This window comes from Myxocyprinus asiaticus, chromosome 38 (genome assembly GCF_019703515.2).
Source record: "Myxocyprinus asiaticus isolate MX2 ecotype Aquarium Trade chromosome 38, UBuf_Myxa_2, whole genome shotgun sequence".
NCBI classification, from domain to species: domain Eukaryota; kingdom Metazoa; phylum Chordata; class Actinopteri; order Cypriniformes; family Catostomidae; genus Myxocyprinus; species Myxocyprinus asiaticus.
The window spans coordinates 2,841,046-2,963,073 of NC_059381.1; the positions used below are offsets into that span (position 1 = coordinate 2,841,046).

Below are 122,028 nucleotides of genomic sequence, written 5' to 3' on the forward strand. Positions count from 1 at the left end.
CTGCAAGATTTTCTTCAGACTTTTGCTTCGCTTCAACTGTAGTTTACCAGAAAGTCAACTGGATGTCTGTCGTCGAGGTGTTGGAGGAGAGAAGGAGATATGATGCCATTTTTTTCATTTGAAAGCAAAGTCTAATGTAGCATTAGCAATACTTGTAATATTTTGATTCTTATTGAGTTATTCTGTATTGGTATTCGGTTCTTGTTGGAGTCATACAAACCAACAGACGAAGATCTGCTTTTATACTAAAAAGAAACTGTGCAGCGGTACAAGAAACTCTGAAGATTATCAGGCCAGTATGTGTGTATGTGCGTTAAATCTCTTAACACAGGCAGAGTGCATTTTATTTTTTTTAAAAAAGCAACTTTAACCACTTGTTTTTCTGAAAAATAACATGTGGAATGATAAAAATGCTATAGCCTTTATGTAGACTTCATGTGCACTACCCTAAAGCCACCAGTATTTGTTTCTATGTTTCTAAACTCCAGGTGAGTGCAAATGTTTAGTTTTTTTTTATGCATATTGTTCATTTCAGCCCATTTTTTTCTAAACAGAAATGTCAAAGCACCCTGCAAACGAGTGAAAAAAATCTGAACTGTTCCACGAACTGTATATTTAGTGTTAAAGACATGCAACTGGTCTGTGAGTGTATCTGAGGCTATTGAATATTTAAATAATGGCTTCATAGAAATGACTTTGCAGATGAAACATGGTAACATTTATAGTGCAATATTACATCAAAGAATGTCTCTATACGCATCCACAGAGGTCTTGCCTAAGCCCTGAATATTCAGTGGTCCTAAATTGACCCTGCTAATAATACCCCTCGCTCAGTCTCTCTCTCTCACTCTCTCAGGGTGATCAGGGTGGTCAGAGGACCTTGCAGAAGAAGTGGACATCATTTCTGAAGGCTAAACTGGTGTGCTCCATGCCTGATCTCAACTTTGTCTTCAATGTTGTTCATGATGTGTTCATCCTGAAAGCCACTCACTGGAGAGAGACGGTCATATACGGAGTCTTCACCTCTCAATGGTCAGTTTTTGTGTGCACGCATGCATTTGTAGTCAGTTTTGTGGGTCGAAGAAGATACAATCAAAAAATCAAACTTCAAAGTACCAGCATGTGCCTTTTTGGTATTTTACACTGAAACTGTTTATTCCAGTTTGTCTTGAATCATCTGTATATAACTATATCTGTAAGTCATGCCATCACCTCAGTCTTAGTAATATGACTCTCAGATGGAAAATATGACTAATGCAAAATCTAAAGTGGCACAACTGGATTTTATATGCATAAAGGGACTTTCCTTAAATGTATTTGTTTCCTTGTTTCTCATTCTTTCAGGGGGAATGTTGGTCTGTCGGCTGTGTGTGCGTATAACATGAGTTCCGTGCATGATGTGTTTTCCAAAGGGAAGTACATGCAGAAAGCCACGGTTGAACAGTCCCACACAAAGTGGGTCCGGTTTAATGGAATCACCCCAACTCCGAGACCCGGAGCGGTAAGTATCCCGCCAGGGTCTAAACTCTCCTTGAGACACTGGGTTTCCCTTGTTTTAAATCTGTTCATAGATAACATACATGGCTGCTGGATGGGAAATTAGTCTTGTAAACATGTCTATTGTTTGTAAGTTTATACCACAAATAGTCATACAGGCTTACCTTTATAGGTTAAATGTAGTCCAAACAAATTGTCCTAGATTTACAAGACTTCATGACTAGTGGTCAACCGACATTGGTTTGTCAATGGCCAATGTGGGTATTTATAATTCAGGCTGGCCGTTATAATACCTTAAAATATCTGAAAACATAATATGTGCATTGACATGGTTTTTTTGTAGATTTTGAAACTGGCATTTATGTTTTCATGCCATTTATGATTACATGCTAAGCAGGTTCAGTTTATTATCCAAAGCCAATAATGTCTCAAAATCAGCTATAAATGGATGGATAAATATAAATTGGATGGATGGATGGATGGATGGATGGATGGATGGAATAATAGATAGATGCATATAGATTGATGGATGGTTAAATGGATATAATAAAATGGATGGATGGATAGATTAATATAGATATGGATTGACAGATGAAATAATATATAGATATGGATGGATGATGGATATAGATAGATGGATGGCTATAGATGAGTGGATAGAAGAATAGACAGATGTACACCGATCAGCCACAACATTAAAACCACCTGCCTAATATTGTGTAGGTCCCCCTCGTGCCACCAAAACAGCGCCAACCTGCATCTCAGAATAGCATTCTGAGGTTATATTCTTCTCAACACAATTGTACAGAGTGGTTATCTGAGTTACCGTAGACTTTGTCAGTTCAAACCAGTCTGGCCATTCTCTGTTGACCTCTCTCATCAACAAGGCGTTTCCATCCACAGAACTGCCGCTCACTGGATGTTTTTTGTTTTTGGCAGCATTCAGAGTAAATTCTAGAGACTGTTGTGCGTGACAATCCCAGGAGATGAGCAGTTACAGAAATACTCAAACCAGCCCATCTGGCACCAACAATCATACATGCAATTATCTAATCAGCCAATTGTGTGGCAGCAGTGCAGTGCAGTGCAAAAAATAAGCAGATACGGGTCAGGAGCTTCAGTTAATGTTCACATCAACCATCAGAATGGGGAAAAAATGTGATCTCAGTGTATGCCAGATGGATTGGTTTGAGTATAAATGGGTGGATGGATATGGATGGATTAATATAGATGTATTGATATAGATGGATTGATTGATTGGATGGATGGATATGAATAGATTGGTATAGATAAATGGATGGATGGATTTGGATTGATTGGTATAGATGGATGGATGGATATAGTTGGGTGGATGGATAGATAGATGGATGTATATAGATGGATATAGATGGGTGGATGGAAGAATAGATAGATTGATATAGATTGATGGATGGATGGATATAAATAGGTAGATGTATATAGAAGAATGGATGGATTGATATAGATGGATTGATGGATGGTTATGAATGGATTGAGATGGATGGATGGAGATGGATGGATGGATCGATCACGAAACATTTCAGCAAAAACTTGATTTTGAATGTAAGATCCCTGTATTTTGATTTTAATGCATCTCTCTTCCCCTTCACAGTGCATCAATAACCATAACCGCATGCAGAACATCAGCTCGTCTCTCCACCTGCCTGATAAGACTCTACAGTTTGTGAAGGACCACCCGCTGCTGGAGGACCCCGTGCTGCCCATCGGCAACGGCCCCCGCCTCATCACGAAAGATGTCAACTACACACAGATCGCAGTGGAGAGGGTGCAGGCCCTTGACAGAAACATCTACGATGTCCTCTTCACCGGCACTGGTGAGTATGTGTAATCGGGGCTTTAGAGTGCAATTCATGTATCTAGATAAAAGAATGTGTGAGGTACTTCTCCAGAGCATTTGTGAAATCAGAATTGTGTGATCAGAGTTCTAGAGTATTTAGTGTGCGATCAGGGCTCTAGACAGAGTGGTTCATTGTTCTAGAGAAACGAGAACTAATCAGCCACATCGTGACTGACAGCACGTATGCCTCACTGATGTGGAGAATTTTAAACATTAACTTAAATGTTTGGAGACACTGTGTCTCCAAGCAGGGCATTTAACAGTAACATTATGGTGTAATACAGTCACTTGAGTTCTCTTTTTTTTTTCTTATTTGTCAGTCAAATTCGGATTAGAATTTAACTGTTCAATACTATTACGTTTCAATGGAAACTACCAGTGAAAACTTGTGATCAGGGTTTGAGGGAGTTTGCTTCCCTCAGTAAAGTATGTGAATATAGAGCCCCTGGGCATAGAATGTGTGATCAGGCCAGTTTGTGGTTCTAGATTATTAAAACCATTTGTGTCTTGTGTGGTGTTCTCAGATAAAGGTGTACTGCATAAGTCAGTGGTGTTGGAGGGAGGAGAGGTCCACATGGTGGAAGAGATCCAGCTTTTTAAGAATTCCGAGCCAATCAAAACACTTTTACTCTCTCCCCAAGTGGTAAGAACCCAGATTTTTCTTCTCACTTGCACACATTTACTCTTTGTTGATAATAAACGAGCCTGTGATTAAAACAGCATTATTATGAAGTAAAATGATAGTAAGCTGCTATTCAATGTGACCTTTTTAGTGACTAATCAGCTGAAATAAAATGCACACAAACACGTTTTAAAGGAAGTTTCCATACAATGGAGATATACAGCCGCAAGCTGTTCCCCTTCAGCTACAAATCAGCTACAATTTCTCATTTGTAGTTCTAAACGCACACGCACACACACTGCACACACACACACACACACACACACACACTGCACACATATACCAACAGTAACTGTGTGTTCTCTCTTCTGCAGGCCCAGTTCTTGTATGCTGGTTCTGACTCAGGTGTGGTCCAATCTCCCACAGCGTTTTGTCATAAATATCTGTCCTGTGAGGATTGCGTTTTCGCCAGAGATCCGTACTGTGCCTGGAATGCAAGTTCTGCTTCCTGTATTAATATTTTCCAGGACAAAGCCGAACAGCGGTGAGAAATGAGAACTAATCAGCCACATCATGACTGACAGCACATTAACTTTGACACTATGTCTCCAAGCAGGGCTTTTAACAGTAACATTATGGTGTTCTCTTTTGTATCTTATTTGTCAGTCAAATTCGGATTTGAATTTCACTGTTCAATACTCTTATGTTTCAATGGAAACCACCAGTGAAAAGTTTAGACACAGTTTGTTAGAATAACAGTAAAGTCATCAAAATTATAAAAAAGTAATACATTTTAGCTTACAGATGCTGGACACTTGTTCACTGCTTTTCCTTCACTATACGCTCCAACTCATCCATGTCAAAATAAATCAAATATTAAAAAGTTTACTTTGAGAAGAAATTCATACATAGGCACAATTTATATTTGTCTAATTTCCAAAACAAAACTAATTTCCAGCATTTAAGCATTAGCCTTTAGATCAAGAAAGAGAAGGTTTTTATGATCATCATGAACACATAAATTCACCCAACTGTGTCCAGACTTAATTTAGAAAGTCTTTTTGACAAATAAAGAAAACAAGAATTTTACAATTGCCGTCTCAAGCCATTATCATCCCTAAATGAGTAAAATCTTCCTCAAACAGATGTTTCATTTAGTCTGATCTGTTTGTTTTGATGTGTTTTATTGCAGGAAGTTGATTCAAAGCTTGAAAGGAGATGCTGGGATATGTCCCCCAGGTGTGTGCTGTAAATTGTCTTTTGTATTAATGTCGTGAAAAGAGAATGAAAGCAGCTGGACATGTGGGTGGAGGCAGGCTATGCCTAATATCTGTTTGGTTACTGTAATGTGGTTTAAAAAGTCCTGTGTTTGTACAACATCATGGGCTCTTAAATATCTGACACAGGAAAGGAGTCCTGTCTCCGATCTTGTGACTTTTTTTTTTTTATTGTGGTCTAGATTTTACCCTCCTATGGTATTGAAAAAGGGCACCTCACTTTGGTATTCACGGTCATTTTTGCCTGGAAAAAAAACTTTTTTTTTATGATGATAATGATACCATTCCTTTTCTGAAGTAAGAACAATAAAATTATGCATTTCTTTTGGGATTTATGCTATTTTTATCTTATTTTCATGTACATTTATAAATTGTACCATTCATTTGCATTATACAAATAAGCATATGTTTGAAAAAATAAATTAAAAAAATCAGAACCTAAACTTCTATACGTTGAAAAATTAAGAAAATATGAGAATGTGATATAAATTGGAGGCAGATTGCTGCCATCTGGTGAACAAAATATAAATAACATGAATTGAACACCATGTCATGCCAGTAACAGTCAGTAGATGCTGTAGACACATACTGTGTAGTCTGATGGCTTGTTATAACATTATTTTATATTTTATCACAAAATATGCATTTGGATATATATTTAGACATTATCAAACTATTATTTGTCAAAGTTTACCATTTTAAATTTGATTTGAAGTGTCAGTGTTTGCTGTTAATGTCATTATGCTTGCAATCAAACCTGACCATGGTGTTACAAAGAGAAGAAACGGAATAAGCATTTTTCTACCAATAATTTAAAACAAAAAATGTATTAACTCAAAGTAAATGCATAATAATGTGAAAATGAACATCAAGAAACAGAAATGAACTGCACAATTCTGAAAATTCAGTTAGAGTGTAAAACAGAAGAATCAGAGTAAACATTTTGCAACTTTCTACAGTAAAAATGTATTTTAGGGTTAGGGGATAGAATCTATAGTTCGTACAGTTTAAAAATCATTATGTCTATGGAGAGTCCTCATAAGGATAGCCGCACCAACGTGTGCGTGTGTGTGTGTGTGTGTGTGTGTGTGTGTGTGTGTGTGTATGAGAGAGTGTCAGATTGCTGTCTTCAGCTGGAAAACAACAGATGACTTGTAATGCCAACAATGACCAAAAGATGGCTGTAGAGCTCCACTTATTGATGCCCTGGTTCTGTGTCTGTGTGTATGTATGTTTTTTTTTTTTTTACGACCATTTTGACTTATCGAATCAAGCCAATTATTATTTTTATTTATTTTTCATTTTTTTTATGTTCAGATGGCAAATAGAGGAAAAGTCACCAAGTCTTGTACTGCTTAGATAAAGGAAACCATCCATCTATCCATCCATCTTCTAAAGCCATTTGTCCTATGCGGGTAGTGCTGGAGCCTATCCCAGCTGATAAAGGGAACCGTTTTTGTTACATGAGGAAAATGTATTTAGTTCAAAAATGACCAAATATTATGGGATGGTTAAATCAGGTGTTTTGGGGTGAATAACCTAACAATCCTAACAAAAGTAAAACTATTCTAACCTAATTGTCTAATTTACGTAAGAATTATTTTATGAAAGATTGACAAATTTGTGTTTCAAGAATAAGGCCCATTGTTCGGCGGACAGTCAACTTTTTGGTCGCATGACAGCATGCCAATTTGCAAACCCTTGAATTTTTTCTCTAAATCCTTGCAATACCATCACTAGTAAAATCAATGGATTTGCAGTGTTGTCTTACTGTATGTAGCGTAAATTCCAGTTTGTAATTGCCTTAATGCTGCTCTATAGGATCGCAAAGTGATGGACCTGGTACACAGACTGATGTGTTTGCACCTTATTTAGCAAACTTTTTTTATATTTGAATTATATAGTGTAAATTATCCTGCAATTAGTTAAAAAAAACTAAAAAACTAAAACTAGTTACCACAGCTGTGATGAATCTTTTTCCTCTTATGTTGTTGGAGCAAATGGGAACATAAAGTTATATTTGAAGTTGCTTCCCATTTACCGCTGTAGAAGTTTAAGCCCTGTGTATACTTCCATTTTGATGCAAACGCTCAGCTTCTGCATATACTCCATTTAACTGTCCGCACATATACAGGCGGTTAGTGCATGCATGCTTCGAATGCTATAAGACACCAGACTATTTCTCTTTAGGAGTGTAGACCCATAAAGGCTCAAGTTATACAAATGCAGGTATCTCTAGACCTCCTCACAAAAAATGTGAGTGCTGCCACCTTGTGGACCCGCTAAATAGTGAAAAAAAAACGCCATGCACATTCTGCGCGTCCAAAGACTTGCGGTTCGAAAAACCGGGGTGCGTGTGTTCAGTGCTCAAACACTCTGCTGATGATGAAATTTGTGTCACAGATCCTGTATGTGGACACTCAGCATGCGTTCACATCTGACCGAAGTAAACTTTGGGCTTTACCCTGCGATAGATTATTAATGCGTTTCAAACCCTGAAATGTTAAAAGGGTCCATCGAAAGTATCTGTAGTACAATATATTTTGTTCACAAGAATTAACTTGAGAAATAAGAAGATATGTCATAATTCTCTTTCTGCTCCTTCCACAGTTATGCCTCTTGCAGTTGAGGACTACCAGAAGGTGACGGTAAAGCTGGGCAGTTCTGCCAATCTGCTGTGCCAGGTGCGATCAAACCTTGCCCAGGTGTTGTGGAAATTTGACGACAACATTCTTAACGAAGCTTCCAACTTCCTTCTAATGGGAGAGAATGGGTTGCTCATATACAGCATGACCACGAAGGACCAAGGCCGTTATGAATGCTGGTCCATCGAAATGGCCGCAGGAAAGAACTTCACACATTTGGTAGCTGGATACATCCTTCGATTGGACTTTCCTTACAGCACGCCTTCAATATCAACATCGTCTTTATCAGATGTGGGTGCTACTTCGCATTCCGTCGGATCTACCTTGCGTGACCCAACTACGCCAGCGGAAGGTAATAACGATAACACATCAGGACCCCCACTACTAACGTCAGCCAACACAGAGGCCCCCCCACTAACCACCCCTCCTAGCAACTTCATTAAACCCAGACAATACATCCCTCTGGAAGTCAGCAACTCACCGACGCGCACTGAGACTATAGACCCATCAGCAAAGTACATTGAACATGACAACAGCATAGCTCTGTTGTCCCTCTTCTTGCTCTTCTTCCTCCTCTTCCTCGCTGCTCTGGCATATAACTGTTATATGAAGTACCTGCCTGCACCTTGCCTCCGTTTGCGTGCGGCGCTGCTCGGCTCACACAACAAACCGCAGCCCGAGTATGCCACCTGCGAGGCCGGCCTGATGGAGCAGATGCCGAACAAAATGGATCCAGGCGATCAGCTACAACGGAATGGAGCACAACCGTTATGGGCTCCCAGAGACACTGGATACGAGACGGAACCAGAATGTGGGAATGGGAAAATTCTGTCAAACAGCGATGAGGATACGGACGATAGTGCTTCTAAAGAGCGACCCTTCGACATAGAGTGCGTTTTGCAGCCGATTGAATATGCCGATGCAGACACGCCTTACTGATTCCAATATTTACCGCAAGACATCTACAGCGGAGCAGAGGATGAGCGAATATAACAGTATGATTTCTCTCTTGAGCTGTGACCTCTCCATTGGAAGCTTAGCTTAGCAGCAGTGATTCAACATTAAGGTTGTGTACGTAAAATTATTTTTGCTTGTGGTTTACGTTTGTCAAGCAATCTCGCACGTCTGCTTGGCGCAGTAAAGATTACTATGCTGCTCTGCAAGAACGAAAAACAAAAGTTCCAAATTGGAAACATTATTTACCAAATTGGTATATTAGCATGATGTTTTCCAAATTGGAGTACTGAACTCTTTTGTTGGGTTGGGTTGGGTTGGGTTGGGGGGGTGGGGAGGCGGCATGTTCACAGTCAGCATAGGGTTCGATCTGAACCTGTTATGTGCTTTTACATGTTAATTGTCTTTCCACTTTGGGTGTATATGAAAAAATCTCAGGGATGATTTTAGTTTCACAAATGCAGGATTGCGTGTAACACAGGAAGTGTACAGGAAGTGCTCTGGTAGACCAAAATGGCAGGTAGGCCAAATTTGGTGGAAAGTTGCGGACATGGCCCAACTGTCTAGAACACTCAAAAGTTGGATGGAAATGGCTCCAACATTGGTGAAATGGAACTAAGACTGTCCCTCTTGGTGAAATGGGTTCCTTTCGTGAAATAGAAATTATCTTGGCTATGTCTAGATGATAACCATCGTTCTGCGAAACTCTTGCGTAATTCACCCTAAGCCCCACTGTAACGCTACCCCTTGGTGCCAATTAATGTGTTCTTTCTGGAATTTCTGAAGAACGAAGGCTACCAGCTAGACAATTAAGATCGACATCGTCAAATGTCTCTATACGTGGTGAATTGTTTGTTACTTTGATGACAATTTAAATGGTTCATTGTGGGAATATGACAATAAAGCAGACCAAAAATGTCTAAACACTGTGACGTCTCTTTTGCACAGTTCCCACTGGAAACGTTATGCTGTTATCGCAGATCATGTCTGTTTTCTTTGAGCTGTGTTCCTATATATTTTGAAGCTAACATTTTAACCTCGTTTTATTTAAGAGAAAGCAGCCCTTCTTGGTAGCCCTTTTATATGGTTCAGTAACACTTTACAATAAGGTTCTATTTGTTACATTAGTAAATGCATTGGGTTTCATGAACAAACAATGAACAATATTTATGTACAGCATTTATTAATCTTGGTTAATTTTCAGTTATGAATGTACTATTGTTCATTAGTAGTAACAATGTTAATATATACTGAAAAAGTATTGTTCATTGTTAGTTCATGTTAACTAATGTAGTTATTAAATGTTAACAAATACAACCTAGTAGTAAAGTGTTACCATTGGTTCTTTTATCCCTGTGGTCAGTTATTCATAACAGACATTATTCACGTAGACTAGATAAAGTTTGTTTGCCAACTTTTTGACTGTTGTCCACAAATGTGGCCTTTTTAAACCTTTTTTGTTTAAAAGAATGAAGCTTTATGTTTTAGATACTGTATTTTTACAAGACATTATATTATTTAATTATTTGTTAGCAATAATAAGGTGAATATCAAACAAACTGTCAGTAATGTCCAGGTTATATTTCAGCCCAATATCAAAAGAAAGAAATAAGACCTGGACATTTCTTGTGTGAGATTCACCCAATAGCATGTTTATTCTTTGACATTTTGCTTTGTTTTGATTGGTCGCTCCTTGTATAGTCTTCAAAAGGCCTCAGCTTTTCCACTCTCATTCCCTCTTTGTGGCATTTCCTGATTTTCCAGCTTACCTGAGATTCTCAGCACACTCTTTCTTTGTCTCTCTTCCTCCATTCCCTCTCTTCCCTCCTTCCACTTCCTCTTTCCTGCACAGCTTCCTTGGCTGTCCCTCCTGTCCCTGTCGACTCGTTGCCCACTTCCGGTGGTCACCTCTCTGTCTTCCCTTGCTCTTCCTCATCTCCATCATTGTCTTCCTCATCTCCCTGGAGTGGTTTAGAGGGGGCTCACCTGATACCCCCTCTCTTGAGGGAGCAGTCGTGGGGCCTTCACCCTCACCAGGCTTTCCTACTCTTCTGCCTGGCCTTGGGTGAGTGGTACCTTTGACCTGCCTGTGGTCTGTCTTTGCATCTTGCCTCAATTTTCTGAAATGTCACCTCCTTTTGCTCTCACCTATATATACTGTTTTGATTGGCTGGATATTTAGAAAATGTTCAATGGTTAATTATCATAGAATCTCAAAAAAACATGGACAGGTCAAATTTCGGCCTTAAATAAATAAATAAATAACCTAATTTAACCAGTGTTGTTATTTGCATTGTGACAATTACACACATTTCAAGTCTCTTCTTTCTTAAAGCAAAATATGTCCATTTTTTTGGTTTTGATTTTTGGCTGAAATGTGTCCCGAACATGTTCCTGACGTGGTTCATGAGATTCACCCATTAGGGATCAGGACCCAGATAAGGGGAAGTGAGGGAAGAAGTAGAGGAGAGAAAGAGGAAGTCATTGACGAGAATTTAGACAACACTTGTGTGCGCCCTGAATGCTGCATGATGCAAGATTTTCTGCACACCTTCTCATGCCTACATTTTGGATTATAATTTTTTTCACTACTTTATTTAAAACAGAACAAACAAACAGAAACAGTTCATTAGAATTGACTGGACTTTTATGTTACAGTATATAACTTGTCATAAGAAATCTGTTCTCATCTTAATTTGATTATTGTTTTGCTTTTACCAATTTTGTATTATTGTTAAAAGATGTTAATAAGACTTTGAGTCTTTTTCTATAAATGGACTTGATATATTCTTATAAAGAAACAGCATTGTGATTCCGAAATAGTTTTTTCTAAACTATGGACACTCCTTGAAATCATCTGCAGAATTTCAGCACCAGTCATGTACAGTGTAAATAAGTATATGAGAGAAGATGTACAAAGTTTCTTCAAATCTTACACATTTTGGTAGAGCTTAAATAAATTTTTTGAATTCTGAACAATATGTGAAACAATGTGTTCTGTTCAGTTGTGTTTGTGAAACTGCATTTGAATCATGTAAAGGTAGTATGCTTTAAATGACTTCCAAAATGAACAGAACAATTACAGAAGTCATCAGACAGAAACTGATTGTCTTAAATCAGACATTTAGTGTCAATCTGCAAACTCGCAACATTTCTACCACTTCAAAACAAACACGTGTTAAAAATCAGATTGGTGTGTTGTTACAAAAAAAAAAAAAAAAGCCTCAATCTGTTGAACGCATGATTGATGTCTGTTGTATTATAATATTTGTTTAGCATGTCAGAAAGCTATGGTATGATGTTATCGCACATAACGATTAAGCAGTGTAATGTTCACAATTGTGCTGTTAATACAGTAGTTATATAAACGAGTTAATATTGAGTAACTGACATTTGAGAAACAGTACAGCCAGCTATTTTGTCTATTTTTGCTCTGCCAATAAACATTTTGGTTACATTGTAACAAACCATAGAATTGGAATGTGTGTTGCTAACACAGACAGGTCATTCAATGAAACATTACAGCGCTTTTAATTTGTATCTACACTCTTGAAATGCATATTATTAAAAGCCACAGTATTCATTGTCAGTATGCATGTCGTGTCTGAACATGTGTTAACACCATGTATTTTTTGGAGAAATGGAGTGATTTTTATCTTCCACATACAGCATGACACTGCAAGGTTTGACTTTATTTCTGTTGAGGATTTGAAATGTGTTATACAGATGCACACTTTTTCTACACGTGTGTGTGTTTGTGTGTGTGTGTTATGGTGATGTAAATATCACATAGGGTCCATGTGTAAGTGCAGTTTTCCTTCAGGTCCTAGTGATGTAAGTGTTCAGTGGCACATAAATGGGCGGAGACTCGAGATGCCCGTCAGTGAATACAGACACGCCCTTTCCAATGATGCCGTGCTGGTGAGCAGCAGGTTAAAGCAGGAAGCTTTGAATAAAGACGTCCAATACAAGTGTACAGCAGTGTCGAAAACAGGAAATGATGTATCAGAAATTGACTTTCGGCTCAACAGAAGGGGTAAGACACACTGTGGATGATTAACTTTTCTTTTTATCTGTTTCTGTAAATTCATTGCAATTTTAGGAAGTTGTCGGGTTAATGGTCAGAAGAATATTTGTATCATTTACTTGACTTGATGGTGTGGACTCCAAAACTAGATTTTTATCTGGCCTTTGACAAGACATAAAGGTTACTGCAGCCCTTTACTGTCATGACCAAATTAGAAATGAAAAGGTTTTACTTTATGTATTCTGAAAAAAAAATAATAATCTTTATATATTTTGTTCTTTTATTTAAATAACAGTAATAAAGGTGGTTTATTTTGGAAATTGTTTTGACATCAGAATGTAGTCTTGGAATGTGATAAACATACAATCAACAACTGTTTGTTAAAAGTCTTTTGATTAATACTATATATATATATATATATATATATAAACTTGCACCTAAAACATATATGGAGTTATAAGTTAAATGGAGTTTGTTATACACTGATAGGCCAAAACATTATGACCACCTGTCTAATATGCTGTTGGTCCTCCTCGTGCCGCCAAAACAACACCAACCTGCCGTGGCATGGACTCTACAAGACCCCTGAAGGTGTCCTGTGGTATCTGGCACCAAGACGTTAGCAGCAGATCCTTCAAGTCCTGTAAGTTGTGAGGTGGAGCCACCGTGGATCAGACTTGTTGGTCCAGCACATCCCATAGATGCTCAATCGGAATGAGATCTGGGGAATTTGGAGGCTAGAGCAACACCTTGAACTATTTATCATGTTCCTTAAACCATTCCTAAACAAGGCGCATTATCCTGCTGAAAGAGGCCACTACCATCAGGGAATACCGTTGTCATGAAGGGGTGTACCTGGTCTGCAACTATGTTTAGGTAGGTGGCACGTGTCAAATTGACGTCCACATGAATGTCTGGACCCAGGGTTTCCCAGCAGAACATTGCCTAGAGCATCACACTCCCTCCACCGGCTTGTCGTCATCGCACAGTGCATCATCAATTCCCCAGGTAAACCGCGCACACGTACACAGCCGTCCACATGATGTAAAAGAAAATAGGACTCATCGGACCAGATGACCTTCTTCCACTGCTCCAAGGTCCATTCCTCACATTCCTCCCATAATCATCATTCATTTTCTGTGACTTGTGCCACAGTCGACCTTCTGTCGGTTCGGACCAGACAGGATAGCCTTTGATGCTCTCATGCATCGATGAGCCTTGGGTGCCCAACACGCTGTCACCGGTTTGTGGTTTGTCCCTTCTCGGACCACTGTCGGTAGGTACTCACCACTGCTGACCCAGAGCACCCCACAAGCCCTGCCATTTCAGAGATGCTCTGACCCAGTCGTCTGGCCATAACAATTTTGCCCTTGTCCAAGTCGCTCAGGTCTTTACTCCTGCCCATTTCTCCTGCATTCAACACGTTGACTACGAGAACTGACTGTATGTTAACATCTAAACTACCCAGACCTTAACATGTGGCCTTGTTAGGAGATGATCAACGTCATTCGCTTCACTTTTTAGTGGTCATAATATTTTGGCTCATCAGTGTGAATGTAGTTTCAAATTAGGTGGAGTTTGTTAAATGGAGCTTGCTATACAGTATATGGAGTTGTATGGAGTTTGTTATATATGGAGTTATAAGTTATATGGAGTTTGTTATATATGGAGATAATATTTATATGGAGTTTTAAACTGTACAGAGTTTGTTATACATGGAGTTATAAATTATATGGAGTTACATGTTATATGGAGTTTGTTATATATGGAGTTATAAATTATATGGAGTTACATGTTATATGGAGTTTGTTATATATGGAGTTATAAATTATATGGAGTATGTTATATGTGGAGTTATATGTTATATGGAGTTTGTTATATATGGAGTTATATATGGAGTTAAAAGTTGTATGGAGTATGTTATATATGGAGTTATAAATTATATGGAGTATGTTATATGTGGAGTTATATGTTATATGGAGTTTGTTATATATGGAGTTATATATGGAGTTAAAAGTTGTATGGAGTATGTTATATATGGAGTTAAAAGTTGTATGGAGTATGTTATATGTGGAGTTATATGTTATATGGAGTTTGTTATATATGGAGTTATATATGGAGTTAAAAGTTGTATGGAGTTTGTTAAATGGAGCTTGTTATATATGGAGTTATATAGAGTTTGTTACATGTGGAGTTTTAAGTTATATATGATATGGAGTTACATGTTATATGGAGTTTGTTATATATAGAGTTATATATTATAACTCCATATATAACTCCATATAAACTGTACAGAGTTTGTTATATATGTAGTTATAAATTATATGGAGTATGTTATATGTGGAGTTATGTGTTATATGGAGTTTGTTATATATGGAGTTATATATGGAGTTAAAAGTTGTATGGAGTATGTTATATATGGAGTTATATGTTATATGGAGTTTGTTATATATGGAGTTAAAAGTTGTATGGAGTATGTTATATGTGGAGTTATATGTTATATGGAGTTTGTTATATATGGAGTTATATATGGAGTTAAAAGTTGTATGGAGTATGTTATATGTGGAGTTATATGTTATATGGAGTTTGTTATATATGGAGTTATATATGGAGTTAAAAGTTGTATGGAGTATGTTATATGTGGAGTTATATGTTATATGGAGTTTGTTATATATGGAGTTATATATGGAGTTAAAAGTTGTATGGAGTTTGTTAAATGGAGCTTGTTATATATGGAGTTAAAAGTTGTATGGAGTATGTTATATGTGGAGTTATATGGAGTTAAAAGTTGTATGGAGTATGTTATATGTGGAGTTATATGGAGTTAAAAGTTGTATGGAGTATGTTATATGTGGAGTTATATGGAGTTAAAAGTTGTATGGAGTATGTTATATGTGGAGTTATATGGAGTTATATATGGAGTTAAAAGTTGTATGGAGTTTGTTAAATGGAGCTTGTTATATATGGAGTTATATAGAGTTTGTTACATGTGGAGTTTTAAGTTATATATGATATGGAGTTACATGTTATATGGAGTTTGTTATATATAGAGTTATAAATTATATGGAGTTTTATATGGAGTTATAAACTGTACAGAGTTTGTTATATATGTAGTTATAAATTATATGGAGTTTGTTATATATGGAGTTATAAATGATATGGAGTTTGTTATATATGGAGTTATAAATGATATGGAGTTACATGTTATATGGAGTTTGTTATATATAGAGTTATAAATTGTATGGAGTTTGTTATATATGGAGTTATAAATTATATGGAGTTTGTTATATATGACGTTACATGTTATATGTAGTTTGTTATATATAGTGTTATAAATTGTATGGAGTTTGTTATAATGGAGTTATATGGAGTTTGTTATATATTGAGTTAGATGTTATATGGAGTTTGTTATATATGGAGTTATAAATTAATTGGAGTTTTTATATATAGTATATGGAGTTAGAAGTTTTATATGGACTTTTATGGTGTTGTAGGTGATGTTGTTGCATCAGGTTTTTCACTTGTTTTGTATCTTGTGTAGCATTCATCACTTAACTGTTTCTTATCAGATGATGCTGGTGTTCCACGTAGAGAAGCAGAACAGTGGAGGAACGCTCTAACTGACCACAACAGACTCCTGCAAGAGTGGAAGAAAGCCTGGGTATGTATACAAGCTTTAAGATGAATTATACTTCAATACTTCAATTCAGCACATGCAAACCCTGTCTTGTCTTAAACCTTAATGTTATTTTAACTAGTTTATCAGTACATTGCAGTTAATATACTGAAACTTCTAGAACCTCGCTTCTGCGGTTGACTTCCCCTTTACCTCCTTGTTTCAGATGTTGTGTTGTAGATGCTATTTTGTCTTTGGTTAATGTGGTTGCCCTAATTTCAAACATGTTTTTGTACATGTAACTGCAAACTCCATCACTGAGCGAGAGAGTGGAATTTCAGCCTTCATCCAGTATTTACAAAGCTGAGCTAAAAATATATACATTATTAATTTATGATGTATTCCCACACTTAAAATGCTGCCTTCTCTAAGTATGTTGGGTTTGTACTGAGGTCAGATGGACTGATAGAAGTTGTCCTAAAAATACTTCACATCACATCGTCACATCGCATATGCACAAGTGCAGTGGTGGGTGAAGTCCTCAGTGCATGTTTCATAATGCAGTAGTGTGGTAAATCACAGCTGTAGTTTTCTTGGTAACAAAATTTTGGATTTTCCAGTTCGGCCTATTTTAATAAATTTGCATATTATTGGGGAAATTGAGTTCATGGTATTATTAATATATAACTGTTTGAGTTTAAGGACATTTTTGTTACTTTTTTACGATGAACAATTTTAGTGCTGTGACGGGTCACCATTTGATGTTCAGTGTAAAATCTGGGTTGTGAAGCAGAACATAACGGATCTCAGAATCAGTAAGTGTTATGATGGTTTAATTGTTGTTTATGATCATTGTTGTTTCCTGTAGGAAAGTTGCGATGGACAGGGTGTTCTCTGAACCGGGTCACTTTTGGTTATGGCAGAATTTTGTGACTCCACTCCAGGGACGAACACTTGGACAAGAGATTATCTTCCGTGCCCATCAGAATGTTCCTGGAAGGCATATTGGAGATCCCAAAGGTGAACACACGGGATACCAGACTGTTTAAGACAGTTGTTGAGGACGTACAGAGCGAGACAGGTGCATCAGTTAGACGGGTGGATAACAGACTGACGATAACTGCTTTCTACAACAATTTGCACGCTTTTATTTATAGTCCTTAAATCCTGAAGAGCAAATAAAAACAGAAAGTAATATGTATGTTTATAAATGTCTGTTTCCTGCCCCACCCCCTTTTTTTGTTATTTACTCCAGTGTGTTAAATAAAATAAATGTTTATCATTTGTCTTCCATTTTGACCATAAATAAGCTGTTTATAGAAGTGTAGAAGGTTTTGTTTTCACATTTTATGATGAAATGAGGGGGTTTAAAGGCATGCTGTATTCACCCAAACATTTTGTTGTTGTTTGTTACATTCTTGTGAACTATTTTTATGGTACTTTTGACATTTTTCGGAGCTTGACAGTATAAAGGTTACATGGAAAAACACAATAGAATCACATTCGTTTTCTCCGTAGGCAAATTTATTTTTTAAAGACAGACCTACGGTTAGCTCCGAGGTTGTTTATCAATCAGTCTGCGTTTTCAACTTTAAAAAAAACAAACAAAAAAACTGTTTTTATTAGCAGAATTCTTAGTGCAGAACTACCCTACCCATGATCCTGAAGAGATCCTCCAATCAGAGAATAGCAGCAAACAAAGTGCGGCAAAAGAGCTCTGCAGCGACCGCCCACTCCCACGATGCACTGTGAATGACGCAATCGAGTCGCCCTCCCTACACTCTCAAACTTCTTATGTATTTGCAGATAACTGAATATTTTTCATTCAAATTAATATATATTGTTTATATACTTAAAACCAACAACTTTATATTTTTCCATCCTTTTTCATTAGAATTCGCAATGCTTCATGGGATTGTAGTTAATTTCCTCATTAAAGACATTAAGTACACACCTTTTGACTTTTTGTCCGATTTTCAAACACGTTTGCTTTAAATCAAAGTTTGTGATGATGTGATTCACCTCGGAGCTGGTTGGTTTGGTTCATGGCTTACAATTCTTTTATGAAGGATTTTATGAAATCCCTATGGAAAAAACGAATGGGAAAAACACTTCCCAAACCAAGACGACTGAAAAAGTGGGAGGGCTCTATAACGTGTTTCAAGTGACATGACGGTGGGTCGAACAATCCCTTTAAGGCACATGTGAATATTATATCATGTGAATCTCCATATCAAAGTCACTGCCGTCACGCATGTTCTCTCCACTGAATCATTTATCCCCACCCAAAGGTCAGCGCCCACTCCCCAGCACCCTCGAACCTCAGAGACTAGCGTGTCGTCTTTGAGAAACTAATCCACACAATCAACTGCCATTAAAAAGGCCCATATATCTCTCCCTGAAGACTCGCCCATTGCACAGCCTTACCAGCTGATCCTGTTTTCACCCATTACACAGACAGAATGGGCTGTGGGCCCTATAACACACACATCCTCCTAGACTGATAACAACCTGTAAAAGTCTTTGTTTAAACATCTGAAACAAATTCAACACCCTCGCCTCCATCAGCACAGGTAAGGAGCAAAAGCGGATACATCCAGTTATTTTTGTTTAACATCCTTCATACTCCAGAAATCCTGGATCAAAGTCAAAAGCAGTCAGATATTTTACATACAGGTGTTTCATTTAAGCTTTAAAATGACATGTTCTTTTTGTGACCCAAAGTCTGTCCTGAAGAGGTCACAGACAGTAGTATGCAAATAATAAAATGCAACTAACCATATAATCGTGTAATTAAGATGTCAAAATGTATAGATTTCTCATCAGAGGGGAAAACACTCCATATCTTAGTTAAAAGCTGTTCAACCACTCAAACTTTATTGTGGTACAAATTAATCTGTTACTTGTTAGAAGATATTGCGGGATACTGTATTCCACGCAGTTTGTTCTGGTTGTACACTGCACATTTTGGCCAAAATTTCACTGCGTACCAGTGAAAGCGAGTCCCAGTGTGAGCGGCTGAAATCGTTGTGTGGTTTTATACTGTGGTTTCCAGTGAAATATCTGAGGCTATCAGACTTTCACTTCCTATATTCATTAGCAACATCTACTTTGCCATGTACAGTACTGTACAGGATGCGGCGCCATTAGGAACAGGAAATGAGCACAATGTAACCGCAGGTAGCAGAGGAAACTGAATTTTTAGGTGCACTCAGTAATGTTTTCCAGACATTTATTGTAATTTTGCAATATATGTAGTAAATCATGAGCACACACATTAAAATGAAGACTCCAGTCATATCAGTAACCTTATAAAAGCTGCTTTATTCTACATGGAGAGGGTCCACACGTTAGAATCACATGACCAGCCGAATACTACACGCTTAATCTCCGTAACTGTACTGTTATTTGACACTTGCACTCATTGATTAAAGTAATCATGGCTGACCGTGAATAGTACATTTCTCTGAAACTGAAAACTAGTGATTTTAAATGATGCTGCATCCAAGCCACTAGGTGTCAGTGTAAGTCCAAGATGACACAAAGACAAAAGTTACTGAGTGCACCTTTAATGCCAAATGTATTTTGTTGAATACATGCAAACCTTTGTCATTTTGACAGCTATTTTTAGAATCAATTTAAGTTGTACTCTGAAGCCAATGTATATAACATATATATATATATATATATATATATATATATATATGTGTGTGTGTGTGTGGATATGAAGACATGGATTAAACCTCTGGAATCGTTTGAATTACTTTTATGCTGCCTTTATATGCCTTTTGGACCTTCAAAATTTTGGTCACCATTCACTTGCATTGTGAGGACCTACAGAGCTGAGATATTCTTCTAAAAATCTTCATTTGTCATACACATCAGGGATATCATGAGGGTGAGTAAATTGAGAATTTTCATTTTTGGGTGAACTATTTCTTTAAGTTGTGATTTTAGAGGTATAATAATAGTGGCAACAGCGATTTAAAAACATTACTGCTAATTAAATAGTTGGCTATGTCTTCCTTTGCCAAGTAATGTCATCCCTGAGCCTAACTGTTGGCTGTTTAACCCTTGTGCGTCAAAAAAAGTTACTTAGAGGACCTTAGAGGACAAAAAACAATTTGGGGGGAGGAAGGGGGGGATTATCACAGTCTGGGATATGTCAGTGATTAGCAACAACATTGATTTTGATGCATTATTATTTTTTTGTGCAGTGTCAGATAAAAACACCAACATCAGTCCTGATCATAACTACCAAATATTCATTTATTTTCAGGATTTTAACCCTTTAAATGCCAGTTTATTTATATAATGCCACTGTTTTTTTTTTTACACACACACATTCTCAATACACACATACAAAACACACACACAATTTTAGCTGCATCATTAATTCAGTTGGCCTGCAGTGCTCTATAATACAGCAAACAGAAAATAGGAAAAAAGCATGTATTTGCTCCATAGGCTAAACATGTGAAAAATGGCGCCATCTGGTGGAAAATATAAAATAAATACATTTTGAAGCCAGGACTCTGGAATAAAAGCATAATATCATAGAATTCATGATTTTATGCTTTAATGGCACTGGGATCAAATATTGCAGTTTTAATGGGTTTCATTGGGGACATTTTTATCCTGAAGGTCCTGAGTGTGAATATTTTGTGTTCACAGTGTATTATAGATGTATTATAGGAACTGAGGTTGAAATATCAAAATTCCCCAAAAATACACACCTTTGGCAACATTTATGCCGTTGGCATTAACACAGCCAAAATGATCGAAAAAACAAAAATGAAAAAGACAAAAATGTCCCGAAGGTCGCATAAGGGTTAAAGCTGTAGTATCCAGCTCCTTGATAACTTATTTTTGGCAGAAATGGTGGTACATGATTGCATCATATTTAGCACGTTTAAACAATTTGTAAAACGCTGGTTTTTTCTAAAAAAAATAATCATTTTGAAAAAAATAAGGAATTATTGAATCCCTCTAACCACAATTATTTTATTAATAAAAAGATCCGAAATTGTATAACCACAAGCGATTCATCCTGTGGAAGCAAAAAGTGCTACAGGATTTAATTTGAATAAACTGTTGAGAAAAGTACATGCTAGAACAGCATAACAACAGTTTTAGATTTCTATAGAAAGTGTTGTGCATCAACAACTGCTGACGGAAGACATGCAAATCTGGAGTGATCTTCGAAACAAATCGCTAGAACGAACCGACTCACTAGAATGATGCTTCTGATTGACTTGACTGAATTAGTTGTGATGTGGCGGCCTCTTGAGTTGAAATTTGTGCAATGCTGCTATCCACTGAAAAGAGACCACTAACAAATCTTGTACAAGGCTGCATTTATTACAAAGAGTTGCAAGAATTTAATCAAGAATAAAACAACTAATTATAGACATAATTACTTTTGTGATGAAGGGTCAAAATATTTGTTCTTGCTTTATAAACCTTGTCAACAATAAACGATTTCCAAAAGGTCTCGAGTAGCACAGCTGCAGATAGTGCTGTCGTAATTAAAGACAGTTTTTTCTAATCATAAGATATTCTCTAAGAGAGGTCTCTTTCTCTATAGAAGTGTGCACACCTTTCATTCATGATGAGCACCATTTAAACTTTATAAAGCATCTTTACAGTATACAATTGCTTTCCCTAATATATCACATGCAAACCAAAGAGTTTCAACCTGAGAATGTCTCAGCCAATACACAGCCATTTTTTTGAACTTACAGTACATCTTTTATCCAAATACGTTTCATTTAGTTCAGCTATAAAGAACACTGATTTAGGTTTCTTAAACACTCATAATGCATCACAGACTTTTATTGTACACACAAATCTTTAAAGGTTTAGCTTCTACCCCAAGAGGCACTTTTGGTCAGATGATTTTTGATGAGTTAAGAACCCTTAAATTCTCACTGAAAATACATTTCCCATATTCCCTTGATTCTCTGTCCGAGCATAAACGCTGTTAAACGCAGCTTCGTGGCCACAGGAGTCCAGAAACGTGATAAGTTTGTAAGTATTCACTGAATACCAGATTCATCCACAGGAATGTTCCAGAACAACAGGGAAGAAACGTCACCGTTATTGTTTTGGAAGAGGTCTCCTAAACAGCAGAATATGAGGTTCTGAAGAGATGAAAAGAAAAAAAGAGATTATTAAAACACTATAACCCAGGTTTTTTTTTTTTTTTTTTTAAACTGGGGACCCCCAGGGGCCTGCGAGGGGGTCCGTAAAAAAAAAAAAAAAAAGTGTTCATAAATGTTCAAAAGTATACTATATTTAACCAATTTGACCCTATTGCCATTTCTGTTTAATCAAAATGTTTCTATTCAGGGTTATATATTTAATATTTTAAATGTATGAAATATGAAAAAACAAAAGTAATATTTTCCAGATAATTAGGGATGCACCGATATGAACAGTTTTGGCCTATACAATACAAAAACCTATACTGTACCAATAATATGTACCTTATTTTGCTTAGTAATTGTGCTTTTAAAATGTGTTAAAAAGCCATTTTATTACTCTAACAATAAATCATTTCCATTGAACATAAACTGGATCTGTTAAACACATGACAGGCCAAAAAATGTAATAGAAATTATATACATTTAAATTTGGAGAAAGGTTATTTTGCACTTCTAAAACATTTTTTGCACTTTGTTTTTGCAGTTCTAAACAACAAAACTCACATTTTACATATTATGATTGAACATTACAAATGTATATTATGCATTTTCGACATGCTTTCCTTTTTATTAATGATTTTATTTTGGTAGCAGGTATATCTTAATAGTACACACAGACAAATGGCTATAAACTTAAAATAACACAATAAATTACGTAATTATAAGTAAACCATTGTTTTTTCATATCAGCATTTTCATGCTTATGCGATCAGCATGCAATCGCCGATATGAAAAAAGGATTGTTGATATCGGCGGTTTATATTGATGGTTTTAATTTGGTCAATAATTGTCTGAAACATAAGTGATTCCCTACAGATATCATTTTAATTTATTTTGGCATTAGTACAATACAAATATAAAAGCTAAATTATTTATTATATATTAAAGGTGTTGCAAGCGATTTTTTTCATGGAAACGTGTGCAAAAAATGTTCCTACTCCCTGAAAGATATTAATGAAATAAGTGTTGTGAGATATCTCACCTGTCTCTGTGACAGTTCAGCAAATAAAAATATGTCTGCGGTCTCTGACGCTTTCTGCCTGTCAATAATTTTTTGCGTTCTCATTGTATTGTAGTTACAGCAAATTATTGAGGCTTAATGCCATTTTTATGGCATGTTGTTCATAACAGTTGTCAGCTGAGGGCGCTATTTTGCTGCCGTTGTTTTTAACAACCGATTCTGCACAATGTCTGTTTCAATAAAGCTCATTTGTTATCTTTGTATTGTGGGGTTTTGGAAAGAGGGGGCATAGCTAATTCAACGGCTCAGTCTCGTGGAAGCAGAACAGCTGAAATCGCTTACAGCACCTTTATATATTTTAGGAGAGGGTCCCTCACAAGGTGATTGTCATATTTGGTGGTCCTAGGCATCAAAACGCATGAAAACCCCTGCTCTGTTCTAACTTTAATAGGACAATAGTAGGTTAGAGTTTGCATCTCAAGAGTGAACCATATACAAGCCCAGCTTCAAAACAGCTGATCCTGGGTCAGTTCGCAGCATTAATGTGCACTGATTCAAGTCTTTTTCATTGATCTAGATCAGAGTTTCTTAAACTATGGGTCACATAGCCATACATGTTGGGTCGCGACACATTTTAATATTAGTGTATTTATTTCCTTAGTATGTGTAACTGAAATTGCTAAAAGCAATGCGCTCCGTTCAGAGCACTCGTCCAAGCTGTTGTGTTGGCCACTGTCTTGCCGAATTTTGACTCCCTATATCCTTATGTTTAGGGGTAGGTGTAGGAATGGGCTTTAGGGTAGGGACCAATGACGGTTAGGATTAGAGATGGGTGTAGGGATAAGGGCCAATCAGGTAGCAGGAAGTCAGAATCTGGCAGGGAGTCAAATTTAGGCACAACACCGGGACTGTCTTTCAGCTTTTTTCCACAATATAATAGGCATGCTCTGTTTCACCGCAACATCAGGCGAGGCGGGAGTGCCGTCAGGTGCTGCGGTCAAAGGGTTACTCATTTTGTCATTTTTCATGACACCATGGTTAACATGTACACTAGCCATTCAGAAAGATGACAAATTCCACAATTAATTTGTTTGTCTCTGTTTTATATAAAGGATCAGAAATGTGAGGAGCGCCAACAATGCGTTTTATGGGCAAGATCGAAGTAAAAAGTCGCTCATAATCAGGATTCCCATTCTTTTCAAAGCACATTTTTCCAGGACATTTTTTGTGCCCAAGAAGTGACATATTGAAGCAAAAATACATGCATCCATTTAAATCGAGCTTTTATTTTGGCATTTCGATGTGTTTTGGACATTCGATAAGCAGTTTGCTTCATGACCTAGTGTGGCTATTAATCCCCATTAAGCTGTGATTTTATTAAATAAATACATAGTCTGTATGTTCTGCACACTTCAGAGTTCTCTGCTCTCTGTCAGAGCACAGAGCGTGTATGCGCGATGATCATGAGGTGTTTTCAGTGCGAGCATCCAGCTTCACACAGTAATTTTGAAGTGCGCATCACTTTGATTAGATTATATATTTATTCAATTAAATCACAGACTTTGCAGTTTAATTATCACACTAGGACATATCGCAATTTTAATTTGTGCAGACATTCATTTTCGTCCAAATATGTCATATTCCATGACATTCTGCGTTTTATAGCTAATGCCATTTTTGACTAGATTCTGTGATTCCGTCCGTGTTTTTCGCATACTACATGTGGTTACCGCGGTATAAGCAGACTACGACCATTAAATTATTGAAAATTAATTCACAGCCCGAGGTGTGATGGCCGTATCACCACGCTACCAAAGTACCAGTGATCCGACCGTCATCATTGTCTAAAGTTTCGAAAATGTTTTTGTGGTTAACAATTTGTTCGTTCCAGCATTGCTGTTGCATTTTGTACTATAACAATACTTAAACTATTTCATCGTAGTAAAGCAGATGACCAGAAAAAGTCTGTGAAAGGGCTTTGTTCATGACAGTTAACCGTTGACGTTGTTTCACAATGCGCAGCCGCCGGCAGTGACAAAATGATCCGAGTTTGTGTATTTGACTCCAATTCTGAGTCCTGATTGTTACCATGTTTTTGTGCATGTAACAAAAACCTTGTTAGCAACGACAGTTCTATTATACTAAAATATTTTCCAGGACAAATAATTATTTTCCAGGATATTTAGGTATTTTTCCAATTTTCCATGACTGGAAAACTGCATTGCAAAATTCCAGGTTTTTCAGGAAGCATGGGAACCCTGAAATAAGACGGCATCCTCACGTGGCACCCGCATATTAAGAGAAAGCCATGAAGATTCTGGCAGAACAAGATGAAAAGCAGTTTTTCAAGTTAGGAAAATAGTTAAGAATTGATATAACGTTGAACATGAGCAGAAATACGTGCACTTATTAAATGTACTATGCACTCAGCCATGTAGTGTATGAATTTTCAAAGTGTTGTATTGTCCCAAATGGAACACTTAACAGTTTTTACTACACGGAAGCATTCGGCGTTTAACAGCTGGCGGAAGTGATGTTTCAAATGCAAGTGATGTGTTGACACTAGCTTTAGCACATTAGCCAAACTCAGTTCAACACTTATATCTCAAACAACGTACATATTCACACAGCTTGGGGTGATGGTAAAGCATTCAACTCACATTTGTAAGGTGCTGTATCCACTGAAGTTTCGCTTGCTGCTACATTCTTCATTATTTACAAGTGTTTTGTCGGACCAACAGCACAGCCAGGTAACTCAGCCTCTTCCGCTACATACGGCAAGCCGCGTGCATTAAGTGCATGAAGTGTCCAACATACAAAACCCTATGCATCATCCGGGTACTTAAAGTAGACTTTTTTTTTCTGCATTTTCAGTGTAATCGTTCAACTTGCACTACTTACACTGCAAAATGGCGTAGAATAGTGCAGATGTGTATGGTTTGGGACGCACCTTGTTATTCACAAATGAATGAACCATTTACCATGGTAACCATAGTTTCGGCCAAAACACCAAAGTTGCTGCATTTATTGTTACCATGCCTACTATAAAACTTCAAACTGTGTAAAAAGCATTCAGAATCTTTCTACTTTTTCCTGACTAAAAGGTAATCACCAGTTTTATCTTTTTTAACATTTTTATTTTATTAACCATAACTGTAGTAACTATGGTATTTAATGGTTTCTATGGTACATTTTTGTTGGGGTAACAAAATATAAAACTATATTTATTCTTTATTTCTACAATTTGAGAGTGTGCATGTTCAAATATTTATTTTTAGTTAAAATTTAGTTTGTTTAAAAGAATAATAATGATTTTTTTAATAGTCTGTCTATATCACAATTGTTTTAGACATAAAAAGTGAATAAATTAACGGATATAGCAAATAGCATATTGCACGGTTTTGTAAGTGTGGGTCCCAAGGAAACAAACAAAAAAAAGAACGTTTAAGAACCCCTTATAGGGGGCTTGGGTAGCTCAGCGAGTATTGACGCTGACTATCACCCCTGGAGTCGCGAGTTCGAATCCAGGGTGTGCTGAGGGACTCCAGCCAGGTCTGCTAAGCAACCAAATTGGCCCGGTTGCTAGGGAGGGTAGAGTCACATGGGGTAACCTCCTCGTGGTCGCGATTAGTGGTTCTCACTCTCAGTGGGGCGTGTGGTAAGTTGTGTGTGGATCACGGAGAGTAGCATGAGCCTCCACGTGCTGTGAGTCTCCGCGGTGTCATGCACGAGTCACGTGATAAAATGCATGGATTGACGGTCTCAGAAGCGGAGGCAACTGAGGCTTGTCCTTCGCCACCCGGATTGAGGTGAGTAACCGCACCACCACGAGGACCTACTAAGTAGTGGGAATTGGGCATTCCAAATTGGGAGAAAAAAAAAAAGGAAAAAAAAAATAACCCACTCACTGCTCTTGGCTGGATAATTTTACTAGTATAACTCTAATACAAAAGTATTAAAGTATTATTCATACAGGGAAGACCAGTAGTAGTTTGTCAAATTCATTTGGAACATTTAATTGAATACTTGATAGTGTTAATTTCTTTTAAAATCTGTTAAAAAGCACTGTTTTCTTAATTATTTAAAAATTTTCTTTTCTTTTGTTATATTATTACTGACTGTTTACTACTCTTGAATAATAACTTCAGAACTTAATCCTTTTATAATTAAATTAGTTTGTGTTAGGCTATTATTTGTTGTGCTACTGAAGCTGGTTTCAGCAATTATTGAACCATCTTGTACTGTTTGCACATGCGCTTTATGTAGAAATGTGTAGGTCTTTTAGTTCTGTGTAGTCTCATGTAGTTCTGTATTTGTTTTATGTTGTTTCATGTTGTTTTTAAGTAGCACCATGGTCCTGGAGGAACGGTGTTTCGTTTCACCATACTAGCTGTTTATGGTTGAAATGACAATAAAAGCCACTTGACTTGGTATCAAAAATCAACACATTTCACTAAAGACTACTGAATTGTTGGTATAGTGATAAATGTATATATTGTGTATGGTATATCTTACTGCAATAACATGATGGAAAAGTAGATCTCATAGAAGTGTGAGCACCCCTGCTGTAAATAATGTGATGGATGCGTTCCTTTATTTGACTACCGTGTGTACATGTAACATAAAATAACCTCCCCTACCCAGCGCAGTTTACATTTCTGTCCCAGATAATCTAGTTCAGGGGTGTCAAACTCGGTTCCTGGAGGGCCACAGTCCAGCAGAGTTTAGCTCCAACCATAATTAAACACACCTGAAGCAGCTAATCAAGGTCTTCAGGAGTGCTTGAAGATTACAAGGAGGCATTTTGGAGCAGGGCTGGAACTAAACTCTGCAGGGCTGCGGCCCTCCAGGAACTGAGTTTGACAACTCTGATCTAGTCGATTGCATAGGTATAATACTATAAGGTTGACCATCCGTCGAAATTTTAGAAAACATACAATCGAGGGGGCCGGACTAGCTCAGAGATAAAAGACACTGGCTACCACCCCTGGAGTTCACTAGTTCGCTAGTTCGATTCCCAGGGCGTGCTGAGTGACTCCAGCCAGGTCTCCTAAGCAACCAAATTGGCCTGGTTGCTAGGGAGGGTAGAGTCACATGGGGTAACCTCCTCGTGGTTGCTATAACGTGGTTCGTTCTCAGTGGGTCACGTGGTGAGTTGAGCGCGGATGCCGCGGTGGATGACGTGAAGCCTCCACACGTGCTACGTCTCCGTGGCAACGTGCACAAAAAACCACGTGATAAGATGCACGGGTTGATGGTCTCAGACGCGGAGGCGACTGGGATTCGTCCTCCGCCACCTGGACTTGAGGCGAATCACTACGTGACCACGAGGACTTAACAAAGTGCATTGGGAATTGGGCATTCCAAATTGGGTGAAAAAGGGGAAAAATCCCCCCCCCCAAAAAAAGAAACCATACAATCGAAACTTTGATGTTACTACTTGAGCATGTAACCAATACATGTTCTTTTTTCTTTCTGGACAAAACAAGCACATTATAATGCTTAATGTCGAGCCCTCCCCCTGATCTAGACGAAACCATGTGTTTTATAATACAGACCAGGTTCATGGATCATGTAATGGACCCATCCCAGTGACTGCTGCACGCCCAGTCTCCTCCACTCATCCTCGGACATCAGATGGGATTTGGGCACCTCTTTGGCCAGTTCCTGCGGTAAGACCACATGTCTGTAATCAGAAATGACAATAAACAGCATTCAGTTTAATTTAGGTAATAAATACAGAGACCGTCATGAAGATAATGTTACACTATATTAAATGTCACTAATCGGGCATAGATTTGGCTTGAAGACTGGGGGGGTTACAGTGTGAAAAATGTCATGTTTCCATTGATCATTGTATAACTATTGGGGGGTTTGTACTTGCTTGTTTTGATTATTGAGGGGTTACCTCTCCCCCATCCCCCCTGGAATCTACGCCCCTGTTTGGGAGTCAGCCAAATCGAGTTAAAGGGTAAAAACTTGTCTTGAAAAATACATTATGATCAGAGATATACCCCAACTCTATTAAACAATGCTCAACGATTAAATTGTACGCTGATATGAGATTAAATAAATGATATTTGATCAAACACGCCTCACTGAGGCCTTCAAGTAACTCAAACCTTCTCGACTTGAATTTTACCTGTATTCATAATGATCATCTGTGTATTTATCGGAGTAGTAGATCTGTTTATGAGACATTTTTGATCATGAAATTAGCGAAAGGTTCTTGAGATATCGCCCCGCGAAACAGTAATTCAGCCGTAATCTCGCTCGCAACTTTCTCACAAACTTCACCCGAGACAGTTTTGAAACCGCAATTCAACCGGAGCCGCCGTCTCTGATTGGCTGAAAAGGGTCACGTGAGTGATGTGAGCGTCATCACGTCGTAAGGGCAGCGTGAGGGACGTTGCTCTGTTCGTATGTGTTCAAAAATGTCACCAAGCGCTTTACATATTAGATCGTTCACCTTATAATCCTTATATTAAAGGTAAAGTGTGTAGTATTTGTTTTTTTTGTCATAAACCTGCTATTGTGAGGTAAACTGTACAATCCACCACACCACCAGGATATTGTTATCTATGCTCGACAGTTACACCACTTGAAAGGTAAAAACTGTAAAATAAAATAAAAATGTATCTAAAACTGTATTACATTTTATTTAACGATGATGCAAATAATTTTTTCATGGAACAATGATTTATTTTATTTTTTATTAAAACAATAGTGAATTTAAAATCATCTGATGTGTTTTCTAATTTAAAGCTGCCCCTTTAAATTCTTTGGCCAGTTCATGAATAATTTATTTGATTTTGTATAATTTATTTGAAAGAATTAAAAGAACAGTTTCATGTCTATCCTTGTATTTTTCATCTGGTCGAGGTTGATGAGGGTTTTAGAAAGTAATTAGTAATAAGTAATGCAATTACTTTTCAGACAGAGTAATTAGTACAGTAATCTAATTACACAGTAGAAGATGTCATTAGTAGTTAGTAATTAATTACTTTTTTAGAGTAACTTACCCAACACTGACTAAATGTTCCTACTCCCTGAAAGATATTAATGAAATAAGTGTTGTGAGATATATTACCTGTTTCTGTGACAGCTCAATACTGTTTTTTGCTGATACTATAAACAAGTGTCAGCGGATCGCAGACAATGACGCTTTCTACCTGTCAATATTAAGCAATATTAATTCGTATTGGCTATAAATACCATGGTATTATTACTATGGTTTTACTATGAATATCAAGGTTAAAATATGGTTAATTTAGTCAAATCATGGTAAATTTATTGTGAGAGAATGGAAAACTTGCGAGGGCACGCAAAACTTATTGCAAGGAAACGCAAAACCTGTTGTGAGGGAACGCAAACTATTGCGAGGGCACGCAAAACTTATTGCGAGGGAATGCAAAACTATTGCGAGGGAACGCAAAACTATTGCGAGGCCATGCAAAACTTATTGCGAGGGCATGCAAAACTTATTGCGAGGGCATGCAAAACTTATTGTGAGGAAACGCAAACTATTGCAAGGGAACGCAAAACTATTATGAGGGTACGCAAAACTTATTGTGAGGGAACGCAAACAATTGCGAGGGAACGCAAAACTATTATGAGGGCATGCAAAATGTATTATGAGGGCACGCAAACTATTGCGAGGGAACGCAAAACTTATTGCAAGGGAACGCAAACTATTGTGAGGGAATGCAAAACTTATTGCATTGGAACGCAAAACTTATTGCGATGGAATGCAAACTATTGCTAGGGAACTTAAAACTTATTGCAAAGGAACGCAAACTATTGGGAGGGAACACAAAACTTATTGTGAGGGAACGCAAACTATTGTGAGGGAGCGCCAAACTTATTGCGATGGAACGCGAACTATTGCGAGGGAACGCAAAACGTTTTGCGATGGAACGCGAACTATTGCAAGGGAACGCAAAACTTATTGCAATGGAATGCAAAACTTATTGTGAGGGAACACAAACAATTGCGAGGGAACGCAAAACTATTATGAAGGCTTGCAAAGTGTATTATGAGGGCACGCAAACTATTGCGAGGGAACGCAAAACTTATTGCAAGGGAACGCAAACTATTGTGAGGGAATGCAAAACTTATTGCATTGGAACGCAAAACTTATTGCGATGGAATGCAAACTATTGCGAGGGAACTTAAAACTTATTGCGAAGGAACGCAAACTATTGGGAGGGAACACAAAACTTATTGTGAGGGAACGCAAACTATTGTGAGGGAGCGCCAAACTTATTGCGATGGAACGCGAACTATTGCGAGGGAACACAAAACGTTTTGCGATGGAACACGAACTATTGCGAGGGAACGCAGACTATTGCGAGGGAGCGCAAAACTTATTGCAATGGAATGCAAAACTTATTGCGAGGGAACGCAAACTATTGGGAGGGAACGCAAACTATTGGGAGGGAAAACAAAACTTATTGTGAGGGAACGCAAACTATTGGGAGGGAACACAAAACTTATTGTGGTGGAACGCAAACTATTGCGAGGGAGCGCAAAACTTATTGCAATGGAATGCAAAACTTATTGCGAGGGAACGCAAACTATTGGGAGGGAACGCAAACTATTGGGAGGGAACACAAAACTTATTGTGGTGGAACGCAAACTATTGCGAGGGAACGCGAACTATTGCGAGGGAAAACGAACTATTGCGAGGGAACGCAAAACTTATTGCGATGGAATGCAAAACTTATTGCGAAGGAACGCAAACTATTGAGAGGGAATATAAAACTTATTGTGAGGGAACGCTAAACTATTGCGAGGGAACGCAAAACAATATTAGAAAAAATATCCCGCCCTGTCCTTTCAGGGGCTCCGTAATAATCGCTTACAGCATCTTTAATTCCTTTTTTTTTCAAAACTACAACAGGGAGTAGACATGACATATCAAGCAGTCTCATGCAGAGTGACATGCTATACTTCTAAACATCTAAAACTGTTTTAAATGAAATTTTTCTGCTTAAATAGTTTTTCTGACCTCAAAATAATTGTGAGATTACATGGAATATTTGTACTTTTTAAAAATTAATTTGTCACACCACAGGACTATTGAAGTGAACTACAAAAAAGCTTAAAACCAGATCAATATATTCATAAGTTCTTATTTATTACACTTATATAGTTCTTATTATGGCACAAAATGTGTTATTTTTGTAAAAGGGTAACTTTTATTATTATTTTCACATTTATCTTACTGGTTACATCGTTTCTGAATTCCATCTTACTGCTGTTTCCATTCATGCAAACACACTAACTCACAGCAGCCAATGGCATTCACCAGATGTGAGCTGCCAATCATTATGGCCCACCCCCTCGACTCATTCCTGTTGCTATGCTGTCTTTGAAACTATGGTTACAGTAAAGGTTCCTATAGGCAGTGAATCTGTCTGTATGAGACTTACCGCATATGTCTGTATGCGATTGGAAAGTGTATTCTGCTAAATATAATTCATTAACAGCAGTTTTATATAATATTTACAGAGATTAAAATTTGTATTAATAAGAGTGGATATTTAAAATTTATATTATTTCTAAAGCCAAGAGCAATATGTATTGTCATAGACAAACCTCATAGGCTCCTGTTTACAATCCTAGTGTATCATAAATTTAAGTTTATGTTACAATGAATGGTTTCATGTCATCACTGATGGCTAAACCTAACTATTAGTCACTGGACTAAAATTGCTCCTGTTTTGGTCTACGTTACTGGCCAATAGACATGTGATTGTTGGACATTTAGAAGGAAAGCCTTCCTCTCTCTCTCTCTCTCTCTCTCTCTCTCTCTCTCTCTCTCTCTCTCTCTCTCTCTCTCTCTCTCTCTCTTCCACTTTATATATTTCTTGCTGTTTTAATGAGCATGTGTAGGAGTGAACCCGACACACTTCAGTCATGACAATGAAGATCACGCACATCGCTACCCACTATCTCTCCGATATTCTATTTCTCTCTCTCTGTGTATAAATATAAGTACTTATATAGAATGTGTATTGTGTAATACATAAATTTACATTGAAAGAGTTTCACTGCCTATTGGTATGTTTTAAATGTTCTCTATTTTTCTTGTTTCAGGTCAGGGCATACAGGTGTGTTATGAATAGAAAATGAACCCGATGAACTGTTCCATGAGGTGAGCAAGCTGCCTGAGAACTAATGTAGTGTATATAGAGATAAATCTGAAATCTGTTGTTCATACTTAGGGCTAAACCCCTAACCCTAAATAATAAATGTCGGCGCGTAGCTTGTCCTGAACCGCTGTGCTATAAACAGATATGAAAGCACAAATCATGCAAATTGTTAATTTTCTAAGCTATCTGACTTTTTGCCTGGAAGATGATAAAACAGGCAAAAAAATCCCATAGACTAGCACAGCATGCTACAAACCACCCTGAACACCTTATCCACCACAAAGCAACCACCTAGCAACCACTCACAACTCCTTTGCAAAAGCACAGCAATGCCGTTGCAACCACCTGCAACACCCTAGCATCTGCACAGCAATGTGCTCAAAACCACCTGGAACACCTTATTCACCACATAGCAACCACCTCAATCACTCAGAAATGCCTAACAACCACCCACAACACCCATGCAAAGCATAGCAATGCGCTCAAAAACACTCAGAATAACTTAGCAGCTGCATAGAAACCACACAGAACACCCTAGCAACCACTCAAAACACCCTAGCAACCACTCAGAACCCCTCAGCAACTGTAAAGCAATGCTCTGACAACCACCCACAACACTCCAGCAATGCTTTCAAAAACACTCGGAACACCTTAGCAACTGAATAGCAACCACTCAGAACACCCTAGCAACCACTTAGAACCCCTCATCAACGCACAACAATACTCTGGCTATCACCCACAACACCCCAGCTACTGCATAGCAATGTGCTCCAAAACACTCTGAACACCTTAGCAACTGCATAGCAACCACTCAGACCACCCTAGCAAATACTCAAAACATCCTAGCAACCACTCAAAACCCCTCAGCAACTGCACAACAATGCTCTGGCTATCACCCACAACACCCCAGCTACTGCATAGCAATGTGCTCAACAACACTCTGAACACCTTTGCAACTGCATAGCAACCACTCAGAACACCCTAGCAAATACTCAAAACATCCTAGCAACCACTCAAAACCCCTCAGCAACTGCACAACAATGCTCTGACTTCCACCCACAACACTCCAGCAACTGCATAGCAGTGCGTTCAAAAACACTCTGAAAACCTTAGCAACTGCATAGCAACCACTCAAAACACTCTAGGCAACCACTCAAAACACCCTAGCAACCACTCAGAACCCCTCAGAAACCGCTCTACAATGCTCTGACTACCACAAACAACACTCCAGCAACTGCATAGCAATGTGCCACTCTGAACACCTTATCAATCACATAGCAACCACTCAAAACACCATAACAACCACTCAGAACACCCTAGCAACCACTTAGAACTCCTTAGCAACAGGACCGGTACTAGGCTACAACCAGAGCTTTTGGGGGGGGGGTCCACACATGCTTAGCAGCCTCATAGCAACAGTCTGACAGCCAACCACAAGCCCCTAGTAACTGCATAGCAGTGTGATAAAAACCACTCCGAACACCTTAGCAACCACTTTGAACTCCTTAGCAACCACACAACAACTCTCTGACAACCACCCGCAACACTCTAGCAACTGCATAACAATGCTCTAAAAACCGCTCTAAACACCTTATCCATTACATTGCCATAGCAACCACCTAGCAACCACTCATATCTCCTTAGTAACCACCTTAGAATGCTCTGACAATCACCCACAACAACCTGCACTGTAAAATCACTTTCTTACTGAGTATTTTTGTCTTGTTTTCCAGTAAAATATCTAAACATTCATAAAACAAGATACATTTACCTGAGAAGCAAAATGACATAAGAAAGTCTTGCTTTCAGAGAAAAATCTAACAAAATGTATTAATGTATTCTTGCTTATAACAAGAAAAAAACGATTTACCTATGGGGAAGAAGAAAATACGGCAAACTATTTTAGCTTTTTTAAGCAAAAACCTCACTAAATTAGATTTCTCTGAAAACAAGACTTAATATCTCATGTATTTCTGCTTCTTAACCCTGTAAAGCCTGACATATGAAACAATTGTCCGAAAATGCATTTTTTTTTTTTTATTTTTTTTTTTTTTTTAACATTAAACTGTTTAGTACCATTATACAAACTATAAAGAGAAATTGTAAAAAAATAATAATACTTTTTTTGTTTTTTTTTTGCAATTTTCTTTTTTTAATGTATCATATTTGATCCATTAGGCTTTAAACGTCATTATCCTTCTGAGGTCCAGTAATTAATTTTTGTGTAGGACATTTGTTATGTAGTTTTTGTACAGTGGTAAATCTTGGGGTATTATCAGAGGACTCTCTGGGCTTTTCAGAGATACCAAATATTTGAGAGTTTGGCCATGACAACTTCCTCTCCTTACTCTATTAATATGGATTGAAATGTGTCACAGTTCAATTCAGCTCATCAAATACAATATTAATAAAATATTATTTTTTCAATAAACAATTTTTATTATATGTATTTTATGCACCAAACACTATATTGACAATTGTAAAACTTTTATCGCTGGGTCTCAGGAACTTATGGTAAGATGACATCATAATAGCTTGTAGTGTAAATTAATGAGATATTTATAATGACAGAGCAGGCTGCAAATAAGAAAATATATAGAAATATTAGTTCACACTTCAAATGTATCTTATAAAAAATATATGTCAGAATTTTCAAAGCTCTGTGATTTTTTTATTTTATTTATTTTATTAATTTGTTTTTTGTGGTGGGATGTAATGGTGACTGCGAGATACCTCAAAAGCCTGTTGTATTATATTTGATACATGGATTCCAACAGGCTATTTCAATAAAATAATTTACAAAACTTTAACCAAGCACAAGTTGCTTTTATTCAGCAAATACACATTTTAAATTATCAGTAACAATATAATCATTACTGTCACTTTTACTTGATTAAAAGCAACAAAGACTTCACATAAAAAAACGAGAACATTTTTGCAAAAGTGGACATTTTTGGAATTTAACAAATATATATTTTTCCATCAAGAAATGCCCAGAAACATCCAGCAGGTGTGAGCTGACATGTAGTTCATTGCAGACAACAGGATTTTTTGCATTATTTTGATTATGCTAATGATGCACAGGCTTTAGAAATTAGCATATCAAATTTGATACAGGTCGTATTATGGGATTAATGTCTTACTGGAAAATAAGACAAAAATACTCAGTAAAAAAATATTTAGTTTTGTACAACCTTGCAACCACATAGCAATGATCTGACAACAACATTCAACAACCTAGAATTGTGTCAGTGAGTTTTGCACAGGCAGACACCACTCACATTTTCTTAATAAAATCTTAAAATCTGGTTCACTGTATTTATTTTCCATGCCTGTTTTTAAATTTCCAAACAAAGCGACAGTAGTGTTGTGACAAATGCATAGAATACACATTATACTCACTATGTACAGTACATACTACACATTATGCACAGTAGGTACAGTATACACACAAACTATGTAATACAGAGATAGTACACAGTGTACTAAATGTACAAGAGCTTGAACAGTTTCGATTCAGTTGATTCAGTTCAGCATTCATGTTCTTTGATCATCCTTCATTCATATGAATGAGCAAAATTTGACCTTAATCATTATCATGCTTTTTGTAAAACATGCAAAATCTCCCCAGCATCACGTCAGAAGATATTTTAGTAGCAGGTATCATGGATTCAAGGCTTTTATGCAGCATGCAGTGATGTTGATGGATGTGAATGGTTTCTCCCATCACATGTGATTCAAGTGGTTTGCCCCACTATTCAGACAGCCTACCCTGAATGAGTCATCCTGCTCTTCTCTGATTGGCTGCTCAGGCGCCATCCCAAGGGATTGCCGTGCAGAAAGCTGCCGAGGCCTGACTTCATTCACAGAAACGTCGGTATGCCTGTCTGCCTCTCCATTCACAGCCTGCCCAAATCATTTTCAGCAGCATCTCTCCTCAGCATCCATTCTGCATCTCCGTGACAACAATGAGCGAGGAGGACTGATACCTTATTTTGCTTATTTGCTTTCATCTCATTGGAGAAGACAAACCCATGCTCTCCCTCTCTCTCTTTCTGTCTGTATTTTCTTCTTTTTTTTTCATCTTGCAGGCGAGCAGGAAAGCAAGACGAGGGACTGCAGTGCGTTAGCCGCAGCATTACTGAAACGTTGTGAATGACTGTGCTACTCCACTGACACTAGCTCTGGGCTCTGGACATTTTTACATGAATGGCTGCTTTTTTGCTGCCCTAATGTCATGGGCTTCATCCCGTTGGCTGCTGAATCCGGACAGCATTTTAGTGAGATTGCATCTCAACATTGTGTATTTGAAAGGGATGTTTAATTATTTAACAAAGCTCATTCAGGAGCACATCTCGGCTTGTTTTGCCTTCTGTACGAAGGCTTTGAGTGTGGAACAGGGAGATGGAAATATGGCGATGTTTCATAGTATGTAAGGAAGAACGGACGTGACGAACAAAGAGATAAAACCATATGCATCTTGTGCTTTACATTTGACCAGATTTTGCCGCTAACAATGGCAATATATACGCGAGGCAGAATGTACCAGATCATCCGAGTTGCAGGCGAAAGATTAATGCATTTCTTTTAGACTACATTTTCACTGTCATAAGGTGATTCAGTAATTAATTTGGTAGATTCGTTCGTAATCAATGGCAGATCACGAAACGCACCTTATGGGTTCTGCTCAATAGAGAGCCTTTATGAAACGCAACAGAATGAGCAAAATTATCATTGTAGTTCTTGAAAATTAGTGAACGCCATGGAAAACAATGCAAGTTTCTTGCAGTCTTAGTTAAAATCCAACATCTTAACGAACATGACGTGACTTTTCAATTGAATGTCACCTCTTTTCGAAGCTTATTTGTTATAACTGTTTTTAGAATCATTCTTAGGTTTGATTAATTGTTATTTGCATTATTGATGGATTGACTGATCAAGGAAAGATAACATACAAGTGAGGAGACAGTTTCAGTTCAGTTCATATTTATTCATTTTCACATGGACTGAATGAAACCGGGAGGCGTTCCTATGGACAAGGCAAATTTTGAGAATTGATTGGTTCTACCGAGCTGTAAGTGGGAGTTTTTTCTGTAACAGAAAGTGTTCTGCAGTGTTCAGTGAGTCTTTTGTTGAGAAGGGTCTCTCGCTCGCTCTCTCTCTCTCCGAGTGAGTCATGCATGTACATGGATCTGCCAGGATGTGGGGGGAGAGAGAGACATCTTCTCAGTAGAGCCCTGTCTCTCTCTCTTTCTCTCTCTGCCATCTCTGGCCCTCTATCTCTGTGAAGGAGCGACCCAGTGCTGCTTTTCTCTCATTGCACTCTTGTCTCCATGGATGCTGTGTTTTGTGGTTTATTTTTGGTCCCTGAGCTGCTGTGCAGCGTTGGATTTCCCTGACAGCAGCATCCGCAGCAACAGCCTGCCGCTCTCTTTACCTCGAGCCCAGCAAGCAGGCGTTTGCGTCCGTGCGTGTGGACAGTTTCTCAGCTTCAGCATGCCAAACGAGCGGACGGTCCGCCAGGAGTTGGATGTGTCCGTTGGCGTGTAGGCCAGCATACCAAGGGGAATGCTTCACCGTGCTAAATACAACCGATTCCGGAATGAGTCAGTGACGTCTGTCGATGAACTTCTGCACGGTCTCTCCATGAATACGAAGGTCTCGGCCGTCCCGCCCTCACCGCCCGTTGGCGACCCTCTGTACACCCCACCAGCCGAGGTCTTGCCCCCCGACCCCGCAGAAGAGTCCGGCACCACCTTGTGCACCCTCATCAACAAAGTCTCCAACCTCAAATTCGCCAACTCCTCCGGACTGCTCAGCATCAAGGGTCTGCCGTCCACTGTCAAAGACCTGGCCGTGTCCAAGCTCCAGGGAGGAACGGGGGGAGGTGGCTCGAGCAGCCCTAGCTCGTCTGCCCTCACGGTGGCCACTGGGGGCAGCTTGTGCTCCTCGGCCGCTTCCGGAGCCCCTCACACCCCGCTGGAGCCGAGCTCTGTGAGCTCGGGGAAGAAGGGGAGGATGGAAGAATTTCAGCCCAGCGGAGAGGGGTGGAATCTAGCTGGTGCGGGTGGAATGGGTGCCGCGGGTTGCGGGGGACTGGTGAATAAGCCATCTCGTGGATGGCTGCACTTGAGTGAGAAGATTTCTGGACCTGGAGTGACATACATTGTTAAGGTAAGACTGGCCAAATCCCCTCTGTTTCTGTCTCCTCTGCTTTTCCTTTCACACCCTCCCTTGATTTTTCATCTGAAACAGAAGGATTAACGCAGCATAAAGGTAGAATACAGAATCTTCCTGTGCGTGTGTTGGCACAGAAGGATTATGTGTACGGTTTGGAATTATGCAGCTGGAGGGAAGGTCACAAATGACTGTGGCAGGAAAAAGCACCATCAGATTTATAGCAAACGCACAACTGACCACAAAAGCACAGACTGTTCCCCCACATACAGTACAGCGTTTACAGGGAATCTGTTCTGTCTGTGTCTTACATGTGTGTAGAGGTGGGCGGCATGACCAAAATCTTATATCACGGTAACAGTATATAGCACATTATGTTTGACAATCCAGTGAATTACATCTTTACAAAAGTAAGATACTTCATCTCATTTGATTATTTTCTCTTTTTATTTGAAATTCATATGACTGATAAGTCTGGCATCAGTGCAGAATCAGCTTCACATTACGTAACACTTGAACTAAAAACAAAGGACTGAAAACAGTAAAGCTAATATTATACAATATGCCACATTTGATCTGGTTAGCCAATACACACATTGAGTTCTGTATTAATGTGGCTATATTCTATATTAAAATCCTTAATTAACCAATTTGCACTTTGTTTTGTGCCAAACAACACCTCTTAGTAAAATAATAATAATAAAAGTTCTTCCTCGTCTTGACTTGTTTCAGACACGTCCTGATTTTCGTATGTCTCCATGATTATTCAGGGACTAAAAATGACATTATTTTCATTTCGGTTTGTTCTGAGCAAAAACTGTATTTTTTCGTTCCGGTTCAGAAGTTCCGCAGCCTCCTTTCCAAAAGGTTACCGGTTAGAACAAAATAAAAGAACGGTTAGTAACGTTCTTTATAAAATGACAGTACTGAAATACAAATTGCAGTGTTGCCAGATCTCACAAGTGAAACAAGCTACGTGTTCTGGAAAAGAAAGCCCAAAATAAGCCACTAACCTCACCAAAATAAGCCAAAATATGCACTTTTTTTCCCTGTGTGGTGGGTTTATCGGCATAAAAATCATAACAAGCAGTTAATTAACAGTTAAGTATAATTTTATTTACAGATCTGTTTCTAAGTCATAACCCAGCAGCATCAAATCTGTATTAATGCATCATATCAAACAATAATTCAGTGAAGACTTGGAAACAACTCAGAAATATACTGTTTACCTCTAATAATGTTTTCCTTGTATCTGGATTAGCCATGCATGTATATGTAGTAATTATACATAGTTGTTCAAACGGTCTTCATTCACAGAATACGACGACATCCACAACGGGCAATTAGGCAAAGAAATGTGTGATGCAGCAGTTTCCTTCAGGATCAAAGCATGTTTCATTTTTTCAGGCAACATGAAGTGGTGTAGTTCCAAAAATGTACTGTGATAAACCCTTTGGCCTTTGGTTTCATGAAGAAATTATCGGAACAAAATTAACCGGTTATAACCGGTTACCAGCATTTAAAAATAACTTTTTCACTCTGGAACAATTGAAAATCACATTGCTCCGGTTTTTGGTTTAATTCTAAAAATGTTGTTTGTTTTCGTTCCTTTAACCGTTTTTAGTCCCTGTGATTATTCTTTGTTTGAATGTGTGAATAGTGTATACCGTTACACAGTTACGATACCAAAGACTCTTTCTACTGTATCTGTACAGTGTAAAAATTAACACAAGGCAACAAATGTCAGTAATATACCATTATCTACGTCTGTGCGTCTGGTTATTTTTTTTACCTGCACAGATTTTATCTATTCAAATTAACTGCAAGTTTATCACATCAAAAGGGAAGTGCATGCAAATTGCGTAACCATGGCGACCAGTTACCAGACTAAAGAGATGTTGTTCCGGCTACAGTTCTGTTACTGTATCGTCTCCAGGGAGCATGAAGTGGGACAGGACAGATCTGTTATTATTGTCCACACGCATTCGTGAGACAAGCGTTAGATGATAAGTTTGGTCTCACGCTAACGTTAAATGCACACATCTGCCATTTGCACACGCAGGCACCCCACATTAGCAGTTTAATTGACGTTTATGTTTATTATATGGAATATTACTTTAAATATTTATATTGGGTATTATATTTATCCAAGGTTCCTATGGTCAGGAAAGACCTGGAAATATCAGGGAATTTTAAAATTGCGGTTTCCATGCCTGGACCTGTAAAGTCACGGAGTGGTGTGGAGTGGAGTGGTGGTGGCGTAGTGGACTAAAGCACTGAACTGGTAATCAGAAGGTTGCTGGTTCAATCCCCACAACCACCACCATTGTGTCCTTGAGCAAGGCACTTAACTCCAGGTTGCTCCAGGGGGATTGTTCCTGTAATAAGGGCACTGTAAGTCGCTTTGGATAAAAGCATCTGCCAAATGCATAAATGTAAATGTAAATGTAATATAGTGAATATCATTGCTTTTAATGACATTTTACCAAACAATGTCAGTAGTACTATTAGAGACATAGATCTATAAAAGGAATAGTTCACCTAAAAATGTAAATTCTATCATCATTTACTCACCCTCATGTTGTTCACCTCAGTCACCATTCAGTTTCATTGCATCTTTTTTCCATATAATGAAAGTGAATGGTGACTGAACATCTCCTTTTGTGTTCAATGGAAGAAAGAAAGTCAAATGGGTTTGAAAAACAACACGAGGTGAGTAAATGATTGTCCGAACTATTAAACTTATTTTTAAGGATTGGTATGGAAGTTAGTATCCAGTAATAATCATCCAGTAATCATGAACAATTGGAAAGGTCTTGGAAAACTCATTGGTCAAAAAGCGTGGAAACTCTGCATTATATGTGCCATTATACTAACACATTTCAAATGTTTACATACTAGACTAAGCATATTGTGTGTTGACAAATTTTAAATGTAACATTTAAAGAAGAATTTTTATTCATATAGCGCCTTTCCCAAAGCTCAAGGTCGCTTTACAATAAGTACATTTCAGAAATACATTTCATAACATGATAAACGATACAAGATACATAAAAAAAATTAAACAAATTACTGTAAGTGTACTGCAAATAGATACGTTTTCAGCTGGGCCTTATAAGTGGATAGAGAAGAAATATTATGAAGAGTAAGGGGTAATGCGTTCCATAACAACACAGAATGACCTTCTACCTACAGTGGACAATCGAGATCTAGGAACAGACAAAAAGCCAAGTTCAGAAGATCTAAGAGGCCTAGTAGACATGTAAAGGTGAAGTAGATCAGACAAATAAACCAGAGCAAGTCCGTTTAAAGCCTTAAATGTTAGGAGGAGTATCTTAAATTGAATACAGGATGCAACAGGTAGCCAGTGGAGATCATGCAGAAGAGGGGCGATGTGGGCAGAGGACTCTTGCAGCTGCAAGATCTAGTGTGTTTACGACCATGTAAGTATGTTCAAGGCCCTATTAAGCTAAAGGTGACATGGATTTGTGCAGGATGAATCATACATCATTCCCTTCTAGCTTTTTTCCCCTCTCAATAGTCAGTTGCTGTAAAGGCAAAACACGAACAGTCGACACGACAGAGTCAGATTGTGAAAACACACATAAAATGGAACAGAATGAAATCTTAACGTATTAACAAATGTAACGTATAAAGAGTGACATAAATTGTTTTTGTAGCCCTGTGTTTGGGTTTGTTGGGTTTTTGTAAGCGTTAGATGGGGAACGTTGGCGACAACCACACCATCCTCCTTTGGCGTCTGTTTGCAGGGCTGAATATGTGTTATTTTTTACAGTTCGTTTATTGAGCGACCCTGTTCGTGAACCCACATACACACACCATGCTCCATTTCACTAAAAGGACAGCTGCTGACATTGACTGGACGGGCTGCCTCTCTTAACACAAACTTTCCCAAATGTATGGAGCTAGCATTTTTGGTAAGGGCAGCGCTTGGACAGAATATAGACTTTAGATCCAGTATTGTTTGATTAAGTGACTGAATGTTATTCACTTGAGAATGAATGTTTTTTATGTTGTTTTTATTTGGATTTTTTTCCTCCCAATTTGGAATGCCCAGTTCCTAATGCGCTCTAAGTCCTCGTGGTGGTGTAGTGACTCGCCTCAATCCGGATGATGGAGGACGAATGTCAGTTGCCTCTGCGTCTGAGACCGTCAATCCGCGCATCTTATCACGTGGCTTGTTGAGCACGTTACCGTGGAGATATAGCGCGTGTGGAGGCTTCACGCCTTCCACCACGGCATCCACGCACAACTCACCACGCGATCACGAGGAGGTTACCCTGTGTGACTCTACCCTCCCTAGCAACCGGGCCAATTTAGTTGCTTAGAAGACCTGGCTAGAGTCACTCAGCACGCCCTGGGATTCGACCCAGCGAACTCCAGGGGTGGTAGTCAGCGTCTTTACCACTGAGCTACCCAGGCCCCCCACTTGAGAATGAATGTTGTGGTTTTTGTACCGGTATACTTTTTTTTTCTTCAATAAAATTTAATAGTTGTGGTCATGGTGCTGATTAGTCGATATAGTGTTCTAGTTGTGCTAAAATGCACTATAAACATGTTTTTGCTGAACATAGCATATATTTAAAATATATACGAGTGTACGCTAATAAGTTTACGCTAATGCCCGTAATAGCGCCTCTTGTGGCAACACTGAGATTTTAATGTTACTTGCGTTGCTTTACAAACTGTGCTCTAACAAGACATACAACATGTAACGTGCAAAACAAATGTAATCTGAAAGATAAAACTGAGCATACGTTAATACATTTACGCTAATGCCCGCTACCCAGATAGCACATGTACGTCTCCGAGATTTGTTTGTTTTAGATCTTTTCGTCTGGAAAGCATCACATTTTAATAAACATCTCCTGAACATCTTACAAAGATCAGATTTACAAACATTCTAAAAGTCTCAAAGACACCTGAATGTCGGATTGACATCCGAGAAGAAACATCTTATAGACGTATTGCAGAAGAGCAAACAGCCTAGAAAATACGTCTTCCAGATGTAAACGCACACTATAAATAGATGTCTGGGTGATGTACGTGTGCTATCAGGGTATAGCGCCTCTTGCGGCAACACTGAGATTTTAATGTTACTTTTTGATCTAACAACACATACAACATGTAACATGCAAAAAAAATAATAATATTAATCTGAAAGCGAAAACTGACTGTATGCTAATAAGTTTATGCTAATGCCCGCTATAGCGCCTCTTGCAGCAACACTGAGAGTTTAATGTTTCTTGCGTTGCTTTACAAATTGTGCTCTAACAAGACATGCAACATGCAAAAAAAAAAAAAAAATGTATATGAAAGAGAAAACAGCTGATGCATTTATGCTAACGTATGCTATAGCGCCTCTTGTGGCAACACTGAGAATATGTACGAATATGTAAATGCGCTGCATTGTGAATTGTGCTGTGGCACATTTAAGAACGCAACGATGTGTGAAATTGAACTTTCGCAGCTAGATAATAGATTTCGTAGATAATGTTGCGTGCCTCAATTTGGTAGGTAAATCTGTCAATTATTTACTTTTTCTTGCACTTGCGCATGATGGTCATCGATTTAGGCAAGATGTAAACACCGAGCAATATATTTTGCGCTTTTTTGTTATCGCAGCAAAAAAAAAAAAAATAATAAAAAAAAAAAACGTCTTGATCAGTGTATTTGCATTTTATTTTATATTCTTGTAATGTAATTTTTTTTTTAATAAAAATATCATAGCATCCTTGAAACAAGAAAAACAATTTCCTAATGAGTATTTTTGCCATTTTATTTTATATTATTATATTGTCATTAAAAATAATAATAATTAAAATATATATATATATATATATATATATATATATATATATATATATATATATATATATATATATATATATATATATATATAGATACATACATATAATTTAATTTTATTTAATTTTTACTGTAAAATAGAGTTTTGCTGAAAATTGCACTAGCACTCTAGTGAAGACACTGAGCTCAAGATGGTTGGTGGTGAGTTATGTCATAGAATCTCATATCTGTATCTGCCTACACAAAGACTTTTGTGTACCTTTTGGCCTTAATTAATTAATTAATTAACTCAAACCGCTGCACTGACTCATCATCATCGGCATCGTTTCCGTTTTGTGCTTTAATTCGCATCCCAGCAAATTAATTTTGGCAAAAGAAAATCTGTCAGTAAGGTGATAATTTTCCATAAACCACTTGAGTAAACATAACTAATCAGTGTTTACAGGGTTCCTTTGGGAAATATTTGTACTGAAGCTGAGGATGGGTGTATACAGTATATCCAGGAAAATGTGTTGTTAGACTGGACATGGCTTGATTTGTCCGTGGATGTAAGACAGTTTCTTAGGTGGGTCACTGCCAGTGAGTGAGGTAAGACAGGTGAGTCATTCAGAAAGGGAAGTTAGTTGTAGAGAGACTCTCAATGAGTGAGTCATACTGCACCGAGAGATTGTCGAGGTGAGACGGCTAAAAAAAGACGCGTTGATGTGTGATGTCACTGCTTACGTGTGATGTCATCTCCTGGAGATGAAGTTACACTATTATTACCCACAGACACCTTATGCTGAGCTGTTTTAAAATGCTACTGAAATAAAAACGTATCAGCTGGCTATGCTATGCTGAGTATATTTTTATTAATTTTGCCTCATCCCTCCTTTTCTTTAAAAAAAAGCAAACATCTGGGTTACAGCGAGGCACTGACAGTTGTTTCGTTTTTGGGGTGAACTATCCTTTAATCGAGAAGAAACTCAAAACTGATCATATGCGTGTCACAAACACTCTTTTCTTCGATCTCATGAGTCTTTTTTCTCAAATGTTTAATTGTGTGTATGCACGCATATGTGAGCTTGTCTGTTTTTTATGTGGATGTATGACATTAGTCATAGCTGGGATGTGGGTGTGTGTGTGTGTTTTACATCTCGGTTTGTGTGTGGGTGGGTGTTTAACAGTGTGGGACTGTAGACAGGCAGATTAAGAGACTTTTGCATCCCTCTATCATTCTATTGCACTTTAAATCTTCCATAAACAGTTCATTTTCAAAGTCTCTTTCATTACTCTTTATTTGATTGGACTGGCAAAAGTTAAAGCATTTTATCCCCTTTTCTCCCAATTTGGAATGCCCAATTCCCACTACTTAGTAAGTCCTTGTGGTGATACGGTTACTCACCTCAATCCGGGTGGCGGAGGACAAGTCTCAGTTGCCTCTGCTTCTGAGACCATCAATCCGCGCTCTTATCACGTGACTCGTTGTGCATGACACCGCGGAGACTCACAGCATGTGGAGGCTCATGCTACTCTCCACGATCCACGCACAACTTACCACACGCCCCATTGAGAGCGAGAACCACTAATCGCAACCACGAGGATTTTACCCCATGTGATTCTACCCTCCCTAGCAACCGGGCCAATTTGGTTGCTTAGGAGACCTGGCTGGAGTCACTCAGCACACCCTGGATTCAAACTTGCGACTCCAGGGGTGGTAGTCAGCGTCTTTACTCGCTGAGCTACCCAGGCCCCCAAGTTAAAACATTTTTAATTGAATTAAAAGTGCAAAATAACCATTTCTTTTGACACAAGGATGCAAGTAATGAGGTCATGTGACAACAACTACTATTTGACATGTTTATTATAGAATAATGTGCACTGTTTCCCTTAGTGTATACTGTATACACTGTGCAGTATTTGGTAAGTAAAAAGCTAGTATTAAGTATATTCATGTAAACAGGATATTCAATAATGGTGCGTTGAAGTAAATAGGCAATTTTGATTTGATGTTTCTTTTAATGAAATCCTCATAGCTTAAATTTGTTTGGATTATGAGCTGTTCTAATCCAATTTATATCCTTCTTTTTGTAGTATTTGGGCTGTATTGAAGTTCTTCGGTCTATGAGATCTCTGGACTTCACCACACGATCGCAAATCACAAGGTACAACTCTCCATCTGTCACAAACTCCTCCATTTCTGTTGTGTAAGGGGTTGTGGACAATATTAGTAAAAAAAAAAAAAAAAAGCGCAGATGCACAATTGTGTTGTGAACCTATAGTGCGTTCAAGTCAAGTTTTCTTTTAATTATTATTCACAAGAAAGTTGGAAGTCGTAAATACGATGTGATGTGCGTTCGGAGAGAATGTAACCATTTTGCTATTTCATGTTTCCAATGTTGGGTGTAACTGGATTAAAAAGTAATTAGTTACTGTAATCTAATTAATTTTAGGCACAAAAAGTAGTGTAACACATTACATTTTAAATTCTTGTAATCAGATTACAGTAGCTGACTTTCAATGAACGTAAATACTTTTAAGTACATTACTTGGGTTACAAATATTACTAAAAAAAATATTTATGTGTGATACAATTAAAATGTGAATTTTTTGTTCATATGCACGTCTGTTTGTTTCTATGACAGCTGAAGGGTGTGCGACAATGAACAAGGAGAAAATTATTTTGTATGTGTTGAGTGGAAAAACAAAATATTTGTGAAGTGTTTTAGAAAGTAACTTAAAATTAAAGTAATTAGTAATGTGATTACTTTTTCCAATGAGCTAGTCAGTAAAGTAATCTGATTACAATTTTTAGAGAAGTAGTTAGTAATTTGTAGGTGATTACTTTTTTAGTAACTTACCCAACACTGCATATTTCTTTCTCTCTTTTTCACATCTTTTTAGCACCAAAGCAACAAAATGAAAAGAGTAGAGACTGTGGATTTTGCCGATACCGATAACATAGGTGGTAGAATAAACTGATAACCGATTAATGTTAAAAACAAATTCTTAGATGTGTAAAAATGTTCTTCCTTACTAGGACAGGGAAAGACATAGATGCTACAAGAGTCCAGAATTAACAAAATTCCAGATGCAGTCTATTGTGCACCAAATCCCAATAATTGCCACAGAAAAAAAAATAAAAAATGTGGTGCATAACACAGGACTTTTAACTATAAACAAGCCCAAAATACATATACTTATTTCGGGACTTTTATTTTGAAATGACGGAGAATTAGAGTTAGAGTTAGAATGCTCTATATTTAAGTATTTAACAAATGAAGCTTTTATAGCCTATATGCACCAGATGGAGGATTTCAGATATCAGCAGATTCGTTTTTTAAAAATTATTATTCACAAGTATGTTGGAAACACAATGTACAGTATGTGCTGCGGGGCACATTTCTATATAATCGAATTTGTCTTTGCATGCTTTCATTTCAATTTATAACAAAATAACAAAATAAGCATTAAAGTGAGGATAAAAATATGGATGAATATTTTCAGTGATGAAAGATTTAGTCAGTGATTTGTTTTTATTTCACTTCTAGAGGTTGCTGTTGTAATGAAGTATTAAAAAAACTTCAATTAAAAACATAAAAAACTATCGGCAACTATCGGCATCGTTTTTTGCCGATAACCGATAGTTCCAAAATGCAACCATTGGTAAAACCGATACATTGGTCTACCTCTAGAAAAGAGTATAAGCGCATTAGATGTGTAAGGGTTAGGGTTGTACAAACTAAAGTGTACAGGGAAAATCCACAAGTAAAACTTTATTACTAATACCAATGATTCTTCAATCGACACGCCACCAAATCGGAAAGTGCTCAAAGAAAATCCTGAGTTTCCCAGTGGTAATAACGACTTTTTGGTGGCGTTCATGTGTGCTTAACTTGTAAATGCAATCCTTCTGACATGACTTGAGTGCACCATTATGTCATCCAGACACCTTTGGCATACTGTTTTCAACATACGAATTGTAATGTTACTGTAGGTTCATTCTCACTGCAATAAAAACGTATAATTTATTAACTGTCCACAGTATGCGCAGTAAATGATCATTCTTAACGAAAATATCATCAGCTAGTTACATTATTCTTTTCATGCATTTTCTATATTTATATCTCAGTTATATCTACTTATGTTCATATATTAATAAATATTTTTCTATGGTTTTGCTACTAAACCCCAGTTAAGGTGTGTTTATGGTGCTTTATGGTTTCATCACAGTTAATGGTTCCTATATGACTGTTATCTGCTGTTTTATGGGATTTTTCTGTAGTTATGCCACCAAATCATCCTGTTATGTTTTTCCTTTCCTTATCTTATTTGCATCTGCTGCCAAACACTCATTTATTGTTGCTATAATGAGTGCATGAGATGTGAATGTACTGCATCCATGTGTGTTGATGAGTCACTGTGTAACATGAGTGTAGAGACGGTGCATCGCTGGTTGTTTATTGAACGCTGGGCTGTGTGGGCCGCTTCTCATACAGACGCGAGTTTGCATTAGTAGCGCTGGAGATGAGCATGTCATATCTTCTTTTCTGCTTGACTTCCTGCACTTTCTGCTGTAGCTCTCGCACAAATACACACAAGCACACAATCCATTCCTGATGCACACTGATGAACTACATACTGGACTCAAAGCCATGATCAAAAACTGACTTTAAGGGCAGGACGCGTTTGAACATTTACTCTTATTTGATAGCAAATAGGATGGTACATTTGCACAGTATGCTTGTGGCTCCTCAATCTCATAAGCTAAAGTTGACATTTGTAGTGGCCTTTTTGAAAAATTTGTAGTGATAGATCAATATATCGCCCAGGGCAAAATTATTGATATTGGCTGATAACCCTACTTGAATCTCACAAAACCCAAAATCAGGAAAATAAATTAAAAACTTTTTTTTAAAACCATTGTGACATTATTTTTGTGACAATTAAGTACATGTTCAGTATCAATATTTACTATATCAATACTTTAATGTGCTGTATTGCAGTATAAAAATTACTTTAATACAATTTTATTTGCATTAGCATAAATTAACAGCGGTAGAACAAATACAGTATTATAATATTAAATTACAACTGAAATAATATATCATTGTATTATTATACAGTATATTTTAAATAAAAAATAATGCTTTATTTGAATTGTAAAGTATTATTATTATTATAATTATTTTAATTTATACATCATAGTAGTATTTGTTATACCACCTTTAATTAATGGTGCTGTAAGTGATTTTTTCATGGAAACGTGTGCAAAATTTTTTACTACTCCCTGAAAGATATTAATGAAATAAGTGTTGTGAGATATCTCACCTGTCTCTGTGACAGCTCTAGACTCTGTAAACAGCAAACAAAAATGTGGCTCTTTCTGCCTGTCAGTTTTTTTTTTTGCGTTCTCATAGTATTGTAGTTACAGCGAATTATTGAGGCTTAATGCCATTTTTATGCCATGTTGTTCATAACAGTTGTCAGCTGAGGGCGCTATTTTGCAGCTGTTGTTTTTGACAACCGTTTCTGCTCATGTCAGTCTCAGTAAAGCTAATTTGGTATCTGGAGCGCAGGATTTTGGAAAAAAGGGCGTGGCTAATTTAACGGCTCATCTTGTGTAAATTCTAGAATGGCTAAAATCGCTTACAGCACCTTTAATTAATGCTGATTTGAATTAAAATTGTATTGTTGTATTTTTTTTTTTTTTTTATTGCAGTACAGTACAAAAAATGTGAATGGTCTTAGATTTCACATATTATTCACTTTTTTCAAATTTTTCACATCTTTATCTTATCTTTTTTTCTTCAATCTTATCGTTAGAATTTGTCTTTATATCTTTATTTTATATTTTGTAATTTCTTTCCGCAGGGAGGCGATCAGTCTGGTGTGTGAAGCCGTTCCTGGTGCCAAAGGAGCTCTACGCAAGAAAAAGGTAAAATGAGAGAGAAGTTGAAGACAAGACAATATTAAATTAACTCGATTTTTTTAAATTAACTCGAAAATGTGATAAATCCTTGCCAAAGTTGAAAACTTAAGTTTACAGGTCTTTTTCAAATCCGTAACCTATTTATGAGCAATAATAATAGTGATGTTTGCTTTAGAAAACACCACCAATAAAACTGAGTTATCAAAATTGTCCCCTTCGGAAATTGTTAATTTTGAGACTTTGATGTTTAATGAAAACCACTATATATTATACAACCATGTTGATGTAGACATGTTAATTAAAAGTGAATTAAATAGAAAGAGAGAGTGTATGTTCTAGATTATTGCACATAACGACAAGAAGTGATGAGGGTGTGAAGGAAGAGATTATAAATGTCAATCAGAAAGGAAATATTGGGAAAGGGAGAAATAAAAGAGGAAAAGAGTGAAAGAAGAGATTCAAAAGGTTTAGAGTGAGATAGACGAGTTAGAGAAAGAGAAAAGGCATGCTACAGTGTGTGTGTGTGTGTGTGTGTGTGTGTATGTGTGTAAGATGCATTTGCTGTGAGAGTTGCAGCTGTAAAAAGGGACATGTCCGTTTGCTAATGAAAGGCAACCTTTAACATACAGTATGTTGTGCTGTATGTCCTGATTTAATTACACAAAACTTTGTAACTGTCGTGTCACTTTTGCGTGTGGTATTTCAGTGCAAAACCTGGTATTCACTAAACACTTGCAATCTAGTTCAAGCTGGCACAAATAGCTCTGAAATAGCGCTGCGTCTTGAGTATTTAAATGAAGACATAAGCTGCTTTTCCACCATCGGGTCGAACAGTTCTGAGCACGGTATGGAAAGGTTGCAGTAGCATTTCCACTTGAGCAAGGTTCGGCACGGCACGATTATAAACCGTTCTCGCCCCGGAATTCTCAGCACGGTTAGCTAACCGTACTCAACCGTTCTCAACCGTGCTGGCGGAATGGCTGTAGTACGTGGCGACTCGTTTATTGTATTCGTCATGGTTTTATTATAATGGTTTAACAATTACTGTAGCCTACTTTTATTTTTTTAAACACCTTTTCCATCAGGAAAGTAGATTACTAGCTCATTTAATCTCTAAATACATCATTATATTCTCATAAACTATTTTCATATAATACTTAGATAATATTTTGTTAATAAATATCACTTTTAGCTAGTCTGGGAACTTTTACCTTTCCGCATGTTGGTGTCCGTTGGCAAGATGGTAAACCTCTCTTCTTTTTCTCTTTACTTTCCTTTTTGGGACATGGTCCGTGTCTTTGTTAGCAGGGAAAAAACAGTCCTAACAACTGGAATATGCGATCATCCTCCATAGCGCACTCGCTCCAATGTTTACCTCTCACGCCATAACCAACAGACAGATCTGTTACATACATTCTCCTGATTGCACCACACCACAGTGGAAACAGAAACTGGAACTGTGCCAACTGGGCCTGATCAGCACAGAACGGTATGGTTTTGCGATGAGAAGTGTTTGACCCGATGGTGGAAAAGTGGCTATTGTCATTCCTGCCTTCTTGCTTTGTAAATAAGGCTCATTAAAGATTGCGCTAAGGGTTGGGGAGTAACGGAATACATGTAACAGCGTTACATATTGAAAATACAAAATATAAGTAACTGTATTCCACTACACTTACAATTTAAATCATTGGTAATTAGAATACAGTTACATTCAAAAAGTATTTTGATAACTGAAGAGATTACTTTGCATTTTATTGTCAAGTCATTTTTATTTGTATAGCGCTTTTCACAACACACATCATTTCAAAGCAGCTTTACAGAAGATCATGCATTAACAGAAAAAGAAACTGTAACATCTATAATGTCTTAGAGTCATCATTGTGTAGTTTGATAAAATACGATTGTGAATTGTGTATAAAAATAAGTAATTAAATAATAATTGTATTTTTAACCTTGTGAATGACTGTGGCAAGGAACACAAAACTCCATAAGATGTTGATTAATGGAGAACAATAACCTTGGGAGAAACCAGACTCACTATGGGGGCCAGTTCCCCTCTGGCTAACATCATGAATATAATGCTAATATTAGTTGTTTATGTGCAGTGCAGGTCATGGTTTAAAATGTGTAAACTAAGCGTTAAGTGCTAGTGTTTAAAAAAAAAAGAAAATATTTTTTTTTATGGACTGTAAGATTAATGACTAATGTCTTTGAAGTTCATCCTGGATTAACTGCAGAAGTTCACATTGATGCGTTGTCCTTCATTAATTGGCTGATGAAGGCTTTTGTTGGCAATTTACTGATAGTCTACGTATTCCATTTCAAGAGTGTAGTCCATCAATAGACAAAGGTGATGCAGGCAGAGATCAGTGATGAGGTGCATCGCAGTTCCACCAGCAGGTCATTTCGGTGAGGTTTGGTGGGGTCTATCCTAAGTCCAAGGTTCAGGCAGTGGCATATGAAGTATCCGATGTCTTACAGTTGGAGTTGGCATCAGTTCATCCTCTGAAGTCAAAAGACTGAAGAGATGTCTGGCTAGCATCGGCTGTAGTTTGTCGTCATCACTCAGCAACACGTAGCAGTGGAGTCCGACACCAAGCAGGAACGGAGCTGGATCTGGCTGGCTCTGGTAACCTCGGGATATGAATCCCAAAAACAGATATTCCCAAATAGAATAATATTAGCTTAGATGTCATTCAATTTTATGCAGACTTATAGATCATGATAGATGTTTCTGGTTCCGGCAGACCTAACTAAAGCAGCCTAATTGTGAGTTGAAGGATAAATTAGGTGTATGACTGACTAAATAGACGAATCTTTAGTCTAGACTTAAACTCAGTGTGTCTGCATCCTGAATAGTGTTAGGGAGACTATTCTATAGTTTAGGAACCAAATATGAAAAGGATCTACCCCCTTTTGTGGATTTTGATATTCTAGGAACTATTAACAAGCCAGAATTTTGCGATCGTAATGAACGTGATGGAATATAGCATGTCAGAAGGTCACTCAAGTACTGTGGAGCTAGACCATTTAAAGCTTTGTAAGTAGTTAACAGAATTTTAAAATGAATACGAAATTTAACAGGTAGCCAATGTAACAATGATAAAAATGGGCTAATATGATCATATTTCTTGGTTGTAGTCAAAACTCTGGCAGCTGCATTTTGAACCAATAGAAGTTTATTTATTGAACTTGCTGGACATCCTCCCAGTAATGCATTACAATAATCTAGACTTGAGGTCATGTACGCATGAATTAGTTTTTCGGCATCAGCAACAGAGAGCATGTGTCGTAACTTTTTCTGAGGTGGAAGAATGCTGTTCTACAAACGTTGGAAATGTGATTTTCAAAGGACAGATTGGTATCAAATATAACACCTAAGTTCTTTGCTGTAGAAGGCGACATAACAGTACATCCATCAAGAGTCAAATTATATTTTAGAGGCTTACTTTTAGAGGTTTTTGGTCCAATAATTAGTACCTCTGTTTTGTCGGAATTGAGTAGGAGGAAACTTCTGGCCATCCAATCTTTGATTTCATTGATACACTCTGGTAATTTGGAGAATTGTGAAATTTTGTTGGGTTTAGAAGAAATATAAAGTTGGGTATCATCTGCATAACAGTGGAAACTTATTTCATGATTCCTGATAATATCTCCCAGGGGGAAGCATGTATAAGGAGAAAAGCAGAGGTCCTAAAACTGATCCCTGTGGCACTCCATACTTAACTTTTGTTCGATTTGACAATTCCTCGTTTACACATACAAAGTGGTAGTGGTCTGATAAATAGGACCTAAACCATGCTAATGCAAGTCCACTAATGCCAACATAATTCTCAAGCCTATTCAAGAGAATGTCATGATCTATGGTGCCGAAGGCAGCACTAAGATCTAAAAGCACTAGAAGAGAAATGCAGCTGCAATCAGATGAAAAGAGCAAGTCATTTGTAACTCTGATAAGTGCAGTCTCTGTACAGTGATGGGGCCTAAATCCTGACTGAAATTGTTCATATATACTATATCTATGTAGAAATGAACAAAGTTGGGAGGACACTACCTTTTCTAGTATTTTCGACATAAATGGTAGATTTGAAATCGGTCTGTAATTAGCCAATTCTCCGGGATCAAGCTGTGGCTTCTTAATAAGCGGTTTGATAACTGCCATTTTAAAGTTTCTACTTAAAGGATAGCAAGGAGTTAATAATATTAAGAAGAGGTTCTAAGATTATAGGGAATACCTCTTTTAAGAGCTTAGTTGGTATTGGATCTAATATACAAGTTGTGGCTTTTGATTTTTTGATAAGTTTTCTTAGCTCTTCATGACTTTTATGGCAGCAGTAATTTATTAAATAATGATCAAATGATGGAAGAGTGTTATAACCTGGCATATATCCACATATGTGGTGTATTCAGACACATTTTCAGTGTAAAAGAGATGATTCAGGTGTCTAGATTAGAGGTCGATCAGTACTGGATTTTGCAGATACGATAACCAACGTGGTGGAAATATTTTTTAACTCAAAGTGCTTTTATAAAATTATAAGCTTCATATTTCTGCCTTAAAACCCTCCAAAAATTGGCCCCATTCACTTCCATTGTAAGTGCCTCACTGTAACCTCCATTTTTGCTTTTTGTTAAAGAAAAGAAAGGATGAGTCAAAATTAATTTTTGTGATAATCAACATTATGCCACAAATGCTGTCGATTGAGCTTAACTTGTATTGAACCCGGAATATTCCTTTAAGAATTTATTACCTCATACTCTGAGAATTAAATCTGCATCAGTTAATATTTTATGCCATAATATGTAGAAGAAGAATTCATTGCAAGGGCATCTTTAGTCCCCACATTTTGAATTTCAGGGGCATTTTTGGTGGCATTTTTGCCACGAGTCCCCCTAAATTTCTGACATGGAGGCTACAAGAGTCTGAAATCCCAGATGCAGATTATTGTGCAACCCAAATCCCCAAAATTGCCAGAAAAAAATAAGGATTTGGTGCAAAACGGGTGACTATAAAAAGGCTGAAATACACTGGGTACTCTTATTTTGAAATGTCTGTGCTTCCAGCTCACACTAACATATAAAAGAAACAAAACATGCACTCTTGCAATCATCTACAATGCATAACTATATTAACACCTATAGTAAAGTAAACATTGTGGAATAGGCTTATAAATACTGTATGAGCAGTAATGTATCAACAGTAGATCATCATTAATGAATTATTGTTTATTTATTGTAACATGAATGTTACAGTAGCGATCTCTTATCTAATTTATTTATTTTTAAACTGCATTTATATTGACTAAATGGGAAATGGTGCAAAACTGTCTATAGAATTTGCCGTTAATGTGTTAATATTTCTCTTTCTCTCTCTTAGCCTCCCTCTAAACTTCTTTCCAGTATTTTGGGGAAGAGTAACCTGCAGTTTGCTGGTATGAGCATCAATCTGAACATCTCAACCAGCAGTTTAAACCTAATGACACCTGACTCCAAACAGGTACACACACACACACACACACATTCTCTCAGTATGCAGTGTTTTATTACAGATGATTTCCAGTGTTTTATTGCTGTTTCCTGTCACAGATAATAGCCAATCATCACATGCAATCCATATCCTTCGCTTCTGGTGGAGATCCGGTAAGACTTTGCATTTGATTTATTCTTCAGCTGCAGCTCAGATTCACAACACTCAGGGGCACTCTCAGGGTAACCCCCCACCCCCCCCATTATTTATACCATGATCAATGGAAACGTGTAAATGCTTCATGCTACAACCACCAGCGTTCAAGCCAAATCACTGCCATATTCAGTATGGGTGGAAATAGCATTTCTGTGATTAAAGAAACATTCACCAAAGATCATGTAAAACTGGAATTAGCACATTTCAGGTTTGACTAATACTCTCTCTTCTGTCAACAGGACACGACCGACTATGTCGCTTATGTAGCGAAAGATCCTGTCAACCGGAGAGGTATTACATTTGACTTTTGCTCTGTTGATTTCATTACTTATTTGTTTTGCAATAATAAACGTAACATTTAAAAACATTTTACAAAATTTTAGGCCACGTCCACACACATTAATTTAGTTATTTAATGCCTCTTATCCACACTAGAGCAGTGTTTTCCTCCATAACTGCATACTTTGGAATGGATTGATGACAGGAAACTGAAAACCGAGGTTTCAAACAAACAAATTATAAGTGTGGATGTGGCCATTGTCTAATTATGCATCGTGTAATTGTATTTTATAGAAAATTCCGGGTTGCTGTTAATAGCCACAAACAATCATTTCAAAGCGTTCCTCAGGTTGTAAAAACAAATTGAAAATGTGTTTACAGTTATACACTTACAATGCAAGTCTATGGGGCAAGACATTCTGGAGTGTTTAAAACCCCTTAAGCTCTGAAGGTGTTTTTAAAGATTTCCTGTTTCAGTGGCATACCCAAAATGAAAGGCTTATAACTTGACAAATTAAAGAAGAAGGGTCAAGTGTTTGGCATCATTGTAAAGAAAACTTTTCACATTTTTTAATGATACACGTTGTGATACATTCTGAGACTCTCAGCCTAAGAAACTGCTGAAAAATCACAAAAAAACTTGAGCCAAAAATGTACTTTTTTCTTATTTTCCTTATTTGACATTATATATCTCAGGGTGTGAATAAGGTGGCTCTGAAAAACTGCATTTGTTTTGTTCCCAATCATGCCAACTCTATCTGAACATTTTTTTGTGTTGTTATGACAAAGCAATCAAAAATAATAGCATTACAAATATAATTTATCATAGTGTCCAAAAACGTCTCCATGTGTCCAAAATCCTCCCCAAACAAACAAAATAATCATTGAACAGTACATAAGAACTAATTACACATGCAAACACAACAATGACTAAAGGTTTGCATAGTATGCAAACATGATTTTATGAGTTTCATTCTGTGCCATTTGAGTCATCATTGAGTCTGTGTCTTGTACTTGGCGCCCTCTCCTGGTGGCCATATGTAACATTGTGCTTCATGTGGATTATCTAATGATCTACGCATCAGAATGCCTTGTGTGTGGGCTCGTTTGAAAGATAATCACCTTCTCTAAATAATGGTATGATATTTTGTGTTCTGTTTATTTTTCGTCAAGTTATAAGCAAAAATGCAGCATATACGCAACACCAAAATAAATGTCAAAGACATATACTTAGCTATTACTCGCTATATTTTTGTCAAATTTAAACAGAAGTATATTGGTGATTCTTCTACTTTGAGGCACTTTTAGTGGATTTCTTTAGTCTCATTAAAACATTTTTCACACTAGTACTAGTTTTTTATTAATTTCTTTGTCTGCTTACAATGTTAGACAGTGTATGCACATACATTACAGGAGATTTATGTCATGAAAATTCCCACCACAATCTCATTCCCAGCACATCTCAAATTCTGCATTGTGTTTAATAGAAATGGCACTGATTGAAATTACATTTTGAACATTTAAAAAACGTTCATGATTTGAACGATTCTTGCATGATTTGGCAAAATTACAGGTTGATTGGAAATGATGGCCAATAAAAAACATTCTGCTCAAAAGTGATATTTACCTTAAAGTGAATTTTCTTTGTTTTTTCTTAAAACATCACTAATATAACTCATATTTCATCTCATGTGCTTTTGTCGTCTTGGTTAAAAAGTACACTAACTTTTTATTAGGGACTTCATTGTAAGTGTATTACTGTATATTTTGTGTATAGACATAAAGGGTAGAAATTGTGGTGGTGAGATAATGATAGTTTCATATAAGAGTAACCACTACAGCTCCTAAGGGCCATTTTACTCCGTTTACCACACTGTACTGCTTTGTACCGCTCCATTTACAAGCAACCCAGATTGATCAGTCCACCACGGCCGCATTTAGCATCAAAAAATCAATTTCTGTGGCTGCTGTATCTCCCACTCTTTTCATTTCATTGATCTGTTAACTTCCTGTCAGCACAGAGGGCGCATTTGAAAACTCTCTCTGTACTTTCTAATGCATTTTTGATGTTGTCAGAGAAAAGATCCCGTAATGAACCCTTTGTAGCAGAGTGAGTCAGCAAATCAGCATCCGTTTCGCCATCTGCTGATATTTAATAGTTCCGCATATGTGAATGTGTATTATATTTGTGCATGCACACGTGTATCTGCATGCATACTTGAATGCCTGGTTTGTTGGTTCATTTGTCTTGTCTAGGGATCATCGTTTGTGTAATTATATATCACAGTAATTGTATATATGGGTTTTTCTTCAACTTTTGGCACTTTTAGATTTTAGCTTTTTTCTTTTTGTTATATGAAGGTCTCATTAAAACTGACATGGAAACTTTTTACCAGGCTGTGGCAGGGTGAGCAAGAGACAGACACAGTGGGTATGGCATCAAGCCTCTGAGAGGAATTTATTGTAAACAATAATAAATGTAAAAATGTCCAAAAGGGGAAATAAAGTGTCCAAGGGGGAATAGTGTTCATAATAAAAGGGGGAATCTGGCATCCTCGCGGTGAATGGGGCTCCGTGAAAGGGGTGGGGTAGTGTCCATAGGAAAGCCCAGGCACGGGCTGGGTCAGTCGGCCGCTCACGCTCCCCTCCAAAGTCCACGGCGCGTGGGGCGATGGCATCACTGGCGGTCTGTCTTCCCAGGCCCGCAGCAAGCGTGAGGGGAAGGCGGCCCGGCATCTAGCCTGTCGGCGGTAACGTGAGCTGTTCCCCCCCGGCGACTCATTACGGCATCCGGGGGTCTGAAGAACGGGTCCGGCAGCATGTCCACTCGTCCGATCCCTCCCAGCTCTGGTCCTGGACGTGCAAGGATGCCAGTGTGTGCACACATGGAGATTTGAAGCCGGCTCCCCGAGAAGAGGTGCGCACTGCGTTTTAAAGACAGCGGTGATGAAGCATTATCCCCATCAGGTGTGCTTCATTCACCGCTGACCAAACGAGTCTTATTAATTATGCACCTCTTCTCGCTCTCCTGCCCAACTCCCGTCATGAGCCTGGCTGAAGTGCGGCCCTAAGAGGCGGGGCGACGATGACGAGCCAGAGGGGCGGAACATTCCGCCACACAGGCCTTCATCATTTATTTTTGGTACTTTCAAATGTCTTTTATGTACAGATTTGACTGTTTTAGTCTTGTCCCAGACAAGACTTTCAATATTATACTAAAAAATGCTAATTATTACATGTTGAAAACTTTACCATGTGAAAATGATTTCTATACATTTTTCAAAATTACGACTGTCCCACAGTTGTGGCATCATTTCCATCACACCAAACAATTTTGTCCCTAATAAAGTTATATCAAAATTTAGTGTACTTGTTAACCAAGTGGACAAAAGTGTCATTGAAGGGCATGCTTGAGATAAAATATGAGACAAGTGATGTTTGAAGAAAACAAAGAAAATCAAGCTGTAATTTTGCCAGATTATTGAAAAAAATTTGAAAACATTAGATAATTGTGTAACAATTTAGAACACATAAAATGTTAGCTAGGAAATTAGTCTTAGAGCAAGACAAAGAAGTCCATTTTATTCTAAAAATATTAAAAACTGGGGGCCTGGGTAGCTCAGCGAGTATTGACGCTGACTACCACCCCTGGAGTCGCGAGTTCGAATCCAGGGTGTGCTAAGTGACTCCAGCCAGGTCTCCTAAGCAACCAAATTTGCCTGGTTACTAGGGTAGAGTCACATGGGGTAACCTCCTCGTGGTCACGATTAGTGGTTCTCGCTCTCAATGGGGCGTGTGGTAAGTTGTGCGTGGATCGCGGAGAGTAGCATGAGCCTCCACATGCTGTGAGTCTCCACGGTGTCATGCACAATGAGCCACGTGATAAGATGCACAGATTGAAGGTCTCAGAAGCGGAGGCAACTGAGACTTGTCCTCCGCCACCCAGATTGAGGTGAGTAACCGCGCCACCACGAGGTAGTGAGAATTGGGCATTCCAAATTGGGAGAAAAAACCTACACTGTGGTGGGAATTATTACATAAATAATACACAAAAATCCTGTGATGCATGTGCAAATACTGTTGGACATTATTAGTAGACAAATAATAAATAAGGGGGGCCTGGGTAGCTCAGCAAGTAAAGACACTGACTACCAACCCTGGAGTTGCAAGTTCGAATCCAGGGTGTGCTGAGTGACTCCAGCCAGGTCTCTTAAGCAACCAAATTGGCCCGGTTGCTAGGGAGGGTAGAGTCATGTGGGGTAACCTCCTCGTGGTCACTATAATGTGGTTCTCGCTCTCGGTGGGGCGTGTGGTGAGTTGAGCGTGGATGCCGTGGAGAATAGCGTGAAGCCTCCACACACGCTGTGTCTCCATGGTAACGTACTCAACAAGCCACGTGATAAGATCCGCCACCCAGATTGAGGTGAGTCACTACACCACCATGTGGACTTAGAGCGCATTGATAAAGAGCACATTATTAATAATAATAATAATAAATAAATAAAAAATAATGTGTGTAAAAATATGTAATCGACACTTTACTTTCTAGAAGTTTACAGTCCTAAAAGTGTCGGAAGTTGAAGAAACACCCATATATCACAATATACCATAGTTACTTTTGCTGGAAATTCAACAAAATAGTGGTTTATATTTTAAATAACCACGCAGAAATGCCTATTTTTTTGATAATTCAGTGAAATAATTATTTATTTGATTATTGCCGTTTTTTTATTTGGAACTTAATGGACGTTATCATAGCAAATTAATACGTTTGGCATCAGTGCAAAAGCCGCTTCGCATTTTGTGACGCAAGTCCTCCCCACTGAGACCCATGTAAATATATTTTTTGCAATGTAAACGGCCACCCCTAGTCCTCATAAAAATGTTTTTGTGTGTTTTCTAGCATGTCATATTCTAGAGTGTTCTGATGGTTTGGCTCAGGACGTGATCAGTACGATAGGTCAGGCGTTCGATCTGCGGTTTCAGCTCTACCTGCAGTGTCCGTCGAGCAAACCCTCGACACTGCATGACAGGTGAGTCAGAAATCCACACAAACATTTTTTCACAAAACACTAAACAAGTCGAGGAAAAATGTGTTTGTCCTGCTGAGACCCAGCCATTTGTTTTTGTCCTCTGTAGAGGAAATATTGTTTTATTTTTTTCTCTAAAATCCATACATGCCACAACTGTCAATCAAAGGGCATCTTAATGAGAACTCCCTGAGCTTTTCAGAGATACTGTGCCAAATGGTTTAAGGTTTGGCCACGACAGCTTCCTCTCTTTAAAAATGTCTGACATCACAATTCAGCAGGTATATTATCTTGTATTAAATATTTACAGTAAGACATTGATTTCTTTCGGGACTCAGTACATGTGTTTTCACCTATTGGGAGACACTACAGGTGAACAGGGTAAAACTAAAAATAACCATATTGCTATGAAATGAGATTTCTGTTTAAGAGTTCTGACAAACACTTATTATAATGGAACACTGATTAAATGTAGGCACTGCTAATTCATATGTATACTTTTCAAACTTTATTTCAAAAAGATTTTCAAACTTTTTGTGTGAGAAAAATAGTAAACATGATTTTATAAAGACATGTTGTTTGCTAAATTAAAATAACTGGCTTTTATAGTGCCATTTTACTAAAGCAAAATTAATTATTCTAATTTTATTTTAAAAATGCATACTTTTTAATTTGACAGTGTTTTTATTTAATTTAGTAATGTAAGATGTTATAACCTGAAGAGAAACATTTTCAATTGAATTCAGATTTATTTGTATTACACTTTTCACAATAAATGTTGTTTGAAAGCAGCTTTTTTACAAATTATTTATTTTTTTTATAATAAAATTTTATGCAGGTTTGTTTTATTTTTTTTATGGTTTCAAATGATGTCTGTCAATAGAATAAAATAATTGTGTTTAATCTCATGATTTCAGAAAGAAACTAATAATTTCAAGTAATGTTGACATTTTCTTTTTTTTTTTTTTTTTTTTACTTTTTTTGTTACTTTTTTTTCTCTAAAAAATTTTGCCCAGTTTGAAAACCTCTGTATTAGAGTACATTCAGAAATAACAAATATAAACATCTTTTTAAATACATATTTGTAACATTTCATTTTCATTAAATGCAGTGTTGCACAGAGTTAAAGTGGAATAAATAAATAAATAAATAAAGTGGAAACATTTTCATTGTAACTGGGTCCTGACATCCTTTACAGAAGACATAAAATAAAATATGAATAAAATTTGTTTTATTATTAATATTATTATTTATTTATTTTATTTATCTATTCTTTTAAAAAAACAATTATTGTCATATGTTTATTGTGCACCGGACACTCTATTCAGAATCAGAATCAGAATCAGCTTTATTGCCAAGTATGCTTACACATACAAGGAATTTGTCTTGGTGACAGGAGCTTCCAGTGCACAAACAATACAAAAACAATACAAAAACAGCAATAAGACTTTTAAAAAATAATTAAAATTGAATAAAAAATAGATAAATATTGAAAAGAAAAAAGTATATATAGAATACACAATATACAATATATATATATATACATACATACATATACACACATATACACACATATACACATATATGAATATATAAAAATACATATACATACATTCATACACATACACATACGTAGTGCAAATCTAAATACAAATGGGTTATGTACAGTGCAAGGGAATGTAATGGCAGAAGTGGGAGGATGTGATGGATAATATAAAAAGATTAAGCTGTGTATTGCACATTAATTATTGCTCAAAGGGGCAGTTTTAACTGTTCATGAGATGATAGCTTGAGGGGAAAAACTGTTCCTGTGCCTGACTGTTCTGGTGCTCAGAGCTCTGAAGCGTCGGCCAGAAGGCAACAGTTCAAAAAGGTAGTGGGCAGGGTGAGTGGGGTCCAGAGTGATTTTTCCAGCCTTTTTCCTCACTCTGGAAGTGTATAGTTCTTGAAGGGTGGGCAGGGGCAACCAATAATCCACTCAGCAGTCTGAACTTTCCTTTGTAGTCTTCTGATGTCTGATTTCGTAGCTGAACCAAACCAGACAGTTATTGAAGTGCAGAGGACAGACTCAGTGACCGCTGAGTAGAATTGTATCAGCAGCGCCTGTGGCAGGAAGGAAGTACAACCTCTGCTGGCCTTTTTTGCCTTTTAAGTCAATATGGGTCTCCCACTTCAGGTCCTGTGAGATGGTTGTGCCATGGAACCTGAATGACTCCACTGCTGCCAGAGTGCTGTTTAGAATGGTGAGGGGAGTGTTGGTGTGTTCCTCCTAAAGTCCACAATGATCTCCACCGTTTTGAGCGTGTTCAGCTCAAGGTTGTTTTGACTGCACCAGACAGCCAGCTGTTTAACCTCCCTTCTGTATGCAGACTCATCATCATCTCGGATTAGGCCGATGACAGTGGTGTCATCTGCAAACTTCAGGAGCTTGACAGAGGGGTTCTTGGCGATGCAGTCATTGGTGTAGAGGGAGAAGAGTAGTGGGGAGAGCACACATCCCTGGGGGGCACCAGTGCTGATTGTACAGGTGCTGGAAGTGAATTTCCCCTGTCTCACAAGCTGCTGCCTGTCTGTCAGAAAGCTGGTAATCCACTGACAGATAGACATGGGAACAGAGAGTTGGTGTAATTTAGTCCAGAGAATAGCTGGGACGATGGTGTTGAAAGCCGAACTGAAGTCCACAAAAAGGATCCTTGCATATGTCCCTGGTCTGTCCAGATGTTGCAGGATATGATACAATCCCATGTTGACTGCATCATCCACAGACCTGTTTGCTCAATAAGCAAATTGAAGGGGATCTAGAAAGGTCCAGTGATGTCCTTCAGGTGGGCCAACACCAGTCTCTCAAATTACTTCATGACCACAGACATCAGGGCGACAGGTCTGTAGTCATTAAGTCCTGTGATTTATGGTTTCTTTGGGACAGGAATAATGATTGAGCGTTTGAAGCAGCATGGGACTTCACACTGCGCCAGTGATCTATTGAAGATCTGTGTGAAGATGGGGGCCAGCTGTTTAGCGCAGGATCGAAGACACGCTGGTGAGACACCATCTGGCCATGAAGATTTCCTTGTCTTTTGTTTCCGAATGACGTGGCTCACATCATCTTCACAGATCTTAAGTGCAGGTTGAATAGCAGGAGGGGGTTTGGAGGGGGGTTGCAGGAGGTGTTGGTGTTTGTGTGAAATGAAGGTCAGAGTGGGTGTGGGGTGTGAGATTGGGCCTTTCAAATCTACAGTAGAACACATTCAGGTCGTCAGCCAGTTGTTGGTCCACCACAGGGTTGGGGGTAGGAGTCCTGTAATTCGTAAGTTGTTTCATGCCACTCCACACTGATGCAGGGTCTTTAGCTGAAAACTTGTTTTTCAGCTTCTCAGAGTATCTACTTTTAGCCACTCTGATTCCCTTATTCAGTGTGTTCCTGGCCCGATTGTACAAGACTTTATCCCCAACTCTGTAAGCATCCTCTTTGGCCTGACGAAGCTGCCTGAGTTCCACTGTAAACCATGGTTTGTCGTTGTTAAATGTTAAATAAGTCCTAGTAGGAATGCACATATCCTCACAGAAACTGATATATGATGTAACAGTGTCTGTGTGCTCGTCCAGGTCTGTGGCTGCAGCCTCAAAAACACTCCAATCAATGCAGTCAAAGCTGGCTTGTAGTTCCAGCTCTGCTTCATTGGTCCATCTCTTTACAGTCCTTACTACAGGTTTAGCAGATTATAATTTCTGTCTGTAGGTTGGAAGAATATGAACCAGACAGTGATCAGATAGTCCCAAAGCTGCTCTAGGCACAGAGCGATATGCATCCTTTATTGTTGTGTAGCAATGATCCAGTATATTTCTGTCTCTGGTTGGGCATGTAATGTGCTGTTTGTATTTGGGCAGTTCACGTGTGAGGTTTGCTTTGTTTAAATCCCCAAGAATAATAATAACTGAGTCCGGGTATTGTTGTTCTGTGTCTGTGCTCGTCTCCCTCGCCTGCGTCTCATAGCGCGTTTAAACAACACAGCCGCGCCTCCGACTAAAATGTCAAACAAAACGTCCGAATATTCAAAATCTGGGAAAAGATTAACTGGTATATGCTGTTGAATGTTCAGCAGTTCGTCTCTGGTAAAACTGACTGGAAAAAGATGACTAAACACAGGACAAACAAACAAAAACAACAAAACAATACTATTGACATTAAACCAAAACATATTGGTTATTTTGAAACCTACTTTTAGTTAGTTACTCTCCAAGACTGCTTCTTGTCTCAAGCTAAGGGTTTCTGTTTTACCTTCATTCTACTCATTCACTCTTTCCCACCTTGTAGGGTTATGAGTACAGACGAGCCACTGTGGACAGAGGAAGGGGAGGAGTCCGCCAATCATCACTACTACAACAGCATTCCTGGCAAGATGCCGCCACCAGGAGGCTTCATTGACACTAGACTGACCAATCAGACGCAAGATAGCAGCCAGGTTTGCACCCCTACTAAATCAGAATCAGTTATATATATTATATATATATATATATATATATATATATATATATATATATATATATATATATATATATACGTGTGTACAAATACAAATCTGTTATATACAAATAGTGCAAGGGAATGTAATGCAGAAGAGGTAGGATATGTTCAGTACTATAATTGACTAGGCTGTGTATTGCACATAATTATAGTATAGTTTTTAACTGTTCATGAGATGGATAGCCTGAGTTAAAAAACTGTTCCTGTGTCTGACGGTTGTGGTGCTCGGAGCTCTGTAGTGCCGGCCAGAAGGCAACAGTTCAAAAAGGTAATGGGCAGGGTGAGTGGGGTCCAGAGTGATTTTACCAGCCCTTTTCCTCACTCTGGAAGTGTACAGTTCTTTGAGGGTGGGAAGGGGAGCACTAATAATCCTCTCATCAGTCTGAACTGTCCTTTGTAGTCTTCTGATGTCTGATTTCGTAGCTGAACCAAACCAGACAGTTATTGAAGTGCAGAGGACAGACTCAGTGACCGCTGAGTAGAACTGTATCAGCAGCGCCTGTGGCAGGTTGAACTTCCTCAATTGGTGAAGGAAGTACAACCTCTGCTGGGCCTTTTTCACAATGGAGTCAATGTGGGTCTCCCACTTCAGGTCCTGTGAAATGGTAGTGCCCAGCACTAATTATCCATCCAGACTATTTATACCAGATGACAGGAAGTAAACCCTTACTGCAGCTGATGTTTCTTTACTAATGTAAACAGAATTAAGAGTCCCGGCACTGTAAAATATTTATAACATTTTCGGCTCTATAAGGTCTGTTTCCTGTATGTTATTGTTGTAACCGTGGGTCACAGTGATGTGGAGGTGTTTCATTATTTCGCTGGATGACCCATACGCTGTTTCCTGCTGTCTTCACAGGGTGCTGGAGTCGACCAAACATACTACCAAGGCCGACCCATGTTCATCCAACAAGGTAAAATTACCTCTCCCATTAGAATTACGCAACTTATCTCATAATCTTTATATTTAATATAAACATAACCAGCTTATTCTTTGTCTCTGCATTTCCTTTAGGGTCCTGTGACATATACAGTCTGCCTGAGGTCAAAGGTCAGGCCCCTAAGCCTGGAGAAGTCCCCACGTATGTGAACACACAGCACATTGACACGCAGGTGTTGGCGGCACTGCAGGGTGAGACCGAGACGGTGTCTGATACGGGCACGAGCGGGGCAGCAAGAGACAGCCCGAGGAAGGACCTCTTTGACATGAGTAAGTGTTATTGGTGCATTCATTATTAGCTGTTCTATAAGACTTTATAACGTACCTGTTTTGGAATGACATCAGTAGGTGGCACTAAAAATAATCCAAATACCACTTAAAGTAATTATACTGTTATACTGGAGAATTTTGACGAATCTTACATGGCTCTTTTCCATACAACCGTTCATAGTGGCCATGTCTGTCAAGCTCTAAAAAGGACCAAAAAAAACCACGATAAAATCACAAAGATTTGTCTGTATGCTATTTTCCAAGCCTTTTGAAGTCATATGATAGCTTTGCGTAAAGAACATACCAAAATTTAAGTTGCCGTTATCTAGATCTTCTCCTTTGCTCTACTGTAGCTTCCAAATTAAATATGGCACCAGGCGTCAGGTTTGGCATCAGTGATGTTTGGTCATGAAACATGCTGGGCAAAAATATTAGTTTCCGATGCATCGCGATCTCAATATCAATTCTTTATCCCAAGATCGATATGCGGAAACCCTCTACAATGTGAGAAAATCCCTTGCATATGCGACCAAATTTTACACTATGCAACTAAAATGTCTGGTAGACTTTCAGATTTCACTCTTTGACTCGTTCCGTGTGATGTGTGTCCAAAGACGAGATCCATGCAATCTTGTCATTGAATATTGTCTCTTTTAATACCCTTTCTGTTCTTTACAGTCAGTTGTTGATCAAAAACAACAAAAAACAAACATATAATTCTAATTAAACAAAGCACGGATGCGCAAAAAAATTATGCAACTCCACTCACATTAATATGCGCTCACTGTCTGATGCCGGTACTCTTAAAGAGACAGTACCGATTTAGCATGCATCCAACATACAGATAAATACTTGTAAATAGTACAAAATTATGCTTGTAAACAATAAATATGTGACAAAAAATATATACTGTATGCAATATAATATTTGCAATTTCAAGATATTTATTAATGGAAAACACTGAATTTGAAAAATTTTCAAAAGCTACAATGTGACCAATATAATAAAAATGTAATGCTAAAATCTAATCTGCAAAATTAATATTTTCGAATTGTACTTAGAAGGGTTACCTGGAAGGTTTGGAGGTCCCTTTATAATTAACAGCATTAGCTGAGAGAGAATTTCTTTCATATGTAAGCAAAATGGACATTATAACCGAGCCATATGAATCGATATCGAATCGAGAGCTTGTACATTGGAATCAAATCAAATCAGGAAATCTTCATCAATACTTAGCCCTATGCGAGAACCAGTCGTGTTTGATGATGTCCAACCTGAGACAATGTGTTGAAAGATGCCATATTTGGTATGAAAGTGGTTGGAAAAATTATAAGTGAATAACAACTTAAATTACAGTCTGTTCGTAAACACAGACACTAGGTAATTAGATCTTAGGATAATATGATGAGAAATGTTTGAGCTCTTATCACAGTGTTCCCATGGTCATGGTAAACTTGGAAGTTTTGGGGAATTTTAAAATATGGATTTCCAAGCCAGGAAAAGTCAAGGAAATTAGTTAAATCTTAAATTCATGGAGATTTCTATAGTAAATACACATTTTTCTAGTTATCATCTGTTCTGAAATGTTTCAATGCATTGATAAAGATCCTTATCCAGTAAAAATGAAGGACTGGAAAGGTCATGGAAAAATCATAGGAAAATCATGGAAATTGATTGGTCGAAATGTGCCAGTGTTATGGATCAACTGGATATCATGTTAACTGGGGATGTGCACGTGCATGTGAATAATTTCACTTACCTTTTCAGCAGATTTGTTCGATGTGAATTGCCAAGGGGCAAAGAAAAGACGTTTTGCACATTATACCATTTTTTTGTTATCATTATTAACCCACTTTGTTTCACTGATGTCTGTTCTAATGAATTTGACACAGTTTAAGAGCTATTTTAATGGTTTCACAGGGTAACATTGTTGCCTCTGTTAACGTGGGACACTGGTTTGAATGGGAACTGGCGATTACACGTGTCAGAGCAGTAAATCGCAAGGGGAATTATTTTATTTGCAAAATTAAAGCATCATTGGCTGAAATGTGTCAATAATTGGCCAATACACTTAAATTACTTTTATGTATGTATGAAATATAATATCTTTATTAAATGATTGTTCTCATTTTTATTTTTGGATTTTCTCCCCTTTTCTCCCCAATTTGTTGACTCGCCTCAATCCATGTGGCGGAGAATGAATCTCAGTTGCCTCTGCGTCTGAGACCGTCAATCCGCGCATCTTATCACGTGGCTTGTTGAGTGCGTTACCGCGGAGACATAGCGCGCTGGAGGCTTCACACTATTCTCCGCGGCATTCACGCACAACTCACCACGCGCCCCACCGAGAGCAAGAACCACATTATAGCGACCACGAGGAGGTTACCCTGTGTGACTTTACCCTCCTTAGCAACTGGGCCAATTTGGTTGCTTAGGAGACCTGGCTGGAGTCACTCAGCACGCCCTTGATTCGAACTTGCGACTCCAGGTGTGGTAGTCGGCATCAATACTTGCTGAGCTACCCAGGCCCCCTACAAATGATTGTTCTCATTGAATTAATAGGCCCGTTGGCATAGCGGCAGCATGTCCGCTAATCATGCATATCGACCTGGATTCATATCATCTGTGGACATCTGCATTTTTATTTAAATATTTATAACAGCACCCTTTACTTTTCAAAGGTTATGTGCATGACAGTGTCATATGTTTATGAGTACCCATGACACTGTCAAAAGTTTTTGTGTGTGTGTGGAGAGCAAGTACAAAGGCCAAATTGACCAATGGGTGAGAATAAATGAGAATAAAGTCTGAGAAAGCGTGAGAAAGTTCCTCAGAAACTTAATGATTTTATTTGTTTGGCAAAATCTCAAGATTTTCAATCTTAGATTGGTTTGACAATTTTAAAAAGCCTCTTAACTATGTATGGAAAACATAGTTCCTGTTTTGTTTTCTCAGTAATTCAGTAGATTATACTGAATTACTGGCTGTCAGATTCAGTTACAATTTTGACTGATTGATTGATTTAAAACAATTTAATATATTGTTTGTCTGCGTATGTGTGTTTTACAAAATTGTTTGCATTATATCTGTTAAAAATCTAAATCTGCAGCAAAGCTACAAATACATTCTGTGTAACCTGGATCTGAACCCGGGTCGCTGTATGTACTGCCAATATGACTTAGCATTGGACCAGTGTTCCAGCTATAATTTATCTGTCACTTTGTTGATTTTCAGGTTAATCAAGTCATTATTCATTTTAAAGAAATAAAAGCAATTAAAAGTATATTATTGACACATATCAGCCAGTGATGCGTTAATGTCGCAAATAAAATAATTCCACTTGCAATTTACTGCTCTGACTAATGAAGTGTAATCGCCAGTTCCCATTCAAACTAATGTCCCACGTTAACATGATCCACAGTTGATCCATAACACCGAACCCTGATTTATTTATTTATTTTTCTCCCCTTTTCTCCCAATTTGGAATGCCCAATTCCCACTACTTAGTAGGTCCTCATGGTGGCACGGTTACTCACCTCAATCCGGGTGGCGGAGGACAAGTCTCAGTTGCCTTCGCTTCTGAGACCATCAATCCGCGCATCTTATCACGTGACTCACTGTGCATGACACTGCAGAGACTCACAGCATGTGGAGGCTCATGCTACTCTCCACGATCCACGCGCAACTTACCATGCAGCCCATTGAGAGCGAGAACCACTAATCTCGACCACAAGGAGGTTACCCCATGTGACACTACCCTCCCTAGCAACCAGGCCAATTTGGTTGCTTAGGAGACCTGGCTGGAGTCACTCAGCACAACCTGGATTCAAACTCGCGACTTCAGAGGTGTATAAGGGGTTCAAGGGGTTCCCCCCTTGGAACCCTGATATTGAGATCTCTGACTTTTATTGAGCATTAACATTAACCTGTAATACGCTTCCCTCAAAGTTTTTATTCTTCTGTAGTATGAAAGTTATTTTCTTTAAATCATGGTTAGGCTTGGGTTTGGAGATAAACGTAGGAAAAATCGTAATGACATTGTTCATTTGTTCGTTTATTTTTCTCTATGGGAATAAAAGTTGTACATTTTTGAATGAGCCAACTTTTAAGATTTTGCCATACTATCACGACTTGTTTTTATTGCAAACTTTGCACAGACTTTTCAAATCTGAGCACAGTTTGAGACATCGTTGAGATCTCATCTCACGTGTGATACTAATGGGGTCTTTTTGTCAAGAGAAACATCTAAGGAGGAGGAGTCTTCAGCAAAAGTCTCCACTTAATCTCATTGCTGTCTAGTAGAAACAACTGACATACAATTACAAATATATCCTTCACGATTTTTCTTTTCTGTCGGGTAGCAAAAAGTTTTTACATGTGACCTTTTTCCCCCAGAGCCATTTGAGGATGCGATCATGACCCAGTCTCCAGCTCCTGCCCCTCCGCCGTCAGAACTCCATAAAGCTGCATCTGTGGATAACTCCAGTCCACTGCTGGTGCGAGCGGCGGCCCTCAGAGCTCAGGAGGAGCTGGAAGACCAGAGCTGGTATCATGGAGAGATGAGCCGACGCCAGGCAGAGAAACTGCTGCTCCACGACGGAGACTTCCTTGTGCGGAAGAGCACCACAAACCCGGGGTCGTACGTCCTGACGGGGATGCACAATGGACTCGCCAAACATCTTCTGCTGGTCGACCCAGAGGGCACGGTGAGTCAGAGAGTTACAGCGTCTTGTTAAGATATATCTGTGAATCACCTAAACGTCTCTCTGTGAGCACTTCAAACAATTCCGTCAAGTTTCGGATTATTTAGGATTAGTCTCGCAGAGCCAGACTTTTGACCATTAGTATAACATCTGGCCCACACTGAAGATCAAGATCAAGACATTTTAGTCACATAATTTAGACAAGAAAAAACATCGGACCGACATGTAATCGACCAACCAGTTGTTGTTTTTTTATTATTATTTATGTTAACTGTGTTAAATTTAAGCTTGCTGAGTAAACAGTCATTAAAGGAAATTTGGTAATTTATACAGTATTGTCATTGAAGGGAGTTCACCCAAAAATGTTACTTAATCACCCTTATGTTGTTCCAAACCCATATGACTTTTTTCTTCTGTGTCAGGTTTTTTTTAAACAGGGGTCTGGGGACCCTCAAGGGGGCCAGAAGGGGGTGCTAGGGGATCCGTGGAAAGTTTTAGAGAATTTTTTTTTTTTTTAAACAAAATTTGGCATTATGATTGTTTCATTCTGCTGAAAAAAATATCTTTAAAATATCTGTTCACCAAAAAAAAAAAAAAAAAAAAAACATCTGTCATTATTTATCCACCCTGATGTCGCTCCAAACTGGTATTACTTTCTTTCTTCCATGGAACACAAAAAGTGAATTTTTAAAAGGCCTTCTCAGGATTTATTTGTAATAAAATATGTAAATAGTGACACCACACTGCAAAAAGTCATTTTCTTACTGAGTATTTTTCGTCTTATTTTCTGGTAAAATTATATCTAAACATCTATAAAACAAGAAAACAAGTTTTTTTTTAGAGAAATCTATCCAAACTTCAAAATTAACTTGTTTTTGTTTTTTTGTTTTTACCCTGTTGGCAAATAATTTTTTCTTGTTTTAAGCTTATACATCACAAAATTTTGTTAGATATCGCTGAATAAAAAAAGAAAAAAATTTGCTTCTCAAGTAAATTAATCTTGTTTTAAGAATGTTTCGATATGAATCAAGATAATTAATCAAATTAATTGGAATTAATTGCATACATAAATATTAACTGAGAAAGCCCCTCAGATAAAAATAATTCAATATATAATGATTAAATAATTATAAATAGTTATATTTAAGTAATTATAAATAAAATATATATATTTAAAAAAAATATACAGATCATTAAAATGTATTACATTATTTAGGCGCACAAGCATTAAAAAAGACAATACAAAAAGTGGCTTTAGAATACAATATATTGTTTATTTCCATATTATTATTAACAAAAATTATTTTTTTTTCTTCCCCTTTTTCTCCCAATTCGGAATGCCCAATTCCCAATGTGCTTTTAATTCCTCGTGGTCGCGTAGTGATTCGCCTCAGTCCGGGTGGCAGAGGACGAATCCCAGTTGCCTCCGCTTCTGACTGTCAACCTGCACATCTTATCACGTGGCTTGTTGAGTGCGTTGCCACGGAGACATAGCGCGTGTGGAGGCTTCACGCCATCCACCGCGGCAACCATGCACAACTCACCACACGCCCCACCGAGAACGAACCACATTATAGCGACCATGGTTACCCCATGTGACTCTAGCCTCCCTAGCAACCAAGCCAATTTGGTTGCTTAGGAGACCTGGCTGGATTTGAACTAGTGAACTAGCGAACTCCAGGGGTGGTAGCCAGCATCTTTACCACTGAGCTACCCAGGCCCCCCTATTTCCATATTATTGAACATAAGCCAATCGTTGCCAGAAATCCATTTTGCAACTGAAGTCGTCAATCTGTCCGAAATTTATTATAAGAGCTTGTCTAAGGATGCATCTTTGTACACCTGCGTCAGACACAATGTGTCATAAACATACCGTATTTATGTCACTGTGTCAAGTTAGACGAAGTTTGAAACGCACATGTCTTGAGATCCCTGCCTTCGGATTTGCGCTCCATCAAGCTGTGTTTGAACGCAAGAACGTGTATCTTGTGTTGCTGCGAGTTTCGCTTACTGCCCCCTGGAGAAAACAGGTGGTACATCAAACTTGAATTGCTTATATGGAAAGAATATTCCTTATTATACGGTCCGGACACATGATTAATTGCATTAATTTTTTTATTAACATGTTAAATCGACAGCCCTAATTTTTTGCTGGAAAACACGACAAAAATACTTAGTATGAACATGTTTTTTTTTTAAGTGCAGTCTGTCCAGCTCAAAAAAAGACCAAAAAACACCATAAAAGCGCATTAAAAATAACCAATACGATTATCTTCTGAAGTGATAATCACTTTGTGCGATGAACATTCGAACAGACGTTATTCACTCAAATTGTTTGGCTTTAGTACAATGACAATATATAAGCCAATTATTGAATTTTCCAAACACCGTGTTGTCTTTATGAGATCACACTTGCTCATTTGCTCACACAGTATAAATAGGTTTTAACAGTATGCATGAAAATACAAAGCTGCCTTTACATTTCAGGAAGGGGATCATCATATTTGTTGGTCCTTGGCCTCCAAAAGCCTTAGACACCATTCACTTTTGTTATATGGAAAGAAGATGCAGTGGCAGTGAATGGTGGTGACCTTTTGTGTTCCACGGAAGAAAGAAAGTCATGCGATTTGGAACAACATGAGGGTGATTAAATGATAACAGAATTCCTTTAAAGATATTTGACCATATTGTTGCTGTAGCAACTTTGGTATTCTGCCTCCTTCAAACATGCAATAACCACCAAAGATAACCAAAAGTTTCTGAAAGATGGTTAAAATGGTCACAGAGAGAGACGTTGTGGTTGCACAGTGGAAATGGTTTCTACACATTGTTTCCGTTGTGGGACAGGGCTGAAAAAATGAAAATGAAGGTAATGAAGGTACATAACGCAATACCATATACCTTACAATGAAAATATATTTACAGATTAAGAAATTGCTCATTGTTATTCATTTCTTCTGAATTTTAAAATAAAGTCCCGTTATGTTTGCACAACTTCCAACTTCCTTCTGTCATGTATGCACTAAAACTTTACAATCACATTTATGTTCCTTAAAGGTACGGACGAAAGATCACATATTCGAGAGCATAAGCCACCTGATTGGCCATCACCGTGACAACAACCTGCCAATTGTCTCGGCAGGAAGTGAACTGTGTTTGAAGCAGCCGGTCGAAAGAAAACAGTGACAACACCTCAAAAAACATCGAATGGGTCACCGCGACATGCTTTTATGAAAACATGCCCAGATGACTTTCCAATGATTTACGTTCTCGTCGTCAGAGAACACTCAACAATTGTCACAAGGTTTGACAAGGTGGCAGTAGACGACAGAAAAATAGTTTTTAGATAACGATGGACGATTTTAGTTTGGACGATGTGAAGGCGCTCTTACGGAAAGTGGAACGAAACCTGATTTATAGAACTGTTATTTGATTTTATTGCGCTGGTGGAGAATCTATATTTTTGAAGAAGACTTTGGTGGATTTCGGACGGTTGTTTGAAACGAAATTCGCAGATATAGTTTGGAAGAAACGTAACTTGATCTCCAAGAGTGGATGAGGTGAAAACTAGACCAAGAGAAAGTATTTTAGAATTAAAAAAGTTTTAGTTTTGTCTATCAAGCACAACCAGATTTTCATGTTCGAAGATAGAAGAGATAGAAGAAAAATATTTGAGAAAATGAAAAAAAGCTGTTTATATTCACCTATTATAGGAATATGTTCTTTACCGCAGCTAGTGTGCGAGATCATTTGGTAGCTTCTATCAAATCACTGTTGATTATGCTTTTCAAAGGGAAGATTTGAATGTGTTTGCTTGAACTGAAATCACACTCAAAGACACGCCACACAAACACTCTGCAAGTCACCAAAACTAGAACGCACTGCGCAAAAATCTTTTTCTTAATCAGTGTTTTTGCCTTGTTTTCTAGTAAAAACAGTTTGTTTTTTAAGTCTAAATTTAGTGAGGTTTATGCTTAAAATAAGAAGCACTGTTCCAATGGGGAAATAAAGTACATTTTTGTATTAAGCAATGTTACAATTTTATATTAATATTAAAGAGTTTTAAGATTTAACAATCATTTCTGCACCACTAACATCATCAAACAGAATTGCAAAAAGAACCAAATAAGTTTGTCAAAACTTTGATGTTGGCTTGAGAAAGCCTTCTCTGAAAAATATAAAAAGACAGAAAGATTGTGAGAGATTTTGGATCATCTGCAACTAGAAAACTGTTCGTATGATTGGTTAGAAAAGACAGAGCAACCTGATGGTCTGTGCCAAGTTTGGTGGATGTAGCTTAAAAGCTCTACAGAAGCCCTGAACCGTACTGTGAAAAAAAAATAAAAATAAAATTCACAATGCAATAATTTTTTTAGGCGTCTTAGTGCCTTCCTGAGCCTTTCTCTCTCTCTCTCTCTCTCTCTCTCTCTCAAAAAAAAAAGGTTTTTCTTTAAAAAATGTGTTTTCTCTCTCTGAAAAAAAAAAAAAACATTTCTCGAAGATTTTTATTTCCTCAAAAAAAAAAAAAAAAATCCTCAGAAATTTGTTTTTTCCTCTCAAAATTTTGTTTCTCCTCAAGAAGCAACACATGAGATTTTTTTTTCAATTATTATTATAATTTTTTTGCCTGCTAGCTAACAATTAGCAACCTTAGCCAGCAGGTGCCACTATCAGTAAGCATGAAATCTTGCACTGTGACAGATGGCAGCTGTGGTTATCTGTTGATTTATAGTTGTATATTACTCTAACAAGAATGTTTTGCAAATCGTAATCAAGGAAAGAAACATATATAATGTTAGTCTTCTAATACATGAAATCCCACATCTATCTAGCGCATGTTTACATGGGCCAACAAATTAAAAAAGCACATTATCCCATCGTGAATGTCATCAAACAACCAGAAATAACTCCCGTTGTCCCACTTGACAACGAATGCCATATGAAACATACGTAACCTGAGGTAAATTCTTTTAATTGTAGCATTTCATGTATTAGTAGACTCTCAAACATTATACATGTTCCTTTCCTTGATTAAGATTGGCAAAACATTCTTGTTAGAGTAATATAGAACTTTAAATCAACAGATCAAGTACCACAGATGCCATCTGTCACCTGGTAATATTTTATACATACTGATAGTGGCACAAGGTGGCCAAGGTTGGTACCGCATACTTATTGTCCGCTAGCAAGCAAAAAATAAAATACAAATCTCATGTGTTGCCTCTTGAGGAGAAAAACAACTTTATTTTTTGAGAAAAAAAAAAAAATGGAAAAAAAAACAAAAACGTTTTTGAGAGAGAGAGAAAAAAAATTTGAGATTTTTTTTAAATTTTTTTTATTTGTAGGACATAGGCTCAGGAAGGCACTAAGACACCTAAAAAAAATTAATAAATAAATTTCACCTAGTGAATTTTTTTTTCACAGTGCGGTTCAGGGCTTCCATAAGTTACAGTCATACATTTTGGTCTTGGTTTAGGGATTTTGTGGAAACGCCAAACCATGTCTGTAGAATAACAGAATGGTCGGACAAACAGATAGCTCCGCCTCAAACTCACACCATTGGTTGAGCCAAGTATTTTTTGAAAGTGCCACAGTCGAGGGAAACAACTTACGAATGGCTTACCTATGGTTGTCTTTGTATATTAAACTGGGAAAAGGAGAAAGTATTTTAACATTGAAAAATTGCATCACCTTGAAGGATGTTTAGATAGATATTTTTACTGGAAAACAAAACTGAAGTATTAAGAAAATGTTTTTTACAGTGCAATCACACACCGGCATACACGCACATACATAGACACGGCTTTAAAGTACCTACATTTTTCTATGATGTTGAAACCTGTGGCACTCGCATGACTTAAACTTAATTGTATTGTGGTCATTGTTGGTAGCATTCAGGGCCCTGCAGAGGTGCTTTTGTGTTGCTCACAATGTAAAATAGTTATGCTTTACCCAGTATTCATTGACTTTGGTTTCTTCTTTAAACTTGTCAGATCTGTGTAGTTGCTCCGTTCGGGGCTTCACTTTATTACTCGGATGTTTCTATCAGTTTTCATGGTTTGACTATGGGCTTCACAAACAGACACATTGATATTATAATTATTCTTCTGACTATTATTTAAAATTAAACGATTATAAATGAATAGCACAATCATTTCTTTTTTGTGTGAGAGACGAGTCTGGTGTGTTTGCACAGTGCCAATACTGGAATATTACTAGATTTATTTATTTATTTATTTTTCAGTTTAACGCTTCACACTTCAAAAAACTAGCCACAGAACTTGACAGTTCTCTCCAAGTTTAGAGAATTACTGATGGCACCTGATACAGATACAGAAAATTAGTGCCTAGATGATTATTTACAAACCTAATATTCAAATAATGTAATGTTTTGATTTACAAATAATGTCATACATAAGGATGAATCTCATAAACACTGTCAAGAAATTATATATATATATATATATATATATATAGCAAAAAAAGAGGCCTATTGTAAGAACAATTAAGATTTTTTGCATTGCAATATTGTTTTCATGATAGTCTTCAACCAAGTTGTCATTATTGCAATGAGGAGAATAAAAATGGTCTTATTATTAAAATCATGTCTGCATGCTATGCAAACCTTTAGTCATTGTTGTGTTTGCATGTTTAATTAGTTCTTATGTACAATTATTATGTTTTATTTGTTTGGAGACGTTTTTGGACACTATGATAAATTATATTTGTAATGCTATAACTTTTTATTACTTTGTCTTATCAACACAAAACTTTCTCAGATACAGTTGGCATGATTGGGAACAAAACAAAAGCAGTTTTTCAGAGCCACCTCATTTTTAAGCCTTTAATTTTGGTTATTCCACTGAAAAAGGGAATCTTTAAAAGCACCTTCAGAGCTTAAAGGATTAAACTCCTATTATTGTTACTGTAAAGTAAAAACAAAACAAATGTATATGTTATTTAGAGTGAAAAGTACATTTGTTAACAGTACATTTAAAAGTACAGTTAAAAGTAAATTTGTAAAGAACAGTTAAATTTACATTTGTACTATTTACATTTTAAAAAATTACAATGTAATTGTATAGACAGACAGATAGATAGACAGACATATATATGATAGATAGACAGACAGACAGACAGATAGACAGATAGATAGACAGACAGATAGATAGATAGATAGACAGACAGACAGACAGATAGATAGATAGACAGACAGATAGATAGACAGACAGACAGATAGATAGATAGACAGACAGACAGACAGACAGACAGACAGACAGATAGACAGACAGACAGATAGACAGACAGATAGATAGATAGATAGATAGATAGATAGACAGACAGACAGATAGATAGATAGACAGACAGACAGACAGATAGATAGACAGACAGACAGATAGATAGATAGATAGATAGATAGACAGACAGACAGATAGATAGATAGACAGACAGACAGACAGACAGATAGATAGATAGACAGACAGATAGATAGATAGACAGACAGACAGACAGACAGACAGATAGATACATAGACAGACAGATAGATAGACAGACAGATAGATAGACAGACAGACAGATAGATAGATAGATAGATAGGTAGACAAACAGATAGACAGACAGACAGACAGACAGATAGATAGATAGATAGACAGACAGACATATATATGATAGATAGACAGACAGACAGATAGACAGACAGATAGATAGATAGACACATAGATGATAGATATACAGACAGACAGACAGATAGATAGATAGACAGACAGATAGATAGATAGACAGACAGATAGATAGACAGACAGACAGATAGATAGATAGATAGATAGGTAGACAAACAGATAGACAGACAGACAGACAGACAGATAGATAGATAGATAGACAGACAGACATATATATGATAGATAGACAGACAGACAGATAGACAGACAGATAGATAGATAGACACATAGATGATAGATATACAGACAGACAGACAGATAGATAGATAGACAGACAGATAGATAGATAGATAGATAGATAGATAGATAGATAGGTAGACAGACAGACAGATAGATAGATAGACAGACAGATAGATAGATAGATAGATAGACAGACAGATAGATAGATAGACAGACAGACAGACAGACAGATAGATAGATAGATAGATAGATAGATATATAGACAGACAGACAGACAGATAGATAGATAGATAGATAGACACATAGATGATAGATATACAGACAGACAGACAGACAGATAGATAGATAGACAGACAGATAGATAGACAGACAGACAGACAGACAGACAGATAGATAGATAGATAGATAGATAGATAGACACATAGATGATAGATATACAGACAGACAGACAGACAGATAGATAGATAGATAGATAGACAGACAGATAGATAGATAGATAGACAGACAGACAGACAGACAGACAGACAGACAGATAGACAGACAGACAGACAGACAGACAGATAGATAGATAGACAGACAGACAGACAGATAGATAGACAGACAGATAGACAGATAGATAGACAGACAGATAGATAGACAGACAGATAGACAGACAGATAGACAGATAGATGGATAATTTTGGTTTTAACATTTTAATGAGGAAACAAAACAACCCCATTAACACAACATTGACAAATATTTGATCTCACACAGATGTGCAAGACATAAAAAAAATCGAATAAACCTTTATGATGAAGAAAACGTACATAACACACACACACAAAAAATCATAAATGTAAAATGTTTTTACATTTTAACATGTATACAATTTCAAGTAAATCATGGTAGTTTTGGTTGTTACTGAATTTTATTAATGCTGACTTTATAAATTATAATAACGATTTTTTCATAACTGGGTTGATTGATCAAATCTGTTTAATTGTCATGATAATTATGTTGCAATGCAAAAACTCTTAATGGTCCCCAAATAAGCTTCATTGTATTTATCTAAAATATAACTTCTTTTTTTCTTCTTATTTTAATTTCAGATATTTCTTCATGAGATTCACTGATAAATTCTCTTTATTTGTGGTTTGCATTCATTTTAAAAAGTTCAATGATTTTATGAGAGCAGTTTGCAGTTTCAAACATGGTGAACTGTGGATCTTCACACTCTAAAAACACATTTTAACATGATTGCTGTAGTTATCTACATTCTTGCAACACTATGTACTGTACGTATGCTGTCACGAACACAAACTCAACACATGATATTCGTGTATTTTTCACATGAAGCACTGATTTGATGCACAGAATGAGTTGAACAAAAAATTAAGTTATTAAATAAGAGCCAAATAAGAAAGAATCACGTTCCATGTGATTATAAAAGGTATTTTTGGTCTTAAATTCCCTCTTTGAAACTTCACACTGTCTGTTATTTATCTAAATGGCTAATGTAAGGGAGAGATGTTTTATTATTCCATAATGCATATTCAGCCAACTCTAAATAATTACAGTGGTGGTTTTACTGTATTTGTAATGGCATAAAAAACTTTTACTTGCATAAGACTGCCCCTAAGTTATTTATTAAAGAAATAGACATTTTAAACTGATTCTCTAGTTAAATCTGCAGTGCACACGTAGCCCAAATATAACATTGCTTTACCACACTTGTGTTTTTAAAAAAAGTTTTTATTTATCCTAGCATGCTGTTCTCTTCAAAGCTCAATAGCCAAAGGTCATCTCTGGTCATGTGACACCTTCCACTGAGCGTTTGATCAGCTGACCCTTTAGCTTTGAGTTCTTCCGCTCTGTCTATGAAGTTCAAAATGTCACAGGACATAAAACAGGGGGCAGTGTTTAACATCAGACAGTCCAAACCGTGTTTACAGAACTAATCTGTACTTTTTATGCATCTTCTCCCCAATTTGGAAAGCCCAATTCCCGATGCGCTCTAAATCCTTGTGCTGGCGTATTGACTCGCCTCAATCCAGGTGGTGGAGGACGAATCTCAGTTGCCTCCACGTCTGAGACCGTCAATCCACGCATCTTATCACGTGGCTTGTTGAGCACGTTACCACAGAGACATAGCGCATGTGGAGGCTTCACGTTATTCTCTGCGGCATCCACGCACAACACACCACGCGCCCCACTGAGAGCAAGAACCACATTATAGCGACCACGAGGAGGTTACCCCATGTGACTCTAACCTTCCTAGCAACCGGGACAATTTGGTTGCTTAGGAGACCTGGCTGGAGTCACTCAGCACACCCTGGATTCAAACTCGCGACTCCAGGTGTGGTAGCCAGCGTCAATACTCGCTGAGCTTCCCAGGACCCACATTTTCCTATTCTTTATGATTGGCGGCAATAAAAAAACAAATGTGCTCTGTTTATTTTGGTTATTCTGGTGAATCTCACAAAACCTGTTGAACACGTCTAGGTCACATTTCACCACAAAATCAAAAGAAAGAAAATAAACGATACTCTGCATCACAAAAATTACGCCTGTTGTAGGACAATGAAGATTTTGGGATATTATATTTTGACAGTTCAGCACATTTTGCCCCCGAATGCTCATTACTGCACAAGAGATTCATGCATTTCAATTTCATTAACAAAATTCCATCAAATTGAATTGAGTAATATTTAATTAAATAAATAAAACTAAATATTTTAAGTCAAATATTACACAGATAACTTTTGATGGAATTTTGTTATAAAATTGAAATGCATAACACTTAAAAATGGTGTGTAATGCGAAGAAAACAATATTTAAATGTGTAGAATGAGTTGTACTACCTTTGATTTTAGCTGATTTAAATGTTAAATATTGTTTACTGTAATATAGTATATATTACCTTATCACAGTACTAAGAATTTACCATTGAAAATCAAATAGAAATAACAAAACCTTTTGCATTAAACATTTGCATGCATTACAGTAATGAGAATTTGGGCTGAAATGTGCTTAATGCATTACAATGTATTAATTGCAGAGACATATCCCCTGCAAAGGTCTTTGCTCAAAGGCTGAAAGGAAATCGTAATAATTATATGATTAAACACTGGCCCCTACCTCAGATCAAACCTGCAAATGTCCCTGTACAAATGCGTAACCATCAGGCAACCACTGACTTTAATGCTTTTTAACACATAATCTTGCATTCTTCAAAAATATATCAGATAATATAAATTATGTTAATAACAGTTTGCCATGTAATGCATATAAGCATCCAGCAGGTGGCGCTATTACATTATTACTTATAATGGTCCAATACAGACCTACAAACATGGAATCACCTGGTCACTATTGGTTTAAGGCATTGCACCTTTAATCTTAAAATGCATACATTTAAAACACATTACACCATACATACATCATATATTCTCAGTCATTTAAGTTTTGATATGTTACAATTAAGTTATTTAAATTAAGTTCACAACATGTCATACAGACTAAAGTGTAAAGCATGCTAGTATACTATATCCACACCTGGCAATAAATATTTGGGGTATATAATATACAGTACATACATAGTATAGTACATCATTAATTATAGTGCTACATAAATGTCAAATTTGAATCTTTTGTGTGACCAGCTAGATCCTGAATTTAAGCTGAAACTAACATCAGTATGACTCTTGAGAACCCTTGATGCTACTGATTGTGCTAGATGAGAAGAATATCTGATCATGTCAAAATCTCTTTAGTCTTTAGTGCTGTATGTGTTTGAACCGCACTTGAAGACTCATCATTAAAACTGATCTTTACTAGCAGCTCTGCTCACTTTAGCATGTGCTAATGTTGTAATATGCACTTTAGCATGTGCTAATGTTGTGATATGCACTTTAGCGTGTGCTGATGCTTTACTGTGCACGTTAGTATGCACTTATGCTTTAATGTGGACTCAAAGTGCATACTATAGTTCTATAGTGCTTTCTATACCATGCACTAATGCTGAAGTGTGCAATTTAGTGAACACTTCAAGAGTTTGAGTTTTAAGGCTAGGGTATACTTCGCTTTTCCACGAGATGGTCAAGCGCTCAAGTCTTTTTTATAATTTCAGTTGACAAAATATCATATTTTAGTTGATGATAATGTGCAAAATGACAAAAACATGTTTTTGTTCATTGCACAGGTGTTCAGCTCATAAGTTAAACTCAATCGACAGCATTTGTGGAATAATGTTGATTACCACAAAGATATTTTTCGACTCGTCCCTCCCTTTTCTTAAAAAAAAAAAAGCAAAAATGTAGGTTATAGTGAGGCACTTACAATGGAAGTGAATGGGGCCCATTTTTAGAGGGTTTAAATGCAGAAATGTGAAGCTTATAATTTTATAAAAGCACTTACATTAATTCTTCGGCATTGTTTGAGCTGTAAATTTGTTTAAATTGTTTTTACGATCATTTTTGTGTTTTGGGGTTTAAAGCATTACGTCATCAAGGCAACTAAGTTGTAAACTTTTACATAACTTCACACAGAAAAGGTTAGTATGTGATTTTATCACAGTAAAATCATGTTAAGACACATATTGTTTACGTCTTCTTTTGGCTATACTTTTGAAACATTTATGAATTGGCCCCATTCACTTCCATTGCTTTTTTTAAAGAAATTAATTTTTGCCACAAATGCTGTCAATTGAGCTTGTTTTAAACACTGAATTTGACTTTAAAAATAAATTAATAGTGCATAAATAGTTAGTGCATTGTTAAAGAAATAGTTCACCCAAAAATGAAAATTCTCTCATCATTTATTCACCTTCATGCCATCCCAGATGTGTATGACTTTCTTTCTTCTGCTGGACACAAATTAAGATTTTTAGAAGAATATTTCAGCTCTGAAGGTCCATACAGTGCCAGAACTTTGAAGGTCCAAAAAGCAAATAAAGGCAGCATAAAAATAATCCATAAGACTCCAGTAGTTAAATCCATGACTTCAGAAGTGATATGATAGGTGTGGGTGAGACATATAAATATTTAAGTCCTTTTAACTAAAAATCTCACTTTCACATTCTTCTTTTTGTTTTTGGCGATTCCCATTCTTTATGCATACGCCACCTACTGGGCAGCGAGGGGAATTTATAGTAAAAAAGTACTTAAATATTGATTTGTTTCTCACCCACACCTATCATATCACTTCAGAAGGCATAGATTAAACCACTAGAGTCATATGGATTACTTTTACGCTGCGGTTATGTGCTTTTTGGAACTTCAAAGTTCTGGTCACCATTCACTTGCATTGTATGGACCTACAGAGCTGAAGTATTCTTCTAAAAATCTTCGTTTGTGTTCAGCAGAAGAATGAAAGTCATGCTGGAAATGATTCTTCATTTTTGTCTGTAATTTTGTTGATGAGATGAACACTGCTTTTGCACAGTCAATGGAAGGCACAAACGACACGAACTGTCCGTATATCAAGAAAAAATGGGCTGTACACAGACATGCCTGTTGATGACGAACACATAGCGGCACGCAGACAATCGAAGTATACTTTGGTCTTTAGGCCTAAAACATGTCCACTATATGCACTAAGATTCACTCTTGTTATCGTTAGCAGGTTGATTTTGTGTTTTATGTGTATCGACGATGTCTTGCTCAGCTGCCCGCTGGCAATTCGAGCTAGACTTGCTTCTACTAGGGTCTGTGTTTTGTTTACCCTCTACCCCATCTTCAGCCACCAAACACCCACATACTAGCTTATAAAATGCCCGCCGCATTTCCCTACTTGCTAGTGTGTAGATCACCGGATTCATGGCGGAATTCAGAACTGCCAGGGCTATGAACCAATCAGCTTTGTGCAGAATCGGGCACCTCCGGGGTCCACAGGCCACATCAACAAGCAGGACCACGAAGATGGGCGTCCAGCAGGCGATGAAGACACCCACCACAATGATAACAGTTCGCAGGAGAGCCATGGAATGCTCGGAGTTGCTGTGCTTGGTCACTTTGCGGCTGCTGGACTTGACGAGGACGTAAATTCGGATGTAGAGCACGGAAATCGCCAGCAGCAGCGATATGAAGATGGTAATGCAGAATGCTACATAGTACTTGCTGTAGAGAGGTAAGATGGTCGAACATTGTGGAAGGTTTTCGAGACAATTCCAGCCCAAGATGGGCAGCGCTCCCAGGGTGATTGCGATCAACCAACACGTCCCTATTAGCAAAAACACCCTGTACTTTTTGTTCGCATCATACGGCCTCATTTTAATCATAGTGAGGTGCCGCTCAATAGCAATCGCAAACAGGCTAAAGATCGAAGCGCCCAGGGCTACAAACATACTTCCTTCACGCACAAACCACTCGGCAGTAGACAGCTGTAGCGTCCGTTGCCCTGACATCAACAGGTTGACTATGTAGGTGATACCAGCAAGTAGGTCACATAAAGCCAGGTTAGCAATAAAAAAGAACATCCGGTTATGGAATTTGTGGTTTTTCCATATCGCCACCAAGACTATCAAGTTCTCCAAGATGATGAGACTGCATATGACCAAAAACACCAACGTTTTAGGGTTCAACGGTGCCCCCTCAGTGGCATTACGATTGTCTAGTTTCCCTGTGTAATTGTAATGTTTGAAAATATGATGATTATTCATTGCAGTGCCTCCTGCAGGTGGGAACGAGATGAAAAATAAAAGCAGCTCCGTGGAGATGAGTAGATCGTACAGGTAAGACCTCAGGTGAGACGGATCTGGCCGATGTGTCCGGGTTACTACTTTCTTCAGGGTCACCAGTCAAGCACCACCCTGCATGGTCATGTAGGTGGCACACATCTCTCTGTGGAGTAAAACAAAATGTCAACATGAAATCAAAACCGGCCCTATTTCCTTTCTTAATACACGTTTCTGGTCTTATGTCTTTGTAAGGTTTCATTAAAATGTAATAAACTGCTTCGCATCTGAAACAGCTTACCTTTACAACCACCCGTCTCCATCCATTCTGGTTTGCAACTATTTAAGTTCAATATTTAAGTTCATTTTTGCTAGAAATTCTTCTCCCTGCCCAGTAGGTGGCGACATGCATGAAGAATGTGAATCACCAAAAACAAAAGAAGAAGAATGTGTAAGTGGAGATTTTTAGTTTAAAGGACTTAAATATTGATCTGTTTCTCACTCACACCTATCGGTCACCCTGTTCTCTCTCTCTCGTACTAACTGCACACGACCCCTCACAAACATACCCGCACACACATTTGGCGAGCAGATAACTTGGCGATAGAGCCCAGCTTTGTCCCTAAGTTATCGTACCAGCGGAGACACACGTTAAACGGGCAGACGCCATTAACCAGTCGCTCTGCCCACATTCGCGGCCACGTTCTCTGGCTGGAAACCTAGCATGACGTACTCTCCACGAGAGCCACGCCCGCCATTATGTGCACTCCTTCTCTCCTTACACACACACATACACCCATTCACACACACACACACACACACACACACCTCTACCCTCCTCACATATATTATAGGCTTACCTGCTACCATATCTAATCATGTTACTGTTTAGTTTGTAGTTGGAAGTCGGAAGTTTATCGACTGCATTGTATTGATCATTAATTGATATTACTGCATCATTAAACTTTGTTATACTTTAAAGAGAAGTGTTTTGGTATTGTTCTGCATGCCCCTGTGCCAAGGGCTGGCATGGGATGTTAGTGCTCGGATTCAAGCCTTCATCATTTTCTTTTTGAATGTCGATGTTCTCCGGACGTCGACTTTCCTAAGAGAACAATCCTATATTGAGACTGCAATACTGTCTGGTTATTTGTCCCTGATTCCAGGGTGGTGCCCGGCAATATTAATCCTTATTAATATTCTATTGATTTTGATAATTAATAGTTATCTGTGATGATTGTTGATTTGAAGGATTAGTAGGCTAAGGTTGATTCTAATCAATGTTTTATTGATTTTAATAATTAATAATTATCTTTGATAATTATCAATTATTGCTAATAACCAAACCCGCTCCTGAACGAAGACCCAACACAGTATATATGTAGCATAGTACTGAATGATTACCATATTAAAATACCATGGTATTTTACACTGAACTCCAAGGTCCTTCAAAGAATACCATGTTACTACCATGGTGTATATATGTACCATGTTTTACTATACTATTTTATATGTACCAGGTTATTATCATATAACATGGTGCAATATAAATAATAATATATAAAACACACACACACACACACATGTTGGTGCAGCTATCATTATGGGGACTCTCCATAGACATAATTATTTTTTTACTGTACAAACTATAGATTCTATCCCCTAACCCTAAACCTAACCCTCACAAAAAACTTTCTGCATTTTTACATTTTCAATAAAACATCGTTTAGTATGTTTTTTAAGCGATTTGAATTATGGGGACACTAGAAATGTCCTCATAAACCACATTTATAGCATAATACCATTGTAATTACCAGTTTATAACCTAAAAAAATAGTCCTTGTAAACCACTTAAACCTGCCCACAGAAAACACACACACACACACCCACATTCACACACACACTCAAACACATACAAACACACACACACTCAAACACACACAAACACACACATACACACACACATACACACACACATACACACAAATACACACACACATACACACACAAACACACATACACACTCACACACACTCACACACACTTACATACACACACACTCAAACACATACAAACACACACACACAAACACACACACACACAAATTACATGGTAGTACCATGGTACGTTTTGGTACTTTTTGTTAGTGTAATGAAAGTATGAGTCAGAGTAGTTCGATGCACATCATTTGGTCTAACTTTCATTAAAATCTTTAAACTCACAAAAGCGACAATACAATAACCAGCGAAATATAACAACGTCATCGATGAATGACGCGCAGTATTTCAAAATATATGTTCTGTCCATCACAACATATCATTCCCCAAATTACTTTCTTGTTTTGCACAAATTCACGAAAGCATTGTTCAAACGACTAAAACTCTATAAAATGTGTTTGACAGTAGTTTTGTTTGTCGTTATGTGATGTTTCTCTTTGATTACTCACCATGGGATATCCCGAACCGCAGAGTTTCTTCACAGCGACCCATTCGTGTCTGCTCCTTTTTTAAAGTGGAACTGTTATACTCCCATGTTTAATCATCATAACCTGATGTATAATTCGCGTTGTTGAATGAAGTTGAAATAGTGCGTTTGCGCTTTTACGCGTAATTGCGCGTGAATGGAGTGCGGTGACGGAACTGCTCCATCAAACCCGCATCTCTTCTGCGCTCTTTTCCTGTCCAGCCCCTACACACCCCTCCACCCAACTCTAAAAGAGCTGCTTTTATACATCATGTTCTTAGAGAGAAAACGCATTCGGCTACTGGTTACAAAGGGTACATGTACTGATATATTGGATAAATGATTAGACTTATTGAAGAACCATTTTTAAACGTGAAATCATATTATATGTTTTATTTCATCACAATATCACATTTAGTGTGAATAGTGGTACATTTTACAACTTTGGTTATGTTGCCATGAAAATGCCAGAAAAAAAGGTTTCATAGTTTATTCATTTTTCTGTTCTCTAATCAAAACGTTTCAGACAAAACATATTTTCTTGGGAGTATTGTTTTAATTGGTAGCTTAATTAATTCATAGGATTTTTACCTATTGGGCAGGGAGGAGAATGTCAAGTAAAAATAGACGGAAATATTGATCACACCTACACTCATAAAATGAGTGAGAGTCATTACCCTTACTTAATTGAATTTGAGAAAGTTTTTACAAGTAATTTAATCTATTTCATTCCAATTAAAACAAGTTTAATTGAGTCAGTAGTTGCAATAGGTCAAATCAATGCAATGCAATATAGTTGGTTTAACTCAACTCTACTCAACTTATTAGATTCATCTAATTTACTAAGGTTTTTTTTTTTTAATAATTGTTTTTATGTTGGTCCAAATTAATTTAGTATATGCCAGGTGAGCAACTGTAAGGACAGTGAGACTGTTGTACTGTCATTTTGATAGCAATGACTTTACGAGCTAAGCAGCGTTCAAATCAAACATCGTGTGAGAGTCCAAGTCCATCCTCAACCAAAGCACAAGCACCAGTCTTCACCACAATGGAAACCCCCCAGACTCCAGCCAAACAAACACTACATTTAATAAATGATAAAACAGAACAGTAAACATGAACAAAACTCATCCTGTTCTTCTCTTGCTCAAAAATGCATAAAATAACACTTAGGGGCCGTTTACACGACAACGTTTTCCACTAAAAACAGAAAACTTTTTATGCGTTTTGGCTGTTCGTTTACACGACAACAGTGTTTTGGGGCCTGAAAACGCAAACTTTTGAAAATGGGTTTCAAAGTGCAAGTTTATGAAAACGATGCCGTTATCATCTCCGTGTAAACATACAAAAACGCGAATTTGTGAAAACGTTGACATCATGCGCACACGTATTACGTGTTATATAAATGATGGATTGATAGGCATCAATTTGAGGTGTATAATTATCAATATGAATACTGGTGTCTGTGCAAATTACAATAATCAACAATTTATTCATTTGGAGTGTTTTGTATGGAGTGTGAATATTGTACAGTAGGCAGAACCTGCAATTTGAAAATCTTGAAATGAATGTATCGATTCAGATGGGGAAAATGTATTTGTATTTTAAATGTTATTTATTTACTTAATTTTATTTGATGTACCTTTACCCTGCAATTCATTAACCCACCGCTTATGTATATAGCCTATAGACAGACATGTGATGCCATGTACATCAGGGAAATCAGAGTGGCAAAAAGAAGATACTCTGTGAAGCTGAAAAACAAGTTTTCAGCTAACGACCCTGCATCAGTGTGGAGTGGCATGAAACAACTCACAAATTACAGGACTCCTACCCCCAACCCTGTGGTGGACCAACAACTGGCTGACGACCTGAATGTGTTCTACTGCAGATTTGAAAGGCCCAATCTCACACCTCACACCCACTCTGACCTTCACTTCACACAAACACCAACACCTCCTGCAACCCCCCTCCTCCCCCCTCCTGCTACTCAACCTGCACTTAAGATCTGTGAAGATGATGTGAGCCACGTCATTCGGAAACAAAAGACGAGGAAATCTTCAGGCCCAGATGGTGTCTCACCAGCGTGTCTTCGATCCTGTGCTAACCAGCTGGCCCCCATCTTCACACAGATCTTCGATAGATCACTGGAGCAGTGTGAAGTCCCATGCTGCTTCAAACGCTCAATCATTATTCCTGTCCCAAAGAAACCATAAATCACAGGACTTAATGACTACAGACCTGTCGCCCTGATGTCTGTGGTCATGAAATCATTTGAGAGACTGGTGTTGGCCCACATGAAGGACATCACTGGACGCTTTCTAGATCCCCTTCAATTTGCTTATCAAGCAAACAGGTCTGTGGATGATGCAGTCAACATGGGATTGCATCATATCCTGCAACATCTGGACGGACCAGGGACATATGCAAGGATCCTTTTTGTGGACTTCAGTTCGGCTTTCAACACCATCATCCCAGCTATACTCCAGAATAAATTACACCAACTCTCTGTTCCCATGTCTATCTGTCAGTGGATTACCAGCTTTCTGATGGACATGCAGCAGCTTGGGAGACAGGGGAAACTCACTTCCAGCACCTGTACAATCAGCACTGGTGCCACCCAGGGATGTGTGCTCTCCCCACTACTCTTCTCCCTCTACATCAATGACTGCATCACCAAGGACCCCTCTGTCAAGCTCCTGAAGTTTGCAGACGACACCACGGTCATCGGCCTCATCCGAGATGATGATGAGTCTGCATACAGAAGGGAAGTTGAACAGCTGGCTGTCTGGTGCAGTCAAAACAACCTTGAGCTGAACACACTCAAAACAGTGGAGATGATTGTGGACTTTAGGAGAAACACCCCAACACTGACCCCCCCTCACCATTCTAAACAGCACTGTGGCAGCAATGGAGTCATTCAGGATCCTGGGCATTACCGTCTCACAGGACCTGAAGTGGGAGACCCACAATGACTCCATTGCGAAAAAGACCCAGCAGAGGTTGTACTTCCTTCCTGCCACAGGCGCTGCTGATACACTTCTACTCAGCAGTCACTGAGTCTGTCCTCTGCACTTCAATATCTGTCTGGTTTGTTTCAGCTACGAAATCAGACATCAGAAGGCTACAAAGGACAATTCAGACTGCTGAGAGGATTATTGGTTGCCCCTGCCCCCCCTTCAAGAACTATACACTTCCAGATTGAGGAAAAAGGCTGGTAAAATCACTCTGGACCCCACTCACCCTGCCCATTACCTTTTTGAACTGTTGCCTTCTGGCCGACGCTTCAGAGCTCTGAGCACCAGAACCGTCAGGCACAGGAACAGTTTTTTCCCCTCAGGCTATCCATCTCATGAACAGTTAAAGTGGCCCATTGATATTTATCCCACACACCCAACCTCTTCTGCCATTTCATTCCTCTAAAAAAAAAAAAAAAAATACATTTGCACTGTACATAACAGATTGTATTAGATTTGCACTACCCATGTGTATGTGTGTATGTATGTATGTGTGTGTCTGTACGTATGTGTATAATTAGTTTTACTTTTTATTATTATCTATGTCTTGCTGCTGTTTTTGTATTGTTTTTGTATTGTTGTACACTGGAAGCTCCTGTCACCAAGACAAATTCCTTGTATGTGTAAGCATACTTGGCAATAAAGCTGATTCTGATTCTGATTATTCAGTGATATGCTTAGAATTTGAAAACATGAGGCAGTGAAAATGCATGTTAGATCCAGTGTACACAAGACCTCTCTCTCTGTCGGAAGATATCCATATATCAGAGTTCTGTCTGATATCCAAAACCAGTCAACATCAACAACTTATGTTAACTTACTCTCAGAATACAGAAGAAGGCAGGAGACGAAGTGATGGATAAAATGAGCAGAGTTTATTGAATAATCTTGAGAGTTCAGTCTATAGGCATGCGCGCGAGTACTTCAAAACAACACACAAGACATTCAAAACTATAATGGCAGACTACAGGACTGTGTTTGTGCTGCTCAAGATTTTGAGTTTATTAACGTTTCTCCAGCAAAGTAATTGTAGTAATAAGACAAAATTGCTCGATGCTTTCGCCATCTTCATTGTTTGTATTCACCGCTCTGTGGAAGAATGTTTATGTGCGCAGGCGCGAAGTGTTTCTTTTCAAAGTGACATCGCCAGCTACTGGCCTGGCATGCATAATACAGCGTTTTTAGTCGTTTTCGCGGATCCGTGTGAACGGGGATCGTTTTGACAACGTTGTCGTCTGTACGCGAAACTTTTCAAAAACGCAAAGGAAAAACTTTTCAGTTTTTAGTACATCGTTGTCGTGTAAATGTACACTTAGTTTCAACATTTGTACACACCATCCAGTCCCCTGCAAAGCATGCTGGGAAATGGAAATATTTATGTAGACCTCACTCAAATGGGTTAGGTAAAATGAACAACCTACAAAAATACTTTTTTTGAGTGTATCGTATCTCTTCTGAACACATGGATTAAACCACAGGAGTCTTATGGATTACTTTTATGCTGCCTTTATGTGCTTTTTGGAGCTTCAAAGTTCTGGTCACTATTCACTTGCATTGTACAGACCAACAGAGCTGAGATATTCTTCTAAAAATCTTAATTTGTGTTCTGGAGAAGAAAGAAAGTCATACACATCTGGGATGGCATGAGAGTGAGTAAATGATGAGAGAATTTACATTTTTGTATTAAAAAAAGGATTTTAGCTGCTTATTCAATTTGCGTAACACAATTCTGAAACATTTGTCACAACTTGATTTCAGTGCATTCTATCCATCCATTCAAAGTGATGAATCTGGGCAGGGGATTTCCATCTCTCACTAGATAGGGAGAGTAAATGTTAAAATGAAGTGTTATTTTATGTGTTTTTGAGCAAGATAAATATAAAGGGGGTTACTTTTTAGTGTTTAATGTTTTGTTATGCTGAGATTTAGTAGAGTTTCTGTTATGTTGGAGTGAATGGTGAAGAGTGGCGTTTGAGCTAATGATGAGGAGAGGTACATTTAGTACATGAAATTGATCACTTGCTTAATTGAGGAAATGCTGTGCTAACTATCGCATAGTTTCTAAACTACACTCTGTAGTGCTTCCAACCAACATGTATTTAGAAATACTAACGTTCACTTTCACTAGTTAGTACATAAATTAGTTACATTGATACAAAGGTGTCATATATGGGAGGGACATGTCCTTAACACTTTTTGCCTTTGCAAATTTTGTCCCCACCACTTTTTGAAAAGATATACCATCGATGAACAACCTCGCAGCTCACAGTAGGACTGTCTTAAAAGGTTTATAAGTTATCATTGAAAATCAATTAGTCTATGGGATAAAGGAAGGGTTTTTTTTACTTCGGAACAAGATTGTTGCACTCTATTGCTCCGCTGTTGCACAGCTCGTGCTCATTTCCAGTTAAATCGCAAAGCAAAATGCAAACAGATGTGTGAACGCTAATGATATACATCCTCTAACGTACGAATGCAATCTTCATTTATTATATTAAAAGGTTATTTTTAACCCCCCCTCCCCCAACTATCCCCACCATTTTTTTAAAACAAAGTGACGCCCCTGCATTGACAGGTCTAATTTAGTTGGGTTTACCCAATTCAACTAAGTTCTTTCTACACAAAGTGTTTGTGTTGAGATTACATAGAAATTTTAAATTAAGAGAACTCATTTCAAACACATGGAACCACTGTCCACGACTGAACCAAGTTCAGCCAACGAGCTGAGTGAGTGAGTGTGTGATGTTTTGTGGTATTATTTGGATTGTTTCCATCCTGTTTAATAAAATTCCAAAAATCGCTATATTATGTCAAAACTTCAAAAGTTGAAACCTTTAGGTATAAGCTAACTGTCAATCACTCACTGAGCAATGGCTAACTTTATCTCTTTTTTTATCTCTTAAGAAATGTTCCATTTGTTTTATGTTTTTCTTTCTCTAATCAAATATCTCATGTAGTCTTGTCAAATATGTTTTAATTTAAAGGTTGTTTTTTTTTCCTATGCCCTCAATATTACTTTCCCTTGCAGTATTTTGTAATTTCTCTAATCCAATTTCTTAATGACATCATCCCCCAGGAAGTGAACAATCTTTAGTGGAACAATGGCACAAATATCAGCTAGTATCAGCAAAGGTTTGGAGGAATTTTTGTGATGTTTTGTTGCTGTTTTTTTTTGTTTTTTGTTTTTTGGCCAAACCTCATGTTTTCCGTTCCTCTTTCTGTTGGTCAAAGAAACGAAATTCAGATGGGAACATTGCCGTCAGTTGGTCTGGTATCCCCCTACATTTCACGACATTTCATTGTTTTTTTTGTTTGTTTTTTTGGCCTTCTCAGAATAGCTCCAGTGAAGCTCCAGATTCACCTGCGTTGTTTATGGAAAAGAGCAGCGTGAACATTCTGCCTAATATCTTCTTTTGCATTCCGCAGAAGGAAGTCATACAGGTTTGAAACATGATGGTGAGTAAATCGTTTTTAGTGAACTATCCCTTTAAGCAGCAGATTTCAGAGGTGCGTAATGGAAAAGTGAAGTGGAAAAGATCCCAGATGGGAGAGACGGTTCACCATCCAGCAGACCAGAGCAATAAACATACAGTGACATGACGTTAAAATGAGAACTCTCGGTTCAGAACTGCGGTAAAGGGCTGACGGGTAACAGCTGTACTGCTGACGTGCATGTGTGTGGTTCAGTGTGCTTTAATATGAGAGTGAGTTTTGAATAAATACACAACAGGAAAAGTGAAACTGGATGTGTTGTGCTGTTTTTGTTGTGCTACCACCCACCCCCAACACCCAAGATATATTTTACTAAATGAAAATAATACATGTTTTAGGACCATTAAGATTTACTGTCATTACTGTAATCTATCTGCACGTTTGACAGTGGTGGCTTGGCAGTTAAGGCTCTGGGTTACTGATCAGAAGGTTGGGGGTTCAAGCCCCAACACTACCATGATGCCACCGTTGGGCCCTTGAGCAAGGCCCTTGACCCCATCTGCTCCAGGGGCACCATATCATGGCTGACCCTGCACTCTGACCCCAGCTTAGCTGGAATATGTGGAAAAAAATAATTTCACTGTATATGTGCAAATGTATAATGTGTGATAAATAAATAAAATGATTAATTATAATTGACAAGTTTTTTATTTCTATAATTCTCAATGGTGATTCTCATTACTCTAATATAGTCATTTTTACACTGTATTACAAAAAATAACTGCTATGAAATTTTTGATGATGTTTTAAAAGTGTAATTCAGAATAAATTAAAGTAACAAATACTGTCAGGAATGGGAGAAGAGAGGGCAAGGACTCTTATTTAATACTCAAATAAAGAAAACAAACAAAAACTAACCCGAATTGGAAAACTCAAATGTCCAGGGCAGAACACTGCAGAACAGACTGGGTTCGATGCTCCAGGCTGGAACAGACACGACAGTGCAAGACAGAAACCGACACAGGACCACAACAAACTGGCACAAGACAAAAAATACAATGGGGTTAATTAGGAAAGAAAATGATGAGGGTAACAAGGGGGCGAAGTCAGGACAAGAGGCAGGAAAGCACATGGAAAACAACTTAACAAGAACCATGTGCTCACAACAAACACAACAGACCGGACAGGAAGAGCACATGGCAATAAAGCCATCATTGGCCATGTGCTCAAACAAAAAGACAAGACCAGACAAGAGCGCACGGCAAGAGACCCGAAACCGAACACGAAGCCATGCGCTCACAAAGACAAGACATGGAGCATGAGCGTCCGGATCCCCACTCAGAAAAAAGACCGAACCAGACCGAAGAGTCAGGATCAAGACATCATGCTCTGAACATGAAACACAGACTAGACAGAAGAGCTCACGGCAAGGAAAACAACCAAAGCCGTGCGCTCACACAGAGACATAGAACATACGTGTCAGGATCCTGTCACCACAATAAACCTGACTGACAAAGGTGATAGGATCCTGACAAATACATGATGTATATATACACTTCGCAATTTAAATATATAATTTTTTCACATTAACGTAATAAAAATACAAATGTTTTAGAGCAATGTGGATTTTGGGGGAAATGTTCTTCATTCCTTTAAGACACTTAAGCACATTTTCAAATTCTCATTACTGTTATTTATCTGGCCATTTCACAAGTTTTTTATTTCTGTAATTCTCAGTGGTGTTTCTCATTAGATTTTCATTACTCCAATACAGTAATTTTTGTACTGTATTATAATACAAAGATAATTTTGGTACAGTTGAATTGAACATAAATTAAAGTCTGTACAACAAATACTAGCATATATACTTCACAGATTAAATAATATATGAATAAAACATTTTTTTTTTTGCATTACATTAAAGAGCACCTATTATGGTTTTTAAACGTGCCTAATTTTGTTTTAAAGGTCTCACACAATAGATTTACATGCATTCAAGGTCAAAAATCACTTTTATTTTGCTCATAATTTAAATTGCAGCATTAACTTTTTTTCCAGTGTCAAAAACGACTCGTTCAATGATCCGTTCTAAAGGATTCATTCTAAACTCCTCCTTTCAGAGAGCCTACTCTGCTCTGATTGGTCAGATATCCCAGTCTGTTGTGATTGGTCTACCGCTTGGTGTAGTGTTTGAGGGCGGGTCAAAGCTGTTCATGAGCAGCCAATGAAGACCAGAGGTGGGTTTCTTGTTACCAAATTACGTAGGTTAGTAAAGGAAGTAAATCTGGAATTATTAACGACTCGTTTCAGGTGTTCAGAATCGGTTCTTTCTTTTGAGAGTCAATAACTCTATTTGTCGTGCACTTTGATTTTTGAAACTTTGCAGACTTTTTTACATTCACAAACAGCTATATAACACACTACATGAAAGGTCATATTTGAAAAACCATAATAGGTGCTCTTTAATGAGAATGAGATCACATTTCAAACATTTTGAGTTCGCTATTCACAAGAAGCATCTGCTGGCATGGACCATGCCTCGAATAAAAAGAGATCTCAGAAGACCTACAATCAAAATTGTTGCTCTGTATAAAGCAGGAAAGGGTTAAAAAGTTATCTGGAAGAGCTTAGATATTCATCTCTCCACAGTTAGACAAACTGTCTATAAATGGAGATGATTTAGTACTATGGGTACTCTCCCTAGAAGTGGTTGTCCAGCCAAGATGACACAAAGGGCACACCGCAGAATGCTCAGTGAGGTAAAAAAAAAAAAATCCCTAGAGTGACAGCTAAAGACTTGAAGGAATTATTGGAACTGGTTAACATCTCTGTTCATGAGTCTACTATATGGAAAACATTACTCAAGCATGGTGTTCATGGCAGGAAACCACGAAGGAAGCTGTTGCTTATCTGCAGCTACCGGAAACACATGGTTGAGGTTATTCACTTTTGCCACAGCACTGTGAATGTTTAATGTGTTCAATAAAGACATGAAAGATTATAATTGTTTGTGTGTTGTTAGCTTAAACACATTGTGTTTGTCTATACTTGTGACTTTGAAGTTGAGATCACATTTTATGAGCAATTTATGCAGAAAACCAGATAATCCCAAAGGGTTCACATACTTTTTCTTGCCACTGTATATATGGGGCAGATGTTCTTAAGTGTTATTTCTAAAGTAAACAGTAGTTCCAACAAACATTCGCAAACTGTGTCACAAAGTTGTGTGGTTGGAACCACAGTTCTCCACCTGTGGTTAGGAGCATAGCTCCTTGTTAGTTTGCGCTGTTGATATCACTGATTTCGCCACGGCTGGGGTGTGTTCTATTCAGAGTTATCACCCCTATTCCCTATTCCTTTCAAATACTTCACCATCCACTTTGAGAGCTTTGGAAGGCTTAAAGTTGTGGTGTTCAAATATCAGGTAATTTAATTTTTAAGTTATTTTTATTGGAAATTCTGTCACAATTGTTCTTCCTTTGAAGTGCCCTCCTGAGCCATTATTTATGCCATTTGGACCACAGGATTGGCTTCCTTTCCACATAGAAAAAGTGACTTATTTAATTATTTACAAGCAGATATCTTTGTTACAACATTCCCAAAGAGAAATTTCACATATGGCAATATATGTAAAACATAATATGTATGTTAGTGATTTACACTGATATAAAAAGTTATCTGTACTGTACATATATTCAACATATCTGCAGAGCTTTGAGTATAGTGTCAGAAAAGCACTATGTAAGTGTAAAATTCATTCATTCACATTTCAAAATATTGCACTTTCATATATGTAAAACATAATTTCCCAAATCATAGTATAATTTGATATAGCCAATATGCCCAAATAAATGAACAATAATTGTATAAATATGTACATGGCCACATATATGATTTCTGTATCAAATAAAATCAAAATCAAATCCCTTTATTGTCACTCAACCATATACACAAGTGCAACAGTGGGTGAAAGTCTTGGGCGCGGTTCCAAGCAACATAGCAGTCATGACAATTACAATAAACATCTGATTTACACATAACACAGTTTACACATCTGTTACACAACACAATATACACCTAATAATATACAATATACAGTATACACAAAATAAGAAGACCGTATACAGTAAGAAATAAATATGAAGTGTTGTGTTGACATTCAGCTGTCGGTTGATAGTCAGTTGCCGGTGTGTTATTAAGAGAAGTATAAAATATGAGTCCAGTCTGAGGCTAATAAAGTGTGGTGCTGATATATGTATCGTGAGCGATCAAGAGTTCAAAAGTCTGATTGCTTGGGGGAAGAAGCTATCATGAAGTCGGCTGGTGCGGGTCCTGATGCTGCGATACCGCCTGCCTGATGGTAGCAGTGAGAACAGCCCATGACTCGGGTGGCTGGAGTCTCTGATGATCCTCCGAGCTTTTTCCACACACCGCCTGGTATAGATGTCCTGGAGGGAGGGAAGCTCACCTCCAATGATGCGTCTGGCAGTTCGCTCCACCCTTTGCAGGGCTTTGCGGTTGAGGGCGGTGCTGTTGCTGTACCAGGCGGAGATGCAGCCAGTCAGGATGCTCTCTACAGTGCTGGTGTAGAACCGTGTGAGGATGTGGCGGTTCATTCCAAACTTCCTCAGCCATCTCAGGAAGAAGAGGGGCTGATGAGCCTTCTTCACAACGGCCTCAGTGTGGACTGACCATGTGAGTTCCTCAGTGATGTGGACACCGAGGAACTTGAAGCTGCTGACTCTCTCCACTGGTGCTCCATTGATGGTGATGGGACTGTGTTCTCTGTCTTTTCTTCTGAAGTCCACCACAGATTACACAGGTTGTGATCCTGACACCAGCTTGTCAGTGTGTGCACCTCCTGTTCGATGATGTTTCATCATTGTCAGTTATCAGACCTACCACCGTCGTGTCATCAGCAAACTTAATGATGGCATTGGAGCTATGTGTTGCCACACAGTCATGTGTGTACAAGGAATACAAGAGTGGGCTGAGAACACAGCCCTGCGGGGCTCCAGTGTTGAGAGTCATTGATGAGGAGATGTTGCTGCCCATTCTAACCACCTGCCGTCCGCTTGACAGGAAGTCCAGGATCCAGCTGCACAGCGAGCTGTTTAAGCCCAGAGCCCGGAGTTTCTCATCAAGCTTGGAGGGCACTATAGTGTTGAATGCTGAGCTGTAGTCTACAAACAGCATTCTCACATAAGTGTTCTTTTTTCCAGGTGGGAAAGAGCAGTGTGTATTGTAGATGCAATGGCATCATCAGTATGGGATTTGTAAGTGGTTTTGGGTTTATTGTGTTGTGTTCACAGAAGTAGTATATAATAGAATATGGAATATTCTCAATAGGCTTTGTTATAGAAAACAAATTAACAGTATGCTTCTTGTTTGCTGCAGTCTTTCAATTCATGTTTGCAGGGAACAAAAAAACATAGACCAAGGTAGGCAATTACACAAAATGTTTATTAACATAAGTTATGTCAGTCAGATGAAATAATAGAAAATACAGTAACCAAACTGTATTTAAAACAATAATCATAATTTGTTGTATTCTACATTAAATGTTCTCTGACTTCTGCTCCTGCATGATGCATTCTGCCTTGATATGGGTTCAGAGGATCATCATCATCGGCAGCATCATCTTCATCATCATCAGCACCAGCACAAACCCCCTCTTCCTCCTCAGGAAGTTGAACATTTTCCCTGACTGCAATGTTGTGGAGAATTGCAGTAACCACTACAACAGCACAGGTTTTGGATCGGTTCAGCTTCAGGCCACCACTGGACTTGCTGATGCAGTGAAAATGTTGTTTCCACACTCCTATAGCCCTTTCCACAATAGAGTGTGTACTTCCATGGGCCTGATTGAACCTATCCTCTGCAATGGTGGCTAGATGCTGCACAGGTGTCAAGAGGTATGGGTGAAGAGTCTCCCAGCAGCCAGCTGTCACCAAATTGTTGAATTGGCCCACTTAAAAGAGTCATGTGTGCTTCCAGGCCATTTTGCCACAATGTCAGTGAAGACCCCAGGTGATTACACACTACTTGAACATTAATGGCTGGATATTCCTTCCTGCATATGCACGAAGGCTCCTTCACCACAGGACTTGCCACTGGGATAAGGGTGCCATCGATGACACCAATCACTCTGGGGATGTTGGCTATATTATGGAACTGTTGATTGGCCAGCTGGATTTCTTGTGGAGGAAGTCAGCATGGTGTTCATAAGCTGTAACAGCAAAGGTGTTACTGCTGTCACAGCTTTGTTGACCGAAGACTTGCTGAGCCACAGGCCATCACCAACCACCTCCATACAAATTCTCACAGCACAATAACACAGTGCAGCTAAGAACTGCATTGCTGGACTTAAGGCGTAGTTTCTTCTTGTGGCCCTCTCAAGGATCTTGGTCTCTGGAAGCTGGAATATTCTTGTGATGTCATCATCGGATAGAGTCAAGTGGGGTGAACGTTGTCCTTTTGTAGGCATTTATTTACACTGCCTAAGTTCTGCGTCACCTTCTATGCTCAAGCTGTAGGATTCTTTGTAAAGCTGCCATTGTTGACCATTTGAAACATGCATAAATACTGTTTTTATTAGGAGAGTCATTAGTACACCTGCTACTGATGTACCTGAGGGATGGATAGAAACACCTTGGTGGCTAATAATCATCTAAATTAACTAGCTAAACATGAGTGATTCATCAATGATTTTATATATATATATATATATATATATATATACATATTGTCGTTATATTTTGTATTGAGAAAATCTTTACATAGTAAACTTTAGTTACTTGACTGTTGTAGTGTATGTGATGGTGGGTCACCACTGCAAAACAATAAAGGTTTGTATTTCATACCATATGATTCATAATCATACTTATTTAATGTATTAATGACATTATTCTGGTAGTTGATAATGAAGGGATGACAGGGATTCATGGCAGACATGATTCACACAATAATTGCTTACATGTTGATCTGAAATGTTACTGTGATGCATTAAGTCACAAGTATCATATTTATGTGCTCATTTCCACATCTTAAACTACTGGATGAATGCCATGTGTATTAGAAAAGCACTAACACAAAACACGTTAAAAAATGACAGAGTATTGTTGGTCATCAAATGGGATATTATATTTTGTATTTAAATTCAGATTGTGAAGGGTTTTAACCTCTCTGTCACTGAAAAGCAAGTTGAAAATTGTATGTTTGTTGCCATGCAACATCACACAGCTTCACCAGAGCCCCATTTGCCAGACCCAGTCTGTATCTTTCACTCCATATATATTTAATTCTATATCTCTCATTGTTAATATAAAGAATAAAAGTGGCATTCTTATTGGTTTTTGAAGAGTGTGCATATGTATGTGCTCAAGTGCCCCAGAGGTAAGAGGGAAACCCCACTATTGCAGCTCAATGTTGTGACAGGTCGCGATGAAAACAAACACAAAAGCAACAGAGGGGCATGTGAAAATAAAGCGAAACAACAGAGAACAGAAAATAGCGAAGTAGTCCTCAGATGCCATGTTCGTTATTTACAGCAGGGTTGTGGGGAAATAACGTTGCTATGGAGCTGCTTACTGCCCAAACCGCTTGTATACTGTAGAAAAGAGTACGCCACTTACAAACGGCTTTCTGTCCATGTAAATGAGCTGTTATAATTTGATATCCATTCGATCTCTGTAGAAGTAATTACTCCACCCCCTGAGTGACATCATTAATGACAGCTCTACATTGTTGAACCAACGTGGTTTGAACGATGGATATGCAACATAGTTACTAGGGTTTCGGGAAGGTGTCATTGAGTGTATTGTTGACATATAGTAAGATTTGATTTTGTAAGAAATGTTTGAGGTCGTTTTGAAATATCAGACTTTAGATTGCAAACTTTGCTATCTTGGTGAATCTGAGCACAGTGTGAGACATTGTTGAGATCTCCTTTGAATCTCTAGAGGAGACGAGACATTACATAGTATTTAGAGAAGCAGAAGACATTTGCTCTCCATTCAATCTCATTGCTGTCAGGGAGAAACAATAGCCATCTTAAAGAGATCTCATCTGGGATTTGAGCTCTAACTAACAAACTAAAATCCTTAAAATACCAGCACACACAAATATGGACTTATGATTTCCGAGAATAGTTCTGATTTATTAATTGCTGTAAAATATGTGGATCCCCTGAAGCCAACTTGGTAAGAATGAAGCTTGTGGTACATCAAAGTGGTGTTGATGTATCATGGCAGTTCCTCTTCAGATTTCATGGCAGGAATCATGATTTATAGTTCTTTATATTGGTGTCAGATCTTGAGCAATCCCAAGAAAGCTTGTCTGCTTTTGGCCAATACATTTTTCCTCTGAACTGGTATAGTTATTAAAGGTCATTATATAGCCAACTTCCAGGCAGTTGCAGTACTACAGAAATGCTTGTTTAGGCATAATCGTTTCTTTACTGGCTTTTCTTATGCAGCAGTCTCTCTCTGTGCCAGACATTTTTGGACAGCTTTACTGCAGGCCTCAGAAATCAATCTGGGGGAGTTTAACTGGAAAACCTTAATTTACTCATGAGTCTGTGAGGGAGAAATTCACAAGCAATAAAATGAGACATAGCCTTTAATTTACTTGACAAGTCTTGTCTTGCTTTCAGAGAAATATAAATAAATTTTGTGAGGTTTATGTTTAAAACAAGAAAAAACTATTTGCCAATGGGGTAATATATATATATATATACTATATTCAAGGTCTGAAAACACGGCATCTTTTTTTATATTTTGACCAGTTGCCATTTTCTGCAAATAAATGCTCTAAATGACAATATTTTTATTTGGAATTTGGGAGAAATGTTGTCAGTACTTTACAGTATAAAACAAAAAATTCATTTTACTCAAACACATACCTATAAATAGTACATCCAGAGAAACTGAACATTTGGAGTGGTCTCTTTATTTTTTCCAGAGCTGTATATATACACTATATTGCCAAAAGTATTCACTCACCCATCCAAATAATTGAATTCAGGTGTTCCAATCACTTCCATGGCCACAGGTGTATAAAATGAAGCACCTAGGCATGCAGACTGCTTCTACAAACATTTGTGAAAGAATGGGCCGCTCTCAGGAGCTCAGTGAATTCCAGCGTGGTACTGTGATAGGATGCCACCTGTGCAACAAGTCCAGTCGTGAAATTTCCTCGTTACTAAATATTCCACAGTCAACTGTCAGTGGTATTATAACAAAGTGGAAGCGATTGGGAATGACAGCAACTCAGTCATTTTAATGACAGTAAAATGACAGAGCGGGGTCAGCGGATGCTGAGGCGCATAGTGCGCAGAGGTCGCCAACTTTCTGCAGAGTCAATTGCTACAGACCTCCAAAGTTCATGTGGCCTTCAGATTAGCTCAAGAACAGTGCATAGAGAGCTTCATGGAATGGGTTTCCATGGCCGAGCAGCTGCATCCAAGCCATACATCACCAAGTGCAATGCAAAGCGTCGGATGCAGTGGTGTAAAGCACGCCGCCACTGGACTCTAGAGCAGTGGAGACACGTTCTCTGGAGTGACGAATCACGCTTCTCCATCTGGCAATCTGATGGACGAGTCTGGGTTTGGCGGTTGCCAGGAGAACGGTACTTGTCTGACTGCATTGTGCCAACTGTGAAGTTTGGTGGAGGGGGGATTATGGTGTGGGGTTGTTTTTCAGGAGCTGGGCTTGGCCCCTTAGTTCCAGTGAATGGAACTCTGAATGCTTGAAGAGTTGAAGCTGTTATAGCTGCAAAGGGTGGGCCGACGTCATATTTAACCATATGGATTAAGAATGGGATGTCACTTAAGTTCATATGCGTCTAAAGGCAGATGAGCGAATACTTTTGGCAATATAGTGTAAAGTATGCTTTGTCTTATAGTAAAGGGTGAAAATGTTTATTTTGTTTTACAAAACAATGCATGTATATTTACGGTAAACTATTGTTAAAATTAAGATGAAAAACAATAATTGGGTGAAATCGGTGACAGGAGGTCAAAAGTTCTACTTCTAAAATCGGTCTATGCTTACCGATATTCGAACCACTGCCCCCTGTGGCCGAACATGGTGGTGCCAAAAGCAAGTTGTAATTTTAATTGTAAATGATTTAATAGAGTCAACAGTAATGCATATTTTATTAATTCTACCCCCCAACCCAAACCCAGTTACAGTGGAGAAAAAAAATAGAATTTTAATGTGAAAATGCAACCTCAGATTTGTGCTCACCATTGTTTACATGAACGCGATTACTTCCTGGTTGCCATGGGACCAGAACCCGTGTCTCTGAGATCAGTAGCGCCACAAAGAAAGCTAAACACGTTTGAACTGATGCAAAGTTCTCTGATGGGTGATGGCCCTTGTCACTAATTTGTCATAATGGTGTCGATTTCAGGGTACATGAACACTCAGAAGCAGCATGTCGATGTCCCATGTGATCATGTTGTTCCAAAGATGTGTATTATTGATATTATTGATCACAGAGACAGTGAGGGTTAGATGTATAGACTAGAGTTTTCACAAGAGCTGCAGAAATTGGAAAAATCTGAAAGTAGTTGACTAAATTACTTAATATCTAAGCATTAATATACTTCAAATCTCACTTGTTTCTCCTAGACAACAGTGAGATTAAATGGAGAGCAAATGGAGACTTTGCCGAAGTCTCCTGATTCTTAGATGTTTCTTCTGGGGAAAAGACCTCAGAAATCTCACGTGTCTCCTCTAGAGTTTCAAAAGAGATCTAAACAATCTCTGAAACTGTGCTCAGATTTGCCTAGATCCCAAAGTCTTTAAAGTCTCAAAATGAGCATTTCGGTAACACTTTATAATATATATAATGCATTGCAAAATGCATTATACATGCATCATACTGCATTCATAATGTCTCATAATACACCTTATAATAAGTTATAACATATCATATATAATTATAACTACAGTTATAATACATTATATGACTTCCCCTATTCATAGTTGTTCTTTAGATTATACAGGTGCTGGTCATATAATTAGAATATCATCAAAAAGTTGATTTATTTCACTAATTCCATTCAAAAAGTGAAACTTGTATATTATATTCATTCATTACACACAGACTGATATATTTCAAATGTTTATTTCTTTTAATTTTGATGATTATAACTGACAACTAAGGAAAATCCCAAATTCAGTATCTCAGAAAATTAGAATATTACTTAAGACCAGTACAAAGAAAGGGTTTTTAGAAATCTTGGCCAACTGAAAAGTATGAACATACTGATTGTTTTGGCACTGTGTGCAGGTGCCAAGTCCTGTTGGAAAATGAAATCTGCATCTCCATAAAGTTGGTCAGCAGCAGGAAGCATGAAGTGCTCTAAAACTTCCTGGTATATGGCTGCGTTGACCTTGGACCTCAGAAAACACAGTGGACCAACACCAGCAGATGACATGGCACCCCAAACCATCACTGACTGTGGAAACTTTACACTGGACCTCAAGCAACGTGGATTGTGTGCCTCTCCTCTCTTCCTCCAGACTCTGGGACCCTGATTTCCAAAGGAAATGCAAAATTTACTTTCATCAGAGAACATAACTTTGGACCACTCAGCAGCAGTCCAGTCCTTTTTGTCTTTAGCCCAGGCGAGACGCTTCTGACGCTGTCTGTTGTTCAAGAGTGGCTTGACACAAGGAATGCGACAGCTGAAACCCATGTCTTGCATACGTCTGTGCGTAGTGGTTCTCCCCCACATTTTTGAATGGGTTTTGTTTCACAATCCTCTCCAGGGTGCGGTTATCCCTATTGCTTGTACACTTTTTTCTACCACATCTTTTCCTTCCCTTCGCCTCTCTATTAATGTGCTTGGACACAGAGCTCTGTGAACAGCCAGCCTCTTTTGCAATGACCTTTTGTGTCTTGCCCTCCTTGTGCAACATGTCAATGGTCGTCTTTTGGACAACTGTCAAGTCAGCAGTCTTCCCCATGATTGTGTAGTGTACAGAACTAGACTGAGAGACCATTTAAAGGCCTTTGCAGGTGTTTTGAGTTAATTAGCTGATTAGAGTGTGGCACCAGGTGTCTTCAATATTGAACCTTTTCACAATATTCTAATTTTCTGAGATACTGAATTTGGGATTTTCCTTAGTTGTCAGTTATAATCATCAAAATTAAAAGAAATAAACATTTGAAATATATCAGTCTGTGTGTAATGAATGAATATAATATACAAGTTTCACTTTTTGAATGGAATTAGTGAAATAAATCAACTTTTTGATGATATTCTAATTATATGACCAGCACCTGTAATGCATTATAACACAAGCAACATCCAGTTTTAACGCAGCAGAAGTTAAGTTAATCGTAGGGGGCCTGGGTAGCACAGCGAGTATTGATGCTGACTACCACCCCTGAAGTCACGAGTTTGACTCCAGCCAGGTCTCCTAAGCAACCAAATTGGCCCGGTTGCTAGGGAGGGTAGAGTCACATGGGGTAACCTCCTCGTGGTCGCTATAATGTGTGGTTCTCTCTTTCGGTGGGGCACGTCTGAGTTGTGCGTGGATGCCGCGGAGAATAGCATATGGGCATCCACACACGCTATGTCTCCGCGGTAACGCGCTCAACAAGCCATGTGATAAAATGCGCAGATTGACGGTCTCGGACGCGGAGGCAACTGAGATTTGTGCTCTGCCACCTGGATTGAGGCGAGTCACTATGCCACCACGAGGACTTAGAGTGCACTGGGAATTGGGCATTCCAAACTGGGAAGAAAAGGGGGAGAAAATGTTTTAAAAAAAATAAATAAAAAAAAATAAAAATAAAGTTAATCGTATAGGTTCTGTATAGTGTATACAGTCAAAAACTTTATGACGTAATCATATTATAAGCGGTCTTTGCCTGCTTTAAGTAAAGTTACAAAAGCAATAAACAGCCATTGCATTCTGCAAATTTGTAACATACAATACAATACAAGTCAAACTTATACAATGGAAGTTATTTATAAAATAAGTCTCCAAATAAGTTGAGTTTTTTTTTAGAGTCCAGTATAGAATTAGTTTGATTCTTTTTTTAATTATTATTTTATTTTTTATTGTTTACAACATGTGTTATCAACATACATATTTTATTTACATTGAATGTGTGTTATTTTGTGCATGTGTAATGTACAGTTGAAGTCAGAAGTTTACATGCACTTAGGTTGAAGTCATTTAAACTCATTTTTTAACCACTCCACAAATTTCATATTAGCAAACTATAGTTTTGGCAAGTCGTTTAGGACATCTACTTTGTGCATGACACATGTCATTTTTCCAACAATTGTTTACAGACAGATTGTTTCACTTTTAATTGACTATATCACAATTCCAGTGGGTCAAAAGATTACATACACTAAGTTAACTGTGCCTTTAAGCAGCTTGGAAAATTCCAGAAAATGATGTCAAGCCTTTTGGCAATTAGCCAATTAGGCTAATTGTCTAATTGTAGTCAATTTGAGGTGTACCTATGGATGTATTTTAAGGCCTACCTTCAAACTCAGTGCCTCTTTGCTTGACATCATGGGAAAATCAAAAGAAATCAGCCAAGACCCCAGAAAACAAAAACTGTGGACCTCCACAAGTCTGGTTCATCCTTGGGAGCAATTTCCAAACACCTGAAGGTACCACATTTATCTGTACAAACAAAAGTACACAAGTATAAACACCATGGGACCATGCAGCCATCATACCGCACATTCTGTCTCCTAGAGATTAATGTAGTTTGGGGTGAAAAGTGCAAATCAATCCCAGAATAACAGCAAAGAACATTGTGAAGATGCTGGAGGAAACAGGTAGACAAGTATCTATATCCACAGTAAAACGAGTCCTATATCGACATAACCTGAAAGGTTGCTCAGCAAGGAAGAAGCCAGTGCTCCAAAACTGCCATAAAAAAGCCAGACTACAGTTTGCAAGTGCACATGGGGACAAAGATCTATCTTTTTGGAGAAATGTTCTCTGGTATAATGAAACAAAAATTTAACTGTTTGGCCATAATGACCATCGTTATGTTTGGAGGAAAAAGGGTGAGGCTTGCAAGCCGAAGAACACCATCCCAACCATGAAGCATGGGGGTGGCAGCATCATGTTGTGGGGGTGCTTTGCATCATTCTCTCTACTATTATTCTGACATTTCACATTCTTAAAATAAAGTAGTGATCCTAACTGACCTAAGACAGGGAATGTTTTCTACAATTAAATGTCAGGAATTATGTAAAACTGAGTTTAAATGTATTTGGCTAAGGGGTATGTAAACTTCTGACTTCAACTGCATATAACTTCCAGGATATCTTATAACCACTTAAAAATATTTTATGGATGTTTATAAGAAGACATTGCTTTTGTCATTTTACTTAAAGCATACCTATTATATATATATTACAAATGTATACATTTATTACATTTGTCACATCCACACCGGACTCCCTCTCTCACTCCACACTCCACTCTCTCTCCCTGAATTACTCATCGTTCACACCTGATCCCAATCCAGCACTCAATCACATTCCCTCCATAAATACTCATCCTGCCACTCAATCAAGGTCTAGTCTCCGCAAGGGACGCTCAGACTCACCTGCTTGTTGGAATCCCTATGTGAAGTTGTATTCGTACCCTCGAATCCCTCATCCTCCATTTCCCAAGGTTTCATCTTCTTCCTTCGTCGTCCTGGAGTGGCAATCCTACAGCATTCTTCCTGGGAACACGAACTCTGTCATTCTAAGCTAAGTTACCAATCCCTTTATCACTGTTGACTTACCTGAAAAGTATCATCTTCAATAAAGCTGCTGCGATTGGGTTCAACCTGTCATCTGTGTCTGTGTGTCGTGACAACATTATAACTTCTGCAGATAAAATTGGATGTTGCTTGTGTTATAATGCATTATACTTTAAGGTATAACTATGAATAGGTAAGTATTATAATTTATTATAATTGTGGTTACAATTATTTATGAGAAGTTATAACATATTATAAATATGGGCTTCAAAGAAAGTGTTACCAGCATTGGGTTTTTTTTTTTTTTTTAATTCTTCCAAAACTGTATGACGGCTTAAACTCTGTAGCACGCAAGTGTTTGCAATGTGTGTAGCTCTTCTAATATGTATTTTTGGTCTGTTTCAGTTCAGCTTTATGTTACAGTGTCACCAGAACACACACACTAATTGAACTTTACTCCAGTTATGTTTATAATTAACAACATTTATTCTTGTTTCATGTTAGAAGTGATTTCTAATGCTATAAATATTGCTCATAATTAGAATTAGTGATTTGAACAATCCCCAAACTCTAAGTAAAAACTTTCAGCGCAAACCCTTTGTGCAACAGACAAGAATGATACCTCGATTCATGCGGCTTGTTTAGGAGAGGTGTGCTGTTACTTTACTAAACGATAAGACTTATGATTTTTGCCTGACAGATGATAAAATGGACAAAAAATCCCATTGAATTACACTGAAGGAGAGACGCGAGCCATATCTAGAGACAAGAATGTCATATAGACTCATTAGACTTGAGCCATTGGTCAGTGTAAGCATGTGTACAGATGTGTAATGTCCTGCAAATGTATATTGATCATGCTCATAACTTCCTGTGTTTGTGCTAGTTTTGTGTCTAATGATGTCAAAGACAGCTCATATGTATCACAGTATTGCTTAATTTTTAATGTTTCAACATATCCCTTTACATAGAAAAAGCAAGTCTTGACATAAGAAAGAGATAATGGGTAAGTGTGAAAGAGACATTTCCATTTATTAATTTGACAGACAGTTTTATCCAAGCAACTTACAGGGGATTTAAAGGAATAGTTTACCCCAAAATGAAAATCCTGTCATCATTTACTTACCCTCATGTTGTTACAAACCTGCATGACTTTCTTGTGAGGAACACAACAGAAGATGTTAGATACAATGACAGGGTCAGTCACCATTCACTTTCACTGTATGGAGAAAAAGATGTCTTGAAAGTGAATGGATGAACGAAAAAGGAAAGAACAAACAAAATTATAATAATAAGAAAGAACTATCAAAAGAATGAACGAACAATTGAAAGAATGAACAATCAACAAAAAAACGAAATGAACAATGAAAGACAAGAAATAAAGTGAGAAAGAACTAATTAAAAAACATGAAAGAAAGAACAAGCAGACAAACAAATTAAAGAAAAAGAATAAACAAACTAAATAAAGAACAAACAAAAAAGATAGCTGAACGAATAAACAACAGAAAGGATGAACAAAAGAAGGAATTAACAAACAAAAGAACAAAAAACAAACAAAAGAAAGTAAATAAGTCATTGGTTATTTAGAACAGTCGCTGTTTGAAATCTAACAATCATATTAGAGAAGGTTTTCTCTGGGCAATGGATATGTTAACCTCTCTCTCTCTCTCTCTCTCTCTCTCAGAACACTATAATTGTAATGTCCTTGTCCTTGAGTTGGAGCCACACTAAGCGAGTCAGGGCTCAGGCCTTGTAGAGATGCTGAAAGCAGAGAGAGAGAGAGAGAGAGAGGAATGATATGTATGCAAATGTGTTCAAATTCAAATTTGCTTTATTGGCATGACATACTTCAGTACATATTGCCAAAGCATAAAAAAAAAATGTTTTTAAAAAAAGGTAAATATAATTCTGATAATAAGAACAACAACAAATGGGGGAGGGGTAAATAAAGACATGGTGTCATTTTAACAACTGGTATACTGTACTGTATGTACACAGCAAGTAGCATCAAGTAACAGATTAGGTGGTGTATACGTTTATGGCACTTGTGTAAATGATGGGCCACTACAGAGGAAGTGTGCCCTTCACCGAGTTAGTAACTCTCTCTGTTTTATGTCTCTGACAGAGGAGAGATATTCAGCGGGACTTTACTGTCTCTCCAGATCAACATAACATTTCATACGGCTCTGGGTTTTTATTTGCTCTTTCCAATGTTCTATGCAGTGGCGTAGCCATGGGTAGGCCGGGCCCACCCAAATTAGACCCAGGCCCACCCAGAATATTAGAGATTATCCTTTGATTTCAAATATATTTAGAAAATAGTTTAAAATGCATAAATTCCGATTTCTGAAAGTGTGAAAGAACTGTTTGTATGTGCCAGTTCTCTGTTGTCAAGGAAAATGTGGTAAAAAAAAAATTTTTGCCGAAAACTTAGCCCATCCATTTTTATTGAGGCCCACCCAAAAGTAATTTCCTGGCTACGCCCTTGGTTCTAGGTATGTATTTGTTTCTTGATTCATCATTTCTTTTATTCTTATGGGTTGTGTTGCTGTATAAATATTGGGTTCTTTAACTGTAAGCTGTGATACTAGTAGGCAGAGAGGACTTTGCTTTGGATTGCTTTGGGAACTGCTGTAAGTGTTCTACAGTATGTTGTGTAATGTACAGCAAATAAGTATGTGAGCTAATAGACTGCTGGCTCATACTATCTTCAGGACGGCCTGCAGTGTTCAGTGGTGGAGCTAGGGGGTAGCCAGGGGTGGCGTGGCCACCATGGACCAAAGCCTGGCCACCCCATTGGCCACCCCGCTCGCAACTGCCGCTTTGGTCATTTTTTGTCTTGGGCACAATTTAGTTTTTAGAGGTGGAACTGTCTCTGTACAACCGCAACACACAGGAGTCTTAACATGTGCGCACACCAAGGTCGCCGCACCTCTCTGTCTCAGGTGTCACTATATCCCCCCGACGATACGGAAATGCTGCCTGAATTTCTGTGCCACTACAGATTGATCGCTGGCCCCTGCCAGGCCACCCCTGTGAAAAACTCCTGGCTCCGCCCCTGGCAGTGTTTGTTGTCTATAAAACTTTAGTTTGTTTTGATTTATTGTTACAAATCCATTGTGCATCATTAGTCATAAAATCAAACAACACATGCTAGTCATCAAATGCATGTTTCAGTGATCAGTCATTCAGATTGTTGATATACACTGTATAACAGCTGAATTCATATGTAAATCTACATTGTAGAATATCGTCAAACAAATGAGAGGAAAGCAATAAAGGTAATAAATTACACATGAAAATATTGTAGTTCTCTATACTAATAGTACTCCATAGTGGGTTAGTGTAATTATGATCCATGAGAGTGTTATCACTTTCATGTCATATTTCAAGTTGATCCAAAGACTCAAGTTTATTCAACATATCTGTGGTATTAAACAGATGTATAATTTACACTTTTTATTCGAATTCACAACACTGCTGTGCTTTCCTTGAACAAAAAGGAAGCACATTTCTTGAAAATATCCAATTAATCAGTTGTGTTTGCCAATATTAGGGTCATATTAGGGTCGGTGATTGGAACAAACCCCTAAACCTAAGGATCAAACTTAGACGTACTCGTCCCACACTTATGTGGCTTGTTGAATTTTCACTGAACGGACAATAAAATGTGAAAAAATCCCATAGACTTACAGTAAAGGAGGAACTCAAGACCAGAATACAATGGAGACTTGACGGTGGACAATTTTGACCACCAATAAGCAACCACCCAGAACATCAACAAGATAGAACAACATAGCAACTGCATAGTTTTATGTTTCAGGTTCTACATGAGTTTTGAGAACACAGATCATGTGATGCACATTCACCACTACCTGTATATCACCTATCAATCATTTTCCAGAAAAGTGTCATCTGGCGTCAGACAGACACAAAGTCTGAATCAGATGAAAGTAAATGGGTGTAAATCTAATGGATGCTCAATGGACTTCCTGTGACTTCAGTGAGACAGAGAGAGATAGATGTTTTAAATTACACTGACCCTTAAAAGCTCTTTAGTTTAGTGCTGGTGCATATAGACCTGCATTAATGCACTTTTATTAGCCCTAAGAGAACACAAGATCAAATGTTAAAATGTTAAGGAATGTGAAATTGTTAAGCATCATTGTAGTAGGGTGAATCTAGTAGGGGTTTATTTCACCTCAAAATCAAAAGAAAAAAATTTGAAATTATATTTTGCACATATCTGTGGTTTTGTTAAACTCCTCGTATTCAAGTCTTGAAGAATATCGCCGTTTTATGATACTGTCATTGTTTCTCACACCTCAATTTATCTTTCTCTTTTTCATTTGAAAGAGATCAATTTATATATTTACACTCAGGGACACTGATAAAACCGTTTAGACATCAGTTCAAGGAAACTGCAGCATCCGAGCGACATGCTCTGGTGTGAACGTATATGTTCTTCAATGAGCGACCGTATGACTGATTTGTTATCATTGTTGTGAAACAATAGAGGGTGTTGAATATTTTCTATCCTGAGTTGACTCAGGAAATGTGCTGTCGGGCCCTGAACAGATCCAAACTCATAATTATCCCCACCGGGATCTTCTCTTCCGCCCCTTCCCTGAAAAAAGACTTGGGATCAAACTTAAAAAAACTTGTGACTTTAAGGTCTGAGTGTATGTGGTTTCAGTTGATAAGACTACAAAAGACATTGTGAAAAAAGTTCCTGTGTGGAGTTCTTTAGACCATCGTACCCATGACGACAATGTCCCTGCGTGATGATGTCACAATGGGCCCGAGCTCAGGGGGCGCTACATTGTTTCTTTGGTTTCCTCAAAGGATGCAACTGATGAACTCAGGAAATCTTTTTTTTTTTTTCTATAGAGATGTTTGACTGATTGATTGGTTAAAATTCACATTGCAGTTTGCAGCATAAAACATTCATAGCTCAGGAGATGTAATGGAGTGCTCGGTTAAGAGTTATCATATCAAATTATCATTTTTCTCTCTGTGATCTTATGAGGTCTAATGTGGTGTAATGTGGTCTAAAGAGGTCTGATGTGGTCTGAAGGGGTCTATTGTGGTCTGATGTGGTCTAATGAGGTCTAATGTGGTGTAATGTGGTCTCTAGATGGTTTGATTAAGTCTAATGTGGCCTGAAGGGTTCTCTAATGGACTCTGTTGTTAACTAATGCGGTCGGATGTTGTCTAAAGAGGTCTTATGTGATCTAAAGAGGTCTGTTGTTGTTTGGTGTAGTCTAATGAGGTCTAATGTGCTGTAATGTGGTCTCTAGAGGGTCTGATTAGGTCTAATGTGGTCTGAAGATGTCTCTAATGGACTCTGTTGTGATCTAGTGTGGTCGGATGTGGTCTAAAGAGATCTAATGTGGTTTGGTGTGGTCTAAAGAGGTCTGGTGTGGTCTAAAGAGATCTATTGTGGTCTGATGAGGTCTAAAGAGGTCGATTGTGGTTTGGTGTGGTCTAATGAGGTCCAATGTGGTGTAATGTGGTCTTTAGAGTGTCTGATGATGTCTAATGTGGTCTGACAAGGTCTCTAATGGACTCTGATGTGAACTAATGTGGTCGGATGTGGTCTAATGAGGCCTGGTTTGGTGTGGTCTAATGAGATTTAATGTGGTATGATGTGGTCTCTAGAGGATATGATGAGGTCTAATGTGGTCTAAAGAGGTCTGATGTGGTCTGATGCAGCCTACTGTGGTCTGATGAGGTCTAAAGAGGTCTGTTGTGGTTTGGTGTGGTCTAATGGGGTCTAATGTGCTTTGGTGTGGTTTAATGAGGTCTAATGTGGTGTAATGTGGTCTTTAGAGGGTCTGATGACATCTAATGTGGTCTAACGAGGTCTCTAGGGGACTCTGATGTGAACTAATGCAGTCGGGTGTGGTCTAAAGAGGTCTGGTTTGGTGTGGTCTAATGAGATCTAATGTGGTGTGATGTGGTCTCTAGAGGGTATGATGAGGTCTAGTGTAGTCGAATATGGTCTAATGAGGTCTAATGTGGTCTAAAGAGGTCTGATATGGTCTGATGCGGTCTATTGTGGTCTGATAAGGTCTAAAGTGGTCTAATGTGCTTTGGTGTGGTTTAATGAGGTCTAATGTGGTGTAATGTGGTCTTTAGAGGGTCTGATGACATCTAATGTGGTCTGATGAGGTCTCTAGGGGACTCTGATGTGAACTAATGCAGTCGGGTGTAGTCTAAAGAGCTCTGGTTTGGTGTGGTCTAATGAGATCTAATGTAGTATGATGTGGTCTTTAGAGGGTATGATGAGGTCTAGTGTGGTCTAATGTGGTCTAATGAGGTCTTATGTGGTCTAAAGAGGTCTGATGTGGTCTGATGCGGTCTCAAGAGGTCTATTGTGGTCTGATGAGGTCTAAAGAGGTCTGTTGTGGTTTGGTGTGGTCTAATGAGGTCTAATGTGGTTTGGTGTGGTCTAATAATGTCTAATGTGGTGTTATATGGTCTTTAGAGTGTCTGATGATGTCTAATGTGGTCTGACAAGGTCTCTAATGGACTCTGATGTGAACTAATGTGGTCGAATGTGGTCTAATGAGGCCTGGTTTGGGGTGGTATAATGAGATTTAATGTGGTATGATGTGGTCTCTAGAGGATATGATGAGGTCTAATGTGGTCTAAAGAGGTCTGATGTGGTCTGATGCAGCCTATTGTGGTCTGATGAGGTCTAAATAGGTCTGTTGTGGTTTGGTGTGGTCTAATGGGGTCTAATGTGCTTTGGTGTGGTTTAATGAGGTCTAATGTGGTGTAATGTGGTCTTTAGAGGGTCTGATGACATCTAATGTGGTCTAACGAGGTCACTAGGGGACTCTGATGTGAACTAATGCAGTCGATGTGGTCTAAAGAGGTCTGGTTTGGTGTGGTCTAATGAGATCTAATGTGGTGTGATGTGGTCTCTAGAGGGTATGATGAGGTCTAGTGTAGTCGAATACGGTCTAATGAGGTCTTATGTGGTCTAAAGAGGTCTGATGTGGTCTGATGCGGTCTGATGCGGTCTATTGTGGTCTGATAAGGTTTAAAGTGGTCTAATGTGCTTTGGTGTGGTTTAATGAGGTCTAATGTGGTGTAATGTGGTCTAATAATGTCTAATGTGGTACGATGTGGTCTCTAGAAGGTATGATGAGGTCTAGTGTGGTCTTTTATGGTCTGATTTGGTCTCAAGAGGTCTATTCTGGTTTGGTGTGTTCTAATGTGGTCTTTAGAGCAGTGGTTCTTAAACTTTTTCAGTTTGAGGACCCACTTGTGGATGGTACATCCCTTTGTGCCCTGATTTCATATCAAAACATGTGCCAGTCATCACTGTATCAGCATCCATGTAAACATCTCTTTGTTGCCATAAATAAGAATTCAACAAAACTAAATGTTCTTTTGAACCGATTCTTTAAGTGACTCAATCGAAATGAAAGAATCGCCCAGCTGTTAGGGATGACTTTGTTTAGGAGTAAAACTGTGAGATGGGAACACTTGTTGTAATATAAAATGTAAAAATAATATAAATGTTGGCAAAAGTGTTGTTGTTGTTGTTGTTGTTGTTGTTGTTGTTGTTGTTGTTTTATCCCCTTTTCTCCCCAATTAGGAATGCCCAATTCCCACTACTTAGTAGGTCCTCGTGGTGGCACGGTTACTCACATCAATCCGGGTGGCGGAGGACAAGTCTCAGTTGCCTCTGCTTCTGAGACATCTTATCATGTGGCTCATTGTGCATGACACCGCGGAGACTCCCAGCATGTGGAGGCTCATGCTACTCTCCGTGATCCATGCTCAACTTACCACATGCCCCACTGAGAGCGAGAACCACTCATCGCAACCACGAGGAGGTTACCCCATGTGACTCTACCCTCCCTAGTAAATGGGCCAATTTGGTTGCTTAGGAGACCTGGTTGGAGTCACTCAGCATGCCCTGAATTCGAACTTGCAACTCCAGGGGTGGTAGTCAGCATCAATACTGGTACCCTGGCAACAGTGTTGTTAATTATGTTCTTTACAATGTTATCAACAATGTTGGAACAATTTACAACATTTGATTCTATCTAATAGTGAAAATCTGAACAAGAAATATGCAAATATGAAGCAAAAATTAAATGTAAAATGCCACACTTCTGAGAACACTATTGAGTGAGGACTCGGTTGTGAATTGGAATCAGAAGTTCTAATTGCCGAATTCAATATTATCACCCGATAGTTATTTAATTAAGGTGACATTCCCTTATGAAAAATAACCACGGGTTTACTACAGTAACTATAGGTTAACCATGGTATTTGTAGTAAAACCACAGTAAAATTAACCATGATTAATACAGTCATGGTCCCTACAATATTACTACCGATTAACCGATTAACTTAAATTAGTCGGATTTCCCAGCTCTACATAAAGGCCCGGATATACTAAGTTTTTGTGCGTTCTGGATCGGATTGCGCTCGGTCGGTACTCTTCTGATCGCGAACGAATACGAAAGCGTTCGTTCAATGCGCACTACAAATGCTTTGTGATACTCTTTTAGTACAGTCAACGGCAGGCGCATTCACGACAGTGTGCTTAGTGTGTTTAAATGATTGAAATAAAACAAGGATAGATGTTGGTTCCGGAAAGGAATCTGTGCTTGATCTCACATTGGTTTCCAATAATATGGCACCATTGTGCGATTGGAATGTTTATCAAGAAGGAACTATAGGGAGTGACCATTACCCAATTTTATGTAAAGTTAATATTTGTATGTCACAGATCACAGATGGTAGGGGAGGGAAATGGGTATTTGAGAATGCTGACTGGGAGAAATGTCAGAAAGAAAGTGATAGATATCTGAATCAGATTGATTATAATAGAGATATAGAAACAATTTATAATAAAATAAGACAAGGTATAATATCAGCAGCATGAGAATCCATTCCTAAAAGTAAAGGTAAAGTAAAGAGGAAAGCAGTACCATGGTGGGATGATAAATACAAAGCAGCAGTGAGAAACAGAAAGAAATCATTTTAAGTTAATGAAAAGAACCCATCATTTTCAGCATATGATTGAATATAAACAAGCTCAGGTAGTAGTCAGCAGAACAGTTAGACAGACAAAAAGAACATATTGGAGGAAGTACTGTGATTCAATTGGGAACACCACTCAGGTAGGAGAGGTGTAGGTAATAATTAAAAAGATGTGTGGGGATAGGAGGGAGTAGTGGAATTGAGGTTGCAGTAACCAATAAGGAAAAAGTTGAGATGATGGTAAATACTTTTGTTAATGTACACAGCTCCAATAACTTGTCTGAGGAGGGAAGAAGAAACAGAGAGAAAACCAAATCTGAAAACTCAGTGGCACTAAGGAGAAAGGAAAGCATTGAAGATGAATCAAATGTCCCATTTAGCATGGGAGAATTAAGTAAGGCGCTGGCTAAAACTGGGAAGACTGCGCCAGGAAAAGATGAAATATGCTACATCATGTTGAAGCATTTAATTATGGACGGGACAGAAGAAGCTGTTGAGGTTATTTAATAAAGTGTGGGAAGAAGGAAGAGTACCAAAGAGATGGAAGGAAGCAATAATTATCCCGATAAGGAAACCTGGAAAGGATGCCAGAGAGCCAACAAACTACAGACCTAGTGCCTTGACATCGCATGTCTGTAAGTTGATGGAACGGATGGTCATTGAGAGGTTAATGTATTTCTTGGAGAAAAGAGAGATGATGACTGAATTCCAAAGTGGATTTAGGAGAGGAAGGGGTACTATGGATTCAGTGTTGTGTCTGGAGGATGAAATCAGAAAAGCTCAAATAAATAAAGAGACATTGATGGCAGAGTTTTTTGACGTAGGAAAAGCATATGACATGCTGTGGAGAGAGGGATTAATGATTAAATTACATGGTATGGGAACTGGAGGGAAAAATTTTTTTTTCCTTTTTCACCCAATTTGGAATGCCCAATTCCCAATGCACTTTTAAGCCCTCGTGGTGGCGTAGTGATTCGCCTCAGTCCGGGTGGCAGAGGACAAATCCCAGCTGCATCCGCGTGTATACTGTTGAATTATATGCCATATTGATGGCATTAGAATGGGTGGAACAAAACAAAACAGAGTCCTAGTTTGTAGTGATTCAGTCTCTGCCCTGTACAGTCTTATATCAGGTATGACCAGTAATCTTCAGGATTTAATCTACTAAATAATATCATTACACTCAAGAATAAGGAAACAGGGCACTGAGATCATATTCATTTGGATTCCCATCCATACAGGCATTATGGGTAATGAAAGTGTGGACAAACTAGCCAAACAAGCTGTTAAAAAAGAAAACATAGACACAAATATTAGTATCTCAAAATCAGAAGGAAAGAGCATTGTATGGAGAGAAATCATTAAAGAGTGGCAGCAGCAGTGGGATCAGGAGATAAAAGACATTTATATTCCATTCAAAATAGAGTTGATATTGTGAAAAGTAGGGGAGGAAACAGAAAAGAGGAAACAATCAAGACTAGCTTAAGAATAGGACACAGTAATCTGAATAGTACACTTCACATTACAGGAAAACATCCAACCAGCTTTTGCGATCACTGTCAGGGATCAGAAACTGTAGAGCATGTGCTTGTCAATTGCAGGAAATATGAAGCAGAAAGAAATG

The 122,028-nt window shown here is 38.0% G+C and overlaps 4 protein-coding genes across 9 annotated transcripts in view; 2 read left to right on the forward strand and 2 right to left on the reverse strand.

Moving 5' to 3' along the window:
* Positions 1-12,385, forward strand: part of LOC127429237 (semaphorin-4D-like) — an 83,932-nt gene extending 71,547 nt beyond the window's left edge. For 4 of the 5 annotated variants that reach the window (XM_051678138.1, XM_051678135.1, XM_051678136.1 and 1 more), the window contains 7 exons: positions 857-1,032; positions 1,345-1,501; positions 3,128-3,350; positions 3,898-4,016; positions 4,370-4,539; positions 5,188-5,234; positions 7,883-10,858. In XM_051678138.1, coding sequence (XP_051534098.1) covers positions 857-1,032; positions 1,345-1,501; positions 3,128-3,350; positions 3,898-4,016; positions 4,370-4,539; positions 5,188-5,234; positions 7,883-8,856 — 1,866 coding nt within the window. In that variant the 3' untranslated portion in view covers positions 8,857-10,858. Of the gene's footprint in view, positions 1-856; positions 1,033-1,344; positions 1,502-3,127; positions 3,351-3,897; positions 4,017-4,369; positions 4,540-5,187; positions 5,235-7,882 lie in introns of all 5 variants that reach the window. The other variant, XM_051678139.1, reaches the window with a different exon arrangement.
* Positions 12,386-20,835: 8,450 nt separating this feature from the next.
* LOC127429283 (cyclin-dependent kinases regulatory subunit 2) lies at positions 20,836-30,008 on the reverse strand. Its single transcript, XM_051678237.1, has 3 exons — positions 29,824-30,008; positions 29,240-29,367; positions 20,836-22,657 (listed from the first exon to the last, which is right to left on the reverse strand). Exons 1-3 carry the CDS (start codon positions 29,880-29,882, stop codon positions 22,614-22,616), a joined length of 231 nt encoding a protein of 76 aa, XP_051534197.1. The 5' UTR covers positions 29,883-30,008; the 3' UTR covers positions 20,836-22,613.
* Positions 30,009-38,499: 8,491 nt separating this feature from the next.
* Positions 38,500-77,859, forward strand: LOC127429246 (SHC-transforming protein 3-like). Its single transcript, XM_051678170.1, has 12 exons — positions 38,500-40,012; positions 47,918-47,988; positions 51,698-51,761; positions 57,133-57,252; positions 57,342-57,395; positions 57,678-57,729; positions 62,621-62,750; positions 67,063-67,210; positions 68,132-68,186; positions 68,288-68,482; positions 72,878-73,188; positions 76,243-77,859. The coding sequence occupies exons 1-12, from the start codon at positions 39,407-39,409 to the stop codon at positions 76,369-76,371; spliced, it is 1,935 nt and encodes a 644-aa protein (XP_051534130.1). The 5' UTR covers positions 38,500-39,406; the 3' UTR covers positions 76,372-77,859.
* A 7,499-nt stretch (positions 77,860-85,358) lies between these two features.
* LOC127429263 (sphingosine 1-phosphate receptor 3-like) lies at positions 85,359-90,397 on the reverse strand. Of its 2 annotated transcripts, XM_051678204.1 has the most exons (3): positions 90,182-90,397; positions 88,037-88,122; positions 85,359-87,901 (listed from the first exon to the last, which is right to left on the reverse strand). In XM_051678204.1, exon 3 carries the CDS (start codon positions 87,718-87,720, stop codon positions 86,656-86,658), a length of 1,065 nt encoding a protein of 354 aa, XP_051534164.1. In that variant the 5' UTR covers positions 87,721-87,901; positions 88,037-88,122; positions 90,182-90,397; the 3' UTR covers positions 85,359-86,655. The 2 variants fall into 2 exon arrangements, with proteins under 2 accessions (XP_051534164.1, XP_051534163.1); XM_051678203.1 differs by lacking the exon at positions 88,037-88,122.
* Between the last annotated feature and the right edge of the window lie 31,631 nt (positions 90,398-122,028).

What these genes read in the sequence shown, in the direction of transcription:
- LOC127429283 (XM_051678237.1), bottom strand. Translation starts at nt 29,882, where the DNA reads ATGTCTCATAAACAGATCTACTACTCCGATAAATACACAGATGATCAT. An exon ending in GATGATCATTATGAATACAG is followed by an intron (nt 29,368 to 29,823) that starts GTAAAATTCAAG and finishes TTCTGATTACAG; the next exon opens with ACATGTGGTCTTACCGCAGG. An exon ending in TTACATGATCCATGAACCTG is followed by an intron (nt 22,658 to 29,239) that starts GTCTGTATTATA and finishes TCATCTCTTCAG; the next exon opens with AACCTCATATTCTGCTGTTT.
- LOC127429246 (XM_051678170.1), top strand. Translation starts at nt 39,407, where the DNA reads ATGCTTCACCGTGCTAAATACAACCGATTCCGGAATGAGTCAGTGACG. An exon ending in ACACGATCGCAAATCACAAG is followed by an intron (nt 47,989 to 51,697) that starts GTACAACTCTCC and finishes TTCTTTCCGCAG; the next exon opens with GGAGGCGATCAGTCTGGTGT. An exon ending in CCCTCGACACTGCATGACAG is followed by an intron (nt 62,751 to 67,062) that starts GTGAGTCAGAAA and finishes CCCACCTTGTAG; the next exon opens with GGTTATGAGTACAGACGAGC.
- LOC127429263 (XM_051678203.1), bottom strand. Translation starts at nt 87,720, where the DNA reads ATGAATAATCATCATATTTTCAAACATTACAATTACACAGGGAAACTA.